The following is a 124,251-nucleotide window of genomic DNA, read 5'->3' as shown; positions in this document are numbered from 1 at the left end:
GCGGAGGCCCCCGTGGAGCTCCGGCCCGGGGCGGCGGCTGCCGGGCCTGACGCGAAGCCGCGGGGTGGTCCCGCGGCGATGCCGGGCGGCCCGCGGCAGGCGGGGGGGGACGGCGGTGGCGTGTCGGAGCTGCTGCGGCGGCTGGCGCGGCTGGAGGACAGCCGGCAGCGGGCGGCCGAGCTCTTCCGCTGGCTGCTGGCCCCAGTGGCGCCGGCGGAGTTCCTGGGGCGGCACTGGGAGCGGGCGCCGCTGCTGGTGCGGCGGGGCGACCCCGGCTACTACGCGGGGCTCTTCTCCACGGCCGACTTCGACGCCGCCCTGCGACGCGGAGAGGTTCACTTCGGCATCCACCTGGATGTGACCAGCTATGCCGAGGGGGTGCGGGAGACACACAACCCCTCCGGCAGAGCCCTGCCCGCCGTCGTGTGGGACTTCTACCAGAATGGCTGCTCCCTGCGCCTCCTCTGCCCGCAGGCCTTCTCCCACACCGTCTGGCACTTCCTCTCCATCCTGCAGGAGCAGTTTGGCAGCATGGCAGGGGCCAACACCTACCTCACACCCCCGAATACGCAGGGCTTTGCCCCCCACTATGATGACATCGAGGCCTTTGTGCTGCAGCTGGAGGGGAAGAAGCACTGGCGTGTCTACAGCCCCCGGACAGATGCCGAGGTGCTGCCCCAGTTCTCCAGCGCAAATCTCACGCAGGCTGAACTTGGTGAGCCCGTGCTGGAGACAGTGTTAGAGGCCGGGGACCTGCTGTACTTCCCCCGTGGCTTTATCCACCAGGGCAATTGTCTCCCTGATGCGCATTCGCTCCACATCACTGTGTCTTCCTACCAGAGGAATTCCTGGGGGGACTTTCTGGAGAAGCTACTCCCAGCTGCCCTGCAGATGGCCCTGGAGGAAGACGTGGAGTTCCGACGAGGGCTTCCCATGGACTACCTGCGGTATATGGGGGTGGCTAACTCAGACACAGTCGATGCTCGCCGAACAGCCTTTGTGGAGAAGGTGCAGAGCCTGATAAAGAAACTTGTTGACTATGCACCCATCGACGCTGCTGTGGATCAGAGAGCCAAGTCGTTTCTTCATGACTGTCTCCCTCCAGTGCTCACACAAAGTGAAAAGGTGCAGAGTGTCTATGGCTTCCCAGCACGGTGGCAAGATGGAGGCCCATGCAATGTTGATATCCTGATAACAAAAGACACCGAAGTACGCCTGCTCCGTCATGGCATTGTTAGACTGTGTAATGAAGAATCCGGTGTGATGCTGTACTACACAACAGAAAACTCAAGAGTTTATCATAAGGAAGAACCCAAGTTCTTTGAGCTAGATCCCGAGTATACAGACAGTATCGAATTTCTCCTGTCTTCCTATCCAAATCACGTCAGTGTGGATAACCTTCCATGTGAAACCTTGGAGGAAAAGATTTCTCTAGCTACACTTCTGTTTGAGAAGGGTATTCTGATTACAAAGAAGCCTCTGGCACAAGTCTAACTCTTACTTCTTCACAAAATAAACATACACTTGTTTAGAAAGTGTTCTGTCTTGGTCTTGCCTTATGCCTACTAGATGTGAATCAGCAGTTCAGGTCTCAGCATTTCATCTGGGTAGAGAAATGAAATGTTCTGATTACAATAAATATTTGCTCTAGGAGCAATTCTGCATGGCTGAGTGCCTAGAGAAGGGAGTTGGTTATCTTCTGTTCACCAGCCGTGTTACTACACCCTAGGTAATTTCAGGAAGGTAGTGAACTTTCTTGCAGTCTTGTAAATCACTGTCATGTTTTCACAGTATTTTAAGGCAGCCTGCTCTGCTGCAGGAAATACTATTCATAGGCATATTTGGTGATGGTCACCATTCTCTGTGCTTTTGCTGCATATATGGTGTGGCCTTCGGGCCCGTGCTGTGTTGTGAGGATCGCTTGGTCACATGTTTGCTCTTTGTAAAAGTGGAGCCTTCAGGCAGCTGCCACTCAGTTTAAGCAATTACACCCACCTATGTGGCCCTGCCCTTATTGAATGGTGCAGCAAGATTTTCTCAGGCAAACATGATCTGCTGCATTTGAAATGCTTCAGGCTCACTTGCTTCCTTTTCAGTCCATTAATGTAGGTAAAATATCCTCCCCCACTGGTTTTCCCACAGCAGCCCCTAGCAATGAAATTATTGGTCCTTTCAAGGCAAATGGGGCACCCTTCAATATGGGGGTTTTTTTCTGCTGGATGAAGAAAGTTTCATTTTAGGACCTATCAAGTTAATTGAATACATGCCTGGATGTGTGGCCAATTCCCATAAATACTGGCAAACCTCTGAAACACTTTTCCACAATGCTATTTTATCATAGCAGTCAGCAGGTGAGGGATATTCTGTCTTTAAAGCCTCTTGAAGCTATATTCACAATGAGCAGGGTGCATTACTCTGTGCTCTCTGAGCTGTTGGGTTATCCAGGTTTTGCATAGATGGCACCCATGCACTCTTAACTGTTTGGGATTTAAGTATACGCTGTGTCCTCCAAGATCCTAATATAAACAAAATTGCCGAATCAAAATTAATAAAAAAATGACATTTATTATGCGACTGAAATACCGGTTTCAAGATGGAGAAAAACAGCACCGAGCCCGGGGTCAGAGCTGGGTGAACACGCATAGATCTGATCTCTATCGCATCAGACCTCCCAAGTTCACAAGTGCTGCTTTGGCTGGTTCCTTCTTATACAGTTTTTGGGTAGAGTCCGAATTAATGCTATTCTTCTCGTATTCATGAAGTTTTCTTGTCCCAGAGTTGGGCCGCACAAAGCCTTTCCTGGGTCTGATGAATTGTCTGTCCTGGGGGATGAGTGGGCCATTTCTGCTGATGGATGGGCCATCTCTGGTTCCCGGAACAGTTATTTTTAGTTCCCGGAATGTCCGATTCCTTATCAGATGCGATGTAGATATCAGAGTGTGGTGATCAAGTCGTCATGGTGCAAATGTCCCGGTGATAAGATCCAACCCCACCTAGGTGGAATCCTCACTTATTGTGAAAGAAATACTTTTAGTGTTGTGAAATTTTTCTCTCAGCCAGGCTGGTGCAGGGATTTAGAAACTCTGGTCTCTGTAGGGTCTAATTACATTTCAGTTTTATATATAATAGCACGAATTACATATTTTATTTATAACAATCCCATACTTGAAACAGTGCCAACCTTTCCTTCCTCTTTTGCCTGTATGCTTTTGCTAAATCTTGAAACTTGGGCTGTGTAAAATTGCACTACACAAGAATATGCTGAGGTGCCCTTGGGGCCTCTTGGCTCTGTGAAGCACTAGTGGCTGGACAGAAATGCTGTTGCCACACTCATCCTCTGACCCTTCTGTCTATTCATCTTCACCAGAGGGTCAGCCATCCTTGCCCCACTATTTATGCCCCTGGTAAATATCCCGTGTCTCAGTGGTGCCCTTCCTGGGCTGCTCTGTGTGCTCTCCATGGAACCACAGGCACCAGCACTGCAGCTTTGCTGTTTGGGGGCTGTGGTGCAGAGCTGCACCAGGAGCCCTTTCTGTGATGGCTGCAAGCACCTCCGTGTCTGTTTTGAGCACTTTATTAACAACCAAAGATAGCACAAAATCTCCTTAGCTTTTCCTTTCCCTGGACTCTGTTCTGTTGGGGTGGGGCATTTTGGTAATTCCTCCTCAGCTTTTAATTCCGCCAGGGAAACTGCCTGGGCTAGACACCTTACACATACTCCTCACAGATTTATGCAGGACTAGCCAGGCACAGAGTTTCTCTTTTCTTCATTGTTCTTTCTGCAGAAAGGTATTTCTTGCTGAGACCTGTAGAGTATACCAATTTTTTTGAACTAGAAGGTGGTGGCCCATTATGATCCCAGTAAGAAAAGCACTCATATTTTATAAGGTATCTAAAAATGCTGTTTATTAGAGCTAGCACTAATCTTACATCCCTTTAGATGCTGAGAACCCCAAGCAATGAAGCATTTCCCTGTGTCATGCAGACATGTTTCATAAAAGAGATTGTCCCCTTTCAGTCTTTCAAGGTATTGTAAGATTCTTGTATAAGGAAGCAGCTCTATTTACAGTATCTACAGTCAAACAGAAACAGTGTTCGCAAGGGAATGTCTTTCTGCACTGCTGGGTAAGGGCAGGGCCACATAGGTCATGTTACCTCAGGTCCTGGGTGGGAGCTGCCTGTGTAAGGAAGAGCTGGCTGAGTTTCCTGTAGGGCTTGGGATCTGTGCAGGACAGCACAGGCCTGAAGACCACGTTGTACAGGCAGCACAGCACAGGCACCAAAGGCATTGGAGGGGAATATTCTGCATGCTGTAAGGCAAGGACCATGCTGAGGGTTCCTTCATATGCTTCCAAGCAGTGCAGAAACACAAATGAAGGTACAGGGAGCACATCCACCAGTTTTTGCAAGAGGAGATGCACAGGACCAGGAGAGTTTTGAGAGAGTAGGTCTTTATTTGCTCTCATAATCGGACCCTTGGGCCATAGGAACTGCATCTTTTTAAAGGATACAAAGATCATTGAGTTTCACAACAACTACACGGGGCACAAAAAGTGGGAGGGGAGTTGGCAGTCCCACACGTGACTGTCACTTTGCCACTTTAGAGAAAGCTGCAGAAATACTCATCTGGCTTAGCTAGGATCTGCCAGAATGCTCATGTATGCACTGGAAGGGCAGAGAATGGGAACTATTCAGATACCATCATCTCAGAGTGACTGAGACATAACAAGATGAGGAGGTTGTGGAGAGAAGACACCTGCATTTTTTGAAGCAGCTTTCATGAATTGTCACCACATGCCCACATGTGAACCCTTAGTGTAGAAAATATAAAGAAAAAAGCCTTTACTGGTAGCTAACTGTGGTGGGTTGACCTTGGCTGGCTGTTGGATACCTACCAAACCCCTTTAGCAACAGGAGAGGTGAAGAAACTGAGAGAAACCTTACAGGCATAAAGACAGGGAATAATTCATCAGCTAACATCACGGGCAAAACAGACTTGACTTAAGATTAATTTAATTTATTGCAGTAAATAACAGAGTAGACAGTGAGATATAAAAACAAAATAAAAAACACCTTCCCCTCATCTTCGGGCAGCATCAGGTACATCTCTGAGCAGGTTGAAACTATCTCTGTCCAATATGGGTGAGTCCCGGTCCCTTCTTACAGCCTCCCATTACCAAACTTTTCCACACTAGCTCTAAATAATCTTACTTTTCTCTTGCAACCAGAGCTCAACTGGTGTCATTGTGCTTGCTCTCTCTTGGCTATCATAAGGGAACATTTTGCATGGGAGTAGAAAAAATTTGTGTGTAGGATGTTCCTGTCACTTGTCCAGAAGAAAAAGTAAATATTGCCATCACTTTCTTCATGTGGTTTTGCAAACTCTCAGCATTAGACAATGTTACCTCCATGAATCTTTTCAACTCAGCGCTGATGAGCATTTCCTCCCATTTCCCAGGTGAAGGGTCCAGGGGTTGGCCTGCTCGGTTTCTCCAAAGGGGGTGAAGTGTCCCTTGCCATGGCTGCCTTCCTGAAGAACATTATGGCTGTTGTTTCCCTCAATGGCCCTGTTGCTGCTACATGTATTCCTCTCTGTTACAAGGATAAAACAATCCCCACTTTGACCTTATATGAGCACAAAGCTAAGGCCACCAATTCCAAAATTCTTGATTATTCTGATGTCCTTGATGATCCCTTTCAAGCTCCTGGCAACCAAAGCCTGATCCCACTGGAGAAAGCTGAGGCACAGTTCCTATTCATTGTGGGACAAGATGACCGCGTAGTCAAAAGTGAGTATTATGCTACTGAAGTCTGCAAGCTTCTGCAGGCTCAAGGGAAGGAAAATTTTCAGATTCTCTCCTACCCTGGAACAGGGCACTGCATAGACCCTCCCTTTTTCCCTCTGTACCCCATAGGAAGCCACCCCGTTTTTCACAAGCGGGCAGTCCTGGGTGGGGAGCTCAGGGCTTATTCTAAAGCTCAGGTTCATGCTTGGTCACAGATCCAGGCTTTTTTCAAAAAGTATTTAATTGTCAAATAATGTGCAAGCAACACTCAACTTTGAACAACCAGATCTGATAAATTCTGCTACATTTATCAGGTCAAACCTTGTCACAGCTGTACCAGTACAACTACAGTATCTTCTACGACTTTGCACATCCATAACACAGAAAATAAATGGGTTTGCCTTTTCTGTTCTCCCATCAACCTTTTTGCTCAAGTGTCAAGAAAAGGAGTGGTGTTTTTTGCATTAGTCTTTGATAAAACAGGCCATGTGCAAAATGCACAGTTACATTTCTTGGGTGGTTTCTATTCTTCTAATACTTGACAGTGCTTTCCATGTCACTGTGGTCTCTACATGCATATGCTATCCTCAGGGCATGCTGAGCTCCCAAATGACCATTTTGGAGCAGGGATTTCACTGCTCTTACGGTGAATGTCTCATTGCAAATGGAAACATCTCTGACCTCTGTGCTGCTGGAAGTGTGTAAGAATGGCTGCTATAGCCAGGATGCTGGGCTGTCTCTGGTTAAGCCTTGGGAAAGATCGTTTACCTTCTTTGTTATTTGGATGAAAATTGTAATAAAGAGACTGAGATTTTAAAGTCTTAGAGTCATTTGTTGTGCTTTGGTTAGAACCAGGGTTTGCAACTTGACTACTTTCTCATCCCAGGGTGGAAGCTTGGGACTGCAGAAACTTGGGATCAAAGGCTGCCCAGGTGGGAACAGCAGAGCACAGAAGATGGACACATAGTCGCCTTACCTTCACTCTCTTCCACTGCTCTTGCATCACCAAGCATGGAGGAGAAGGACTGTTGCTGAAGCTTCCAGGACCCTTTCCCTTAGCATCTCCTCCCACATATGGTCAAGCCCATGATCAAATCCAGTAGTGTAAGCCAAGGAATGTTGTTTCAACAGCAGGAGTAGTTGCCACTACTACTTCAACAGCAGGAATAGTTGCCATTCAGTGCTGGACACCAGACGACACACCCAGATGCTAGATCACAGAGCACCTCACCTGTTTGCAGAGAAAGGGTAATCTCCATGGTGAATGAAAGATTGCTGAGACTCTGCCCGGTATCTCTGACCACTTAATATTTCCAGCTAGGACAATGCTTGGAATTCCCTCTGATGCTTCCATCTCTTTCACATCTCTAAGTCAGACAGGAGGAGATCGGAGCATGAGGCACTGCTACCTGCATCTCCCAGGAAGAGTCTGGGAGCTTAAGGAAAGGGCTCTCCCTCTGCAGTTCCTTTTGGATCAGAAGATACATCTCTGCATAAGATGGATTGAATGACCTTCTTTTTTAAATCCTTGCACAATCCATTACTAGAAGAGCCAGATGTTTCCTGACCTACCTAAAGAGTCTTGTGAAACTGCTCCTCCCTTATTGCTCCTCCATCCCTGACCACCCTGACCATCCTTCCCAATACACCTGGCTGTGCGGAGACACAACCCACCTTGCCCATGCCTTGGGGTAACCAAGAGAGAAGCAGAGCCGGCAAGGAGACAAGAAGCGATGGCGAGCTAGTGCTGGTGTGGGTTCTCCCCGCTGGGGCTGGCCCTCTCAGCGGTCCCTTGGCTGAGCGGCACAGCACAGCTCGGCCCTGCTGTGCAGAGCTGTCCAATCTCTGTGTGGTCTGTCCCACACCGGCCCTTCCCTGTCCAGTGAATTCTGACTGCGATTCTGCTCGGTGGCTCGTCAGCATATCTGCTCGTCCTCTCCACATGTCCCCTTCCTGCAGCCACCCCCCGGCCCGGGAGAGCTCGGGGGGACACCGAGGAGCTCGCCGAGGCCAGACAAGTTTCAAGGACTCGGTAGCCTTTGGAAGAACCCTCCCACAGCCGGGGAAGGCAGCGGGGAGAAGACAGAAGAGAAAAAGAGGAGGCAGGCAGGCACGGAAGTAGGAAGGCAGGGAAATTGGCTGGCAGGCACGCAGGAGGGAAGTAGGCGGGCAGGACAAATGAGCTGCCGCCCCGCTCCTCCTTGCCGGGGCGTGCCAGCGGCGCTTCAGGCCCGAGCCCGGCCCTGGTCCCGCGAGGATCTGCCCTAGAATCCGCCCCTGGCGGGGAGCGACCCGGAGCCATGTGGCAGGTCAGTGCCCGCTGCGTGTGCCGGGCCAGCTCCCGCGCCTGCCAGAGGCGGCTGCCCTGGCCCGGCCCCGCGCCTGCAGCCCCACGGAGCCGCAGCCCCGCGTGGAGCCCCGGGAGAGCCCCCGCCCACGGACTCTCCTCCATGGCCGCCTCCATCCGCCTGTCGCCCGCCGCCCGCAGCCTCTTCGATGAGCCGCTGGCCATCGCTGTGCAGGGGCTCGGCCCGCGGCAGCAGGTCACGCTGCGAACGTCCTTGCGGGACGAGACGGGACAGCTCTTCCAGGCCAGTGCCCGCTACCAGGCGGGGGACGACGGGGAGCTGGACCTCACCCGCTGTCCTGCGCTGCCGGGAGGCAGCTTCTCCGGCCTGGAGCCCATGGGGCTGCTCTGGGCTTTGCAGCCCCAGAAGCCTTTCTGGCGGCTGGTGAAGCGGGACGTGCAGAGCCCCTTCCTCCTGCAGCTGGAGGTGTTTGAAGGCCACGGGGAGCTCCCCGGGCGGCTCCTGGCCCAGGCACAGCACGAGCGGGTGTTCCTGCGGGACGGGGTGCGGAGAGTCCCGGTACGACAGGGAAGGATCCGGGCGACGCTTTTCCTGCCTCCCGGTGAGTACCGGCCGTGCCGGGCTCCTTCTCCCATGGTGCTGCCTCTACTTCTGGCGCCGCACTCCCAGGCCCGGAGCCAGACCGCCTCCAGGCTCCCCTGGAGCTCCGTACCAAGCAGAGGACAAGGGGGAGCTGAGTCTTGCCAGCAGGCACTGGACACTCCTCAAAGAGTGGCCTGATCAGCTCAACCAGCTTTGATCTGCTGGCCGTACTCCTCACATAGAGCAGCTGCATGTGGTGAAGCACATATGTGTTTGTTTAATTGACTTCTATTGGACACGAAGACATTGATCACAGTACACTTCTAGTTCCCAAATGCCATGGGAGGTGGAGCCAGCCAGTCTTCAAGGTACCTTTCCTCTACCTGGCTGTTTTCCAGGAAATTCAGATGGTAATTCTTTTGAGTAAGTGGAGGATTGCTCTCCTAAACTGTAGAGTTTAAGCCTGTTGCTTCCCTTTCCAGCCTCTCCACAGCTCCTGAACTTAGTAATGTCCTAATTGCTGTAGCCCAAGTTGCCTTTTGCTGCCACATTTGTCCCCAGTTCTTCCCTGTTTGTGAGCAGAAGGTCAAGGAAAGCATTGGACAGACTTGCCCTAGCAGTACTTTTGTCAGAAAATAATGAAAAGGGTCTGTGAGGTTTTCAGATTGCCTGACAAATGCTGTTTTGTCCTTCCAGCAGCTGTCCAGATTTCTGCTAGTTGTCTGTAGGAAGCCTCATCTATTGCATTCCCTTGGTTCTGTAATAGCCACACCCCCACCACATCCCACCTTTCCTTCCCCATATGATACAGAGGTTTTCACCAAGTGTGTCTCTGGAACCCCATGTACTCAAGGAGCTCTTCTATGTATCACGTGCCTTCCCCTCTCTCCTTTCTTCCCTGCCTGTCTATCCCAGATAACTCTTCCATGACAATGCTAAAATCATACATGCTGTCCCAGCCAGTGCTGGGACACCCTGGGCTCTGACTGCTCTGACTTCATCTGTCTCTTTGAGGCTGGAGGTGAATTTCTAGTTCTTGCTTGTTGCCCATGTTTGACGTGCAGACACCTGAGGGAAGCCTCACCTTCCCTCCTGAGCAGGAATGGAAGTCTCCCTCTTGGCCTCCTCCTTTCCATACCTTGTTAGCAGTTTGCAGCAATGCCTCTCAGCTCTGGACTTCAGTCCCCATCCCCTGATGAACCTAATGTAATGCTTCCCTTACCAGTTAAGCAAGGATGGTTTCAAACACTTTCTTCTCTTAATCCCAGAATAAATGATGAAGGTACATTTACACTGAAATTGAGAAGCTGGGACCATCAGAAGATGAGATTTTTTGATCAGCCTTCTGAGAAATGCACTAAGGAGAAGCCTTCTGGGTATTTTTGAAGCAGAGCTTGATACATTTTCAGTGAATTTACGTGATACAGAGAACTAGTTGTGACTGTCAAAAGATCCCTTCTCTTCCAGCTGCCTGTTCCCTGATGTAAGCTAAAACATTAGCAGGCCTGCTAATTTGTGCTAGTTTGTTTGATCTTGAAGCAATGTAGTCACTTCATTAAAACTGTCACAGTAATTTTGGACCCTTAAGACCATTCTGCTGCTCTAATTTTTTTCTTTTTTTTTAAGACACATTCCCAGGCTTATGAATTTGGAATATAAATTAGAAATTGTGGGTTCATGTGCTCTGTTATGTGGTCTCTCTCAGGAAATGGCCCCTTTCCAGGAATTATTGACTTGTATGGAACTGGAGGAGGACTCCCTGAATACAGGGCATGCCTGCTGGCCAACTACGGCTTTGCCGTGCTGGCTCTGGCATTCTACGGCTATGAAGATCTCCCCAAAGAGATGAAGGAATTCCACCTGGAATACTTTGAGGAAGCTGTAAACTATATGTTACAACACGCCCAGGTTGGTTTGTTCATTGACTCTCACTACAGTGAACTCCCATTAGTTAGGTCCTGTCAGAGTGAAGATGGGGCAGAGCTGCTGTACTTAAAATAGCATCACTGTTGAGTTGGCTGTAATTTATTTGTTTTATATCTTTAACTCCCATTACCATGGCTCTCTGGCAGATTATTCCAACTCTTCCTTTTGAACTGGACAGGTGAAACAGTGACACATTGGTCACATACTGGTAATTTTTACTCCATTCAACCCAGTGTCATAACTAGGGTGCTAGTTGCCTGGAGGCTTACTGGACTTCCAGTGGGGCTTTTAAATTTATGCTCTGTAGAATGTCCTTCAGAACTAAATGTCCTTTTTGGCTGTGGAGCACATGATAACCTTCTGTGATCCAGGTCTCAGAGAAACCAAGGAAACTCAAGGAATTCCACCAATACACATTTGTTGCTGTGAATTTTATAAGCTGTTAAAATCACTCCAAATGTTGGTATTTGATAAGTGTGGGTTTTAGTAGCTAGTTGTGCACTTAGGGATCCTTCTAATTCAGCACTTCTCAGAAAAGAACCCTGCTCAGTTCTGCATCTCCTTATACGTAGCTGTTCATGACAGTAGAAACACTTCGTTTCTCTGGAGAATGAAAACAAATACCTTCCTCAACCTCAGAAAGATGAGTAGTTGTTAAAGGTCTTGGCTGCTTTTTAGTCACCTTACCCTTAACTGCTCATGCCACCTCTCTGCCCAAAAAAATCTGAAAATTGCTTCCCCCTGCGGGTTTTGGATTTTTTTCCCAGAGAGCAGTACAGTACCATTGCCTCCCATTAACACCTCCACTACTATTCTCACCATGTTTTTAATGTGTTGCAAAGTTTTCAGCCGTATTTTCTAATTTCCCCCTTCCCATGTTTCAGAGTCAGTGGGTTTGAAGCCTGTTTCACTGGTGATAAGATACAGAAGGTATTCAATTTTGATATTGTCTCAGAGCCTATTTGCCCCGAGAGTCTTTGAGTATTCAAGCAGTTGTGGCATTAGCTAACCTTCTTCCAATATCCTTAGAGGATTTCAGCACCCAGTAAGGTCATTTAACTTACCTATTCTAGTTAATTTGCCTTGTGTGAAAGAAAATGAAGGTAACCTCTTCTAGATTGACTCCAGAGGACTGTAATTCTTTTAGAAAAACTGTTTTAATAGGTTTTATTTTTAAGATAAAGAGTAAGCTACCTCAGACTACTTCCTGTGGGTTAGACACCAAGCATTCTAGAGAAGCAGGAGAGCAGCTCATGTGGAGCCTGCTACCCCACATTAGCTTCTTAATAGGGGAACCTTGAATATAAGAAATACATTAACATAAGTGATGACAGTATCATATTCATTGCTGACTTTGTGCATTTTGCACTGAAAGAAAGCAATTGTAGAGGAGGCCTCTCCTGCTCCTTCCCTCTTCCTCTCTCAACTGCGTTATAAATAAAGTGAATTTGGGACTGCACATTTGCAAGCACAGCTGTACTCTCTGCTTCAGCACTGAACCTTGTAGCTTTGTTAGGATGATGCTGCAGTCTCAGTAGGGCTTAGGATCATAAATCAAGCACAGAACAGTGCCCAGGATCCCTCAGACACGGGCCCTGCACACAGGACCTCAGATGCCTATACTTGGGGTCCAAATTTGGGACAGACACAGCTGCAAATGCGGCAACATTTTAAAGAAGTGGCATGCTTGGTTCATTGCTTGATGTTTCTCTTCTCTCACCTCCAGGTTAAAGGTCCAGGAATTGGTTTGCTTGGACACTCGAAGGGGGGTGACCTGTGCATCTCCATGGCCTCCTTCCTGAAGGGCATCGCAGCCACTGCCCTTATCAACGGCTCAGTGGCAAATGTGGGTGCAGTGCTCCGCTATAAGGACATCACCATTCCACCCCTTGGTGCCAATCTAAAACGCATCAAGGTCAGCAAGTCTGGGATTGCTGATATTATTGATGTATTGAACAACCCACTAGAAGGGCCTGACCAGCAAAGCTTTATCCCTTTGGAGAAGGCCGAGTGTTGCTTCTTGTTCATCGGTGGCCAGGATGATCACAACTGGAAAAGTGAATTCTTTGCAGTTGAGGGGAGCAAACGTTTGCAAGCTCATGGGAAGGAAAAGCCTGAGATACTCTGTTATCCTGGAGCAGGGCACTACATCGAACCTCCCTTTTTCCCGATGTGTGCAGCTTCAATGCACCTGCTATTTGGCAAGCCTGTGATGTGGGGAGGGGAGCCCAAGGCACACTGCAAGGCACAGATAGATGCTTGGCAGCATATCCAAGCTTTCTTTCATAAACACCTCACAGGCAAGCCATCTGGAACATCTAGTAAGCTCTGATATGAATTAGGTTACTTTACAGATGAAGATGCTGGTGTTTCAAGTTTGTTTTGTTAAATGGCTCAGAATGAGAACAAGGAACACCAGAGAATAAGCTATTAAATTTCTTGGAGGATGATGGTGGGTGAAAGTAAGAAAGCTGCTTCCTTTTTACACCCTCTTCTAATCTTGGTTAGAGGTCTTGGCCTCCCGTTTCGTGTAGTATGGGGTTACAGGCTATGGAAAACAAATGGTGGTAAGGCTGTGTGTGGTTTGACTGTGAATTGAAGTGGTAGGTTGTAGATACAAAATTGCTGCTAGCGAGGATTTTCTTGCTATTTTGTAAGTCCGTGAGAGACTTTTCTCTCTCACAGAAGAGGTAGCAGAGTATGTGAGCAACCAAGCCACCTGCAACCTTGAAAAGTCTTGTTTATGGTATAGTAGAAAAATATTTTGGCAATGGATGCTTTAGGATTTTAGCCAATCACCCCAAGGGGTGGCTGATCCTTTGTCCAATTAGACTATGAAGAAAAAAGTCTATAAAAGAGTTTGTAAAATAATTCAATCAATCTTGCTGCACAATTCCTGCCTGCTGGATCTTCTCTCCTCCTCCTCCCTATGGCTGCAGGACACGGTGATATACCCTAGGGCCCAGGCCTGCGGTAACAGTAGGTAACTCATCCAAGCTGAGAACCGGGATGAAAATGTGCCTTGACCTTCTCAGAGGAAACGTATCCCATTACCCAGCTTTGTGTTCTAGTTCCAGTATTCTAGTTTTTCTGGAAGCAGCAGTTCTCTCTTCCTGCCTCCAGTAATCTTTCTGTTCTCCCTGTGCACTTCTCCCTCCTTTGTCGCTCCTTCCCCTTCTCCCACACCAGTAAAATGCATTTGCCTTAACAATATCGAATATTTTGCTTACCAAAAGCAGCAATACTGTGCCAGCACCCTCAGGTAACACTTCACATTTATAGGCAACAAACAGCCCATAGCTTGATGTGACATTCTGAGCACATGCAGTAGAAATGAGGCATTTAAACAGTCTGTGGAAGTTCATAAGCGTGAAGAAACAATAGAACGGGTGCTGTTAGTCATCATCCCGGAGCCGCTAATGGTTGTCTCCTCAGCATGGCTGGGTGTATCTGTGGAGGTCGGCAGCACTGTGGGAGCTCCCTGCCTATACATTCCCTAAATGCCTTCTCAGCTGCCTGCTCGTAAGGGCTGCTGAGAACAGCCCGGCTGCGGGGCTGGCACGGTGGCTCCGTGAGGCCGAGTGCTGTGCGGCCTGAGGCGGGCTGGAAGGGGCGGTGAGGCGGCCGGCCTGCTGTGGCGGAGCGGGGCTCCGGCTGCACGCCCGCTGCTCTCTGAGCGGGGTGAGCGCTCAGTCCCGCCGGGGATCGTCAGAAACGTTTGACACCCAAGCGTGGGGTTGAAAGGAAAGACGATGGATGTTGCCGGCGAATTTGCACTATGTCCGAACACGTACCCGCCAGGGTCTGCAGCCCGCATCCAGCCTCGGCTGCTGCCCGTGCGTCAGGCCCGTTCGTGCGTTTTGTATCCACTGTGCTTATAATGGATTAAAGTGAAACTTTAACCGCTGCCCCCGGGTCGCTGCTCCAGTCGGTAGGATGGTTTGGGGGAGGCGGGAGCGGCCCCGGGCTGGCGGCTTTTCCAGTGTTCGCTGCTCCAGTCGGTTGGACGGCTTGAGGGAGGCAGAAGCGGCCCGGGGCGGACGGCCTTTCCGGGGCTGGGGGGTGGGGAGGGGCTCTGCTCTCGATTGGGGCCGCCTGGAGGGGGCGGCGGCCGCGGTACCGATATTGCGGGCGGCGCGGCCACACCGCGCACCCGTCACTGCCGCCGCCATGTGGAGAGCGCTGGCCGCCGCTGCCCCGGCGCGGGCCTTGCTGCGTGCCCCGCCGGCCCGGCGGGCTGCCAGCCTGGCCGTGTCCCCCGCCGCCGGGCCGGCCGACGAGCGGGTGGAGACGCGGGTGGCGGGGCTGAGCCCGGGGCAGCCGGTGACCCTGCGGGCGGTGGCGGCCGATGACCGCGGCTGCCTCTTCCAGTCGTGCGCTCACTACCGGGCGGACAGCCGCGGGGAGCTGCACCTGGGCACGGACGCCTCCCACGGCGGGGACTACACCGGCGTGGAGCCCATGGGGCTCTTTTGGAGCCTCGCCCCCGCCGGCATGGAGAAGCCGTACCAGCGGTTCGTTCCCCGCAGCACCGGCGCCCCGATGAAGGTGGAGGTGTTGGTCCACCAGGGCCACAGCCCGCCCGGCGCCATGCCCGGGCCCGTGGTGGCCAAGGCCGAGGTGCAGCGGTTGTTCACGGCCCCCGGCGTGCGGAGGATCCGGCTGAAGGAAGGAGTCGTAAGAGGCTCCCTTTTCCTGCCGCCGGGTGAGTGTCCCGTCCCGAGACCTTCGCTCTGGGGCCGGCGGGACCCCCCGGCTTCTTTGACCAGAGCAAGGAAGGTCTCGTAAAACAAACCCATGCAGAGGCTATCACCCGGGGAATCCGCATTCCCCAACAGCCGAACGCCGCCCTGCAGACAGGTGGCCCTGAACTCTTTGAAGATAGCTCAAGTGCTTGTCGCGACAGGGCCCGGCTTATGCATGGCCGCCCCGCCTGGTCCTTCTCGGCGGCACCGAGCAGGGCGGGCACGGGCAGGCGGCTCTTGCGGGACGGGCCGCAGCTGAAGGAGAACAGGGGGCTGTAGCGTTTATTTCATTGCTGGGCTCGGCCTGTGGTTTTTCAGTAGGTTCGCTCTGGAGTACCAGAATCTAACATCCAGAAAAGCTGATGCGCTTCATTGTGTGAGCCTGTGCTGAATTTCCCAAGGATTTTATCCTAAGTAGGATTGAATTTAAAAAGTATTCTTCTTCCCTGTGAAACACAAGCCAGGAAGCAGAGCATCAGAAGAGATTCTAGAAAATGCATGTATTCCACCTCTATTACACTGGAGCCAAAGCTAAGTTAGTAGTTAGGTTACTTTTGTGGCATAAAGACAGAATATATTTATGAGCAAGTTCTGCCTGTTCTGCTTATGAGATGGTTGTGCTTTATGAGGTTTGATATTCTGTGAGTGGTGTTGGGAAACGAAACCTTACACCAGTGATTGTGTTTTACACTTGAGCTATGAGTTAAACGTCTTGTAGTTCCCTGAGCGTTGTGGTACTGGAACTGCCCTCCACATTACCTCTAATGTAAAACTACTTCGTTCAGCAACTCCTGTAAGTATCGCTACAGTTGTTAAGTATTTAAGTATTTTCATTGAATGATTTCCAAAGCAATGATTTTTTAAATCCATTTAGATACGGATCCAAAGTCCACTGAAGAAAAAAACAAGAGATTGAACTTTGAATTTCAGATGTTTAGTCAGCATGCTGGATTTTCCATCCCTGAGACATTGTTTTGATCTATCCTGCCTTCGAGGATGAGTTCGATTTCTGCTGAGCTCAGTGGGAATCCAGAGATCTGCAAGATAAAACTGCATTTTCCCCTTTAGAAAGTCTGGCATTGTAATAGTGTGGAAAAGTCTGGAATAATTGCTTAAATGATATTGGCATCCCTCATGATGGAGGATCCAGTTACAGAATTACTACCATACCCCTCTTTGCTAAAGGGACAAAAAATGTTAATATTTTTAGGATAGGAATCTTAAATGCAAACCATTCTTGATAAAAGTTAGAGGACATGAATGGGCTCACACTGTAATTTTAATATGAAAGTGATTTCTTAATTCAGGCATAAGAGTTACAGATGTGGAGGTTTGTTTGTTTTTAAATGTTAGTAAAGTTGTCTAGCCTATTTTATCCTGCTTTTTAATGAGCTCTGCAGGAACCATATACTTGGGCATGTGTAGGCACTCAAGAGAGGCAGTCCAGGATCCTTGTGCAAGTTAAAGGTTGTCTTCATGAGAGAGAAACACATTCGTGTATGACTGTGTTCTGATTACATGCTCTTGCTAGAAGGCTTTCCAGATGGGGTGGTGAATGAATAGGTATTTTCTTGCCACCTGCACTGGCTGCTGCTAACTAAAGGTTTCTGCTGATCATGGAATTATAACAAGTTTATCCTGACATATTTTCTCTCAAGTAGAATATTGAACTTCAGTGGAAAAAAAGATCAGAACTGAAAGAGTAAGAATCCAAAAGCATTTCTGACTTCTTACTGCTTTAATTTAGGAGCTTTCCACCTAAGACATTTAGCATGCCTTATATAAAACCTCCTTTTCTCTAGTGTGTTGAAATGCCAGAGACCTTTCCTTTAGCACATACATACAAGTAGCGTCAGAGAGTTAACATAACACACTTTTGCAACAAGTGTGTCCTGTTTGTGCTGAGACAGTGGTAGTGAGCTGGATTGGGACACATCAGAGATGACATCTGGTGGCCAGGGAAAAAAAAAAAAAGAAAAAATTTGCTTGTCTGGGGTCTTTAAAGTTCCACTAAGTAGCATCTTTAGCCTTTTAACCTAAGATCTCCTGGCTTGGCAAACAAACACGACCTTGGCTGCAAAAGCATGGCTGTTTAAAATTGTGGTTCTGATTATTTCTGTTGTTGGTGGGACAGACTGTACGCAGGTATGTGCATGTTTATCTGTACATCAGTCATGCACACACAGCTGCACCCAAACAGCTCTCAGTTCTACCTTCTGTCTTGTCACATCTGTAGGAGCAGTTCTCCTGCCAAGTCTTAAAGTGCTGATGTTGAGACAGAGCTAATAAATCCAGTTGATTTTAACAATGGGTTATCTTGTTGTGCTTTGCTCAATGCAGTTTATTCCAGAATTTACGTCAGTTTTGTAGAATTTACTTCAAGGGCTCAGTGCTCTTGCCTCATTACTCATGAGCTTGCACTTTGCTAATTAAGATGTGACTTTGTGGGAAAATAGCTGACTTGGTGTATGATTGGCCTGAGGGCAGGAGGTTAAGACCCTTGAAAATACATTTATAACAGTTGTTTTTTTTAAAAAAAACAAAATCTCTAACTTCACATATTTTTACAGGAATGTAAGGACCTATTCTTAGTTTGAAATAGCTGAAGTGGGATACAGCACTGGTTCTCCTAATCTCTGCTGTGCAAATGGAAAAGTAATGACTATTAATAGCAAATGTGTTAAGCATTCTGTATTTTGTTGTTCACTCTTCACCAGATAGTTTTTAGTGTCCCATTTGATAACTTTTCCTCTGGACCTGTTCTCTTTTAATACAGGGGATGGCCCTTTTCCAGGAGTGATTGACATGTATGGTGATGAAGGAGGCTTGATTGAATTTAGATCCAGTCTCCTGGCTACCCATGGTTTTGCTGCTCTTTCTCTGCCATATTTTGACTTTGAAGATCTTCCTAGGGTCATGAAAGAATTAAAACTTGAGTACTTTGAGGAGGCAGCAAGGTTCCTACAGCGTCACCCAAAGGTGAGTGTAATGAGAGATCTCTTGGGACTAGGGAGTATTCAGCAGTTATGCCTTAGTGGGGGTGGTGATTTTTTTTTTTTTATATTTGAGTATCAGTTTCTGCTGGGCAAGTTTAGGCCCAATAGTGGCTTATGCATATGACTGGGGAGAGTGAATTTCTTCCAGCACAAACTGTCTGTTAAATAAATCAAGCTGGAGCTAGAAGATTGCTGATCAGTAGGATAGTGAATGCTGGAGTATCCTCCAAACAGGACCAGTGGTGATAAAAATGTGTTTGTTTGGGGTTGGTTTTTTTTACATGACAGCAATTAGTTTTAAGAGAGGAGGATATGACACTGCTCAATAGTAGTTGAAAAAATGGATTTGATTATGTGAGATGTTGCTTTCAGTTTTACTTTCCAGGCTAGAAAAAGACAAGACGAATGCTACTTATCTAATCCTTCAGGTGTAATTTGTGAGGTTACTTTATTTTCCTGAGACATATAAAACCATAGACTGTGCTTGAATTCCCGGAAATGTTTTAGGAAAATGAGAAAAAATTTGCATTAATATATGCAGTAGGGACCAGGTAAGGATCGAGTTATGGTATGTCTTGTGCCTGTCTGTGCATTTTTTTGGGGGTTTGATAGCTCTTGGTGTCTCTGGAAAATAAGACTGTAAATGGAAGGAGGAGCCTGGGTCCAGACTGTCACTTTCCAACAGGTCACATCAATAATTAACCTAACCTTTATTTTTAATAAAACAACTACAAAGTCATTTAATGACTAATCCCATTATAATGCATGCTTCCTTTATTCCTTTCTTCCTCTCTTCTCCACCCCCTATCTTATCTGAAGGTGAAAGGACCCGGAGTTGGAGTGATTGGGACTGGGAAAGGGGCAGAATTAGCACTCTCCATGATCACCTTCCTGCCAGAAGTAGTGGCTGCTGTCTCTATCTCCGGCTGTAGTTCAAACACAGTTGCAGACCTCCATTATGGTGAGATGACTCTGCCTGGGCTGCGTTTTGATATGAACAAAGTCAGTGTCTCTGACACTGGTGTCTTTGACATTTTTGAAGCTCTGGATGATCCAACAAATCCTGCTAATTCTCCTTGCGTGATCCCCATTGAAAAAGCAGAAGGTCACTTTCTCTTAGTGGTAGGGGAAGATGATCGGATGTGGAAGAGCTCCTTATATGCTGAGCTGGCAATCAGGCGTCTACGCCAGCACGGGAAAGAGAACTTTGAGCTCCTGAGTTATCCAGGAGCAGGTCACCGAATTGATCCTCCTTCTACTCCATTTTGTCAGGTAGCTACGGATCGTGTTTTGGGGGTGCCTGTTCTGGGGGGTGGAGAGAGCAAAGCACATGCCCATGCACAGGAACACTCCTGGGGAAAGATTCAGGAGTTTCTGCACTTGCACTTGGGATGAACACATAAGCACATGCAAGCTGTTGCAGACCTGCAAGGACTGAACTTGAGCCACCAAAATGACAGGTGATCACTGGTGAATTGAAGGGATTGACTGAGACAAGCCTTGAAATATAAAAATAACCAAATGACTACTTAGTTACAAGTATAAATCCAAAAAGAAAGGGATTTATTTGGAGCAGCCTAAGTTAACCAGGTAAACAGAGGAGATGTGAAACAATAAGCAGGCTGCACTGTGGGACAAATTTGACAGCTCAAAGTGGTCATGATATGAAGAAACAAGTACCTGAGGGGAGTAGTAGGTACTTCCTTGCTTGCAGTACTTACAACTCAGAGAATGTTAACAGGCAGCCTGCACCCTCAGCAGTGACAGACAGGATCACACCTCGGCAGTGATGGATTATAAACGTAGACATCCAAATCATGAATGACTCCGGCTTGGAGTCCTAAGCTACCTTAGCCCAGAATTCTCAAAGGTACAACCATATACATTTTGGAAATGTTTTCCATTTACATGAAGCTGGAGATACCTACTTGAAATGAGGCTCATATACTTAGCATTGTGGTCTTCTGGTGACACAGTCTGTTTCTTTCCAACAAGCCCTATATGCTGAATGGGAAAATGAAGAGTACTTTTCCTTGTCATCCAAGGAGAATGGTGGCATTAGCACTGTCTTGTATTGGGGATGTACCTGTCTGTTCATGTAATGTCTTGGATTGGCATTTGACACTCGGTATTAAGATTCTGTTGGATAGGTTAGAGCATGTCCAAATGCAGTTAGGGATTAATTACTTGTGGAACTCTTTAGTAATGATGTCAACAGATGCTGACAGCTGTTCTTAGGGAGGAAACAGAGTTGGGAGACAGAAAACCTAGCCTGTAGATTTAAACTGACTGTAAACAGCTGTCACCTTACAGTGGTGATTAACTCAGAATCCAAAACAAAAAAGCACCCAAAGCCAAATCTAGGATAGCTTTTCCATGACTGCCTGACATTTTTCTTTTTTTTTCCATCCAAGTTAATTTTTGGCTAGTGCCTTCTCTTTCCTCACCATTCAGGTAGAACTTCTTCCCAAATGAGTTGATCTCTCAAGAGGGTCTTGCTGAAAGGGTGCCAGTGCTGAAGGCCTGTTTAATGAGGGCCTCTATCAACAAAATTGCTCCTTCCAAAGTCATTTTGTCAGACCACTTTGAGAGCTGCCCAGGAAGATACAAAACTTTCATTAGTGGTACTCAGTTTTGCTTTGCTCTCAGGGATCTCTCTCCAGTTAACTGTCACTATGCTGCTGCTCAGTCTCACTAGCTTTCTGCAACTCTTATTATTCCTTTACATTTGATAAAAGTCACATGTTCTTCACACACAATCAACGCCAACTGAACAATTTATCCATCCGTTCTTTACAAGAGAAGCTCCACCCTGCTAACTCCACACAAGATCTCTTTGTGCCTGGTCTCTAAACTCCCTCACCAGCTGAAGAGGCTTTTGCCAAGTCATATCTGGTGCTTGAAGCTCTGCTAACATGAGCAGCCCCAGAAGTCCAGGACCAGAGCCTGCTGTGATTTGCTCCTTGGTGTCACCCATACCTGGCACCCTGCCTTTTTTTACAAACTTATTCCAAGTGGCAACTGTAGAAGAAAGGGTTCTGTTTGTTGGTCTGCCTCATCCTGGGCCTCTTCAGCAGTTGGAGCTGTTACGTGCAAGAGCAGCACCTCCCCTATCCCTGTTCTGTCACTCTCCCAGTGCCAATACCTATGTCTCCACACTGCAGTCCTACCTCAGCATATGCAGTGGTATGCAAGATTGCAATTTGGAGGTTCATAAAGTAAGTTGTAAATAAAACAAAAACCAGGTAGGTTAAGAGTTCTCAGACTTAATTTCTAAAGCACAAGCTTTTAAAATAATTCAGTGTTAGATTTTGTCATATATATGGAATTTGAAAGAGAAGTAAAACACTTCCTTTGTTAAAAAGCAACCATGTATAAGAATTTGATGTTACATATTTGTTTGGAAAAGTGAATGATACTTTGTTTAAAAAGGAGGAAAAATAAAAAGAATGTAATTTTACTGTGAAGAGCTTTTTATTAATGAGTCTGGGTTTCCTGGACAAAAAAAATAATAGAAGGACCCGTTGAAAACCAGACACCCTTTGCACTAGCATTTTGTATATTTACAATGCTACCTGGGGACTCGATATGCATTGCAGGCACTGTGCAGAATGTGTAGCTATTTCCCGAAGTGTACATTAAACTTGAGTGCCTAATTATGGCCTTAGTTACAGCTACATTACTTATATTGGTTTACATTCACAGGATTGTTAGGGTTGGAAGAGACCTCTGGAGATCACCTAGTCTAAGCCCTCTGCCTAAGGCAGGGTCACCTAGAGCAAGTTACACAGAAATGTGTCCAGGTGGATTTGGACTGTCTCCAGAGGGAGATTCCATGGCCTCCCTGGGCAGCCTATTCCAGTGTTTGCCACCCTCAATATAAAGCAGTTCTTCTTCATGTTGAGGTAGAACTTCTTGTGTTTCAGCTTAAGGCCATTTCTCCTTGTCCTGTCGCTGGGCACCCCTGAGAAGAGTCTGGCACCATCTTCTTCACACCCACCTTTGAGATATTTGTATGTATTAGTGACATCTCATCTCCCATAGATGAAACACGCCAAGGTCCCGCAGTCTCTCCTCACAAGAGGGAGGCTGCAGACCCGTCGTCATCTTCGTGGCCCTCCACTGGCCCCTCTCCAGTAGCTCCTCTTGTACTGAGGAGCCTGGAACCGGCCACAGTAATTCTCTGCCAGGCCAAACTCCCACCACATTCCACTACAATGAGTGCTCGGGGGGCTGGATGAGCTGCACCGGCCACAGCTGCGGGCCCTCGGAGCTGCCCGTGGGGTTCCACAACGCCCGGCGCGGGCCGTGAGCCCCGTGCCGGGCGCGCACAAGGCCAGGGCCAGCCCCGCCACGTCCCACAAGGCGCCGCGGGCTGCCGCCCGCTACGCGAGTTCCGGGCGGGGCGTTCCCCGCGCCCGTAGCAACCGGAGCGTTCGCGGTAGCAACGGCACCATGGTGAGTCCTGCGGCCGGGCGGCGGCGGGGGCCTGAGCGGGCCCCGGGCCGGCGGCGGCGCTGAGGGGCGGCGCGGAGCCCCCCGCGGGCCGGGCCCCGCCGAGCAGCCCGGGCTCGGCGAGAGCCGTCCGGGAGGCAGCGCGGGGTCGGGGCGGCGGCTGAGCGGGGGACGGTAGCCTGCTGCTGTGCCTTGGGAAAGGGGGATTTCGGGGATAAGCGACGGAGGAGGGGAGTCTCACAAACCTCCGTTAGTACGTGGCTTTAAGGCGGCAGTATCGGCCATCCCTACAGCGATTAGCTTGGTATCTGTTGCTGTGCAATTCCGATTTCATCTATTTAACATACAAATAAATGTCTGCAAATAAAGGCGAAGTGTTGCTATTTTGCTTTGCCCTGGGGGGATCTAAATTTTGGAAATACTCTGTGTCCAACTGCCATGTTTTGGGGGGGGGGGGGGGAAATACATCTTTTGTTACAACTATTACTAGTACAAGTATGGGTTTTTTTTCCCCTTAAGAGATTCTGTTTCTTGTTCCTGCCATGTTGATGCTGACCATTGGTCACCCTGGAATTTTGAGTATCTTAAGTATTATGACTTTCTTTAGTCTAAATGCCTGTAGAAAATTGTTCAATAAGCAGGTAGAAGAACCCTGCAGATAAGCTTCTTGGAGAGAAGTTTCTATTAAGTAACCTCCCGTGGCAGAAGATACTCTGATTTACCAGCAGAAATTTTAAGTGCACCTCAAAGAAAATGAAGTCCCTGATATGTGCTCTCCAGATAACCCACTGTGCTGGTGTCTGTGTTTCCATCAAAACGGCAGAGATAAGTCAGCAGAGGTCAGGGAAGAAGCTGCTCCTTGTGCTCACATGGATCAATAGCTTTAAAGTCCAAACTGGTTTTAGGCATGACTTTGAAACAGCAGCAGGCACTGGTCTTATAAATGCATTTCTGCCTTCAACATGAGTGACTGAGATCACATACCCAAGTGCTGTGGTGATTGGCTGCCATAAGTATGAAAAAGACAATTAAGTTCCTGCCCAAAAAACCCCAATTAACTGGAAGACAGCTGTTTTTGCTGGCACAGTGGTAGCTGTTAATAGGCTTGAATGAGGCTTTTGTAGTGGGAACTTAGGGATGTGATCTTCTGAACCAGAGGAGGTCATGCAGATGTTCATCTTTGGCAGGCACTGGGGAGCTACTGATGTGGCACAAGTTTGCAGGTCATGTCCAATGGGATTTAGAGCTAGCTATCACTTGGTATAGACCAGATTGAAATGAATGCCTGTCAATGGGCAGAAACAGCTGGGACATCTGAGGATGTCTAAATGGAGGTGCATGTTGATGTTTGAGATGCACACTCAGGCACCCTGATGTTGCTGGCTCTTAGGCTGTTGCTGGGTATTCAGTGGCTGTGGCCATTTTTTATATGCAGCTGCCTTGGCTGTTGCCTTTTACTGGTGGGACCAGAGTTTCCTGTGGTCAAGAGTAAAGTACCCAACACTAAAGCTCTGTGACTGAGGTGGCTGCCTGTAAGGTGTTTGGTGGAACTTAGTTTGTTGGCTTTAACTTTTATAGTGTGTGGGGGTTATATATCTGATTACCTGACAGGCTGCTTTTATCCACATGTACTGCTACACTTAAGAGCAACAGAGATGCCAGAACTAGAGTCCTCCTGTATTTGTAGAAAGAAGGCTGTTGATCAGTTGATCAACAAAAGGTTGATCTCTGAAACCTTTTTAGTCCAAAAGACATCTTGGAATATGTTTAATGTTTAGAGAAGCATTAAACATGTTGTTTATATATTATTGTTTTGGATATCTTTATGTGGTTTCACTAAGACTCTGATGTGAGGCAGAAAAGTATGAGCTAGTGACTACAGAAAGAGGGTCAGTCCTTAAAAAGCCTTCAAAAGCAGCTCTCAGGTTTTCCCAAACTGATTAATATACATGTTTTCACATCGCATGGTGTAACTCAATGCAAAATAATTGGAAAGAAACCCCAAATATATACAATCCAGATTGCTCTTGAGTTTTGGCAAGGTGTACCTCATTTTCTTCAGTGAATTTTAAGAGGCTGTATCATTGTCTGGTCACAGACTTGCTTTCAGACAGGAAGTTGCTAATGTGCGATAGAAAGTGTGAGGGTTTAAGAGCATTAGACTGCAATTTTCAGTGCAGTAACTTCTTATGCTTTTGAATTGAATTTCACCATAAAAGCTGATAAGCAGTGTGCCGTGGGGCAGAAAGTAAGATCAGGAAGGTAATGTCCTGACATTAAGCCCAACGTTTGCTTCTGAAAATGCAGCAAAGTACCCCAGAAAACAAAACTATGGGATACTGGGGGTTTCCAACTTCTTTGACTTGGCTGACCCAAGATAATACAGGAGAGTGATGGAAGGGGGGCAAACAAGCAGGATAGGGAGAGGGAAGGGAGAGGAAATAGATTTGCAGTGAACAAGCCACTTAAAAATTTCAGTGAATATTCACTTAAATTTGTTTCATTTTTAGGCAAAAGCAACGACCATCAAAGAAGCTCTAGCCAGATGGGTAAGTACTAGAACAGTGTCTAGTGGCGTAGGGTTTGACTGTATTCAGCTAAATTTGTTTTTCAAACGTTTTAAGAAATGTTTGCTTGAAACATCTGCGTTAAGAAGTTTCACAAAGTAAAATGATGATTACTGTTGCTGTTGTATAGTACATTCTGTTGGACTTTCTATATGTTCCTGTTAAATTGATACAACTGGTAAAGATTAGTCTGTTTTGCCCTCCTGCCTTGTTCTGCTGAATGTGCATTGGCCTGAAGCCACAAAGAGATTCAGAGCTGGGAAGGTATTATGTTTTAACTATGCTCTGTTCACTTTACCTAAGTGCAGTCCTTCCCACAGAATAAACAAGTATGAAATTCTCACCGTACTGAATTCAGTGAAACTTCTACATGTGTTTTGACATATGGTGCCTCATGTTGTGCAAAGCTTAACTCAGAATGAATTTCTTGGGGTTTTTTTCTTCTTAAAGTAACTGTGTTAATGCAGAAGCTCATTTGTCTGGTGGTGGCTGACCTGGTGTTCCAGAAAGCTGTGTGTTGGCAAGGATGCAGATGTAATTTCAAATGATGAGGCAGGATGCTCTAGGGTCAGGTTCGTTGTCCAGTAAAACCAGTGAAAATCTTTCCCCAGTCTCTGAATTTTAGATAAAGGCACAGACGTGCTGTCTGGTGTACATGTGCTTCCCTGCTAATTCTGGCCAGCTGCTAGAGCAAGGATTTATAAATGTTTTGGTCTCTAGAAGATCTGGATGTGAGAGTGTGGGCAGGTACACTTGAAAGCCAGAAGCTCAAGGTACTAGCCTGTGACTGAAGATTGTTTCCATTTTGAGTTTTATCATTGTTTAGTACCTTCAGTATTTCAGGGGTTTTCCAGTTATGTTGGTATATCCCACAAACTTCACTCCTGCTCTCCTAGTAAGAACTAGAATGCAACGACTTGCAGACATTAGCATTACTGGAGGTATGAACTGTATATTAAAAGTTTTCTTTTCCTCCCTCACTCTTTGTGCCTTCCAGAACTTCAGCTCCATGTTTCCTATGACAGATTTATTTTTCATTTGCTCCTCTGTCACATGTCTCTTAGACAGAATCACCCTGTGTCAGTGAGTTTCCATCAAAGTTAGGCATGAAGTGCTGAATTTGCTTTTCTGTTCAAATTATTGGGGGTGGGTCTAAATCTTCTTTTTACTCTTCCTAATCTGGGTCCATGTGACTTGTACAACTGGATTCGGTGTTGTGTTGCATTCTGAATTTTTTGCTTCCCTTTGCCATAAGGGTTTACCTATGCCCTACAGTCAGGGTGACATTAGTTGAATCAAAGCAACTTGAAATCAAAGCAGCTTCAACTTGGCAAACATGTAACCTGTTCTTAAATATGTCTGTTCTACCTATACTTTCTCTGTGGCATATTGTGGTTATGCAGCTGCTTACAGAAGTACTTGGCAATCAGGATGAATTTTCTTCCTGCAGGTGCTCACTGCTGGCCACAGTCTGTGTTGGAAGCTCTCTCCCTTTCATGTTTTTAAGGAAAAATGTATTTTTATTGGTTGGTATAAGCGGATAGATTACAAACCGAGTGTAAATACAAATAGATACAGTGCTGTTCTTAGAAAAGAAAATGGAAGTTTCCCATTGATATAGTTACTTTGTTTGAACATGTATAGGCATATTCCAGCATAACATCTGACATGCTTATTTGCTAAATTGCTAATTATGAGTATAATACTGTCACACTGAATTTGGACAGAAACTGAAATATAAATAAATGTACAAGACAACATTTTTTTTTATTACATTAGGTTTTCTGAAGTATTTTGGGTGCATAAGAGGAAAAATAATGTTATGAAAACCTGATGTTCTGCAGTGGGATACTAAAAGACTTACAGGATATGATTAATTTAATTACAAAGTAGCCATATAAACTGGGGCACACTCAGCTCTCTCTCTTTTCAGTAGATGCATGAAATGGGGGAGAAAACAAGAGTCCTTGTTTCTAAAGCGCCAGGATTTCTCCTTTGTTAATGGACCTCCAGTCCCTGCACTGAACACTGAGTGAACTGACAAAATGCTCCCTTTGTGCTGTCAGGGAGGCAGCTGTCAAAACTGCTGCTACTCTCTAAACAGATACTTGTTCCAAGTGTTTAGTCAATAATTGCCATCACTTCCGAATTTTAAAAACTTTAATAGACTGTATTTTTAATAAACCTAAATGCTGAAGTTACGTCCATTTTTCTAAGGCTCTGAATTATCAATCTAGGTTGTCAATAGGAAATTTGTCTTTTTCTGTATTCTCTAAAGTGTGACATCTTCCCCCACTCTTGCTTAATGGCTAATTAGAATTTTTTTGGGGGGGATTCTTAACACTGTGAATCTGTTGAGGTTCTCCCCCAAAAGATACTACCCTCTGTTCAGTTTGTGTTGTGAGTTAGGCATGAATTCTGAGACTTCTGGGTGAAGTGGGAAGGAAACTTTTCTGTCAGAACTTTTAAAATCTGCTTCTGCTGTAGATTGGCCCTAGCTGAGATTTCTCTATGTCAGTCTCCATGGAAATACCTTAATTCAAAATTTTAGCCTTCCATCTGTTCTCCATTCTCTATGGCAGATGACTACTTGATTAAATTGCTCAACTGTTACACAACTTTTAAAAACCAGCATATGTAATGTATAAGTTCTTTTGATATCTTGAAAATAAGCTAGCCTTACCCTTTTTATGCTACACCAGCAGGAATCTTGGTAACAGTCCTCAAAATGCTTTCTCTTTCCAGTAGTATATTGGAGTTACTTCTATAGTAATCACTTTTAGAGTAATTTTTTTAGTATAGTAGTTTTTGGTAATTGCATGTAGCAGTGAGTGTCTTCCTCACCTTCTCTTTTCTTTAGGAAGAAAAAAGTGGCCAGAAGGCTTCAGAGGCAAAGGAAGTGAAACTGTACGGGCAGGTTCCTCCTGTGGAGAAGATGGATGGTGCTCTTTCTGCTCTTGTTAACTGCGAGTAAGTTCAATGAAAAACCTGTTGGAAACAAAATATTCTCCTCTCTTTGTTTCAGTTTCTCTGCTGTCCACTGCAAATATGTATTTACTATGTTCAAGTAGTAAATGGTATTTAAAATCGATGTCAAGTCAATGGTCTTCAAAGCAGCAGCTTCCTCTTCTTTTTCCTAACTGAGCTTTTCTTTCTACATATAGTTGCCCTTTTTAATTCAAAGGCCCCTGTAACTTAACTCAGAAGGTGTTAGGATAGATTCTGTATTAATATTTGTCCCCAGAAAAAATATATATTGTGTATCAGTATATAATTACAGATCTGCATTTGGAGTCTGTCAGCTAACTGGCACATTTATGATCCACTCCAAAATTCATGGAAAAAAAAAGAGGCAATTTGAGCAGGACTTTCAGAAAGAGATTAGAGTAATTTCAGAAATAAACATCCATGCATTTGCTAAAGCTAGGCATCAAAAGATAATCCAGTATGTCATGTAAGTAACTCATGGTACTTTCCCTGAAGCTAAATAAAGTTGAAGAAATCTTGATGGTTTGAGGATATTTTGAGTCTGTTTACACATCCAGTTAGTTCACCATCTAATGAGACAAGAACATAAAATTATTTCTAATGCAGTGGTGTTTGGACATGGAACTCTTCCAATGTAGTGATCCCTTATATACTGTGAATTGATTATTCTTGCTTTTAAAGGAAACTATCGCTGTCTACAAACTGCATTGATAGAATCGCCAACTTGAACAACCTAAGTAAGTGACAAGCCAGCTGTCCATTGTGTTTCTTTTCTAGTTGCCTGGTTAGGATATATACCATCATTTGTTGTATGTGTCCAGCTTTATTTATACCTATTATTATCCTTTTTTATTCCCTCCTCACAGAACATTACAAGTGACCTTTAAAATGATCAGTCTTAGTGGAGAATGCATGCTGAGCAGCAGTGGTGTATTGAAGCAGGTATCCCTGCACTGGCCTTGACAGTTGTCTCACAGTGCAACAAACAAAAAATTCCCCTCAGTAAGCACTTCAGTACCCTCCAGTGGGCCTTGCTGTGGAATTCAACACCTAATCAGTTCTAGAGTGATGTCATGACCATTTTCCATGCTCCCGATGGAGACAGTCTGCTGTTCAACAACTCTGCAAATGCATTATTGGTTGCAGTGAGGTTGGAGTGTTGTAGACCTGGATGGAAAAATGTCATTCCACTTTGCAGAGGATTGGATATACTTGGTTTCATTTTGTTCATACTTTATAAATGGATGTGCCACCTGTCTAGAAGTTGAGCTTCTCTTTCTTAGACAGCTTTCTTTGAAACTCTTACGTTACTGACTTTGGAGCACAAGTCTTAATGGTCTGTCCTCAGGACTTGGACTGTGGCATGAGGCTGGAAAAGGGCTTCAGGTTTTGAAGTGGAGCTTCCAGGCTTTTCTGTTGCCATTAAAATGTCAGCTGGATAGATAAGGAACTTGGAATCTCATCCTTTCCAACTGCACACCAAGAGATCTGTCAAAGAGCTTGATGAACTTATTTCTTTTCATAATAAACTCAAACTTCAAAAGATTTGGAAGTACTGTTTTTTTCAGGGAAAAAATATTCCAGTAGTCTTTCCAAATAACTATTCTGTAATACTTCAATTGAGTAACTATCATGAGAAAAAAGAATTAGGTAGTTATACATAGAAGTGAAACCAATGAAATTTTTTAGTGGGATAAAACATTAAAAGCCTTTAAAGTATGTTAAATATTTATATTAATGTAGATTCAAAACATCCAGTCTATACCAATTATTTGATGCTAAAGCCAGACAAACTAGAACTAAGTTGAATGTCTCTCATCAGGCATCTGTAAGGCAGCTTTATATGCTGCCTCTAGTATAGAAACCAAATCTGCTGCCTTAAAATACGATCAGAACCACTTCTGCTTGGAGAAGAAGAGAGATGAATTACGTAAGATCAAAAGAAGCAGGTCAGCAATTAGAGTTCAGGTGCAAGATAAAATAATAATTTTTATTCAGTATTTATCAGGACTGAATTTCAACTAGGTAACCTACACATGAGCAGCTTTGTATTCATGAGTGTATTTCTCAGCTTTCCCCTACATCCATTCCTGCTGATCTGTTTAGGTCAGGAGGTTTTGTTTCTGTTAGGCCATTCTTTCTTAAGGCAGCCTGTTCGGAGTGCAGTTTGTAAGCAGAATATGGTGTTTTACCTGACTTACAGCATCTTCTTATTGAAAAAAAACCCTGTTTATTAACAAGATTTTTTTTTTAATTTATTACAGAAAAATTGAGGATTCTGTCTTTGGGAAGAAATAACATAAAGAATTTGAATGGATTGGTATGTGCTTTTTAGTATCAATCCTTCACTAACAAAATAGAATGTGGGGTAATTCCCCTGTGTTTATACAAGTCTTTCCTGAATTTAATAAAATTAATTGAATAAAAGGTTAGGCACTAACCTTTTATATTCTCCTTTTGCTATCCTCTGTTCACTCTTACGCATTGCTTCTGAATTTTCAGACAATCATTCACTTTTTTTTTGGTTCAAATTCTCTTCATGTTTGGAAATTCTGCTACACTAATTTACTACACAGAAAAATTTTAGAAAGAGAGATTTTGTTGTCTTTAATGAAGATGATCAGAACTTTTATTTGAAAACTGCCATCTATCTGTAAAGCCATTTAGATCTACTGGCTTTACATGAGTATAATTCCTACAGACTTTTTGCATGTGGAATTTTCTATCTGAAGGTTCTTAGGCTGTGCCTCTTTAATACCAATATTGGCTGTCCTATAAACATGCACTTCCTGAGAGTCAGTCCCTTTTATGTTAACTGGTACCTGGAGCAATATGGCTTTAGAGAGGATGGTGGCAGGACTGAGTCTACCTAGTAGGGCAAAATTTGTTGAGGAAAAAATTGGATCAATTTTGTTACATTTGAATTCAGGCCAGAAGAATATTTTTTCAATCAGTATTTTTTTTAATGAACATATAAATTATTTTCTTTCTCAAGAGACACTTTCTCTTCAAAGCTGCTCTCACCTTCAGAGTTGCAATATCTCTTAAGTGTGAAATGCAGAGTTAGTGTGTAATGACTGGTTTTAACAAACCTGTCTTTTGAGAGGGTTATGAATGTGATTTCTGGCCAGCAGGTACAAACATACCAGAATGTACCAGAATAAATAATGCTCTCACACTGTATAACATCCCTTCCAAAGCACTTGTTGAATTGCATTCTCTTCATATATGCTTGCAGTGCACAAGTAGGGAGATTTGTCTCCTCTGCCCCTAAGCCTTAAGAACTACTCCAGCCACCTATGTCTTGTTTTATTCTAATATAGTGATTTCTGTCCTTCTTACATATATTTGCATATATAATTTTGCTTTTAATTCCCATGAGTATTTGCCATGCATAATAATTCAGGATCTGCTTAAAAGGAAATGAGGACCAACATACCTCAGTATTTTCTCACATGAGGTCACCTGTAGAAGGTGAAGAAAGAGTATGAATAATAAGGAAGATGTACTTCTGCTTATCTGAGTAGTCCTGTCATTTTCCAGGAGGCAGTCGCTGATACTTTAGAGGAGCTATGGATCTCATACAACTTAATTGAGAAACTGCGGGGTATCCGTGTAATGAAGAAACTGAAGATTCTTTATATGTCAAATAATTTGGTGAAAGACTGGGGTAAGCCATGCATCTCTACTCCATAGGGACTTCTCCTGTAGTATGGTGAATGCATAAGTTCAAGTCACCAAGTGAAAAGTAGTGCTGTATCTCATGGAGCTTTGATTCTAACTGACAAGCCTACAGACACGTGCAAAATCCCTAAACATCCACTCATGCAAGAGAGTAAAAATAGTTAGAATATTGAATTTAACTTCTAAGTCCAATTAAGTTCATGCTTTGAATCATCTTTCTCCAACCTCTTTTAAAACGCATCCCTGTTCTTTAACCTGACACCAGTTAGAGCCCAAGCAGTCCCTCTCCTGTCGTGTCCCATGCTCTTCATGTTTGCACTGAGTTTGAAAGGAATGCGTGGTGCAGATGTGCTTTCCATGTTCCACATCTGGTTGGTGTTTTCACCTTTGTGGTTGCAGCAGAGTTTGTGAGACTGGCAGAGCTGCCGTTACTAGAGGAGCTGGTGTTTGTAGGAAATCCACTACAAGAGAAATTTGCCACTGATCAGAACAGTTGGATTGAAGAAGCAACCAAACGGGTACCCAATCTGAAAAAGCTGGATGGTGAGTTTGGGGCACGAGGCAGTTGGGGTGAGGTAAAAGCTTAACAGAAAGACAACCACAGGGAAATGAATTATAACCTCAGAGATTCATTTGTGTGCCCATAAAACTAATATTCCTCCCTCCTCTTTGGAGTTATTCAGAAGTAGTTACTGAGATCCTGGCCACAGTGTTTGATGGATTATGGAGTGTTAAATCCAAGTGGTCTTGCAACCTACAGTTGGGCATTATTCTGTAGTTACCTAAGTAGTTTTATCAAATACCTAATAAGGGAACCGAAAGATTTAGCATTAAATAAGTTAACAAGGCTTTCATCTGCCAAATTGAATTACAGTTTTCCCAACAAAAGAGGTGACATGAGAGAATGGGGATAGACAGAGATATGCTCTGGCTCACTTTTGATGCAAGAGCAAATTTTCAAAACTACATGCAAATTTCCTAAATGCCTGAATATCCCCCTCCATTACTGCAGTAAGCCTCAATTTGTGATCTGTCCTCTCCTATTTAAGACACTGGTATGAAAAGATATTCAACTGTTTAGACACTAAAAATTAGATAATGTTGAAATCTATTTTTAAATATGTTAATTCCTGTCAATGGAGATGTTAGCTGTTCACTATTATCCCCTGTTTACTAAAGCAGCAAAGGGGAGAGCAGGACTGGTAACACTAAGAAAGAGTCAGAAGAGCAGCAGGGAAGGGAAGAGTGTAGGGATGTCAACAAGAGGAGACAGCTTCATTACAGGGAGCAGTGGATGGGAAATCTACTACCAGATTCTATCTGAAACCAGATCAACTGCAGTAAAAAAAAATATTAGAAAGTGGAAGCCTGATGAGAGAATTGCACTGCTAGGAAGGCTGGCCTGCAGTGGTCCATTTGCTGTGGTAGTAGGAGAAGTTTTGAATGTAAAACATAAAATGGAATAGGGCACATATTTGTGGACAAAAAGTACCCTTGGGTAGTACAATGTTAGACTTACTAACCACACTAAAACTTGGGCATGTATGTCCTGGAAAAGGCAGCACAAAGTAGCGGCTCCACAAGAGAAGTGGGATGTGCTGGTTGGTTGTTAGCAGTTGAACTGACTTGGTGCATCTCCCAAAGACCAAGTGAGGCTGATTTTGCAGACCATGCATTAGTACCTTTTTATTCCCTGTTACCCAAGAAGGTGGAAAAACATCCCAACAGAGGAGCTCATCAGTTGGAAGGCTTTTCTAGTTAAGACCAGTTCAGGTATGCAGAAGTTCATGTTGGTTAGAAACAGGCAGGAAATACAAGTCTTGACTCTTTCCAACAGGACAGATAAGCTTTGAGGTAGATCATCATTAACTATGTCTTCCTTTTTTTTTTTCCTCCTAGGTACCTTAGTTGTTAAAGAAGAAGAGGAAGAAGGAGGGGAAGGAGGGGAAAGAGCAGAAGGAGCAAACTGATGGCACTTTCTTGTTGGGTATTAAATTATTAAAGTAATTCCAGATAGCTTGGCACATAAACTTTTATAAAGTATTTGTTTGAAAAAAGTCTTCGGGCAGTTTTTAAAAGACCAGCTTATTTCCACAGTCTCTCACCCAAAGAATTAGTTACCAAAAATTGATCACACTGGTTTTGTCAAGCTTATGACACCTTCTGTAGAGACTAGTGGAGCTGAGTTTACCTGCTGTTTGGCTAGCAAGAGATCTTTATTTAAATTGATACATAGCTGGTTTTAATTCCTGATTAGTGGTGCTTGTTGTTCACTCTTGGGTTATCAGAGAACCATTTTAGCTTGTTTGGTGCTGCTGGCCAACATTGAATTGGAACACTGAGACCAAAAGAACAATGTTGTGGTTTAGAGACACCTGACAAGCTTTGTTGTGTTTAATTTTGTCATGGGTCTTTCTCAGTATTTTTAATATACGAGTTTGCCTTTTCATTCCTTGAAGTGTTATGCCAAACAGGCGCAGTAGTTGCAGACATACACACAAAAAGGTATCGGTCTGATGATTGCTTGTTCCTGGCTTTAAGTCTTGAAATGGGCTTCTCACATTGGAACTCAACTGCGTTGCTTAGAAGGCCATGTATAACTTATATATTTATTTATTTTTAGGAGGCAATGGGAATTCTTTGCATGGTTTCAGTAAGACTAAAATACCTGCTAACTTTGGGTTTTGTCTCTCACTAGTGGCCTATTAGCCTACAGCTGGTTTCTGGCTTTGGACTGGGTCACTGGTGGACATAATCCTTCTCAGCTCTGGAATCTTCCTACAGCTAGGTAGGCTGATAGTAACAGAGAAACAAACAGCGAACAGAAGACTGGGGCTCAACAGAAAATTTTGGTTTTGGGGATACTAATTTTTTGTGAAAGCACAGGTATAAGCAGTGAGAGAAAGTATATGTAGTTAGTGGGGAAGGTGAGATGATAAGATGAGGATGAGATGAGATGAGATGAGATGAGATGAGATGAGATGAGATGAGGGCACTGGTAAAAAAAGTATTGAAGAGGTACTGTATGTGCTATATTGCAGGGTAACCAGTTTTAGTAAAGCCCCCTTATGTGGCCATTTCTAGTGAAAAGCATTAAACAATGAAGACATACCTGATTGCACTGTGGGATGCCAGTAGTACGGTTTTTCTTCTTCTCTTTGAAGAATAGATCGAGTCACCTGAGTAGATTTTTCTGCAGTTCCTTTTTGGTTTTTTAACAAGCTTTTCTTCTAATTTGTGGTACCATCTTTTTTTAAATTGAAGTGGCAACAAGTGTATCTGCTGGTTCCAGCCCAAGCATAGAAGGGATGGGGGCAGAATGCCACTCTTAATTATTTTGTTTGTGAAGATGTGGCAGGAGTTGAAATCTTGGAAGTCAAGCTCAGAGATAAAATGGTAGAATTGGCCCAGGCAACAGTGGTACTGATCTCAAGCTCCAGGTATAATTGTAGTAGAAGATTCTTCTAATCAGTTTCTAAGTGAACACTGTGAAGTAGATGATTACAAGACAATCACAGTTTAGTTTCAATATATTGCTACTTAATTTGTGATTATTAAGAGGAATTCTAAAGCATTCCAATTTAAATTGGCAGTTGCTGAAGAGTTTTGAGTTTGATTTGGATCCGTTACTAAAAATAAGGTCAAGAGCACAATGGCAAAAACTGGAAACATTCTTCACCCAGCACAAACTTATTTCCAGGCAGCTGTTCTCTTTACCTGAAACTAGTTCCTTAGTTCACTGGATTTAGACAACTTCATTTTAGTTTGTCATTTCTTTAGAAGTATTCTCCTAGCTTTATCATAAGTAAAGGCAGCACTGACCAAGAAGCACCATGGAGGAGAGTGTCTATAGTCAGCAGCCATTTCATATGGGCGTCATTTGAAGCCAAGCCACTGTTCACTTGCAGCCAACCACTCTTGGCAATGTGGGTGTGCTTGGGCAGTACAGAGCCCGTGGCACACTCAGGTCCTACTGGCCCCAGCTGCTGGGGGAGGGCCCACAGGAGACTGGCTGTGCCCTTGACAACTGTAGTTACAGTGTGGGTAATGTGAGCCAGAGCTTGACTGACTCAAAACTTGCCTTCTGAATGTTCCCAACAAGGGGAGATGCCAAATTCATCTCTGTGTTTGGAGATACTTTCAGAATAGACCATGTGGTGCTCTTCTCCTAGTGCTTGGCCACAAAGAAAAGTGGTTGAAGCTCTGGACCTGGTCTCTCCCAGCACATCTGGAAGAGTGGTGTGTATGGCTGGGTTAGCTCCATACATGAATGGGACAGGAGAAAAAGGGAGTGACAAGCACAGTCTAATGCCAAGTGATCCTACTGGTTGATTCTTTAATATCTAAATATGGCCTAAGTCTGTACATTTCTGAAGGTTGTGTTAGATACAGCAAATACTCTACACTTTGGCTATTTTGGGGCATTCTGAGAGCAAAATAGAAACTTCGTGTTCTGACTATGTTGTGATGATTGAAATGAAACACAGCTCCATTGACATGTTGTGAGGGATAAGAGCAGTTCCTGGCTCTTGTAAGTGATCAATAGAGGCTATACCTATGGGAATCATTCCAAAAAGTACTGTAGATGGTGGTAGAGCTGGGTGTATTGTGTGGCCCACTGGCACTGGTGCTTTCCACGGATTGAACAGCACAAATTCACTAGCTCTTTGGGGGCTGCATTACAAATACCACCAAAAAAGGAAAAAAAATCATTCTTGAAGGAAGGAAGCATCCAGTCTTAGCATATAATTTAAAACCCTTCTGATAAAAACCATGTGCCAGTCGCATTGAAACAATACAGTAAGAAAAGAATAAACTGTGGCTCTTGTTTGTCAGGAGATGCTTCGTCTCAAAGCTGGAAGCTTCACTTAACCTTGCTTTGCCTAATGAGCCATGATTACTCACAAGAACAAATCAACCCCCCCAAACTTTTACTCCTCTAAAGTAAAGTTTCCCTAAAATTTTAAATTTGCACTTTAAAACTATGCACTGGATGTGGTGGAAAACATAGAGAGGTGGCAGAATTATAACAGCTGGTTTGCATATTGCTGGTGCTACACGATGTCATGTGTAAAGTGACAGTGACAGTGGGCCTGTGTGCCCACAGGGACATTGGAGTGAGATGCTGGGAGGCCTGGCTTTCACTTGTACACTTTGCTCTTCCTATCACACCACATCCAGTGAAGTAGTAAGCACACTCTTACTCATGGATGAAAAGAGCACCCATGTAAAATGTGCAAGCCATGTGGAATTCTGCTTTTCCCAGTGAAATTATGGAGGACTAGCATCCACTTTACTCTTTAGAGAAATATCCTAAGATTAAATAAGTGGTAGGAACTAGCTAGGTTTATGCTTGCTTGTTGGCACACTCACCTGTCTTCAAAGAGCTGATGCATGTCGTGATTATTGAGAACTGAGGAAAAATGACAGAAGAGACCTGAGAACCAGCAGATGACTCGGGTGTAGGCTCATCTAGAAAAACCTTCAAGCAAGAGAAGCACTTTTAACATCCCCTTTGGCTATCTTTTGTATACAAAAATTTTGTAGCACAAAAAGCTGTTAAATTTGCTGTGTTTAAATTATTTAGGCCTATGTTTATAAATGTTATTCTGTGAAACTTGTTCAAAAATAATATAACCTTATTTTATACAAATGTCTTTGGCTGATGTGTAACGAAATAGTTCAGCTTGTGAAGAGTATTTGGAAACTAAATTCTGTTCTCATTAAACTTTCCTAGCTGCTCAGGGTGCAATGTATTTATAGTATGATAGCATGTAAATGCTGTTCCTTATTGCCTCTATATTTTAGAATAGAAAATAACTTAAGGCTTTTAAAATGCTGATATATTGTGTTTGTTGTCATCTGATACATAAATATTTTTCAATCTTTTAAGACATCGGTTGTCAGAATTTATTCTTAGGTCCTCAGAGAAAAGTCTACTGCTGCTATATGGGGAAAAAAATCCAAGTAAGGTTGAGAAATGGCTGATCTTTCTTCAGTACAGAATTACTAATTCACTTTGAATTTAAATTCTGCTAACAGTAATATACAATCAGTTCCATTAAACCCAGATGGGGGAAGGCTAATTGATTCATAAGCCTCTCTAATAAAACTCTAGCCTTCGGTAGACCATGTCACTGAAATGTAATTTCAAAACTCTGATATAAAGAAAACTCCTTCTACCCCACAGCAGCTGGTCGCAATAATGTCAAGAGCAGCATCCCACAGTGATGCCTGTAATGCTATTTAGAAAACATACAGGGAGTTACTGCAGAATTCCTCACAATACCACTAACTCGAAACTTACTAATCACTAAAATGCTTTATAAGGTTTCTTTCAGTAGCTGAAATAACTTCCAGAAGCTTGGGCTTAGATCCAGCAGTAAAAAAAGATAGAACCCAAAATGCTCAAAATGTGTGGGTTTTTTCATTGTCTAAGGTTTGTTTGCACAGCCTCAGTTTTTATGCAAAGTACTAAACTTCAGCACTTTTGCCAGCTGGCTTTGACAGGGATGCAAATGCATTACTTAAAGCCTGAAAGTCCTGGTCTGTTACCTCAAGTGAAGGCTTTGGTGTTCCCTGTCTCTTCTGCGCACCAGGGAAAATACCATTTTTTTCTCCAAACACTACTGCTGATCAACTGCCACAGGCACAGGACTAAACTAAAGCAAGGACTTCTACACTAAGCTGAAAAAATTAGTGTTTTCATGTCTTGGGCTGAGTCTTTCTCCTGCCAGCTTTGCCAAGAATATTGAAAAGGTCAGTGTAAATTAACAGGTATGCTGCCTTAGATCCTAGGTGCAATCTCACAGAACACCAGTCAGGCACTGATACACATTTCTGCCACCTGCTTTATGTAGCATTTGTAGCTTTTAAAGACATCATGCCCATAGCTGTGAGAACACCTGTGTAGCCTAGTTAACTAAAAGGTTAAGTACCAAAACAGAAGGACTCGTGACAGCCTCCTGTGCACCACAGCCCGCACAAACCCCCAGCCACTCCCTCACACCATCAAAAAACTCAGCTAAGAAACTATTTTTTAAACCTCATTTAATAAAAGGTTTTTTAGATATATAGAGGATATTAAGTAAATAAGTTACATAGTACATTACAATCACATCAGCAAGATTTCCTTTAGTGTATTAATATTTTATAAAAAAGCACACAAAAAATAAATTCAGTCCAGTCTATCACAACTGTACAGCAACAGGTAAATATATTTATATATATGTACATTTTAAACATGTAACAGTCTTTTAAAAGGTGCCCTAGGCAGCAGGCACACAAAAGGAAGTGTCTGCTCACTTATTAAAATAAAAGTAATATACTTTATTATAAAGCATTTATACAGTAATTACAAAGGCTGACTGCTCCTGTACAGTACACCAAAGCTTTGACTACAAATTTAAAAACGGAACATAAAAAGAATGAACACACAAAAAAGTTTATATCAAATCTGAACTACAAGGGGAAAAATACATGTGGAGAAGCTGCAGGAAACTTTTTTAAAATACACAGTTACATTTCTATAAAAATATATGTTGTCTTCTAATCTGGAGAAGTTAAGGGTTTTTTTAGGCTCAGCTGTCAGTGGAATCTTAGTCTTGGAAAGAAAGATCCTTAGACAGCTTGGGATTCAAAGTTTGTGTCTTCTTAACATATGACACAGGAGAGAAGGAGGGAAAGTAAAGCAGCTGAACCCAAGTGATGAATTTACATAGAAACTCACCCCCACCCCCCAAAATCAAACATGATTGGTAGACTTGCTTCTCTGTTTCTTTAAAGCTTTATAAACTTCCAGACATACAGCAGAAGATAAAGCAAGGAGAAGGTTTGTGTGGGAAAATGGGATCAGAATAAGGTTTCTGGTAAGCACTGGACTAAATGTGCCATTGTATGAAAGCAGACAAGATTCCTATGGCTACCGTCCTTCCTACTCCTATTTCTTTAAAATACAGTATGTATCTGGAGGAACCTTCTAGTCCACTGCCTGAAAGAGAATTAAGAAGTGTGTAACTGCTGAGAATGAGAAACCACATTTGTGGTTAAGGAAACACTTTTTTTGAATGTTGATTTTAATCTAAGATTGCTGTAATGATAAAAATGACCAAACGCCTCAGTTTGATAAATCAGAGAGTATTTTTAGTTAATTTGGACTTTGTCTACAATGGATTTAACAGATGAGTTACCTTTGAGCTTCTGAATTTCTATCTTTGCCCTGCCTTTAAGCAGCTACATCCCTACCTGTTTCTAGCCAGCAAAATTCCATGGTCCTGCACAGCTGAGTGAAATTCTGTAGGCCTTCAACTTACACAGCCAAGTTCTCTCTGATACCATCACCTGTATCAGTAAATGAACAAACATCAAATAAATTAAAATGCAGAGTCGTTCTTGCAGCTAGACTGCAAAACACCTGCAGCTATATCAGATACGCATCACAAGTGCATGCATCTATCTAGTAATTACATACACACAGAGTCTTACAAAACTCAGATGCTATCCCATGCAATCACAAACCTGAAAGACTGAATCTCTCTGTAAAGGGCAGGCAGAAGCACAGGCAGAAGTACATGATCAGGGCACAACGTGACCTGTTGCTGCATCTCTGTGATGCCCTATGCTGGCATCAAGACTCAAGTAGGTAATGGTTTTGAAACAGCCATCTGACTATATGACCACCTGAAGCCTGATCTTGCACTGTAAAAGGCAAGTCTATTAGTACACATTTACAGAATTGCAGTCTATAAATCTTATTTTTGTTCCCATATAAAAGAGCTAAAGCAAAGAGACACCTCGTTCAAACCAGTGACTTTTTACTGCCCGTTTTCTAAATTAGCAGCAAACCCTTACACTAAATGGGGATCAATCAACAGGCCTTTAAACGATGGAAAATAATGAGCATGGAGTTTTAAAACAGACATATCAACAGAACATTGACAAGAATTTTGTTTGTTTGAAGTGGGTTTTTTTAAATATTAACTGGAATAACACAAACTTAAATTAACACTGCACTGCAGTAAAGAGCCTCTCAAGTTATTTTTCCCCCACTAAGAGTAGGACATAACTCATTCCAGATTAGATAAATTCCATTCAAATGCTTTGTCCACAGAATATGGGAGTTGGTTGTTTGGGTTTTGGTTTTGTTCTTTATTTAAAAAACAATTCTCTGCCAACTTTTGCTAGTAGGCAGGATGTAATTCAAATGCAGGATCAATTCCAAACTCCTACCATAAGCCAGTGGGCAGCAGGCTTGGCTTGCCTGTTTGTTTTTTAAGATGACACTTGGAGGAGCTGTTTTCCTTACTACCATGCCAGAAAAGAAGTCTTCTGGTGGCTACTAGCAATTCAAAAATATGCTCAGAAACATTCCAACTTGATGCCACTTACTTGGCACATTTACCTGATTGTGGTCAGCCCTGCTAACCCACAGCTGTTGTAGAGGTTAGCCTCAGAAAAAGCCCTTTCCTGATTTTCTTCCAGTGACAGACTGTGTCCAGGTTTCCTGTTCTCTTCTACCTTATACTACAGCCAGGTGGGAGAGGAACAACCAGTACTGGAATCAGTACATAATATACACAACATTTTTCTGCAAATAAAGAAAATCTCTGATTTGTTCTAATCAGCACCTCAATGGCTTGTCCTTGATGAGAGGAAAAATTATATCAGTTTCCTAAAATAGGGAGAAATCAGTGAAAGATGTGGCCTTTGGAAGACTGTAATGATGCTTGCAGTTGTTTTACCTACTGTCCCTCCAGACACAGTGTGCTAAAGCTTCTGTTGTCTGCAAGGGCCCTACAATAATGGTAGACAAGCATTTTCTCCAATTTATAAAAGAAAAAAAGATAACAATCAACACTGAAACCCTTAATAGGAAGACTGATTTGCTTAAGCTTCTTTTTAAAGAAGCAGCTTTTAGTTCTTTGCAGTTTTTGAATGATTTTAACAGTTCATGATGTGCCATCTGCTTCCACAGCCTGGTTAGTCAATAAGACCCATACACATGGAACATGGAACAGTCATCCAAATGCTGACATAAAACCCAGTTCTGATAGGAATGAAAAATACAATCTTGACAGAAAATTGAACACTTACAGGTGAAAGTGTCAACTTTGCAAAAAGTGCAGTCCTTAATGGTACTCCTCCTGATTTTGTAAGAGTATTAACTCTTTCCACTATTCAGAAAAAGGATTCTATGCAAAGGCATAGATACATCAAAGCAAACATTGTACAATACAGTCTCCCAAACAAGAGAGCGAAGCCATCATAGTTGCATAAAACTACAGGGCAAGAAGAGTGACAGATGACATGCTGGAGGTTAGAGCCTCTTTCCATAGTTAACCAGGAATTTATCTAGCAGCTGGAAGGGTCAAGATTAAAAAAAAAAAATATCTGCCAATCAGGTACACTCTGTAGTTCACATACAACATCATCTCCTGGATCCTTGCTGGGGAAGGCAGGAGCAATCAGCTCCTTCAGTACAGGTCTGGTCTGACACAGTGCCAGCACCCAAGAAGCTGGGGATCAGTGCTGCTCCTAAGGACTGGATGGAGGGAGGGAACTGGGCAGCTAGGCTACAGGCTGGGACCAGCTGCCCACGAAGCACAAGGGATTCTCTGCATCCTTACAAAAGAATGATAAATGTGGGCTATAAAGATGTACAGAACAATCCTGTGCGAATCTAACATCTGTCACCTGGGCCACTTCTTCTTAACTCTTTCACGAGGAGCTTTTGGTGGCTAGACTTTTTGGGCTACTAGCTTGTGTCAGTTCTGAAAGAAGAATCAGCCTTTCAGCAAAGAGCACTGCTCATACCAGGACAACCCAGCAGGCAGCACTGCCCAGCCCACTGGTGTGCAAATAGGTGACAAGCTTCTCCTGCATGTACATACTGTCTGACAGCAACTATCAGGGAAACGAGGGCCCCGCCATAAAAGCTTGATGATGGCAATTTCAAGGAGTAAATGAGGGCTGCTACAGGACAGAAGAGGATATTGAGAGGTAAAAACGTTCACAGAGGGATCACTGCTGGAGATGAGAGTCCATTCCTCCCATTTCTGAGGTGCACACAATCCCGCACACAAGAAGATCTGGGTTCATTTTCACTAAACAAACTTGCTCCCATTTATGCAAATTCAAATCCAGCAGTTTTCATTTCAACTTGCACTTGTGAAGCCCAGACTTCTTTAAGTTAATCAAAGGCTGACTATTTTGTCTTCCAAGATGAGACAACCTGCAAAGCCTGTGGCTACTCTAATCCCACAGGATATTTTTATATTCATTGCTACATTCTTAATACCATAAGATAAATGACCTTAGGCTTCCATTTGAAAAATAAACTTCCTCTCAAAAGGAAGAAGACTGTCTTGCTCATCCCACTTTTCATTTTTGTGAAACAGAGGTCAAAAGTGCACACCATCTTTCCACAAAACTTGTTGTCTGCCTGAATAACTGCTCAGAAAGAAAGGCAGGAAAGCATAAAAAGAAGAAGAACTTGCTGAGAAAGGAAACAACTAGAAATCACAAGTGTCACAGTAACTGGATACACTTAGCTCAGAGCAGAGCTTCATTTTCTTGCTCCAGTCTGGAAACCTTTATATCCAAGAGTCCCACTACCATGATTCCTGACAAGAACAAAAAGAAAGGTCTGACTGACCTGAGAGAACTTACTTCCACTGCAGGTGACATTGTTCTATTATGTACCTCGGATATCATTATAAATAGAATAGAAATCTTATTAGTCTTTAAAAAAAAAATCCAAGTTTAAACAAATCTTGTTATCCACCGTTCTGGCTTGGTCAGTACTGGCAAGGTGAAGTGGAACATGTGACATGAGGAAATGGCAGCACTGAAACCGAGACCTGATGGTTCAGGTAAGAAAAGTGCAAGCAAAAAAACGTGAGACCGCCAAGAGGGAGGTTGGGTCCAGCCTTGCTACTCCCTCCACTTCTGGTCTGCTGCTATATTTCTCCGTCCTCATCTGAGCTGGCGCTGCTGCTCCCGCCGCTGCTGCTCCCACTGTCACTGCTCTCTTCCTGCTGGGCCTGGCTGCGGGCTGCTGCTGCCGCCGCCGCTGCCTCCTTCTCTTGCTGCTTCAGCGCCGCCGCCTTCTTCTCCTGCTCTGCATGGCTCTTCATGTGAGCACTGCGGCTCTTCACCTTGTAGAACACCCTGAGGAAGGCACACATGTACATTAGCACTGGCCCCTCCTATGGCCTCTTTCATCACTTCTCCAAAAGAGCTTCTGCTGCTCCAGCCTCGAGTTCGTGAGCTTCAGCTCCAGAACTCCCGCTGGCTCTGAGATAGAGCACCTACAGCAAACACCACTCGGTGTGTGGCAGCACAAGGTGCAATGCTAGCAGGAGATCCTGAGCACCCTCAAACCACTTGCTGTATTTCTTACTGTGGCCATTTCTCATTCAGCTCTGAATTCAGAGGGGCAGTATCTGAATTATGCACATGCTGCTTAACACAATGGGGCCCTAGTTTTCAGGTGTACCCCTGTGCTGCAACAGTACCATAAGCATGGAGGCAAATGACAGCCCAATGCCACTCCGGAGCCTTGTCCACACAGCTTGAAATGCTTGAGCTTTTTCCTTCTGACTTCACATTTCTGTGATCTATTCCTCCATCTTCCACCATTAACTATTTGGACTTTGCATCAAATGGCACAAGTGAAGTTCAGACACCATTAAGAATCCTTGTCTGCTTGTCCTGTGTCAGAGGCCAAGACCAAATCCTAACTGCCTGACCTCTCACAGCACTGCCCTTTCCAATGCCACATGCTCCCCATGGGCAGAGACAGGGTGCCTTCAGCAAAGTTCCAGCATCACAGGAATCTGTCACATCCCTGGTGATGTAACTGGACACAGATTGCATGTTTTTGCCATCCCCCAGCTCAGTATCTTTTTAAATAAAGGGATAACCAGTGGTATTACAAGACTGTTGTTTTAAGAGTAAGCAACTTATGTATGGAACTGAATTTTCTTGGCAGTTATTATTCTGTTGGCAACACACCTACAAAAACTACTAAAGCTGTGTGAGGAAATACAAATATATTTGACATCCACCAAAGACAGCTGCAAATGTAACCAGGGGAACTATGCACCTACTGGCATAATAGCTGCTGCTATAACCATGCTAGTGTCTTGTGTTTCTACACCACTGTTCTTATGTCTACACCACGTTCTTAATATGTGATCTAGCAAATACATAGAAACTTCTTGTTACAAAAATGTAAGCATTACAGAGGGCCAATACATCAGCTGCTTGAACGTGCAGCTTAACACCAAATACTGTACACAGTTGAAATGCAGGTGGTGTCTCATGCCATTTGAGGAAAAACAACCCTTAATTTGCAAGTATTAGTGGGGCAATGTCATTAAAATTATTGCCAATGTCTACGGCCTAAATAGAAAGACTGAAAGCTCATTTGAGAAAAAACTTCTACAGGAGATGCCCTACTGTGATTCTGTGACTGTTGCTGGAAGCAGAGTTGGTCTTACCTGCCGCATTTTTTACATGGAAATGTGTTTTCTGTGTTTTGTGTTTTACTGGTAGCATCTGATTTTATCTTCTGTTTCCTCTTCTTTCTCTGCACTGGAGCAGTAATAGGCTTTCGAGGCTTCACTGTTGTCTCCCTTGGCTTCCTCCCAATTCTGCTCATGACAGTTGCCTCTTGACGTCTCATATTGGTGTCATTGGCCTTTGCAAAGAGGAGAGGAGTTGAGGCAAAGTGACACTTAAACCCAGCATCAGAAGGAAGACAGTGGCTGAGCTCCAGTGCTTCACTTATTCCAGACAAAGGTTTTATTTAATGAGAAAGTCTTCAGGCTATTTTAAGGACATTTCTCATCATGGCCCTCTGTGTGCACCAGCCACAAAGAATACATTGCATTTTTCCACCTTACACATCCCAGTTCTCCCATGACAGCACACAGTCTGGTTGATAGTAACACTCTGAGCTACCTCAGCTCAATCTCTTGCTCCAGAAAAAGTTAGAGATGGAAACTTTTTGCATCTGGAACTGCCCACCTGTTTTCTAAACTATTTGCAGAGTGAAGGTGGCATAGAAAGCACAGCATGCACAATGCACCACTTACTATTACACCATCTTGTAGTGTCTGTTCATCTTTCAGAGCATCTGCGCTCCTCTTTCTGTTATCCAACCCTTCCTCTGCCTCCTCTTCTTCCTCCTCTTCCTCCTCCTCCTCCACATGCCCCTGTTCGTCACTGAAGATGTCCCTTCTGAGAGGAAGAACACGTGCAAACCTATGGGAACTCTTCACCAGAAGATAAAGGAACTGTTAATTTTGATGTCTGTAAGTAAATGTCATTATGTGACACAGGACACAAGTTTGTGAGTCTGGACTCCTGTGGAGAAGCCAGATTGCTTGTGCTTTTGATATTACCGGTAAATGAGATAACACACAAGACTTCACACCACAGTCCAAAAGAGGTGAGAGAAATTTAGGAAATTACTTACCTTTATGTCAACTTCAGCTTCATCTTTCATAGATCTCTCATTAGCACCATCAATGTCCCCAAAGATTAAGGTCCCATTCCGACCAATTTTCACCTGTTTCTTGTATGTGTAGTAGAATTCCACACACTGAGCCACTGTTTTGGTTTTTATCTGTTGTTTAAAAAACATGAAAGTCCAATGGATTACATGATTTTAAGACGACTTATAATTACTAGGAGTGCAATAAATACACTTTGTGTTTTCTTTCCTTAGTAGTCTCCACTCCACCACAGCTGCTGTTCAAGTCTCCTTTTCTGTGTCATATTTGCCTGTCTGACTCATCCCACAGCCCATCCCCTACTCCCATTGTTATTCACTGAGAACTACAGGACAAACTTTCCAAAGAAAAGCTGGTTAATGTAAAAGTGACAGAACCTGGACCTTTGTAAGCTTACTGCACCTCTTAGCCTCTGAAATGTTCCAATTGAGCTATCAGGCTTGACAGCAGCCTCTCAGTTTTATGGGGGAGCTTTATTTTCCAGCAGCCCGTCAGAGAAGACCAGACCAGAATACTGACCCAAAAATGGAAGTGAAGGTTTGCAGCCCTTTCCTGTTTTGGCCATGTGCATTTCATAGGCATATGATGGTAGACAATTATCAGCACAGACTTGTGACCATCTACGTATTCTGTATCAGTGATTTTTCTGAGAGTTTTGGAATATATTCTTAGCTTCTGAGCTTTTGCAACTTAAATGCTCTGGGGGAATTTATTCAGTAAATATGTATGCAGCTCCTGATTTTGCACTCTCCTTCGGTGATTTCCCCCTTGCTGACATGCCATACCTCATCAAAATATGGGAGTGATCATTTTTACTATCATTGTCACAAAACTGGAAAGAGAGAGCTAAAGGATGCATCATTCACATATCCTTCTTTGCTCCTCTCCATCAGTGGCAAAGATGTGTTTCTTTTTAATTTTATCAGCAAGCCATCTAAGCCAAACACTACCAGTGCTCTATAAATGTGCTCTGCAGAGGAGATATCTGCAGCATGGACTAATGAAAGTAAGGCACTTTAAGTACCAGGGCTAAGTAAACAAGAACAGCAAAAAAAACATTATTGTTCTAGCTTTCTGATGAGATTTTATGCTGTGCTAGATGCTGACATTTCTCTGAAATCTTTTGAGTGCAGGACCTAATGCTTAAAACTGAGGTTTCAGAAAAATCAGGATTGAACTTTCTGTATTAAATGTTCAACAAACATGTAAAAATGTATCACTGCTGTAATGAAAAAAAAAAAAGTAACTTACAAGCTTTTGGACCAAGAAAAAGTCTTTCTTGTAGATTGCAATGCCTTTGTTGAATAGCTTTTTTTCAGCAACTTTCCACTTGTCTGATCCTGTAGGTAAAAATAAGTTGTAAGGAAGCCCATACAATTTCAAATGTTTTCTCTTCTATGTACATTTTCTTCATGTTCATCTTAAATAAGACCAGTACACACTTGTAAGAGTGCAGTCTCTCCTCGAACCTACTACAGCAGAACTGCAGACTGCTGTTAACTCCTCCCTTACTGCTCCACCTCAGCTCTCCTCTCAACACTTCCTTTGTGTTAGATCTAGTGCTCATCACCACAGGTTAACTCAGCTCAGCTTGCAAAAACCACTCAATTAGATGAACTAAGATGTTGCCCAAGCAAGGTGAAGTGACACACTTTGTGGCGGCCCAGTCATAAGATTTTATAGTAGGGAAATGGTGGGGCAGGAGAACAGGATCTTCTCTTTCAGCAGCAATCTGTACTTGAAGATTTACTACGTCTCCAGTATTCCTCAAATATTCTTTGCCTCTAATAATAAACACATTTCTGAATCCCCTCCTTCCTCATAGATGGTATTCAAGTAATATTTGCCAATAACTACAGTAGGCATGTGTAGTAATGAAGAGATGTAATTTGTATGCTTTGTGGCACCAGCTATTAGATGTCTCGCTACTGCTTTACATCAGGTCTTTCAGGTGTCTTGGGTCACCCTAGATCACTGAAGTCAGTGTCACATGGCTGACTATTTTCTAATTAGCTGCAAGACTAATAAATTTTGAAGAAACACTGACAGGTACCCATAGCTGGCTGAGGCTTCTTCAGCAAGCTTGGAAACTATTCCCCATAAAACCCCTGCTTAACTCCACCCTGGAAAATCATGCCAGAGAGGCTGTGATTCTAAGGCTACCACAGTCTTTCTTGTACATACTGGCTATCCTTCTGCATTCTCTGTGGCTTAGTGCCAAGGGACTGCCTTCCCTTTTCCCTATAAAGGAAATCAGAACTCATGCATATGCCAATACACATGCACATGTTCAGGAGGACGCAGTGTTTCTTACGTTTTAAGTGTCATAATTTGCACAAGCAAAATTTCTGGCAAGCCATCACTTGAGTTATGAGAGAGGATTGGCCTTTTAATCTTCTTGTAATGTAACAGAGTGATGCCTTAGGTTTTAACTTCTATATTTTTCAAATTCTGTACTGCTTAGTGTGTAACTCTGAAGTTTCTTGTAGCCTGTTAATTTCTGCTCTCTCATGCTAGGTAGACATAACAAAGCCTCTCCAGGCCTGCTCTCCAAGGAAAAAGTATAAACCAAAGAGCCTCTAAGGGGGGCAAGTGAGGGGAATTACACCATTAAACTGAAGCTTTAACTGGAGAATTAACCCTGATATGCAAATGAACCAAACCTATCAAGGTGTGAAGAACTTGTAACCTGGGGTTCGTCTTGGGGTCCATCTTGGCAACAGCCTCTGGCTCCCCAGGGGTACCTCTGAAGGCCTTTCAAATAAATACCTACCTTTATTCCCTTACTCCTGTCTGGTCTCTGTTTCTAGGAGGCCTCTTAAGGCATCAAGAGTACCCCAAAAAATCAGAAAAGGATAGAAAAATTCCTAGTTAACAAACCTGTGTAGTGATAATCTGCCAAAGGGTGGGTAGGTGGTCGCACTGGATTCTTCAACAGCAGTTTGGTCAGAGCTCCCTTAGATAAACACAAGTAAAATAATTAATTTAATGTTTGGGGTATTAAAAACAAAGATCAGGCAATTGTTAATCCTCTCCTTTCTGTGGCAAGCTAACAGAAAAGAACCAGAGCACAGTTTACCACTTGGGACAACTTTCAAAATCACATTCTTGACTATCCACCTAATCTTGGGTACCACAGGCAAGTGGTACATTCTGGGCACCTCTTCATATCTGTGAATTGACACAACCACCAGGGTATTGGGAGAGAGCCAATTCCATAGACAGAGACCTTGCATCACATTAACCAAAGGCCTATTACACACACATCCAAAAATGCTGCGCCCTAAACGATACCTGTCTTACACATCGCAGTCACTTCAATCTGATCTCACTTGACTAAGCAATATTTCAAAATAAAACAGCAGTCATGTGACTGAAAGATTATACACACAAAAACCCCACCTCTCAAGCTACTTTTTAGTTTTCATATAAACCAGAAACGTTTTCAAATTTTGTAGGAAGGAGACAATGGAATCATACTGCCACTGGCAGTTTAAACCACCTGAACAATGAGCTCCTGCTGCCAGAGGCAGTCCTGCTCCTCCCTAATGCCAACAACAGCATTCACAACGATGGGCTGGCAGAAACCTAACACATACACACAAAAACTTTCTGTTTGATCTCTTCTCCAATGCAAGTCCATGCAGTCTCACAAGTGTCAGTGCCAGGAGATGGGAAACAAGCAGCCAGACAAAAGTGTGAGATACTCCTGACCACAGGACTGATTTATGCCAGTTTAAATCTGTCACAGAACTATAAAAGGATGACAAAGCTTTGCTCTTTGCTCGGCTATTTGATATTACCTCCCACGGGTGTGAAAGGGCAATAATGGAAGTGTATCATGTCTTACAATACTGACATAAAATTAGCAGCACAGTTGTTCTATAGACAGAGACCAGAGAAGTCAAATGGATCTACCAAAACAAAGAGGTACAAGACACTGCACTCTTGACTCAGCCTTCAACCCTAGCCTCTTATTTTGCCTTTCAACATGGTAATCTTCCCAGAAGACAACACCTAAGATTCATTTAGCAGACTTGGCTCACTTGCCCTGATAGACTGTCAGCGTGTCTGTTAAAAAGCCAAACATGTCCAAGTTGGAAATATAAAAGATAGCAAGAGCATATGGCACTGTACATCGGTGAGAACCCACTTTAGGGACATACAAGGGACACCAAACAATGGGAACCAGATGCATTGAAAGGAAAGTGCAAGGCTCTCCTCTCAGGAATGAGAGGTTACCTGACCTTCCTTAACATCTCTGACCACACTGAGGTGAACAGCCGGGCAGACTCACCAGAATGCTTCCCTTTTCTTCATGTAAGAAATGCAATGCCAGCTCCTGGTTGGTTCCAGCCCCAGGAAAAATGCTTGAACAGGCAGCAGATAGCAGGTTTTCCACTGTTTCCACAGGGGTACCAAAAAAATTCAGAAAAGAAGATTAAAATGAAGTTTCCTACAGGATTTGCATGATTAATTACTCTTTTGAAGGAGAACTAGACATAACAGAAAGTAGAACTCAGAGAAGCTGAATGTCCTTGCAAATTTATATGGGTCAAATTTGGACCCCATTATTCATTAGACTGCAAGGTCATACAGCACTATTTACACATGGAGTTTCTTGCAAACCTCCTCCCCCCTATAATGTCTTCCCACCTCCCTTCACCTCAGACATTTCTTGAATCCGCCCTTATACTGTGAATTTCCATTTCACAAGACCCTTTTTTCTCTCTCACTAGAAATATTTCTTCCAAGCTTGCCCACCTCCTCTCCCCTTCAGGATTTATACAGGCCACAACCCATGTGCAACAAAAGCAGACAGCTTCCCAAGTCTGCTACCAGCCGCCACAACTCCTGCTTCCTCATCCTGACCTCTGTCTACAACTTGATTTTTTCAAAATACTATTACGTCTAGAACTTCCCTCAAAAACAAAGGATTTGAGTGTATGTGGCTTTCAAATGTTAACAAAACCAAGGAAGCTTCACTGAGCAAAAGGCTGCTCTTGGCCTGATAGAAACAATGGTCCCAGTTTTCTCACAATTAAAAGAACCAATCCTACCAACCTCTCCCTGCCCCATGCATGCAATCCAATAAACAAGTTTTGCTCCTAAAACTGTTTTCAAGACCACTCAAACACGTCACTTGACTGGCAGCTCGAAAAGATTTTAAATTATGCCTACAGTAGATATGTGGTTACCCCTACAATCACTGTGACAACTCTGTCCTACCAGCCTTCCACCTTCTTACCATTCTCTTGTGTGACTTTGTTGGTTTCCAAGTCACCCCATGGCTGCCACACCAGCTCTGCTTTATGTTCATCAGCTTCTGCCAGAGCTCTGTCTTGGAGTGATGGGATTTCTGCTTGAAAGCGAGTTCCTACATTTATTCGCCTGCAGAGAAGGAAAAACATTACAGTCAGGCCCTCTTTACAATATCCAGGAAGTCTCCATCTCTGCTAGAAACACTAATGAAGAAACAAATGAAGAAACAATTGCAGCAGGCTCTTGCATATAACACCAACAGTGTTGTAGGTTACATAAATAACTCAGAAGTTGAGAGGTTTTACATCCATTACCAGCTTCCATTGTTTTATCAGCATAGGTTGAAACTGTATTTAAATTAGCATCTCCTAATAGCTGCTCAAAGAACAGTTATTAGCTTCCAAAAATCATCACTTTTTGAGAGGCTCTCATACAGGGTCCTCTTAAGGCAAACTTGCTCCTCAGACATAAGATAGGTGAGCTTGTTTTAGTATTAGCATTTTGTCAGCCAACAACTGAACCAGAGTCTCCAAAAGTCCTTTTCAACCTAAACATTGCCATCTGGTCCAACTCCCCATTCAAAGCAGGATCAAAATTCGGTCCTTTATGATCTTGATACAAGCTGGTGTCTTCCAGGTACTCTTCCTAACAACTGAAACCAAAAATATAAAACAATGAAACCTGTATTGCTCCTTTTGTACCAAACCCAAATCCCATCCTTTTAGCAGCAATGTTGTACTTTTACATCTGAATTAGCAGACACATTTTTCACTACAAGCAACCCACAGAGCACTACACTTGCTTTAAGTAAGGTGACCATCCGCAGAGATTCTACTCTGTACTAGGAAATGTGGCTGTGTGCACAGAGATGGGTAAGAACCCCCACTGAAAGACTGTTCTGCTATATACTTAATGTAAAAGTGTTCCTCATGCAGATGTCAGTCAACTAGCACCACACTGGTAGCTCTTGACATACTAAAGTATAGAGAAAGAAGCTCTTCTTTGGAGAGAGCAGATCAGGCAGTGCCCATGAGATGATAAAATTCTGGAGTTGCTTCACTAGAAAAAAGTAGAACTCCCTGCCCAGGGCAAGATTAGCTATAATTCTCAAGTCTTGGCTTGGTGCCCCCCACCCCACTTCCCCCCCCTCCCCCCCAATTACCAGAGAAAAAGCATGATCTAGTGCAATAAGGAATAATAACAAAAACTTCTGAGAAATGCCAACCTCCAGACTTTTCTTGTCCTCTGAAATGACACACACGTGTCTATTACGAAAAGGAGTTTGGAAGAGGTGTGGGGAGGCCTTGAAACAATACACAACCTGCACAAAAATCCAGTGAGATACTAGCAAGTGTTTCAATAGGGTGTTTTGAAGTCCTAAGAGGCTGTGGTATCAAGGGGAAGAAATGGGTATGGAAGGAGAAGGGAACACCCTAATTCCCTCTTTTACACCCAATTCCTTATTTTGATATTGTCATGAAGCACCTGCATCATAAGATGTCATGTGTTGGAAAAGCCCGTGTTCAAAAAAATGACTGACTTCAACACATACAGAGATTTTGCAAACCATTTCTTTTGCATCTATAGCAGATCCAGATCTACTTAAGGGGAAGAGTTTACAGTTCATGTGTAAACAAAGTGATGCAGAAGTTAACTACCCTATACACTTGTTCTAATTTCATCACCCATTCAGCAGCAGCTCCACACAAGTGGGGTGGGATTCTTTTTGAATTCCTTCCTTCACAATCTGCTAGATGCACAGACTGATGCTAACTTCCTCTCAGTAGGTGATGGCAAGATGACATCAAGCATGATAGATGTAGGCAGGGAAGTTTTAGGCAGGTCTGCCATATACTATCTGTCTTTTTCCCCAAAACTACTATTTCCAACACCTGCTGAAGGTAAAGCAATAGGGACATTACACGTCTCAAATCACAGCCACGGGCAGGGAAGAATTAAAGCAGTTGAAAATGTCGCATCTCAGATGCCCCTTGTTGTAACTGTTTCCATTCTGCTTCTCAAAAGTAATTTTGTTTCAATGCACTAAGGTGGAACATGCATGAAGAACAAAGAACCCCAAGAAAACACTAAAGTCTGTTTGTAACACTGTAGAGTTTTCAATTTTTCCTTTACTTGTCCTCTTCATCTTGGACAGAAAAAGCACAATCCAGACTAAAAATGAAAAGCAAGAGATTTCATGCAAGACTGAGAAGACCTTGCTAAAAAAGGCAAAGCAAAACAACCACCCTAGTATGCCAGCTCTCCTTTCAGCACACTGGGATGGACTGCAGTGAGGTTCACGTGGAGTCTTCTGCTCACTGTGATTAGTCTTGCTTACTGTTATGGCATGCAGTTTCACACAGAGGAGGAAAGGGTTATGGACTATAATCTGCCCTAGAAGGGATAACTGCTCAAAACTGACACTTTGCTGCCACCTGGAAACAGATAAAAAGGTGGTTTTGCAGTAAAAACTGCACTGGGAAATTTGGGAGATTTTGTGTCTTAAGACACAGACTCCTCTGACTTCACTTCTGAGAAGGAAAGAGACAACTGGAAAATCTGGAGGGAAAGAATGTGGGGCTTCTTGAAAGTTGCTTTTCCTTTTTAAACAGAACTTGGAATATGACATCTCTGGGCTAGAAAAACTATGAATTACACTTCATACCTGCAACGTCCAAATAAAACCAGAATTCTGCTGCAAGAGTTGACCTGGGTAACCTAAATTTCGCCTGCTCTGAGCAGGGACTTGGACCAGATGATCTCCAGAGATCCATTCAAGTTATATTATTCCACTGTTCCTTTACTGATGAAGCCCCCATTTCAGTACAACAGGAGCTCTTGCCTGTAAGCACCAGTGGTGCTCCTGGGATTCCATGGGAGCTGAGTGTGACAACATTCAGAAATGAGGCCGTGCACTGGGAAGGAAGTTCACAGCTGATGCACCACAGGTATATTTAAGGCTGCCTAGTTGAGGTGTGATGACTTTGATGCAACTGAACTACAAAACCAGTAGGACACAAGGATCTGTGACAACAGCTGCCTATTGTACCACTTCACAAAGAATTAAGCTTCATTATCACATTTCCTATTCCAAATCACTGCAATTAAATAACCTTTTGAGAAGCATTAACAGAAGGTTTGGCAAAGCACAAGCAATTAGGAACACTATATTGGGTAATCACAAGTTAGAGTCGACTTCTGACAAGACTACAAAGCAAATTAAACATTTTTTCTTTAAAAAAAAAAGTGCTTCCTGCCATATTTCCTTTAAGAAAGATATGTCTACATAACTGACCACAGCAGTGCTGCCAAACACAGAATGACACCGGGTTATTAATTTATTGTGATTAAAAGTTAAAAGCTATCTACCTGCATAAGCACCTGTTCAGTAAGACTTAAGATGACAGTAAGACAACTCTGCACGTAACTCCCTTTTGACAAAAGGAAATGAACTTGCACTACTAAGTTACCATGATTTGAAATTTCCAGCAACAAATTAAAAAATCTTCACACACAACTAAAATTACAACTAACTTTATGTCATTAACTTCAGCAATTTAAGCCATTAGACACAACAAAGACAACTGCACCACAGAGAGGTCAAAGACCAAGACCTGGGAGGGACACAAAAAATATCTGTTCAAGAAGTTCCCCTGGATTAATGTGAAATGAACCAACAGGAGAAAAATGAATTAGGCAATATCCAAAATAAATTTATACAACGATGAATGTTCTTATTTCAATGAACAGGCTCAGTCTAGAGGAGGTCTGCAAAGGTGACAAGAAAAATCTGTGTTCATTCACAATTGCAACATTTGCTCAGGCTGCTGCCACAGGTGTAGAAAATTGAGCTTCAAACAGGAAGGCAGATTGGAAAAAGGGCAAGAAAAAATAAAATTGCCAGCAAATGCTCCAGTCCCTTTTCAAAATATAAACCGTTTTGGATAAAAGCAAAAGAAGCCTTGTATTTATTTGGGGAAAGTTTGAGTTAAATATCTCAAATGTTACAGGATATGCTGCAGAGTTAGAGCAGAGATTGCTGACTGCACAATCAGATGCAGAGCCACGTGGGTGTTTTTATGCCATATGGGTGCTTCCATGCCATGCATCTCAATGATTAGACTTTGCAGAAGTTCATTAACTAGGTACAATAATGAACTGGAACTATGTTGATGAAGTTCTGCAGCACTGAGCTTGTACTGGTAACACTCCCAGAGCATCTGTGAAGGCTGTGCAGAGACATTTGCAACTTCACTCAGATTTAGCGGGACTGGCATGAAGCCTAAGCTCACAATTCCAGCTTCAGCATCTTCAGACTGTGTTCCCTAGTGCTGCTGTGTCCACATATGTCTGAAGTTTCCCAGCACACAGCCAGCTAAAGATTAATGAGGCTGACTAGCTCAGGGCACACACCCCATATGCCACTGTAGGGCTGTAGGGCTTTCAGGCTGAGCTCGCCCGGGGGGAACGAGGTGCTCACAGCTGTGCTGCAGACACAACACACCTGCGATCTGACCCACCCATGTGAGAGCTAACTCCAGTTTTCCATGCTACATTCTGTCCTTCCTCTAAAGGACCATCTTCCCACCCTAAAACAAGCATACAGCGTACAAAGAAGTGCTCATATACAACAACACAGGATAGATTCACCTTTAGGTAATTAACAGTATTTCAGCCCAGAGACAGATAAGCAGTAATACAAAGCAGTTAGTATCACCAGAATTACATTTGCCCAAACAAACACTATTTATCGTATGGAGTAATTTTTAATCAAGACAACTTATATTTTGAACCACCAGTAAGAATAGTTTTAATGCTTCTAAGAGATACAGCAGTTGTACAGGGAGCAGCTTGAAGGTTTAGGAGGAAGGAAGGAAGCACTTTTACTAAGAGACTATGAACCTACTGGCTACTTACGGTTCAATGCTGACCGGGGTGGCTTCCCCCACCACTGTAAGAATTGGAGGGGTAACTTCTGAACTATCTGCAACAAGAAGAAAGAACTGCTCAGCTTCACATCTGAGATTTGCTTTTCACACAGCTTGCAAATCTAATCAGAGCTGTCCGTCTCTCAAAAAAGGTACCCCCAGGCTAAATAATGGAGTTTCAGATGACCGGGAATTTGCCTTCCTCCCCTCAGTTCAAGATACGAGGAACTGACTTTTCCGTTCCCAAGAACGTCAGCAGGGGGTGTTGCAGGTTGCCTGTGAACGCATCTTAACACCAGTTCCCAGATGTACCAACACTGCATTTCCTCTATTCCAGCTCCCTAAACAGTCATGAAGAAGCCCCAGTTTCACACCACCACACCTCCTAAGGGCATGATCTTCCTCCTAATGCTCTGCATTTCCTAATCATAAACTAGGCAAGAAAGGAAAGTTAAAGTGAAACTTACTTGATCTAAGCAGAGTTCTGTGACCACTTTTGGGAGTCATTGGAGGTGGAACCGAATGACCACTTGAAGAGAGGATAGCGTTAAAATACAGCCCAGATCCTTCTCTCACTGGACTAAGGATTGGCGGAGGAGTGTAAGGAGGTAGCTCAAAGTTCCTATCTGAAGGATGGTCTGCCAGACGGACAGGTGACCGTAAGTGGCTCTGATATGGAGTAATGTTGGAATAAACAGGTGGTGCAATAAAGGTGCCAGCTTTTGGTGGTATGAAGAGTGGCTCGGGTCTTGGCCTCTGCTTTGGTTTTCGGGCAAAGCCCTCTGCTTCATCCTTTGGAACAGCATCTTCATGCTATTAGAAAAGAAAATTACATATTTAATTTAATTTTAAAACCTCGGGTTGTTTGACAAACTTGAGTGAAATGACAACATTTTTTAATGGCAGCTCAAAATCTGGATAGGACAGTTGGAGGATGTCTCAACAATTAGCAGAAGAGGGAAGTGAGAGGAAGAAGACAGGGAATGGAATGGAATGGACAGAGGAACTATTAGGTAGCAGCTCTAACTCATGATTATGCAGTTATATTTTACAAGAATGTACATCTGGTCCAACCTTCATGGCAGCTTTAAAAGAGAACAAAAAAGCACAGCAGAACCCTGGTATAGATACATCAGAACCATGATACAGATACACGGTGACACCAGATAGTGGTAAGAGAACAGAAGATAATATAACGTGGTCAAGCATTTAAATGCAGAGAAACCTCCCCACATGCCTACCATTTCTCTGGTATCTGAAGATTCTGTTGTACTTCTGAATAGAAGAGAGGTAAAATAAAAAAATCTACACACCCACTCATCACTACCATGCTGCAGGGGAGCAATCAAGTACTGACCTTCAGAACTCAGTAAAAGGTTTCAATTCCATGAGAATAAATCTTCACTTTGGATTTTATTCACATTGAGAGATACGTACACTACTTGGAATTTATTAGTATCTGTGTATGTACAAAGAAAGCACTCTTTACACAAACACACTATTAATTCTAGCCTTATTACCCATCTGGCTTTATTCACTATTTAGTGAATTCAGTGAGGCATTGCTTGGCTGTACTAGCATTAGCTGTAGGTCATGAAAAGCCAGCAATGCCCAAATATATGGCAGTATTATGATTAAAAAAATCCCCAGACTACATACATTCCAAGTTCAAGCCTTGAGATAGAACTACTTTAATAGGAAAGTTCACGGCTAAAAACCGTGAGATTAAATCTAACAGATCTGGCTCATCTTTGGTGTCTTAGTCCTTCCGTACCTGACTCGAGGTGTCCATGTTAGTGTTACGATTAGATCGCCTCCGAGTGACTATCACAGAAGGCTTCCGTTCACAAGGAGCTCGATCGTTTGTTTGGCCTCTCTGGAGCTTTCCATCCTCAGACTTTTCCTTTTCAAGGCTCTGCAAGTCAATTTTTCTCACTGGCACAGACACAGGAATGATAAGAGGCACAAGGCTGTTATCCTCCCGGGCTTTTTTGGGAGCTGGTGAAGAACTGGCAAATTCCACGACACTTTTTGAAGCTGCAGTAGGTCCTGGAGCTGTTACCAGCACACTCTTCTTCTCCTCTGAATTATCCAGCTCCTGAGAAGAGAAACAGATTCCTAAAAAGTTCTGTATTACTTACATAATAAATCAGATACCATCTCACTTTCAGTGTATATCAAGTCTCTCAATATACACTTGCAATTTGCAAGCTGAAATGGATTTGGAAGTGTTACTGGACAAAAAAGAATATTTCACAGTGTTACTAAATTTCATAGAATTACCTGAGGATTGCCTGTAGTCTCAACTGCTGGAATACTTATATACGTCGTTCTTAAGAACTGTTTCACTACCTAGGTTTTCACATTTTATTTTCTATATGAATTTGTATCCCGCTTTATAACTTTCAACAAAGGTTCTTCAGTTTTAGTAAAGATCAAAAGCTGAAGGTTATTAATTTCAAATACTGGATTTCTGCTCCAGGGAAGACTGAACCATGATAATATCTTAATTAAATCTCTCACACACAAAAAAACCCAAACCCAGAGCTAGCTTTTGCTTCATCTTTTTTTTCTGATTTATAGGACAAAAGGATCTTTCATTATTATAACTGGAGACTCTGAGTTCTGTTGTCTAACCAGGCCTGAGCCTGAAGTGCTTTTGCTCAACAGAATCAACAAGATATTATCTGCAAGCCAGCACTTTTTGCACTGATATTACAGCTTCCGTGTCTATTTTACTTATGGAAGTCCTAGAAAATTGAGCTCCAAGGAGATGGGAATGGGGGATGGATAAACACATGGATCCTGTAATATCTAATGGCTTCAGGTACTGCTAGCAATCAAGGATTTCTACTCCTTCAAAATACTATCCAAATGTTCATTCCACTCTCAATTCACAGATTCTCACTTAGAAGCCAGATACTAATTAGAACTTTCAAAAACACCTCTCTCCAGGGATGTAAAAGGCCCTCTTGAGCTCTGATGAAGTGCAGTGTAGAAGCTGTAGAAGATGCTCCTTTTGGTGTTTCAAACATCTCCCCAGCTTCGAGCTCTGTGTGGAAAGCCTTTGGACAGGATTAGGTATGCAAAGTCACCCTCTGTCAGAGCCAGAGTCTGCTGAGGAACCTACCTGTGTTTTTTAGGTAAAATCTAAGGTACGTAACCTCTCAGGTATAACAAGAGGTCTCCAACCTGGACTTTCAAAATGTTGCAGAGATTTACTGAAGCCCTCAAACAGAATCTATTGTTTGACATTACAAGTCCCTAATCCTGATTTAAAAGCCAGCATGAGCAGGTTCTGTCATAAGGGCTCAGACACACTGCAGTCACCTCACTGGGTGATCAAGAAAGCCCTTCAGCTTCACTGATGAGTGAGAATCCCACTTTGACACTCTATTTATAGAGGGAACCACAAGTGTATTGTCACAACATGCATCAACCAGAGCCTGGGGTTAGTGCTCGGGCCTCTGTCCAAATGAGAGACCTGATAATTTCTGTTGGTTTTAAAAGCAAACAGGTCTACTCTGGAAAACATTAAGCCTTCAATATAAGCCAGGTAACAAGATTAAGCACACAAAATCTACCATATCAAGAAGATTCAGGACAGCCTCCTTTCAAGACCTTTTATTAGAGCTGGGCTAAATGTGCACAGAAAGGTTTATCTTATAACTGACCCTGCAGCTTACAAGTCTGACTGCTTCTTCACGGAGACTGCAGATGTCCACCCCCACCACACAGTGATGGAATGCACAATTGTAAAGTCACAAGTGGCATCCATTGTCCCAGAATATGCCTCAGGAGAAATCATTGAGCTCTGAGGACCTGCTGACAGGCACCTGTACTTCCCCATAAAACTACCAATTTTGGATTTGGAGGGCATCCATCATGTTCATCATGCTGACAGACATCACTAGAGTTCACTACCTCTAGATAGCAAGGAGTTCTTGAAAATTTTTGTAGCCTCCCTCCACCACTTTCTGGGTACATCAATAAAACATGTAATGTCAACGTGAATAAGTGAACAAGCACCAATTCTGATCAATCTAGAAATGTCAGGTACTTCCTGTGCGCTACACAGACCTCTGTAGGTCAAGAGACATGAACTAATTTGCTAACTACAAGGAGGAAATTAGCTAGTCACACAAAAGTGTCACTTCCCTCTGGCTTTATGATCAGTTAACCATGCTCCTTTTATTTTCAAGACTGGGGGGCAATCAGCAATGATGGAAGAGATGACCCTTCTGAGACAAAAAAAGAAGAGGAGACCTGAATAGTAGTACAGATAGAAAAAAGACACCAGTGGGAACTTAATATAGTTGAGACATCCTTAAAAATGTTCTGGTCCACATCATAGCTTTCCTGATCACAAAAGTTCACACATACCTAAGGTTAACTAAGAGGGGATATGACTAATTTTGCTTTTTGCTTCAGATCCCTAAGCCTTTTGATTCAGATCCCTAAATAGTTTCTCAACTGTTTGATTATTCTCAGAGGTAAGCAGAAAAGAGTCTCCGAATAAGGAACGGGACTTTCATTTGTAGACCTGCTAGGGGATTTTTGGCTACCTTTGCATCCCTGTTGCAGAATTTGGGGTAGGAGAGCTGCTGGATAACTGCTGCAAGTGCAACATGTGGCACTTTCATTTAGACTCTTGCATAAATACTGAGGGATGAGCTAGTCATCTAGAGTCCTCCCGGAAATCCATAGAAACCCATCAGACGTTCCAGCATTGATCCTGTCTATCCCTCAAGCTGTTTCCAAAAAACTTAGAATTCTCAGAAAAACCCAACTACAACAGCTGGAACAACTGTTCCAAGGCCAGTTCTGTGATCAGATAAGAAACCATAACAGCCTTTTAAAAACACCTGCCCACAGAGTGCTTTCTGCCACCATTTGGCATCATCTGCAGGAAGGAGAGGCAGCTTCTGACTGCAGCCAAACCAAAGCTTGTCCATGAAGGAGGCGAGTCCAGAACTACAATTCTGCAAACAAAACTTTTTTTCTTCCTTTTGTTTGTGGCAGCTGGTGCCCTGCCCTGTGCCAGGGGAAAGCAGCCAGGTAACCAAAACCTGTCTTCCTTCCATAAAGGAATATTTAAATTCAGACACCCTTTAAGACAACCATTCAGATTTGAAAAAAGTTTTCTGTACTTTTAGAAGACAACAAATCACACTGAAAACATTAAACTAAAAGTTGAGAATTTACTGCAGCCTGTAGGTAGCCATAAGCTTGCACCACCTGAAAAAAAGGCAGCCACAGGCAGCTTTGGCGCAAAGCATCAGTTGTGACACTGCATGTAGACAGATACTGCTGTCCAGAATACTATTTCTGCATAAGGTACACATACCTAGACTGGGATGTTCAAACAACTGGTTCAAATTACAAATATTGCCTTCTTTAATCCACAATTTAACTCTACGGCCTTCTTCACACTCTTCAGATAACCTATGCAGAGAAGGCTTCTAGGTCATTTTTAACAGAAAGACACTCATATGAGAAGCAGACCACTCTCATTCAGCAAACGCATTTTCTTTTTCTCCCTCACACAATATTCAACACCTTAAAGATGTAAAATCCATCACAGCTCTGGTAAGAATGTTATCATCTTTCAAAACCTCATTCTGAAAGCCTGAAGAGATCTAAACATAAAGAGTTCTTCTGCTAGTGCCATTATGGAAGCTGCTTGCATAACTGCAAAGAACAAAAGAGCATCTGTCAAAACACTTCTCTGGGCTTTACATTATGAATCAGACTGCAAGCAGACGTGCCTCCAAACAGCCAATTTCTTGCTTCATCTCTCAGGGGCTTTTCCTAGATGCTCTATTTGCTTCTTCTTGACACTCTCTTAGTGATCCAAGCGCAATGTGAATTGCGGGCCTTCTGCAATGTAACCACAAAATGGCTGGCAAAGTATACCATGCTACTATGTACTACCAGTTCTTTATCAAATCTGCTTATTCAGCTGGAGTTAGAGCACAAAGGATTGAAGACAGCATCAACCAAGTCACTGTTTGCCTTCTGCTGTCCAAGAGATGGAGTAGGCTATGGATATTCACCTTATTGTTTATTAGTTCAGTTCTTTCACTCAAACAGCACATTCCTCTAAGGAAGAGATGGGAAAAAACAGTGACAGACAGACTAGGAAAAAAAGAATGATGAGAACAAAACAGGGAATAAAATGTCCTTCCCTTTGTTGTCTCTACAGCAACTCAAGTGTCAAAACTATAGGTAAAAGTAGCTCATGCAACATCTGCATTTCATCAGCCTTTGGCAACAAAACTTCCAAGGAAAAGTGTGCCTCATAAGAAGCACTCAGTGAAAGATTAGTCAAACCACAACTCTACGAAAACCTTCAAAAACAATCCCTCATGAAACCCCCACCCAACTCCAAAAATCCCATCACTTGTCTCCCAATAGGCTAGTTAATTTTGAACTCTGTCAGCTTGCTATATAGAATATATACTGTACAGTTTAGACTGATGGGATATCAAAAGGTTAGGAGTAGTGAACTACCAAATCAGTCAGCACTAAATTTCTTCCCCATTAAGTCCTACATGAGGTCTACATGCAGACATGTCATTCTACAGCCCTCAGGTCATTCTCAGAAACAGAATGCTGCATGAGACAGACTTTTGTCATGCCTGGTAGGTTCTTCATATAAGTGAAGCTTTCTTAGACTTTTAATATCTGTGAAATATTGAACATGTAAATTGCATTATATAATTTTTAGATAGCACATTTTAGAAACCCTTCAACTGCTCAAACTGAAAAACTGGCAGGTAAGCTGTCTTTTAACAGAAAGAAAGATAATGTTAAATTGGTAAAAAGACAACAAGTAAACTGCTTATACTTGCCTCTCAAAATTCCTGATCACCTTGAGACCTAAGCATATTTTGAGATCATGGGCTAAAATAACATTTGATGCTAGTGAAATAAAACTGTCCCTTAGTGGTTTCACTATGCTACATCTCTGTTCTCCCACATCTATGAATTACAGTAGATGAACTTACATGCCTCCACTTCCAGAGCTGCCCTTGCTGCATACTTCAAGACACCATCCTATCCTGCATATATAAATAAACTTCTTTCATTTCAGTCCTATTTTGTAGTCTAAACCATGATATATTGGTTAGGGTCTATACCTTACCTTTACATTCTGAAGAGAAGCCAGCTCAACAGCTTTTTGGGCCAAAGTCAGCAAATTGGCTTCTTGAGAGACACGTCGTCTCCGTCGGGTACTCTGGATTACACCACCTCTGACAGCCTGAAAATCATTAGCTCTCTGAGTGTTTTCTTCAGGTGCTGCTGCCTGTTTCTCCTCATCTCTACCATTCTGGGCTGCAGCTTGCCTGTCTGTTTCCATCTGGCACTGCTCACTACTGACCAGGACATCCTTCTGCCCCAGATCCAACCTTTTAGGGTGCAAATAGCTACTTTTACTGTGGGCCAGTGACTCAGGTGGCTGCTGTAATGGGACCTCTCGCTGATGTGTTTGCCAGTGATGCAGAAATAAATTGCTAGGTTGCTCTTCTGCCTGCTTAGAAGTCAACACTTCTCCTGCAGATGTCAGCAGGACACCTTCTTTGGAGAGTCTCCGTGATCTCCTTGGAAAGGGAATCTGGGTCTGAGGTAGCACAGTCTGTTGGTTCTGCTCCGTTAATGCCTTGAATAGCTCCTGGTTCCTCTCTGCTTGCTGAAACTGGTGTGGCATCATGTGATGTTGAGGTGCTGCAGCTGCCACATGAGGCTGCGCTATGGAAGTTGTTTGCTGCAGACCGAAGGCTTGTGTGGCAGCCTGTTGCTGCTGCTGCTGAGGATAGAAATTTTCAAAGAGCTGTAGCTGGGGAAGAGCTTGCTGTTTTTGTTGCGCAGTAAATGCTGGACCGGAAGAAGTTGGGGCTTCTTGAAAGACATGTAACAACTCAGGAAGACCTTGCTTTTGGCCTTGGTGCCCAAATGCAAGCTGGAAAGGCTGCAATGGCAGACTTTGATTCTGCTGCTGCTGTTTCTGCATTTGATGAAAAGAATTCATTTGAGCTTGTTGTCTAACCAGGGCTTGCTGTTCCAGCTGAGCCTTCTGGGACATCATCTGCTGGACAGCATCTCCATATAAATCCAGCTGTGACACAAACACTCCTTTCTCTTGATTTCTTTTAAGGGCTTCTGGGTGGCCATAGAAGCCTGGGGCACCAGCGTTGGAGTGGGGTCCTTTTGGGTTGCCCCCAAAAACCATACTGTGGTTCCACATTGAAGGTGGAGACTGCCAGTGGCTGTCACCCCTCTCTGGCAACCGGTTTCCCATTAGTGAATTCTGCCATTTGACAGCTGTTACTGACTGGGGCATCATCACTGATTCTCCCCTATCTTGATTGTAAACAGAGTTCATCAAAGCAACATTGTTGGGTGCACTTGTTAATCCTCCTGCATGAGAAATCTCCATAGTTTGGGAGACTGGTATATTCCCTCCGTGACCATAGTACTGTCCTTCCTTAAGCTGCTGCTGTGGTTCTTTTGATGGCACAGCTATGTCCTGCTCATTAAAATAGGCAACTCGTTTCCCAGTCCTTTTGCTTGAAGACTTCTGCTGAGCCTGAAGATTCATGGTTCAGTCTGTTCTCCCAGCCACGCACACAGTATTTATAATCCACCCATCCCTGAGGTTGGGGGAGGAAAGGCACAGCAGTCTTTATTTTCCATTCAGCTCTAGTAATAAAGGGCAGGAAAGAAGTCCAGATGAAAGTGCATTCACTTCCCTTTTCTTTGTGTGCTTCTCCCACTTCTTTTCACTCTTACATTTGTGGTTCAGAGGCCAGTAGGGTCCACTTAGTTACAGGTCCTGAAATAGAGAAGCAATTGCAATGAATCATCAAGAGACATAACTGGCCTAAGAACGTTCATGTGATAAGCAATAATGTGTATGTCTGTCCCATTTCCCATGGAACTGAATACCAGGATTATAAATGGAAGAAACAACAGATCTGACCTGCTAGAAGAATGCAAAACAAAACAACTTAGTTTTACAGACCAGATATCTCACTGTACTTGCATGATGCAACTCCCAATTGCACACAGAATTCTTACTAATCCCTTAAGTTCATCCTGAAAAGTTTTACTCTTAAACCACCTCTGATCTGGCCAATTACTTCCATGTCTTCCTGTAGCCAGAATAATCTGGTTTTAATCTCAACTCAAAACCACAAAACAAAAAACCCTCATGGCTTGCCAAAAGGCCACATTTCCCAAAGACCTTTAAAAGACACACACGTACATGAAGCCAAACATGCAGCAAGATGCTCAATTCAGAATTTGGAAGGAAAGGATCAGGCAACAGCCAATCAGTCACACACATACACCACCAATGACTACAAATGCTTTCCAGTTAAGAACTGCCCACCCAGCATCCAAGTACTGGAGACAGGGCCTGCTCAACTTGTTGCTCTCTCAGATGTTTTTTTCAAAAGCTGAAAGCAACTGCTCAGGTCACACTGAAAGGTAGTTCAGGCAGCTGCTGTTGCTGCAGCTGCTCCCAGACATCAGCAAATATCTGTTCGTGTAAAGCTACAAACGTAATAGGAGAAAGCCTTTCCAGAACAGGTACTCTACGACAATTCTACCCTCCTACCCTCTTCTTCCATGAGGAAAAGCTATCCACAAATTCTAAGAGGCTAGCTTGCAGAATTAAGGTCTAATGTGTGAACACATACACTAGTATTTCTATTTGGACACCTAAAACCTTTTTAGATGTTTAGTTTTAAATTCAATTATATTCTTAGATGACTACTACTAACATTCTAGTGTAAGTCTCTATTCCCATCCTTTTCAGTGTGCACTCTGTTCCACTTTAAATCACATTGCCAATATATTCCAGGAAAATTTTAACAAATTGTTAAAAACCTATTCTTACTACATCCCTTCTGTTACATAATCAAGTTTCTCTTGAATGGAGCAGGTAAGACCAACACACACATGCCCTCCAATGAAACCTGCAATCTATTTATCCCTCTTTCTAAAATGAAAAATAATAAACCAAAATTATATAGCACACTGAAGTCCTGTAACCTGAGCTTCCTCAGACGGATATGGGTACAGTGCAGTTTTAATACTGAGGTGGGGTTGGGAACATGACGAGGAGGAAAAGACAAAGAGTTTTAATTAACTTACGCAACTTCCACCTCAGAGGCCAAGCTTGGCTTCAGTGCTACTGGAACCATGGGACTGTGTTTCAGAGTGAAGTGACTCACTTCCTCAGGCTGTTACATAGCTGTTCCCCCACACTGCCTCCCCTTCGCCTTGGCTACAAATCATGGACCTCTGCCACCCTGCATCACGGAGCCAGGGCATTCCTCCCTCCTCTAAGCACAACGTCTCAGCTTATTTTCCAAGACTATCACAACAGGACAAAAATAACTCGAGGAGAAATTATGGACACGTGAGATGGAAAATTCTCTCTAAACTGCAACTAGTACACAAACGAAGATTTCATAGAGTAAGTTTTTCCTACTTCAAAACTTCACTAGGAGAGGAAAAAACATCTTACAGCAGGAAACGGAATCTCTGGTAGCAAAAATGTAGAGGTAGAAAAGTTGCTATATGCCTCTGAGAAGCATTAATGCTATCTTATCCTGTCACCTTGCTTTCTGCAGCATTGCAAATGTATCAGAGGTAACAGCTAAACCTCCATACCTTAGGTAATACACTAAGAGTGGTTTCTAACAGTCTTACCTTGTGGAATAATCACAAGCTATTTTTCTCTCCAAACTAGGCAACTTCTTCCTTCTACTGACGCTTCTACATGCTTTTGTATTGATCAGCCACATAATTCTGATAAAAAGAATGCAAGGTTTCTGTGTATTAGAAGACATTACCACTAGATCAAGTTTTAACCTGCCAGACAGCTTTCTAAAATTCTGCTGTGGATCTTCTACACTTTGAAGGAAAATGCAGCAATAACTGTCAAAAAGATGGCATTCAACTTTCAACTTCAAGAGTCCTTGTTTTCAACCAAAGAAAGAAAGAAAGAAAGAGTGAGCCCCGTTGATGCTGTTCTTAGTAGTCGTGGCTGGGATTTGCAGCTACCACCCAGGAAAGTACCCAGAAGACCTTTAGTAAGAGGACTCTCACATTAGTAGGAAAGCACTGCATTAGCACAACTTTCCAAACCTACATTTGTGTGGACTTTGGTTCTGCTTTTTCTATTACTAGATAAGAAGACACCAGCATCACAAGGTCTAACTCAGACCAGTTTAGAACTGCAACAATCCGGGAAAGAGATCTAACAAAACTATTAAGATGCAAAGTGTAAAAAGGAGTAAGCTCAGAGATAACCTTAATGAGGAAAAGGAAGATGTACAACTGAAGTTGCTCTTCAGCACAAAACCCAGGATAGTGAAAAGGACATTACCAGGAAGAAAAGAGACTTAAGGTACTTTGAACAAAACATGCTTACTGAACATGCCAGTTCTCCCAGTTACATGCAAAAATAACTATATCCTAAGAGATCACCAAGATAAAAGAGGATTTGTTGCATCCAGTATTTAATGGTAAAAGAAAATATCACAAAATTAGCTTTTTAGTAGTTCTTTCTATATAGAAAAACTGCATAAAAATATCTTCTATGTCATCCTAATAATAACAGTCCATAGTTTAAGCTGCAGTGATAAATGTTCAAGTTGCAGCATGACTATGCTTCAGGAAAGCTCATGCTTGGCAGCTTCACTGCATGAGCACTGTTGGCTCTCTGACTAAACAGGCTTCCCTCCCTGAGGTTGGGGGAATGAGCTCACACAATCATCATCCTAGCCAATTACCAGCTTTGGGGTTTTTTGGTTTGTTTTGTTTTGCTTTAATTTCAGCACAAGAGTCAGCCTGCAGCAGCACAGTAAAATGGCAACACAATTCCAGGCTTAAGTGCTTTGGAGCAGTACACCCCGGACCATTCCTTACCTTTGAATAAAGCACACAGCCAGTTCAAATACTGTAATTCCCAGAAGATACTGTGTCTTGCCTCCAAATATACTGAAGTGTTATGATACTTAGCATTGCTTTTACACTGCACAGAGAAAAAGCAGAACCTAGCATCAGTATATTTTGATTTAATAACTCTAAGATTTGGCAGGCAACATCATCAGTTATTTTCACTTCCAGGAGCTTCTGACATTCAAGAACTTCTGAACTTTCTCCAGATGAACACAAATTGTACATCACCTCCTTTGATACCACAAATATTTTCAGACTTCTAAGGAATTTTTCATATTGTGAGGCTTTCTATTCTACACCTAAAAACAATGTCAAATTAGTTATACATATACCCAGTGGATGCATATGCAGTATTTTCTGGAATGAAAAATACATAAGGAAAGTAACCCATGGCACCTTACTGGGAAAAGTTAGTGTTACCATTTTTAGCTAAAAACCTCTCTAGTGTATCTGCACTAACGCATTAAAGAAAATCATAAACACATATAAAACACCATATGAGCTACATTTAGCCTAAGAATGCTGAAGGACTTCCTGAAGTATACAACAGGACTATGGAGGTCTCTGCCTGCATTCAGGATTCTGTTCTGAAATTATGAAGTCCTTTCTCTCAGAGCCACTCACTAGGCGGTTACCAGCCCAGACCACCCATCAGCAGATTCTATTCAATCCAAAGCAGAATCACTGAGACATCCCTATCCAGTGCAACTATCTTGTCAGAGTTTATTATTAGCCTGGAGAGTTTGCTATAAAACCTTAACAAAAGTTAAAGGTTATTTGATTTAGGGGACAAATTTAAAACACTCAGTGGTAAGCATTTAATGTAAAATATCTCTATCTCTCTTTAAAACTTGTTGCCTGTGTATTTAATAACTATCCACCATTATTCCATTTCTGTAAATATTCTCTTAACTAAGGATATGTATATTTGTACAGTTTCACACAACAAGTGAGGTCACATCATGACCTCACACACTGTAGTAACCTTAAACTTTACTCTTTGGCTCACTTTTGCGCTCTCCTGTGCTTTGCTTAGTCCATTTGCTACATCACCTATATCAGGCATGATAAGCAAGTTTAAATTGTTCACATTCCTCACCCTCCTCTGAGATCATTTGCAAACATTTCTCCCTGACAGAATGCTGCAGAAATGACTCAGGAAAGACTAACTTCTCCTCAAACTTCAGCAAAATTAAGGATGCTGAGAATAATAACATGTTGTAGTTGGAGGTGTAGACCATCTTTTCCAGCATCTTAGCTTTTAAATTCCTCTATTTTAGGGTTTTTTTCATGTAAAATAAAGTGTTCCTCTGTTCTAGCTAATGTACATTCTCAGCCTTAATTGCAACAATACTGTCACAGCTCCTTACAGGAAATCTGTCAGATTGGAGTGATGACAATCATTTCTCACTAAGTCCTTCTGCTGCCAACTGAAATTATGGTTCTCCCCTGTAAGCAGCTTGATCACTTTTAATGATGATGATGAACAGATTCCAAGAACAATTGTTACATTTAAGACAAATGCAGCAAGCTATACCGTGTCGTTCTGAGACAGAGCAATCAAACTTTCCTTCTCCAATTTGCTCATTATTACGGTCAAATCCCACATTTACGAAACATGTAAAGAATTACAACGCACACTTTACTAATGAGGAAGAGAAACACAGGAACTAACTCACTTCTAAGATCACACAACAAGCAAGGTCAAAAATTAAGCAATATGTAACACACTAGCTACCAGTTCCTTTTCAAACCTGCAAGAAAACACAGGTTTAATTAAATCTACCTGTGGAAGATAAAAATTGGACGTGCTGGTCACACGTGTGAAGAAAGGGCAAAAAAGTTTTAATTCCTTCAGTGCAATAAGAGGACAGAGGAGGCTCAACAGGGTAGGGTTTGTTTCTGGCTTTCGTGGTTTGCATTTTTGAAAACGACTGGAGACTTAACAGGGCATCACAAACAAGAAACTTGCTCCAGCTAGTAGAAATCTGCCTCTGTGAAACCACCAGCACCATTTGCAACAGTCTTGAGTAAGAACAGAGAAAAGAACAAAAGCATGGATCCATTCTCGTGTTTGTAAAAGACTTGCAAAGCTTATTGCACATAGTCTATGCTTACCCTACTGTATACAGAAACAGCTTCAATCCTTCCTTCCAAAGCCTCTCCCGCACACTTACTTTGTCACATTTTCTTCCAGACAGTTAGCTACATCAAAATTCCTACAGATTGTTTGCAACCTCCCACTCACCACTTTCAGACACCTTGAACAGGAGGGATAACAGCAGAGCACAGAAAATAAACCATGTTTGTAAATTCTATACAGCAAAGCACTGCAATCTATGTCCAGAAGAAAGGCAGGGGAAAACTCAAAGCAACTACAAAACACAACAGTCTGCAAGAAAGCCAAAAACATAAATGGAAGATGCTGGTTTTATGTTCCTGTCACTTTATCCCAAATGGTATGGCATTTTCCAGACATCTAGAATGCCTGTCTCTATAGCAAAAGGAATTTATTCCAGGAGTGTGGCACTACAGAAGAGCAACAGCTGAAGCCCAAAGCAAACAAGCAAAACCGACCAACTGAACAGTCCACAGTTTAAAAAAAGCCCACTACAAAAGAATGTAAGTAGGTATCAATCATCTCCCCTAACACCTCCAAGTATGAAACTAATCTAGGGAACTTATCAGATTCAAGTTCTAGAATCAATAAAGCCTATGAAATGGGGAAGAATTACTTGATGCGTAGCACTCACAGCAAAAAAAAAAGGAATCCTACAGCAGGCCTGTAATAAAGACAAAGAGATGAAAGGAAAGCTGCTTCACAGACAGACAACAAAAGGGAAAACACAGCATCCAGGAAGTTTGGCAACTTCCACTGTTTCCTGAAGGTGCCTGCCTGGGGCTAACAAACACATACCTAAATAAGTAGTATGCATGGCAGACGTTTATGACCTACCCAAATTTTCATATGATTGGCCCATTTCTATTGCAGAGAAAGACTGAAGCTATGACTGACTACAAGGGCGCCCCTGCCCTGAGGACACTGTTAAAACCACTTTGCTGCCACTTTCACTTTCCCATTTTCGGAGGCTGGGAATTAATAAAGCTTTACTAAATCACTGTACTATCCAGAGACTCAAAGTGAAACTCATCAGCTCTGTGAGGTGAAACATAGGAGAAAATGGTCATGCTGTGAAGGACTATGTGCCAGCAAAATCAGGTAGCTTGTATTGCACCACCAGATTCCACAAACTACTGCTCCAATCGAGACCCTTCCTGACATTCAGCACCAGAGGCTAATTACCCACAGCAAGCAAAATAACACAAAGCGTAGAACTACCATATTGTTTGGGGAAAAAATACATACCCAAAGGGAAATATATGAACTACACTTCACGAAGTAATCAATCCAAGGAGAAATACAAAACCTCCTTCAAGAAAATATTTTGGTTTATGGTAAAGGATGTAATAAAGGTGAGACAGTGAAAATGAAGCCGTACAAACATTATTTGATTAGGTACATTTCTGTTCCAATGGTCTTCAAATTCACCAAAGCATGCATTCTGATTCTATTTGGACCTACTACATACATTCATGGATGTGGTTTTATTTATCCCCATCACCACAATTGTTCTACACTCCATCTAAACACACAGATCGATCCTAGTATGGAGGATTTTGGAGAAGGATTTTGGTGTTTTGAATTACGGGGTCTGAAGCATCACGGATGCGCCTCAAAGGGAAGTTTTCAGGCAACAGTTCTATGAGAGGAAAATCATATACTGTTGAAGAACACTCAAAAAATAACCTATTTTTTGAGGTTGTCTTCCTCAATTCAAGCTGGAAACTTGATTACAAGTATTTGCTTTTCAAAACACACCTAGGATTTTCCACATAATTTTATTCTAAAGGATGAGGAAGAGACAAGAAGTTGCTAAAAAGAAAATGCCCATCAAGTGCTGATCAGTCTTATCTTTATAACAACCAAACCAGACAAAACCTGGCTTACAAAAACAGCTCCACCAGAAGAAAACCCACATGGATGAGGAAGAAAAACTACTAAAAAGACAAACTAAAATTTTAAAACTTAGCAGATAATTAAACAAACAACAAAAGGGGAAAAAAAAGCCACAACCTGGTTTTTCTTAAAGGAACTGACAATGCTGTTTCTACCAGCTATTGAAGGGGAATGTAAGATCTTCAAGTTCATTTATTTTCAAGCAAAACTTTGAATAGTGTTTCCAAAATAATCGAAATTTCATGCCAACCTCATAATATAAAAACAAATGATTCATGATTTGCACCAGACTAGTCCTTTGTCTTGCACTACGAGAGAGGCAGCTCCACAATCCAGACTCTTGTAAACACATACACAGGAAAGCCCTTCTTTACAAACGGCTTCACAACACAGACCAAGCTTAGCCTTTAATAAAATAGGTACATTTCTTATACTGGTTAATGTTTATAAACTGTACTGAAATTAGGAATATTTGTTATTATAATCTGTCATAATGATAAATGCTGATCTGAAGAGGCTTGGGCAGCCTTAGAGTGCAGAAGGAGCACAGTAATTACGGAGTATGAAATGCTGCTTTCGGGCTTTGTAAAGTTACATGAACATAATTCTTTCCCACTGGAAATGGGTTAACAGTTCTAATTGTAAGCCCTTAGACAGTTATTTTAAGCTTTTTTTGTTTGGAGCTGTCTGGGAAGGCAGTTGTTAGCAACAGAGAGACCAACATGCAGGAATCACAGCAGGCTCCCAAGTCAGAATGGCAAAGAGCAGGCCAAAAGCTTTTCCCTGCCCTCGCATTCACATACCTGACATGACCACAACATGTACTTCAGTCCAAATGCCTCTCTTGCCACAAACACACCAACTGCAGAATTGCATGGACACCCCATGTCATGAGACAGACCAAATCTTTCTGCATTTTAGCCCTGAGAAGAAAACACATCTGAATGCACTGGGCTGCAACGGGGAAGATTGCTACAGGTTCAGCTGTTCCCATCTCAACCTCTTCAGCACTCCAGAACAAAACCAGGCTTGCACAGACGTCCAGTGTAAGGAACAACAAAGGCTGAGTGTTTTACAGATCCCTCTGAGGCTTTGCAAGAGGTAATGGGCAACAAATAAGGGAAGAGAATGGTGAAAGTTCATAGAGACAGCGATACTTGCCATTCCCGGGGGTTTCTTCACGAGAAATATAAATGTACTCAGTACCTCAGCCTGAGCCCTCGGCACAGACATTCTTAAGACCATCAAGCAGGCATTATCACTTGCCCAAGTCTGGCTGGACAATAGATGAGACTACACATACAGGCAGGACCCCTGGGATCTGGGATCAGCTTCCAGCTCTGCTACAGACATGCATCTTAAGCAAGTCACTTCAAATTGTTTCATAAAATGAGAATAATACTTGAAACCCAATATATTGATATTAATGAAATGTTTTGAGGTCATAAAAGTTGTATTATCTTTAACATTAGCTACTAACAGCCTAGATGGGGATTCTTCCACAAAGAGCTTAGAAGTCTAATTTCAGACACGACGCAATCAAGGTAGTGATAACCAAAGAAGAGGGAGTAAGCCAAAACGTGAAGGAAAAAGGTCACACAACAGCATAGTTGTTCTTTTGTCACATGCCTGCCTCTATCTCACTTGACCCAGAAATATCTCTGTTTATCAGCAGTTATCTAAGCTGAAGCAGTGCTGACCTTGGTTTGCCCACATCCACACACTTGCAGCAAACAGATGACAGTATTGACTGAGTGCAGTCAGTCTTTAACAGCACTGACAGGGCTCTAGTTCAAATTTCTAAAATTATGTCTTTTAAGAATTCCTGCAGTCACTGTTGACTATAAAAGGGTCTCTTTACTGTGCTGGTCTGTTACAAGGTACAGTAAGCTCTCGGCCATGACTGGGGCTGTCAGGCATTACAACAATGCAGCTAAGCAAATGCACACTAGTACTGGGAGTAGGAACACTGAAAGATGTGGGCAAGCAGGATCATCACACAGTGGAAAACAGCAAGGTTTTAAGACTTCAGGGGCTCAGAGAGCACTCTGATTTCTTAATCTTTAATTAAAAAATCAAAGCACTCTCCAGGCCTCTGGATTCAGAGTTCCCTGACAGTTACCTGCCAGACACCTGCCCAATCTCTTCCTTTTAGCCACAGGGATTTCAGTGGAGGAAGGAAAAAGCAGATGGTTGGCACCAATACTGGATCAAATACAAAGCGCTTCCTGTAGTGGCTTATTTGTATCCTTACTATGATTATAAAGCACTTCCACTATGGGGCATAAGTGACATCAGCTTCATATGTAACCAGAGCAAAGTCAGAAACTTCCTAAAGATTCAGCTCAAGAAGCCTACCTGAAACCTACCTTTCTAACTAGAAAGAAGTCATTCAAAAACAGCATGAGGAGAAGTATTCTCTATTAAAAACCCTTACAAAGCTATTTTGAACTGAGCACAAGACTCAATTGTTAGTAAAACACAAAATTAAGGTCACGATGATTAAGTTGAATACTATGGAAAAAACTAAAGTTTATGAATTAATCCACCTGTACATGGATTCTGTGAGTGGTAAACTGATCAGAAGTATCCGGCACTTGCACAGTTTGTTCTGCGAGTCCTGGAATATAAATACACTTTAATTGAAGTCATAACATTTTGGTTCAATAATCCCACATTACACTTTGAGCAGCTGTATTAGCTAAAGATACAGACTATGTGATTGCTATTAACAGGAAGAATAAGTCCTCGCAAATTGTGGAAAAAAAAAACAGGACATAAATAATTGGAAGATCAGAGACTTACTAGAGAAGCTGTTAAGATCATCTGCACTAAACACTTGACCATCTACAAAAGAAATCACTAAGCACTAAGGAAAAAAAAAAGTTCCTTTACATAATATAGTTCTCACTTTGGAATGAAGGGCTAATGAATTAATCACATCTTCAGGTATACGGATTCCATTAACCTGATCCTCTCACACCAAAGAAATTCTGAGACTGATGTTCCTTTACAATCCAGAATGCATCTAGTCATCTATTTCTAGGCCAGTCTGGATGGGGCTCTGAGCAACCTGTCTAGTGCAAGATGGCCCAGCCCTTGTCGGGGGGGTGGAATGAGATGATCTTTAAGGTCCCTCCCAAAGCAAACCGTTCTGTGATAGTGGATTCTAAAGGATTTTTTCAAACCAGCTAGATAGCACTCTCTTATTTCAAGTAGGTTACTAGTTCAGCTTATGTCCCACGGCATCTGAGGACATTGCTATTCTCAACAAATCTCCAAACAATAAGAATGAACATCCAATCTCTCATCAGCAGGCTGACATTCGTTACACAGTTCTTCCCCATTTGGAAAAGATCTATGAATCCACCAAGGCAGAAAAACATTCTACCAGTTGTTATACCACAGACAAATTTCTCTTGGGGAAAGTAGTTGAAGGAACTTGTCCATAAACAAACTTCATGTTATTGGAATACTCACCATTTATGCAATACTTTGCAACTGTTAAAGCAATATATTAACACCAATTCATTCAACTTCACAATATGTGTCGTGTGCAACTTTCTGTATTTCTAACAGGTAAACAAAGACAAAGCTGCCTGTTTTGCACTAAAAACCAAAGAGGTAGCCAACATGAGGTTTTTCTTTTCTATTTCCTTGATCTCAGTTTTGTCCACAGACTGCATTTGCAAGATGTTGGGTAAAGCATCTTCATTTTGAACAGTTATACCAAATCCAGAAAATACTACAGAACACTACTTTTTAAGTATGCCATAGAACTCCCCCCACCCTGAGGTAAATTTTAAGGCTATTTTGATATAAAAGTCACAACGTATTCTAAAGCACATGAAAATTCACCTGTGGAAAAGCTCTAACATTAAAATACACATCAGTGTCATAGTAGAGATCTCTTAACTGATAGTCCACAGATGCAGTGTTCTACAACGCCCTTGCACTCTCCACAAGCTCTGCTTGGAGCTGCAGGCTAAGGGGAAGGGCTCTTGCACTTGCATGATCTGTATTGGTTGGGGTTTTAGACTTTCTTGTTTTTTTAAGAAAATGACAACACTAGCCAGAGGTACTCCCCTTATTGTCCATAGCTTCATTTCCTGCACTATAGTACAGAAACTGAATTACAGCAATTTCTATTTTACATGGTTGCATGGCCTCATAATCACAGTGTAACAGCACTAAAGAGTACATAAAGAGTATACTCTGGCAATGCTTCTTTAAGGGATTGAACTACTATTATTCCCTTTTTATTGAAGACAGCTATGTCTGGGAGAGGGAGATTTTAAAATTACTTGCCTTAAGAGGTCTGTGTCAGAGGAGATAACCTAACTCAGTGTCAGCTTAGTGCCCTACCCTTTCTATCATATTTAGTCTCTTACTCAGTTTGAAATCCCATCCTAAGGTTGGCTAAAGTGCACGTGAAACATCTCCAAAACATTTCTTCCTATTTCAGCCCGCCCACGAGACTATATGCCATGAATAATAATAAACTCAAGATAAGCATATAGCAGTCAATGCAGGTTTATTGTGGATCTAAAAATATCATGCTAGCTTTTACTAGAGTTGTCACCTATAAGACATATGTGCATATATGCTAGCCTTGGCTGTGGTGGTGTCCAGGGGACACAGAGCAATGCAAGACACTAGGCAGACCTATCCAGGTGCAATCATGACATTGTTACTAATTTTGCCTAGGAATTAGATGACAGTGCTGAAGAATCTCACCCAATTCCTTCCCTGCATGCAATTACAAAATCATATAAAGAAAGAAGGGAAGGAATTTATTTATCTATACCTGTAAGTAGGCTAACGTCGATACAAGTTTTCTTCTGTTTACATCACTTACTATCACCATAAGCATAAAAGCACAATTTGGAATCAAAGAATAAAAAAAGGGAGCTCTTAAATCCTGTAAGACACTGCTTTTAGCAGCTACCATGATATATATATTCCTCCCATCTTTGCACCACCTTCCCACTCCAAGGGAAAAGAATTTTTGTTCTTTTCCCACAACTGCAACATCTGAGATACCACAAATAAGAAGCAGCTTTCAGGCCCACAAGGAACGGATGCATTGGAACTGCATGTTTTCAGAGCTCACTTGTGCAGGGACAAGCTTACACATCTTCCACCCCTTGAACTCTCTGACTGAATGTTCTGTTTTACCTGGACAAGTTAAGAGCAATGTGAACTGATTTTTAGCGGAAGACAACACACATCACAGCAGCTGGAGCACAGGAACAAAGTTTCTTTCAGCAGACTGTGGAAAGGGCTCTGCCACTGCTCCCACTGCCCGTTCTGAGGACCCCAGAAGTCAAGGAGCACCATGGTCCTTGGCTACTGTTTTGACCTGCAGCAACAAATGTCAGATTTCTGTCATTGAAGGGGTGAGAGGGGGAAGGGATGGTCAGAACCATCACACATTTGGTTGTGAAATATAGCCAGGTTTCACAGAAAAAAAATAAAATAGGGCCCAGAATTTTTAAAATGCAAACAGTACAGATGAAACTGGAAGTCTCATTTTTCCCCTTTACACAAAAAGATATGTACCTATCACAGCTATTTACTGGGGGGGAAAACCGACAAAAATACAGCAACACAACCAAGCCTTGAGAGTTATGCATGAGAAATGCTGTCACAGTATTGCTTAGAAAGAAAGAACAAGTACTAATTTGCACATAACTGATGACATTTGCCTACTACAGTAGGTGAAGTTGTTAAGTCAATGTTCTTCTTAAGTCTTGCACCACTTGTATTTGTGGTTTTGTTCTCTCTCTGCCCTACTGAAAATCTTGAACATTGCACAAAAGATTCCCTTGCAGACAAAATCTGACAAATCAGAGTCACAAAAGTACTGTCAGAGCCACAAAAATGAACCAAAAAGCAGAAGAAAATTCACGCTCATTGCTAGCTGCACATCAGACCATCAGGGGAAAAAGTTTAGATAAAGGAATGGCTTCTATATGTACATAGTTCCTGCAGGTAGCAAGCTAAGTTTGTATTACTGCAAATGTTTCTAAACTCAGCAGCTCAGCTTAAGCAAAGTTTCCACACTCTCCAGCTGTCTTCAGCTCACCTTCTGCAAGACTTGTGACCCTGGTGTTGGTGTAAAGCTTCACAGTAGCATCAGTGCAGAGACAGGGATTCCTCCCCCCAGCAGCACTTTCAGAGGCCCAGTGCTGAAGATTCACACTTTGAATTTCAGACTGAGGTCAAGTACAATGGTTGGCTACCATTCGTGTTGCAACACGCAGGAAGCTAACACGTGAGAAAAGGCTGAGATGACAAAAAAACTAGCAGAAAGAAGAAAATCTCTCCCTCCTCAAACCACAAGTGTATCAGTCCCTCCAGATGCCTTTCCTCTTGCTCCTACATTTCCAGTACATCTCGTCCATTTTCTAGATTATGATGCTTTCCAGTTAAACATATTTAGTTCCACAAAGACATAATGGCAGTTCAAACTGTTTCAAAAGACATGAACCAACCACCCAATTAAACCACAATAATAACTTCTTAGTGTGTCCCCCTCTTTTTTTTTTTTAAGGTGGCTTTTTAGAACTTATACCTTACCTGGAAATAATAAGATGGATTTGGACATATAAAAAGCTACACCAAATAAAAAGAAGATGTTTATCATTTTTGTTATAGTTCTCAGCTTCTTTCCTTGAATAAATAAAAAGTTTTCTAAAACATTTTGCTTGTTAATATATATCTTTTAATTTTATGCACAGATATTTGCATGACAAAGAGGAATTAGCAATTTTTGGTTATATATGGAAAAATGTTGTGTGCCGATTTTCTCAACATCATCGGAAAAACTGCTTATAGTTTCAAATATTACAAATTGTTCAAAATAATTTGAAAAATTTCATACACAAAGCAGTAGACATTGGATTTAAAAGTTCAAGTTTTTAAAAGCAGCAGCTGAAAAAATACCACCTGTCAGTTCCTCAGCTCCCAGTATCATTTCACTAGCTCTCTAGTCAAATTCTAAAGTATATCTGCAGCTCTAGTGTTAAAAAGGGAAATTCCCTTCCACACTCCCATTTTTTTAGCTTCCTATGCCTTAAGTAGGTAAAATGACACTTCTGGTGGTCTTCAAAAAAAATGGTTTAAAATAAAGTCCATAGCAATAAATACACTTTGCTTGCCTAGCTGCATCAGTAAAAATTTCCTCAGCTGAGCATGGACATATTCTTTTCCTGTTCCTTGTGGAGAACTAATCCTTCAGTAACAAAATAGAAGTCCTGTGTGTTTCTTGCTCATAATCTGTGTACTTACAACAGTCTCTACTATTGAGAATGACTTAGCTGTTAAACTAAACTAGCCTAGGAATATTTTCCACCATCATTCTGGGAAAGAATGAGGGGAGATGTATACTTGTAAATGGTTAACACTCTCTTCCCTCTCCCTCCAAGCAAATAGCACACACATACACACACACACACACACACACACAAGGCAAGGGAAACAATTAACCTTCCAGCTCCTGAATTTTGGCTTCAATTCCCTAAAGTAGCTTCATGCACAAAATCGACATGTGGAAAGAATAATCCACGGTGACCAACTTTGCTGAGGCTTGTGGAAAACTGGCCTGTGCAGCACAGCAAGCTCTTGCCAGAGATCTGCTGCCGCACAGACCTCAGTGAACGTGCACCACAGAAGCAGCACCATGTCCTTCCCAGGCATTCTGGAAAACCTCAGTGTTTAAAAGCAATCACTGACCGCCTCTCCACCTCTTCCCTCCCACACTAAACTTTACCAACCCTTTTTTTTTTTTCCCCCCAAGAAAAAAAACCACAGACATACAATTACAAATGTATGCACTAACTTTAAGTCACGTTTTACTCTTTAAGGCATGCAACTTCATCACATGGCCCCAAGGCCTCCTCTGGATTACTGGCACCATGTCTGTCAGGAGATACCATCAATTTATTTTAAGACACACAGGTTGGTGTTTAAATCTACCAATTTGCTTTCCGTTTGAAGCTGCTGTTTTAAAGCAAAATCCCACCAGTAACAATTCCCTCTTCATTAAATAGCTTAGAATTTGAAAATTAAATGATGGACAGTACTTAATTGAAGTATTTATTAAAGGACTCCCTCATTCATGAATAAAAAAAAGAAAATAAACCTGGAATGAACTTTTCCCTGATCCACTATTTTACAATCATAATTCCTTCCTGAAGCAGCAACTCTCATAAGTGCTGTCTGCATATAATTTTAGCTCAGTGCTTTGCTCTATTATTATAAAATATTTTAGGACATGTATCTGTAATTGCTAAATATGTTCCAAATTTGCAATTTGTTTTAGTATCTTATTTTCCTGCATTTTGGACGTAGCAAAACACTGAGTTTCCCCCTGACAGGAGTGCTATGCTCCCTGCTCTCTCCGAGCATACTGAGTACCTCTGGCACACAGAACCCTGTTACCCAGGCCCACTCACACTGCTGTAAAAGAACTGCTCCCAGACACTTTTGTAGGCATCTGGGCACCAATAAATTTTAATGTACATTGCTGTTGTAGCTCATGGCTGGTGTCTCCCTAGCTCACCTAGTTTTTCTAACTCCCTGAGATGCTCATCTCATTCCCACTAGGCAGGAGTAGTGTTCTCTAATCGCTGCTAGAAGAAGCCGGTATAAGCACAAATTTCCATTTATAGATCTCTATTAAAAGGTTTTCTCTCTCAGGCAAACACTAGGCTTAGTATGATTACAATCCATCTGTGCATATATCTGTTAGAAAAGTTATTTCCTCTTACAGAGGGTTATATTTATTTAGCTGCTCCAGTACAGCTGTTCCAATGCCACTTGGAGTCTAAAAGCATGCTTTTCTAATGTTGCATTTCCCAATGAAATGCTTCAGCTGCTGAGCAAGAGCCCGAGTGATGGCCTGAAGAAACATTATCTCTCAAAGAGTTTGCGTCCACCGCACAGCTGAGCTTCCCGTTCTGTGAGTCTCGAAGCACAGGCTGCCCGCCCAAAGAGGCACCTGGCAGCTCCCCCTGCCCTCGCAGGCAGCCTGGCGTGCCTCGACCTGTGGCTGCTGGGACACCCAGGCCCCACCTCCATTAATTCTGTCCCCCCCGCCAGGGCCAGACAGGCACTGAACACCCCTGCAAAGGCAGGCGAGGCTAGAGGTGCTTGCATCACAAGCACAGAGTCCTGCACAGAAAGGAGTTCTGGAATGCACTCATTTCATTTAGGTCTTGAATTAGGATTTTTCATTTTTTATTTATTTTTTTCAATATACAGCCTCTCCTGTTGTTTATACTACTTATTTGGCATTTCTACAAGCTATGAATATACATTTTCAACTTCTGCATTGGAAGGAAAGCAAAGTCCCAAAATGATTAGTTATATAACTTTACAACAAAGTGATAAATTTATTAAAATAAGTTGAAAAGTAGCACTGATAGGACTGAGGAAAAAAAAAAAGAACTGTTTGAAACTAATGTCCAATACACACTCCAGGAAAAAAACCTGTCAAAAATAAAATAACATTCCTGCCTCAAGGCACATTTTTCCAGCAATTGTATTTAATAATAGTAAGGGACTGGGACTGTTGCTGAACAGATAAGCTGACATTGTTCCGGACACATGAGTTTTCCAGATCTTCCTTTTCATATTAAAAAAAAAAAACACCACAAAAAACCCCCCACCACAAGTAAGTCTAGGTACTTACTTTAAAAAAACAAAAGAAAAGGATGGTGGAGAAGACACCTTTAAAGCAAAGTGGTCTCAGTGAGTCTGGTCAGCTTGCCAAGTGTTAACATGTGCTTTATTTTATTTCTTCACCTGTTGGGTTTCTTTTAAATTTTGCTTGTGTAACACACAAAAGTCATATCAGTGGTTCTTTTCCTTCGAAGTGATTGGTAACTCATCTGTTTTCACAATTCAGCATTTGGAAGAAATCTTGCAATGCTGGTGTGAGACTACAAGTTAATTGTGTGAATGAATAAAGGGATATGGAATAATTAAGAGTTACAAACAAAACTTTAACTTTTCAGTAAGATAACTGCAAGTATCATCAAGCAAAATGCTTTGAAGTTAGTTATTTCCAGCAATGAAGTTGTTTTCAAATAAACTGACAAAGCAGTTGAGAACTTCTGATGGTGTCAGAATACTGAACATTGAAAGCCGAAAACCAAACTTCTTCCATGACAAACTCCCTATTTACTCCATGGAACCTTGCACCAGCTCTCCAAATCAGGACTGTAAGTAGTAGCTACAAGGAGAACACTACAAGAAAGACATCCTGTTTTTACTTTCTTATGCACAGTGGGTAATAGTTTTGTGTAAATTAATCACAAGCAGAAAATCTATAATAGGAAGAGCAAAGTTTACGCTTTGCAGTTGTTACTGTCAGTTTTTGTTTCTGTCTGCTGGGTCTCTCTAGTCACACAGAGCAAAAGCAGTATCAGTTTCACAAAAAACACAGCTGTGTTTTTGAACATAAATAAAACTTCTCTCAGTTCCTTACTTCCTCACTATCCAATATTACCTGTGTGCAAGACTGCTTTGTCTTTCCTACATTGTAGCCTTTTGTGTCCAGGACCAATTGTGAATCCAACCTATAGCCGTTTCAAGTGAAGGTTGAATATTACAAAGGGTTATCAACAAGCAATCTGTCACCAAATATTTTTCCCCCTTTTTCAAGCAACAAAACCTCATACTCTTCAAATCTGTCGTAGGATGCATTGAGCCATTTTGTCTTGACAGACTAGTATTAGATTTTCATTAAAATATAACAACAATATGCAAAAATGTTCAGGGGGGAAAGCAAAGAGTTAAAACCTCCATGACAGCTGCTGCAAAGAAATAGTAGCAAGTAACTTGACAAAATATTCACTAAGTCTCCTGCATTCAAAGTCATTATGCTTTTCCCCTCCAGACAGGGTCAGTATGTTCTGCCAACTCATGAGCTCCCAAAAATAAACCAGTTGAGTAACTAAAGATGTCAATAGATTTTCACATTGCCTCCACACATCCAAACTGTATGGCTTAGATGGTTACTTGTAAACAGCCAGGCATCCTACACTGAACTTAGAGCACTTTCCCAAGCAAATTCTGTCACAATTATTCTGTTAGAGCTGTCACTGAACAGAGAATATCCTTCCACCTCCAAACTGTACTTCTCTCATAAATCAAGTCACTCAGAGAGAACTGTCTTTTTAAAATGCTTTATAGCACATAGCAAAATGGAGTAGTTCTATTCATCTTCACAATAAAAAACCCCACAACAGAGCAGCTGAGAAATGTAAAAAATGTCCTGAACCCATGCTACAAGGGAGAATGTTGATCCACCACTTTTTCTTCCATCTTTGACCTTTTTAATGACACTACCAAAGTTAGCCAACTGAGAAACAGAAAAGTATGAAATAACTGCATAAGAGGCAGACTGAAATCACCTAAGTGCACAGAACAAGGGAGATAATAATTTTGTTCACTGACATGATTGAGAACCAAGTAAGTAACCTGGCTAGGGAAACTACTCAATCTGCTCCATGCAGAAATTGGAGCATTCATTTCTATGCATGCATTTCTAGCGTGCAATCCAGAAGCTTCTGTTACACATCATAGATTTCTTGAACAAACATGACAGGATTAAGCAGAGAACCAAAATTCAGGCTTTTAATCACAAAGTCCAGGAAAAAGCCAGTCAAAAGGGCCCACAGCAGACGAATATAGCCAAACATGTATCTGCAATTCAAAGAAAAAGTTGCTATTTCACCCAAGGCTTAAGTGCTCTATCTGCTGGAAGTTCACAGAGGGTGCCAGTAACCATTTCTGAACAGCAATGTCAGCTCCTTCTCAAGGAGGTGTGAGAGAGCCTGGGCTCCTCTACAAAGCCTGCTGACGAAACACTCACTCAGCCATGGAGATGCAAATTCAGGCACACATACCGCACCTTCCCCTATCAAGAGCCCCCATCAATCAACTCCTCTGTGTGGGACAAAATCTCCATTTCTACTCACATGATGCCACTGAGTGTTCAGTCAGAATATGGTTTTGTAGCCTCTTGGTTGAAGACGACTTCCTCACCTTAAACCGAGGATGATAACACGGCACACGCGATGTAAATTACTTGTCAGCAGTGAGCTTGCAAGAAAGGGGGAAGACTGGAAACATTTTGTTGTTGTATGTCCTATGGCATCAAACACCAAATGCTTCCTGAATTGCATTTTGTTGTCTTCTCTTTCAGGTCCGCCTGTCTTTAGTCCTACTTCTCCTATAATCGTCTAACAGTTTGTAGATGCAAGTGTAGACTCATGTATTAGGTACAGGAAGTTCCATGACTGGAAGACAAAATGCTCTTCTGCATGAGGGCAAAGAGCATGACTCGTTCTAAGCTCAGGCTACCTGTTCCTTATTGCTGACCATTTTAGTTTCAGTATAAGCAGCTTGTTGTGTCTAAGTATGAATAAAAGGCTCAATGAAATCATAAATCACCACTTCCCTTTAAGGGTGGGACGCCACAGAAAGAACAATAAAAGCACTTCAGGCTACTAAAAAAGTTTAAGACCAAGATTTTATTTAAGATTTTAAAAGGCTACACAAAGCCATTGCCTTCTTGGGAAGAGTAGGACTGTGACATCTTAAATATTTTAACCCAATTAATATGTTAGAAAACTCCCTCTAGCTTCAATTTCCAGGCTATATTCCTGAAACAGATCTCCATAAGAACTGCTGGTAGATGCCCTATCACAGCAATGCAACCTCCACTAGCAAATGAGATCCTCTAATTTGCTTTTGACAAAAGGGACACCTATGGATTGCTTAGCTTTCCAAAGGCCTAAGTGTATCCTGCACCTTTGTAACATATTATTCAAACTAAAATGGTAAAAACCTGCAGAAAAACCATAATGCTTCAGAAAATGAAACTAAAACTGTAGGCTTATCTATGCAGCCTGAGACCAGTTGCAGTTCTTTTTTATTAATGATCATGATGTGAAGATGTCCAGTTCCAGCCAGGACAGGGTTAATTTTTGTGGTAGCCATGAGGGACATGGCTAGGACATGGAGGTTACTCTACACCATCTCATGTCATTGCTGGGATGGAGGGAAGGGACTCTCTTCCAGAGAAAAGGGGTTCCTTCCTGTGAGAAAATGTGGTAGAGGGAGCCATTGGGAGCCACTGGCTTACTTTGTTGATCTTACTGCTCCTTTTATCTCATTGCTGCGTCCAGTAAATTGTACTGATCTCAAGCCATGATTTTTGCCCTTTGTGCCTCCAATTCTCCTCTTCAGCCCATCAGTGGGAGAAGAGGGGAAAAAGAGAGAACTGGTGTGTGGTTTGGAGAGTGGGGGCACTGAACTGGGGAGTACCATTTGTAAACCTTGACAGAAGAGCAGAAGCAAAACATCTTATGCAGGTTTGAATTACACTCAACATCCCTCTTCAGATCTCAAACTCAAGAGAATATAGAAAACTGGATTTTCTTGTTTCATAAGAAATTATCCTTCTGTATTTGACACCAAAGGGTTGCTGCAAACATTAGTGTCATCTCTGCTCTTTAGCTGAGTAACGTGAACCAGTTCAGATACTGAGTTTTCTTCTTTGCTTTTTGTCACATGGTCCTTGGAGTGTGCTATTATGGTAGTATACAGGCTGAAGTAAGCATTTACAATTTGAGGTCAAAATTCCAAATATAGTTTAAATACCAATATCTCTCATGAAGGAAGCGCTAAGAATTTCTAAATCTAAGTATCTTCCTATCTTGGCACTTACTTATTTTGTGTGAGCATGAGAATGCTTGTTTGTTTGTGGGTTGTCTTTTAAAAACAAGAAGTTTTGCCCTTTCATCTAAATGTCATTCTTCCACAAATATCAACAGTAACTTGATAGTACTACAACAATAGAATATTGCTGATCAGGATTGGAACAGATTATTGATTTATCACCACTGGGGTAAAAGAAACATTCTGTTAAGAAAAAAGCAAAAGCCATTTCAACATCACTTCAGGCAGCACAGAAGCAGCAGCATCTTGCCAACATGGGTGTTTTAACATTAACTTCAAGTGTCAAATACACTGGCCCTTTAACAAAATATCCACGTACACATGGATATTCAAGCAATTGCTGGTGTTGACAAGTATTTGGGCCACTGCCCTTGGTCTCATACTTGCCTAATGATACCTCTGACAGAGATGCCTAGTGGACAAACCCATAAAGTCGCTAAAAAGCAGCAGTGCAAGCTGGAGGCCAGTGAAGGGTCTCTAGCCTTGCTCTGCCACCTCTGTGTTGGAAATGCCTTTGCTTTATGATCAGTCCATCCAAGCTTCATCTGTCTCCTGTGCTTAAGAATTCAGCAAATATATGTTCATGTCACTCTTAGACAAACAAAGACCTGCATCATGGCATACATATGTTAACAGGCAGGCTAGTTCATTTTAAAATGCCAGAGGAGATCACTTGAATAAGGAAACTGAATTTTCCAGTGTGCAATTTATATCAGTAGTAATGATTATGATTATTAAAGAGCTCTTCCAGTTGCAGAGAAAAACTTTACAAATCAAGGCTTCAAATCTGCATTTTACTTCTTTTGCTAACAAAGCTCTCTGTATTTTAATTTCCTCTCTAAAGGTAAGGTAACTAGGTTTATTTATATTCCAAATAAAAAAAGCTCAGATAGCTTTGTTCATCTTTTAAATAGAAAAATAATCATCACTGACTTCAACAAAGCTTCTTGCAAGGCAGCCTCTTATTCACTGTTAAAAAGTGCAAACCTCGAGTATAGTATCAGCTATACCAGACTTCGCAGGTTTTTAATTCCTCAGTTCTTCAAATGTTTATTCTTTACATCTCATATTCAAAATTAAAATAAATTGTTTATAAGGAGTTTCACATTCTTTTTTTATCTTCTTAGGCAATAAAAGGTCTTTTTATTACGGATCAAATTTTTCTACAGAAATATTTACAGTACATTTACTGTAGAAAGAAAGTTGCAACAGCAAAATAAGTCAGCTAGTAGCATACCTGAAATATTTCACTTTTGCCAAAGACAAAGGACTAAAACAAGGAGGAGTCCCATACTTCAAAAGGAAAGAAATGACTTAAATTTCCTTTTGACTCTTAAATGTATTTAGAAAATCACAGTAACAAAAGACCACTTCAATGCTGAAATAAAATTGGAAAAAAGTGAGGCCGATAATCAAATGCAACATTTTGCACAGTTTACTTACAATCACACCCTTTATGTGCAAAGGCTTTTCAGTTATTCAAGGAGGATAGCTTAAGCCCCTAATAACCAGAATGCCTAACAGTTCAGTAATACTTCACTAGTGTGACAAAAGTCCTAGCTTTTGTTTTTAATATATTCCTCTTCTCCTCCAGAGGAATCTCAACATCCCTTAAAACATGTTCATTTAAACAAATACTGTTTGGAAAGACTACATTATTTACTCATATATACTTATATTTTCTAAAAATTTGAAAATATAATAGCCTTCCAATAAAAAATCAAAATGAATTTGTAATATTAATTAAATATTATAAATACTATCATTGTCCCCAATATATAGCATGTCTCATGCAGGATAACATCCAGAGTTTGCCACAAAAGATTCAAAGAGAATAATTCAACTCAGAATTTTCAAAGTCATGAAGTCAAACTAAACCATAGGGGCAGTCAGTCTTCCCTGCCAGTTTCACATATGTGAGTATTTGGTATCCTGAGGTGTCATCATCGGAATCTCCTAAAGCAATCAGAATGTCTTACAGCTGTGGCTCTCTCTCCTCTCACCTGGAATTTGGCAATGCTGGGATTTTGTTCTCAAATGGTATAAAACTAAATTTAAATAGGAAAATACTTTGCTAAATTCTTCTCCACCCAAGTGTAGTAATTTCCCACAAACACAGCAAGCTCTCCTTCCAGGAAGTGCATGAAAGAATATGTTATGTAGGGAGAAATAAAAGCCTGAAATCAAAACAGTTTAAAATCCCAAGAGTATTGTTACATATGGCACTTCATTTTACTTTATTTTCAGTGTGTCTAAGGGTAATTGTTCAGGACGAAGAATCTGAACAGCTACGGGTATTATAACACTGGAAGAGTAGTTGACTTGCATTACTATAAAACTGTAAACAATACTGCAATTCATGACAAATTACCAGGTGACATATGCAGGGGCTGAAAAGGAGATGCTCAAGGAATCCCAGATGTACACAGGCATAGCAGATAAGGCCACACCTAAGCATACTTGATTAAGTTTGAAATCACACAACATCCTCATGCAACTTGGGATCCAAACAGAAATGCACTTTTACCTATGGACTACACCATAACAAGGCTATTTGGAGATTATTCAGACTTCTGGGACTAGTTTCAACTTTGGACCTCATCATGATGCACTGTGCAGACAAGGTGACAAGCAGTTCAGCAGGCTGACTGCCCCACAACATGCAGCTCCACAGAACAACAGGTTCTGGTTTATCCATGCTGAAGGGAAGCAGCCACTCTGATAGCTGGAAATCCACCATACAACACTGTACCACAGACAGGCTGCAAAACCAAACCATTATTTCAAAAAGTCCTATCAGTTACAAGCCCTTGGAAAAAACCAACCAACCAACCAAACAAACAAAAAAAAAACCTCCCCCCCAAAAAAATCAAGAACAAAACTTGCAGTTATAATTCATGCACATTTTGGTCACCATAATTCTAGAAATAACAAAAGCAACATTATCAAAGGCAACAAATTAAGATAAACCCCAAAATACAGAATTATATTCAAGGTTAAGATAACAGTACAAACAGTCAAACAGAAAACTTCATCATGGTTTGTCAAAAATAAATCCAAACAAAACTTCACAAACAGTACTCTAGCACAACAAGGAAAAGAAACATTTGTTCTTAGGGGAACCGAGTTATAAAATGAGATACATAAGGGTATATGACAGAATAGTGTGTGTACATATAAACATACATACATGTTTAATTTGTCTTCCTAAAATAAATGATAAGAGGATATACCAATATATATCATTGCACTGTAATCTCTCCTATGATGGGGAAAGCCAAGCAACTGAGAATCAATGTGAGAAGAAAGTAAGTGGCAAAAAAACCCCAAAGCATGAATACTGGCTTGATTCCTCTTCCTGTCTCTTTACATCCCAACTCTGAACATGTAATGTATCAGTAACATATTTAGTAAAACAGATATCAGAACTGTTTCTCAGTTTACTACTTCAGGCCCTCAAATTGTTTAAATCCTTACCAATCCTAAAGTCAAACTATATAGAACTTAAACATTAATTTTGACTAATTAAGGGTAAAAAGGAAAGCATTATTCTATGCTTTGCTTTAAGTCCTTCAAAACGCCTTTAAGAAAAAACAAAAAATTAACACACACTGAACACTTTGCCACCCCCTCCCAATCTAGTTTTTCCCAGTTTTCAACTTTTTGATTAACACCAGCTGTCAATTCAACAAGGGACATTCATGTCATTTACTTGTACATAAAAAGAACATTAATTTTGGGATATGTACATTTCAAAGAATATCTGCACATCTTCCATATTATATACAGATTAATGAATTATATTAATTTAAGCCTGGTTATCTGGTGGCTGTCAGTTGCACAAAATACAATAAAAAGCATCAAGAGAGCCTGAAAAGCAAAGAATTAATTACCAATATTGTCCCTGCATCCACATTCGAATGGTTGCTCCTAAATACCTGGACACCGATTCCAGTCAAAATGCATGTATTCGCACTTTTTCCCGGTGTGCAGAGTACAGCTTTCCCTCGTAACTTTTTCAGTCACTGGAGTTGATCAGCAGAGCACTGAGAAGGGCTACAGTTGGAGACCGTTCAGAAACAGAAGTTGTGCAAAGCATTGTGAAGCGTTCATTGAGCAGCCCCCTGCTGCAGACACATGCCATTTGTACACTGCGAGCTGCTGGAGCTGCCAAGGAGCTTCCACGTGGAATGCAAGTGGCTGGTATGAAGCTACAAAAACTTATATTATTACTTGACCAGCCACCTCTTTCAGGGACCTCTGTAACACATAACGAGGATTTCTTCGTTTGAATGCTCAAATTACACTAGGGGGAACGTGTGATTCAAAGTATAAGTAACTCCTGTTGGACATAAAGCTCTCTGCCGCACTTGCAATTATTAGGGAAGGTCCTCAGGATATTGCCTTGAATTAGAAGTTCATCCCTCCTATTTACAAATTGCTCAGTGACAAGTCTTCCCTTTGGATGTGACTCATGAGCCTTGGTTTGCCTGTGCCAGAACCTGCAGCTTTTTGGGCATGTGTTGCAAAACCAGAGCTCCTGCCTCCCTCACCTCCCCATTTCACACTATGAATACTCAAAGAAAAGTGGTTTATTTATCACTTCATGTCTCTTAGAATGTAAGTAATCACTCTGCAGACAACATTCATATTTACTACGTTTAATTTTAGCATAAACTGTAATTTACTGCAACCAGTACTAAGATTTCATGTGATGCTTCAGACAAAAAAACCAAAGGGAAAAAAAAATCAGGGTTTTGGTATTTTGGATGTTTTCTTTTTTATTATTGGGGGGGAGGGGGGAGGGTGTTTAGAAAAAGTGAAACAACAAAAAACCCAGCTCTTACCAACATTGTCATTCCACAATTCGATCAGTAGGTTAAAAAAAGTGTTTGCTAAATGTTTACCTAAGCTCAACAGAAAACTAGGTAAGTTTCTTGAGTAGAAATCCTTCAAGAACTGCTAACCATATAGAGAACATATAAACCTTTGCAAACAGGGCCACAGGTTAGACAGACTTCCACTCTGATTCATGGCAGTCCCTCTTGTCTCCTTACATGCCTGGGCACACCTCCACACAGACACTGCTGCTGCCACTGTCACCAAGGTGGCCATTTCCAAAAAAAAGGCTGCATGTCCTCAGTCAGGGGCAACTTAAGGGATTGATTAGCAGCTTGACAGAAGAGTGTCATGAAAGGGATGACAGGCTTGAAAATCTCTCCTGTGGTTCTGCAGCCACTACTGACAGCTGACCAGAAGAGTGAAAATGCAAAAACATAAACTAACATTTGGAACATTTATGCAGGCTTTTTGAAAAGCTTTCATTGTGCTACAGCCCTCATCATTTCATATCACCACTACTCACATGCACCTGGATGGGTTAAAGGCTAGCACAGCTACACCTTTGTTTTGCTAACATGCACACAAATGTATATATATCTATGACTAATTCCACTGAGAACCACAGGACGACTCAAGGACATGCAAGTTACCAACTTCTTTGTATACAAGTCCAAAAAATCCTGACCTAAAACTCCCTCCTACCACATAGGTTGTGAAAAGCAAAAGACTTAGCATAAGGAATGATTATACTGTATCACTACCACAAATGATTCAAGAAACCTTTAAGAACTACTCCAGCGGTAATTCTTACATTAAAACATCCAGTATAACACAGACTGACAAGTCAATCAAGACATTAAGTACAATTTCAAGAAAAATCTGCAAGTAGAACATCACAGTAATGCACAGATTAGCATATATTTGTTTCATATTTTTTATTAAAACAAAATGCTCCAATAAACTTACAGAAGGATCACTAACATAGTTTGTCAAATGACAAAAAAAAACCCCAAACAAAACACAAAAACACTGTCAGCAGATCACTTCATTCTTTGTTAACAAAGCCACATACATTTTATATGAAGCATTTTCTTGAAAACCTGAGGAAACTACCAATAAGATGATCTGTGTTCAGTTAAAATAAAAATTAAAGCAGCTTTCCATTTTTATAGTACTTTACATTGCAGTGCTCAAAATACTTTACAAGCCTTTGTGGCATTTATTAAGACATCAGCTGTAACAGCTGAAGATAACACTTCTAGAAAATTGTCTCTAATGTTAGAAAGACCAGTTTCTGAGCACTAGATGTGAAATCTTGCAGATCTGATATGTCCTGAATTCCAAGTACTCTCAAAACTAAGCTGATAAAAATAACAGGTAACTAGCATCCCTGAAAAAGAAGTCTAAGGGACGTTAAGTTGTACCCACAAGAACTTTGGCATAATTATGATGTTCTTCAAAGACTTAGTTAAAAGCCTTGCTAATACAGTGTCAGTGGCACACTTTCTCAGTGCTTCATACGATCCCTCAGCCAACACTGCCTGCAAAATCACTGAACCAGATGCAACTTTCGAGTTAAAGCTGAAACAGCATGCTCTGAGCGTATCTCTGGTCTGGTAGTTCTCTCAAGCTCCAAGTTTTTGTGGCCTGACACAGAAACTCTCCCCAATGCTCTTCTCTCAATTTCAAAGCAAGCTATCTGAACTGCAGTTGCTTATTTTAACATAGGTCTTTTTCCCACACAAGCACACAAAAAACTAGACCAGAGCAAGAATTACACTAAACATGCAGGACCGTAGCAAATCTGCTTGGATTTCACTTGCTATATAATCACTTTAGAAGCACGAACCCGCAGATTCAATGAGCTTTCAATTTCTGTCTGCTGTGATTTCAGAGACTACTAGTGGCATTTCTGCTGAGTATTTCAGATCGTGATTTCTACAATCAGCCTCACTCCACTTCTCCCACCTTCCCCTTCTAATTCCACGACGAAGTAGTCTAAGAGGAATGTGGCAGTTCAATGCACAATACATTCTCTTTTTAGCATTTGCAATGCAAAACTAGGTTTTGTTCGGTACAGAAATCTTGCACAATAGCCTGTGTATACGTATTCGTTCCAACAATGCTGTCCTATGCAATCACTCTGTAATTACACACAGTCATAAAGCTGCTGCTGTTGCTGCTTGGAACTGCAGTCTCGCCCTCTAAACAACCTAATAGTCTCCGCATTAGGACATTTCTTTTTCTCTCTTCCCCTCCCTTAACTGCTTGCTCCAGTACAGATGGCCTTTACACTAAGCTCAAAACACGTAGTCGGAAGGAAATCAAATTATTATAAAAAAATTAGATGTTTTTAAAAGGACGTAAAGTAAATCTCTGCTAAGCTAATAGAATATTTCGCTAATTCTGCAAGCTGCAACCACACAAGACTTTATAAACCAAAAATATATCCTGCTTACGCCTGTTAAAAAAAAACCCGTAAGTATTATATAAGACTCTCACATACGCGCGTAGGCGTATTGTCAGCTTTTACTGCTAAACTGCAACGAATCGGTCTTTTGCAGTTGCTGCCAGAAAAGAGCTGTACACTTGAGAGCACGGGATTTTTCAAAAATTATTTAACAAATTCCTCCCCACCCCCCTCCACTGCGTAAACCCCAGCAGGGCGATGCGACCCTCTCCACGCAGCGCTCGGGGCCGCCGCACACGCTGGGCTGCCCCGCTCCGCCACGCCGCGAGCAAAGAGAGCCTCCCCCCAGCCCAAACCAACCCCCCAAAATTCCATCCGCAGGCAGCTCACCCGGACACAGACACATCCAGAAAGCGCTGCCGCAGCCAGGCAGCCGCCAAGAAACCCCTCCGGAGCGCCCGTAACAACTCAGGGTACAGCACGAGGCGATGGCTCAGCAGCCGAGCCTGGCCCCCCGCAGCAGGCGGGCCGGGAGTGCCGCTGCCCCGGCCCCGTGGGGCTGCGCGGCCCGGGCGCGGAGCCAGCCGTCCCCGTCACCTCCACAGGTACTTCTGCTCCTCATCCTGCACCCAGCACCCACAAACAAAGCACGCACCACCGCCCCCAAAAGAAAAGCCCCAGGAAAGACACCCCCTCTCCAAAATGGCAGGAAAACGGAAGCAAATCGTGCGAATTAAAAAAAAAAAAATAAAATAAACGCGCGGAAAACAGGAGAAGGAAGAAAGAGAACGTGCTGGCTCACCTGCGCAGCCAGGCACGGCGGGAGCCGCGGGGGAACGTGGAGCGGCTGTTTGCAGAGGGGGGCGGGAGAGAAGAAGGAAGGGGGAAAAAAAAAAAAAAAAACAAACTTTGTTTCTTTCTCTCCGGGACTCGGAGAAAGCGTCACTTCCTAGTGCGGTAAGCGGGGAGGCTCCCGGGCCCGGGCTCCTCAACTCCTCCTCCTCCCGCCTTCCTCCTCCTTCTCCTCCTCCCTCCGCGGCGCAGCTCCCCGCCGGCCCTCAGCGCCTCATCCCGGCATGGCCCTAGGCCCCCTGCCCTTGTCCACGGATCTCGGCTTGACCTTCTGCGCGTGGCTGTCGCTGCTGTTGGCAAAGAAGGAGAGGAAATCCCCAACGAGTGAGGGGCGGGCAGAGAGTTTGAAGCATTGATTTGAAAGCCAAGCCCTGCAAAATGCTGCCGTGTCCAATACCCGTCGGAAAGCGCCGCTTTGATGCCCCGAGTTCAGAGCCAGCCTCTTCAGCGCGATCAGGCTTTATGTCCTTTCTCGCTAAAGAAAAACAAACAAAGAGCTTTTTGTTTTTAAGGAATCCCCTGGACCAAAGGAAAACATGATTTTCTGCTTCCCCCTTTCAGTCCCTTTTCTCACAGCTTTTTCAGAAGAAAAAGTTAAAAAAGCAGGGAAGGGAGAAAGGATTTTAGTCTAATGCAAATCCTCAGGTCATCTCTATGCTGTTGGCTGTTTTACCAAACAACTGAAATTTACTTTCACAAGAACACATACTTCTGAGGTTTCTAAAAATGTTCAGCTCCTCTTTTGGAAGATGGCTTCCTCTGCTGCCTTGGTCCAAGAATAAAAAACAGAGTGCGCTGACAAATGCAGGCACGCTACTCTACCCTACTAAGGCAGGAAATAAAGAAGCTGCTTTGTCATTGCTCCCTCTGTAGACTGCTCTGCTCCTGGAGTTTGTTAACAAGCAATGAAACTTACAGATTATAAAATAACCTTTAGACAGCATTCATAGATTAGACTCATATTCAGTGAAATGTTGAGCAACAGGAAAATGCCAAACGTTTTTCTCCAATGTGCACGTTGCCACGTGTTTGCCTTCATCCAGGTTCAGATTATTCAGTGCACACAGTAACATTGCTGGGTTTTGGGGTTTTTTTTCCAGACCAGCAGGGCAGTTTCCCTTCCAGCATGCATTGCTTTATAGAGTGAAATATAGAAGTGATTTTTGCACTGCTCACTGTAGTTTGTGTTTCTTTCACAATAGTTCCTTGCAGAACGTTTTACCAGGGAAGCTCAAGATGTGCAGAAACAGGAGCCCACAGAAGTGACTTGCCCATGACTACAGATGCATAACCAGGTTACTCTGATGAGTCCCAGGTCAGCAGTCTAATTACCACACCCAATCTTTTCCTGTCATGGTGCAGAGGATAACAGTGAGACACATGGCGGTGAAGAGCAAAATAGTAGCCACAGGTACTACTGGTAAAGGCTTTTTTTCTTTCACAATCAGCGGTATCATTTGATCCAACACTGTCCCAATAGGACCTTCAAGGAAAATTCTGCTATAGCACCATTAATGCATTTGCTCTTCCAAACTTCTGGTAGACAGGAACAATGGGTCAATAACTATTTAAATCAATACAGAAAGAATATTCCCAGATGTTCACAAATTTCCTAATATGTAAAGCAAACATAAATCATTGAACATATAATAACTAGCTGTAGTCAAAGGCATACAACTCATTAGTTTAATTTGCCCTAATAAAGATTGAAAAGAAAGATTCAATAAACTGGAGTTATTTCCTCTCTCTCATGTTAGGCAATCAGTGCCTCAACTGAAGCACATCAGATATGGATAAGATTAAAAATTACTTATGTCAACTTTCATTGGGGGAAAAAAAAACCAACCAAAAATAAACCCAAACCCCAGAAGTCTTCTCTGATTTTAAATCATGTTCTAACAGCAAAGTGTATCTCTTTGTTCAAGACAGAACAAATGTATGTTGTACTTCACCTGTTTGGAGGCTGGGAGCAAAATGATGAGCAGCATCTTGTGTTTCACAATACTTAATCACGTAAAAGCAGTAGACAATGACAGAAACGTCATCATCCGGCTACAGAAGCTAACATTGCGCAGAGCAGGGAGTGTGCTTTCTACCCTGCTCTGGGAGACATTTTAACTTGTTGGATTTGATGGTTGCCTCCTAAGTAACGTATCAGGTAGATAGGAATCCTGCTGAGCCAAAGGCAACATAGTAACCACGAAGACAAAGCTGAAACACACTGTAAAATGCAAAATCTTTAGGAAAGAATGATCGTATTTCCTAAACAAACCAAATGGGATAAGAACAAAAACAAGCAAGCAGGTAGGTACACCAACTAGTTTATAGATCTAAAATAGAAGAAACACACTTCAAAGACACCATGGTGTTTATAGAGCTGTATGTTAGTGTTTGTCGTACCGAGCAATAAAAGTTTTATGAAGTGTTTGGTAAGGATTTTACAGTTATACACTCTTCAATTGTTTCTCTGTTCCTTACATTACATGGTCCTTACATCTTCTCCAGAACCAGCCATCATAATTTTCTTCCTTTCAGAATAGCTTTTGCTATGCTTTTAAAAAGTTTTTCTTTCTCTTTTCTCAGCATATGCTGAGATTACATGATGGCTGCACTTCTATCAGCTTTACATTAACAAAACTTAATACACACGCGTTCCCTATTACGTCATTATTTTGTTACTACACTGAAGGAGATTGGAAGATTTCCTAGCTATCAGCATCTAAAATCTTAGTTTTCTTTGGCTTGTACAGACACATCTTGCAGTGTAACAACATCGACTCATATCATTAATACACTGGATTGCACTGAGTCAGAATTTGACTGAAAGACTATGCTTTGCACACTTAAGTTTGCAAAACCGAGCCACAGGCTCAGTAGGTGGCACTCTTTCCACCGGGTCAGAGTAGAGCCAAGGCCCCGTCCTCTTCGTAGTTCTCATGAGCTGAACTTGTGCTCCAGCATGATGGGAGAAAATACGGAGCTATTAGTTCTCCCTGAAATTAAGTATAAAATGAAGGTCTTAACCACTGTAGCTAGTGAGAAAGCATTTACACCCTTTGTAATAGGAGTTTCAGATTCTAATAAGCCTAAAGCTTCCACCTTGCAATCACACTGAAATTTCCTCTAAAATTTCATTAGGATGTGATTTTTATTTAAAAATATTAATGTTGGCATAAACCAGTAATGAATAGCTGCAGTGCTTATTCCATAAATGTATTCAATGCTCAGGGGCAGGGCTGCCTCTAGACAAGCCAGAGAATGGACTGACAGGAACCACATGAAGTTCAACACAGACTAATGCAAAGCACTGCACTTTGGTCAGACTGACCTTCTGCCATTGCACAGACTGGGACTGACAGGCCCCTCAGTGCCACTGAATAAGATCTGGGGGTCCTGGTGGACAGTGGGAGAAACACTAGACAGCAGTGAAAGCTCACACCACCCTGGCCTGTATAAAGAAAGTCAGAGCTAGATCAAGGGAAATGACTATTCCTCTTTACTCATCATTTGGTAGCATATATCTGGAATACTGTGTGTAGTTTTGGGCACCCCAATATAAAAAAGATGTTAATAAACTGGAGCCAGTAGAAAATCAAGATGGTCAAGGGCTGGAACAGATGTCCTCTGCAAGGAGAGGCTAATGGAAACAGTGGTCATTTCAACCAGCTAGTGAGGACAGTGAAGCAGTGAAGAACACCATCTGATTTCAGTGTTGACCCTGCTTTGAGCAGGAGATTGAACTGGTGACTTCCCAAAATCTCTTCCAACCTGATACTATGATTCAAGAAGCAAATTCCCTTAACTCACATAAGCGGAGACTTAATCAAATGACAGTAAAATAGTTTGAAAATTTCTTATAGGAAATATGAATGATTGTATCTGTTTCAGGTTTGCAGGGCTTTAGTTTTGAGATTGTGAATTTAGAAGACCATCAGCCTAATTACGAAGAAAGCCATTCCCTCATAGTCACCATTTCCCAGCACTACTACAAGAGAAAATGTTTATAAAAATGTTTTTTATACAAGACCAATTACTACAGAGAAATTTTAATTTTGCCAATACTAATTTCTGTCTCCCATCTTTGTCAGAATTAATCACTCAAGTTGCTACATTTGAAATATTATGCTAGGGCACAACTTCTCTTGGGAAACTTGATGCAGACAGATAGAATGTTTGGAAAGAAGGGTTTGGCTTATTTTAAAGAGTTTTCAAAAAGAAAAAAAAAACCCTCGTACCTGTATTTTACTCTTCATATACAAGTTTAAAATTAAAACACTTCAGTCAAGCAAGATTTGAGCAAGATTCAGCTTCTTTGATCAACCAGGGGAGAAAATACATGTGTTTATTTATAGAGTATGCATTTGTAAATACATATGTATACACACACTCACACAACAGTGTGTGTCATGACCTGGTTCCCTGAGAACCAGGATGAAACCTTGTTACATGAGGGAAAGGGAGGGACACTGTGGTTTTGAGAAGAAACCACATGTAAAACAAAGTTACTCACTTTGCTTAAACACTACTGAAAGAAGCTCAGACACCACGGTGGGAAAGACAGTGCAGGAATCTATGAAGTACTGAATTATATGGCATGCTGAAAACCAGGACTGTTGAACCTTTCTTCCTAATTTTGCCAGCTTGTGTAGCTTTAAAAAGACTTTGCAGTCTTTCTGCATTTACTATCACTCTTCCCAGAATGCCACATCATTTGTTTGTTTGTTTGTTTTACAAACAATAGCCTGTGGTAACGTTGTTCACTAAAATTGATAAAAATACAATATTTGAAGAAGTTAAGTGGTGGGCTGAAGGCCACATGGAAGTTCAGTAGCTGAGCTTTGGTTAGCTCCAAATGCTCAAGTCCACATGTAAACTCTTCTGTCACACTATACTTTTTCTGTATTTTAGGAGCTCAGTATGCAGATTGTACTAAACTTCAACATTCCCTGTCACCAAAGTGTCACCGATCTACACATACAATAATAGGACACCAAATGTTCCTTGCTGTTCAATTGACTAAATAGTGACACGAGTCCTTCTGAAAATTAGGTTCAAGTTACCTTAAGGAGAATGATACTTAAAAAAAAACAACAAAAAAGATTTTCTTAAAAAGCTGTCTGTAAGCTATCTCTGATTTTTTCTTAAATGTTTATTGATTACATTTTCTTACATACTGTGTGAGAGGAACAGTTAGAAAATGAACTGATGAATATATGTATAGTAGAACTCTGAAAATGTAAGGTACCATAAATTTTTTAGCTCCATTTAGCTATTTATCATTATAATTTAGATAACATAAATATAATGCTACTACCTTGGGAAAAGTTCATAGACTAGTGGCTCTCAACAAGATCAAGAATACTTCAGATCAGTGGAAATACTCCTGAAAAACATGGTAGGCAAGAAATATCAAGAACTGGTCGGCATATGCAAATTTTTAATCCTAATACATATTTTTAATGCTATAATCACTAAATGGTTCAATGGCTACAATTGTAACTGGTTTCTTTCTGGAATTTACCTCTCATTATGCATTACAGGAGTGCAGTATCCTTTAAAGGAACACACTCTGCTTCTACCGATGTGTATACATGTAATTTCCGAAACTTTGGAGTTTTGGAAGTTTGTACACCTGCTCTCAGGAGCCTGCATCAATCCCTGCACCACATTGGTTTCACAGTGAATGTTTTATAAAATATGAGAGTAGTCCCACGGTTTCTGTGAAATATGTGTGCAAGACTATCAAGAAATCAAAAGATAAATATTCTTTTTAGTAGAAGATACTCTGATTAAGACTTAAGTGGATGACTCTCGGGGAGCACCAAGGGGCTGCTCTCCAAGGGCTAGGAGCCAAGGAGATTCTTAAGGTTGGCAGGGCAGGGCCTTTACCAGCTGAGGCTGGTCCCACCACACCCAGTGAGGAAGGAAGGCAGGCCGGGGGGCAGCTCGAAACCCAGGATGTCAGGCACCTCCATGGGATGAAGTCGGGCTGAAGTTAGGGGGGGAAGAAAAGTTCATGGTTTGGGGTCAAGATCAAGTGCTGAGCATAGGCATGACTGCAGCACAGCTGCAACATAGCTCGGCAGGGCCGAGTGCAAGAGCCTCAGCGTAAAGCACCTCCCAAGAAAATGTTGCAGAAGCCCCCGCCCATGAGGCTTGTTTTGGCAGGTGACTTCCACTAGAGCTTCTTCTGTCTCTCCTTCCCCAAGATCACCAGCTGTGCTTTCTTTAAGCTAGCTTCAGGCCCAGGCAGAGAAACCACCTAGAAGCACTCAAGAGTCCGAACAACAACAAATGAACAAGATACACTGACAGCATGTACTGCAAAGTAATATTCACAGCTTGGTTGAATTTAGTGTAATAATATTTAGTGAAATAAAGACTGGAATTTGAAACAATAAGCTGTAATATTTTTCTGTCTTCATAGAACGTTAATGTTATTTACTAAGAATTAGTATTACAGACAATAATCTAGGCTGTTCCTTTAATACTCTGAGTAGACCAATTTCTTATTGAAGCATGCAAAAGTTAATGAATTCAATCAATAGGCTAATTAATAATATGAAATTAAGATTCACCCCATTGACATCAAGAAACTAGTCATGATTAATGGTGCATTGTTGTCTTGGTTTGAAAGACAGGTGTCTGCTAAGGAAGGCAGGAGCCTCCCTTGGAATGGCAGATGCGACCCCCCCTTCCCTCCGAGTTATTATAATTTTGAAATCAAGGGGCTTTTAGGCAAAGATATGGGAAATAGGAATAACAGTTCTTTACTATTATATATCTATAGGTGTATAACCAGTCAAACAAACAGCAATAACTATGGCAGTAACAGCAAACAATTACAAACCCAGTCCCAGCCTTCTCGGCTGTCAGGCTATTTCCCCTCGGGTGCAGTTCCGCTCGCAGCCGGCAGGGGCGCTGGCGGCTCCCGGTGAGCAGGGCAGGTGCGATGGTTCCCCCGCGGCTGCAGGGGGCGCTCCGGAGCGAGCTCGGGGAGCACGCGGCACCGGTGCCCTGGGATCCTGGGAAGGGATGGGACAAAGGCTTCACAAACCCCTGGGCAGCCGATCCCGGTGTCCGGCCGGACCCTCGGGAACAGCAGGCTGGAATGGCAGGCTGGAGCGGCAGGGACGAGCACAAATCTCGGGTGGCAGACGCGATGTATCCAAACGGGGACCCCCCCGGAGGTCTGGGCAGGCAGGGCGAGCACAGCTACAACGCAGCGAAGGCTCAAAGCAATGGCAGGGGCAGGGCGGCCGTGGCCCGGCTCCCAGCAGGGCAGGGAAGGCGGGCTTGGGATCCCGGGGTTTCTCTGGCAGAAGATAAAAACAGCCGAAGAAGCAGCCTCCCTCTCCGTCCAAACTTCGGGAACTGACTGTCCGCACACTCAAGTGAAACAAAAGAGTAGCCAGATGCAGCCCTCCCCCAATGGCTAGGTCTTTTGTTTTTCTTAAATACCCAGCAATTTGTCCCCCTAGCAACACGTATGGGGAAAATTCCTTTAACAGAAAAAAAACCCCAGGAGAACTCCTAAAACCCCAACAGTTGTGTATAAATATTTTCAGGATTCTGGAATATTTGCAGGATTCTGGAGTATTTGTGTTATGCATTATTTATATGTGCAAGATATATATATCTGTGTATGTATATGCATATATAGAAGAACATCCTTAAAGTCATCTCTTATGGCGAACATCAACTAGGAACTTCTTCTGAGCTTCAGGAGCTGATATATGACAAGTAGCAATCGCAAAGCCCGTTTCAAATCATTTGACACAATGATTCAAGTAACTTTCAGCCCAGCTTTCAGGTTTTAGTGACAATGACTCAGAACCATTGCAATTGAATTGAAACATATGCTGCATAAATCTAGGGGCAGCAGGGGAATCAAAAAGCAAGCAGTTGCTAACACCAGCTTCCACCAGTAGCCTGTGGTACTCTCTCATGAGGATTCATCTCTATTCCATCACATAAATAAATTATTGAACAGCAGGGGAACATAAACCACAGTGGGAGACACCAACATGTATAAATAAGACATATGTGACTAGCATGTACCAAATAGAGAGGATAATCGGTACCACATAATTACACACCTTAATGACCTTATCTGTCCCTCTACTCCTTAATCCTTCTTTACTGTCGCTCCATGATTGCCTGTGCTGGCAGTTTGCATTGGTACAAGCCAGGCTGCAGAGCTTTTTCTGTCATCACCATTACACTGTAGAGTTTTTGGTGAATTGCTGTGCAGTTTTTATTCTTCTCAGACTCACGAGCAAGTTGCATCATACTGATTTGCATGCCTGGACTCCACTAGTATTTTGGCAGTCCTCCAAGATTCCTTTCAATACCACGCTGTGACCTATCCCAACCAGTTGATCTGTTTATCTCTGTGATCTCTGAATATTTCTTATTTCTCATATAAAGTACAGAGCATATTCTATTATAAGGAAAATTAATTCAGCTACTCTCTTTATGTTTATTAGTACAAATCTCATGGAGTTCGTTCTTTTTTCCTCCCCTTATCCTTTTTTAATAGAAACTTTATTGTTCTTATTGTTCTTACTGAACCTCATTGAGCTTATTGTTTCAAAAGGCTTGTACTTGTAGTACAATCTACAACGATTTTCTTACATTTCTACATAGGGCATAAAACACAATTTCATACCAACAGCCCTACCTGGAATGCGGTATTCCAAGGCAGGAATGCTTCCCAATTATGGATTTAGTTATATTATGTATATGGTCCACTGAGCATATGAGCATTACAAATGTTTTTCTGTTAGCCAAGAAACACACACCTTCACGGCTGCCACAAGACTGCCAGCCTGAAGAAAATGCAGCAATTCCAACAGGAAGCAAGGAAGTTTTTTATCAATGCATCTCGGACATTTTGCAAATACTCTCAAAACCCTCCCCTCCTACATACTAAGGAGGATCTTTCCTCCCTTGCAAATGCATGCTCCTCCCTCATCTCCCCCCAGGCCTGCTCCTGCAGAGATTTCTCCAGCTCCTTGAAGCCACAGTGGACTGAGAAAGCAAAGGCTAATATCTGGAGGAGGCTAATGTAACCAAGATCTACTGCAGAAGAGACAGAAATACACATGATCCATGAAGGCAACCATGGAGAAAGAATTCAAATACCAAGCTCGAGTATTCTGTCTCAGCTAGATTTACCATAGTGTCTGTTTGTAGGTACTTGTAAGTTAGTTTCTTTACTCTTTCCTCGTATGCATGAGAGAGGCATCCTTCAATATCACTACTGCCTCAAACAATAAAAAAAGCTATCCTGTTCTCAGCAGAATCTCTTCCCCACAAGAAGTGCTCTGAATATGTTGTCTTGGTGGTGCTACTAAAAAGAAACTGCAGAAACCCACTGTGCTCAAGGCAGGGAGTAGCAAATCCACTGTCCACTATCACCATAGAACCATGACTTTGGGCTTCACATATCAAAGTGCATCACAGAAAAGACAGAGAGAACTTACCACTTCTAGGGTTTCTCAAGAATGGGAAGTGGTTCAGGAAATTTGCATCCAAAAACTGCATGGGAAAAAAACTGCACAACTAAGAAAAAGACCAAAAGAACCCTTCCCAAAAAACCACACAGAACACCAACCACACAGACAGCCCTCAAACCTCCTCTTATCTTGAAACTATGAATAGTAAGAAAAGTTATCAAGTTATAGGATCATCGTTCCTAAAATCTGTACCACTAAGAAAACAAATGTTACTGCTGTTCAGTTCAGGTGGCTACAACAGTTGGATGTTTGGGGTTTTCTTCCTTTTGGTGAAAGCTTAGTGGAAGCTCTTGAAAGATGTAGGGAGGGCGGAGATGCTCCTCTTGGCTGAGGAGCAGAAGACATCAGAAGTTCAAAGCCACGCAGAGGACAAGAAAGAGAACTTCATAACAACAAAACACTGTCACAATCCATTATGAAAGACGATTTTCTAATTGCAGGGTGGAGCTTTGCTGTGCAGGAAGCACACACAGAAATCAACATGGACATAAAAAATTAGGTAATGGAGTTAAACAGGGACATATTTTTGGAGAGTATTGTTATTAAAAATTATGACTCTCTCCTACTGCATGCTCTTCAGTCTCAGAGTCATCAGCTGTCATTCAAATATCACCAGCAGACCCTCAGCTACAATTCTTCCATTTTGTTCCAGAGAACAGTATCCAGACTTTATTTCTCTGACATCCAAACAAAATTCTGGCAGGTCGTTTCAGCCTCCAAATTGTAGTGCTGGAAACAGTGAGAAACAACTATTTGTAGAAATAGTGTCTCAAGTTCACTTGGACAAGTTCACCTAACACAAGCTCCTTGATTTGTAGAGCTGGTATGTCCAACTAGTCATGTATTGCTATAATTAAAATATCCAATATTTTTTCCAGAACTAAGATACAGCCTATTTATTCCTGTCAATTAGTATTCATAATTATATTTAAAATTAATGTGATTTGCAGTGTTTGCAAAGCCGGTACCCATTAAGCGACCTAGAGGTGTATACTGTTAGTACTATCTTGCATGGCACACTACAGAAAGCTGCACATAACCCAGAAAGAAAGGCATCCAAACAAGCTCTCATTTCCTCAGTAGGTGTACAAATGATATCCCCAAAATGCCTTGGGAGACTGTCATTCAGAAATGGCAGAAAGCCTCTTTACTGCCTACCAGCTATTCTGGGTAGGACACAGCATGCAGTTATAATCTGAAGCCGGTTTTGCTGAGCTGCTTCAGCCCTTCCAGTTACCAGCTGGTGATCATTCTCAAAAGACAATCTTCACAGTTATCCTGCAGCTGTTAGGCAGAGTCAGAACAGTTGTTGTCTAAGTTTCACATGTTCAATAAAACCCTTTATCACCCATGGTAATGAGGGCAAGTACAGTCTCCTAGAATACGGTAACATTAATTCCATCCAGGCCAGTTGTGCTTACTGATCCCTCTTCTTTTCCGTAGAGAAAACAGCTGAATGTCTCTGCAAATGCTCATTTCCAGGCCAGGGGAATACAACAGCTGATTTACTGATATCATAGTCATTAATAATTGACTGATAACAACCAAGTGCTGTAAATTTCCAGCACGTTCACATGCTGAATGGATGAGAAGCTTTCTACTAATATCCAGCAGCTCTGAAACAAGCCCTACACAAAGCTCCAAAAATATGCATTTGGTTATCTTGAGACTTTGCAAATCTACATAACCCTCTTTGATAAACCAGTACTTGCTTTTCAGAAATAGCAGTTCAGAAACATGATGCTAGCACAAGAAAAGTTCCTTCGAAAGCAGCTTCCTTCTCATTAATTTTCCTCCTTGTTTATACCTACTTTTATTCTCCTTTCATCAGCTTTCACCTTTATCTACATCCCAAATATGTTTTTCCACAGTTAGGTTGAAACCCACAACATGGATTTTTCAATTCTATTTGATCAAGGACTAGCATACCAAGGAGTCTTACAAGGAAGCTACACAGCATATATTATGTGTGACTTCCCACAGCCCCATACACATCCCTCATACGAACAATATTTTTCTGCTTCCAGAAGACCCATTTCTTTTTGGGTTTCTATAAGCCATTAGCATTAGTTCCTCTAGCATTAGGGTGCATTAATTAAAAATACAGAGCAGTTTTCCAATGAATTTGAATTTCAGTTATGAAAAATAATAGGAATACTGTGAAATATTCTATTAATATTAGGATTTCACTATGCAGCACAGTCTGTCACCCACTGCCGCCTCTTGCTCTGATGTAGCAATCAGTAGCATTTTCAACAAATGGTGCTCATATGTTTTCTGTCCTTGATTCAGACAGAAACACTTGTCTTGACCATTTGCTGCCAACAATTTTAAACTAAAGAAACGTATCTTAGCACAGTTCAAGTTTGACTGTACTAGAATCATTTTGTGTTCTGAGTAAGTAATTTGAGCTTTTGTGACCACGTTTCTTCCTTCGCCACTTTTTTCAGGATGGTCTAGTATCCTGGAATCTCACATAATGCAGCTTAGTTTGCAACAATCTCAGTTCTTTATAAATGAAAAATTTAGTTCCCTTTTCAAGAAATGTTGCAAATTTCCATGCACGTAAGTTATGAAACCAATAAAAATAAGGGATAACTTGAATTTAATAACTTTTTTTCAAATCTTGCAGTACATTTTAGACAAACTGGGAAAGCCAGCAGTAAGAAGAAATGCTTTCAAGGTTATCACAATTCTTCATGTAAAAACCCTTCAATCTTTCCTGTTTTGAATTACAATTTTGCCCTACAAAGCATATACAACAACTACAGTCTGTAACAATGATTTTTTAACTTTTCTGTGGTGATGCTTTATACTACATTGGGAAAATTCAAGGTCTTTTTGTCATGAAACAGACATATCTGAAGCTTAGAGTATGACAGAAAAACCACAGTTACATTAATACTTCACTGGTTGCAGATTTTGGAAAGAGTACTAATAGAACCTTTTCTTTTTTTTTTATGTGTAACTGGGAGATATCATTAAATGGAAATGGCACACAAGGCAAAAAAGAAAGAAACCTCCTACACAGACGTAGGATGCTTATCTAGCAGTGTGGTTCTAAAATAGAAGTTCTTTATTTCCCCAAGTGTTCTGCAGTAAAAAATGAAAGATGTGATCCTGACATGATACTGCACAGCAGCAAGAGCATTTTCATCTATAATATGCTCAGGTCATTTATAAACATTAAATAAGTAGTTATACCAAAATGGATTTAAGAAACTGTCACTAACAAAACAAAGACAACAGGAAGATCATTCTCTGCAACAAGTATTTCAGTATTTTGTTTCCTCTCTTAAGGATGAAGAAAAGGCACAGACCGATAAGGAACCAAAATCATGAATAAAAGTTTATGATGATCAAACAGTAATAATTAGTATCAGATTAAACTGATAACATGTTTTGATCACTTTTTATGGTATTAGAAGGTTTTATAAAATACCAAATGGTTAAAGATCAGGCCCAACATTTATGGGAAAACTTTTGAGCTTGTGTTTTCCTTCCAGAAATCACATATCAAGGTGTGTTATTGTCATATTATATTTTTTTAATTTACAAAAAAAGTTTTTTACCTTAAAATGAATGTGATTCTCCAAGATGTGTCCTACAGATAGTCTTCTGTGTAAATCTATAACAAAACCAGTAGTTTTGACTAGCAAAGTATGTTTATAGAGCAAAGCTTCCTTACAATCACAAAAATTGTTAACAACAGAGCAAATCCAAATCCTACCTATGTCCTTTGGACTGTCAGAACCCAGATGAAGGTTTTGAAATTATGACAAAGAGAGATGGGTCAAGACACTACCAAGCATGAAACATCAGAAAAACAAGTTACCATTAAAACTAGCAATTGTTTCTTATCTGTATACTTACCTGTACAGACAAAGCCCACTTTGTGATTTGGCAGTAATTAGCATCAGAAGACATTAGTCTCATATGACGGCTTAGTGTCACCTGCAAAACTTTCCCACAAATATCCCTGCCCCAAGCTAGTGCTCAGTCCATAAGGGATACATTGTGGGGTTTGTTTCTTTTTACAAAAGAGGACCTGCATGAATAAAAATTGCAAAAGCAGAATCAACTCAGAAGTGGATGGCATAGCTTGAGTTGGATGACAACTTGCTTTCCACAGCTATCTACCCTTTCTAACGTCTTCAGCCAACAGGGAGCTGAGCTGCTCACAAATCACCTTTAAATTGGCTCCACAGCATGGAATGTCACTCTGACATGAGGTCAGCTGAATAGCTCAGTTCAACCTCAGCAGCTGTCTCAAGCTAAAATTTTTCTATCGTATATTACATTGCTTTTGCTGATTCAAAGAGTCACTGCCAACAGCTGTAATGACCTAAGGTGTTACTGTCCTCTGCTGAAGCTACTGCATCCACAGCTTAGCTGCCAGAACAAATCATCTGCAAACTCCTAAAATATTTCATGCAAACGTACGTGGATTAGCTCAAATTACACTCAACAGCACTTCATGCTGTTGGTTGACATTGCATTGTATGAACAAGGGAGGTTTCTCATTGTCTGGCCTCCCAGCTCAGCAACAAGTGCAAGAAACTTAACTGAAGACTAGTAAACGAATACTTTAGAAAACCAGAAGCATCAAATATACCAGAGATGACTTTGCAATCATTTTTCTTGCTGCAGCCTGAAACAGTGCTTTAGAATTTGTAGGATAAGCAAACCCAAGAGGGTTTTGTTACCCAAGAACACAGGGTTCACCAAGTTCTTCCACAAGGGCTCTTTATCAGCAGGTATTCTCAAGATACCTCACTTCTCTGAAGAATAGATTAAAAATGTTTCTCTAACTTTCTGTACCCTTAGAAAAATGCTTCCCCACAGCAGATGACACGTTACTTTCCTATCATATGAGAGACATTCTACATCAAAAATAAAGATTTAAATTGTGCTGGATTTGAGTAATCTAACTGAGCATTTCTCTTCACAGATTCCATGAAGGATGTTTCTTGAGAGACCTCATAGACCACTTTGCTCCCTACACATTCAGGCTAAAGAGTCTGCCGTCACTTCGAGCTCATGCATACCCAGGGAGTTTTTATCGCCAAAACACACCTGCACTTCACTTACACAAGCAACATCTGTATTATTCATCTAGACAGATTTAAAGACTACTCATGATAGTGACATTAATTAAAAATAATAAAGAAAAGGCACATATCTGCCAAGAGTGAGCTACCCATGAATGTGGCAATGTGTAAAAGGTGAATTATTATGGCATACACTCATAAATATGACCCATGACCCCAGAAAATCTTTGAATTTGGATTACTTTGTACTATAAAAACATCTTAGCTTCACAGTGTAGGCAGAATATGTAAGTTTGTTGCTTCTATATTAAGAGCAGGTAAACAGGAACAATAAGGTAATTTGAAGTCAGTTAGTCAGTTAATTTTAGAGGAAGGGGAAAAAAAAGAAAGTCTCCAGACTTTGATTTTTGAGTTTTATTTTAACTATTGTTTTTGGCTTCTCTGAAATTGATGGCAATATGATTTTAACCACTCTTGACATGACAGCTGTTTCGCTTTTACACGTTGTCCAAGCTTACACATGATTTTGGGAGCTAATGACTTTTTATCCACAAGCCTCTTTTTTGCTCCCTCTTTGTTTTAAGAGGATCAAATGGGAATTTTTTATCCCACCATGTGGTCAAGAAATGTTTTTGCTTTCTCAAATTTGCCTGAAGTTGGTCAGAGGATACCTTGAATATCTGTTCAGTGAAGTAAGGCTCCACAGAGTGACATTCCCTATTTGGGTAGGCAGCAATGGTTTGTTGTCCATGACCACAACCATCTTCCAGCTCAAACACATCCTCCATTTCATCTCTGCCCCATCTCTGATTGACTTTAAAATGATGACATGGATGTTGATTTAGACTTGTCTGTAAGTGGTAGCATAATATCTGTTCTGTAACAATTATTCCACAATGGCCTGCTTGTGTAGACAGTTTTATTTCACATGTGGGGTGACTTTGCAGTTCAGTGTGAGGTGAATCAAGGTAAACCACAAAAAAGCATTTTTAGAGTAGTAAAAGTATCCACAAGGCAAGTCAGTGCAGAATAGCTACTGCACTTTAAATTCACACCTGAGTTTATTTTACAACAGCTTCACTTAAAAAATACTTAACATAGGAGACAAGGCAGGGTGGGGGGGTGTGCATGACCGTAGAGGTTAAACAGCAAAATACAGATGATTGCTGCAACTATCTCCCAGGATAACCTTGTTTGCAGAGGAAACACAATCACCCTGCACCAGGCAAGAGAAAGTGGGGCTGTACAGAGATTCTGAAATACTATTTAATGTGTTTGGGTTAAGGGTCTGGGAGGTTTTTTGTAACTTTATCAAACACCAGAAGTTGTATTGTCATTATATTATATAATACAGGGGTAAAAAATATGTGTACACTTGCCAAAATACAACATATGTTTTCTCTTTCCCTACTTCTCTTTCAATTATTACTAGTCATTGAGATACACAACTTCTAAATTAACAGGAAGCTCTCCAGTAATACATTTCATCATATTTTCCTATTTGCTCATGTAGTGACCTGTGACATTGTTTTCTGAAATAGTTGTTTTTGTAATTGTGCTGCTCTTTTCTTGCACAAGTAGGAGGCGAGTCAGTGCTCATTCATTTGAACGCAGGCCTCCTACACACAAGATGTGCCCATTTGAAACTGTCAAGATGATTTCAACCCTCAAGACTTGCTTTCAGTGCATTACACTTGCAATAAGTGCACCTGTCATGAGATCAGCTGATACAAGTTGGGGAAAAAAAAACATACAAAGTATAAATCCCATTATTAACATACTTCGTTTTTCCCCCTCTAGACCATTCTGGTTCCAATGATGTTATTTCAAATAATGTGAACTGCAAAGTTTTGTATATTATGGTGGCACAAATATAAGTCATTCACTTAAACCTATATTACAGTGCTATGTGTCAAGCTACAATAGAAAGCCTTTGCCTGCCTTTATGTGAGAGACAGAGTACAAAGTCATCAGAATCATTACTCTAGAAGAGTTTTTCCAGGCTGAAGCAGTCATTTCAAGCTCCACAGTAGCTGTCACCAACTCAGTGGCCACTTCACAGACCTGTTTGTCCTTACAGCACAGTGAGTCACTACAACACAGGGTGAGTACACAGAGTAATCCTGTCAGGCAGTACCAAGACCTGAGCCTCATCCCAGGAAAGCTCTGGCTCTTGCTACATGTTTTTTAAGGAAAGAAACACCTTCATCTGTATTCAAGCACAGAAACAACATATATATAGTAAATACATTATATTGCACACAACAGCAACTTTACTGGAATTTTAGGAATGGCTATAAAATAGCCCTATATTGCAGCAATGAACAAAATCTCGTCCACTGGAACAAGCGAGGAGCAAATGTCTCCCAGTGTTACACAAAGAAACTGTGCCCTCATAAACTGTAAATGCCTTCTGTCAGTGCCTCAGTTTAATAAGGCCAAGTGCTGAATCCTGCACTTGGGTTACAGCGACTCCATGCAGCACTACAGGCCTGGGGAAGAGCAGCTGGAAAGCTGCCTGGAGGAAAAGGACCTGGGGATGCTGGTTGATAGCAAAACGAACATCAGCCAATGTATCCCCGGGTGGCCAGGGAGGCCAATGGCATCCTGGCCTGTGTCAGCAATAGCGTGGACAGCAGGAGCAGGGCAGTGATTGTCCCCCCGTACTCAGCCCTCCTGAGGCCACACCTTGAGTGCTGTGCCCGGTTTTGGGCCCATCGCAACGAAAAAAACATTGAGGTGCTGGAGTAGATCTAGAGAAGGGCAATGTAGGTGGTGAAGGGTCTGGAGCACAAATGTGATGAGTAGCTGAGGGAGCTGGGGGTGTTTATCCTGGAGAAAAGAAGACTTGGGGGCAGGGGGTAACCTTATTGCTCTCTACAATTGCCTGGAAGGAGGTTGTAGCCAGGTGAGGTTTGGTCTCTTCTCCCAGGCAGCCAGCAATAGGACAAGAGGAAATGGCCTCAAGCTGTGCCAGCGGAGGTTCAGGTTGGACATTATGAATAATTTCTTCACTGAGCGAGTTATTAAGCATTAACCGGAATCCAGCTGCCTAGGGAAGGTGTGGAGTTGCCATTCCCTGGAGGTGTTCAAGAAACCGTATGCGGCACTTAGTGCCATGTCTAGTTGACAACGTGGTGTTCAGTGAAAGGTTGGCTCGATGCTCTTGGAGGCCTTTTCCAACCGTAATTCCAACTCTGTGTGATTATACGATTCAGGGACTGCTCCGCCATCGCCCCACCCGCGCTTCGCCTCAGGCCACCGCGGCCGGGCTCGGGGCATCGCCGCTTTAAGGACGGGTCTCCCCAGCGTTTCCCTGTTTAAGGTCCGCGCGCGTGCGCGCGGGGCCGGGGCGGGGTTGAGTGTTCTCTGGGGAGTGCGGGGCCGGCTCAGGTGAGCGGGGGCTTCGCGGTCTGAGGGGACGCAGCGGTGCCGGGGGGCAGCCGGGGCTCGGCCTGGGCCGGGGGGTGCTTGGTAGAGCCGGTACTCTCCTTCCCAGGAGTCGTATCCTCAGGGATTAGCGCTTCCTCGCTGCAGGGCAGGCGGAGGCACAGGTGCGGAAGGGGTTGGAAGAGGCTGTTGCCATTGCCCGATCCCTGGAACGGGAGCTCGAATTGAGCTTTACTGAGCCCCCGGTCGAAACGCGTCGCGGGGCGGTGGAGGCATCCCGGAGGAGAGGAGCGGAGCCCACTGCAGCCCCGGACTAGCCTGTAGGACTGAACGCCCTGCGCTGCCTCTGCCTCTCTGGGGTTCTCTCTCCTGGGCTGTTCTGTCTGCGGCTTCCGAAACTGCTAACGACCCGTCTGCAAGGCTCTCCCCAGAGGCTCTTCCACCTTTGGCAGCACTGCTTTCTAACTTGGTCTTTGGGCATACCTGGGAAAGTGGGTAGTCAGTAGGCTCTCTGAGATGGGTCTCACGTGGGAGCCTGCAAACTGCATCATAGGCTTCTCGAAAACCCCATCGGGTGATGCTCCTGCCCTCCTGGGAGCAATCTGTACTCCTTATGTGAAATTATGCTAAGAAGAAGTAGTCCTTAAAATACAAATACGGTATTTTAAACAATTTCCATCAATGTAACTATTTATTAAAAAAAGATAAAAAGTCCAAGATGTGGTACTTGAAAGTTTTTAGATAATTTTTTGGCACCTAAATCTGAGAAAGTAACATTTATACAGTTCTATTGTATGTAGATACGAATGTGTTTACCAACTGGAACTTTTGCTCCATAGGTCAGGAAAATCTGATAAAAAGCTGAAAGATACTAGGCTTCTTAGGAATATAAAGAAGGAGATGGCTGGATCAAGATCCTACAACTATTGTCACTGTCTTTTTCATCTGCTTCTGCTTTGGAGGAAAGACTGAAGCCTTCCTTCAACTCTTATAGTGTGTCAGAAAATCCACATGAAGAAAATGCTATGGGAGGAACTTCTCATCAGAGAATTCAGTGATGAGACATGGAACATTAGGAAATCTAAATTTATTGGTTCCGTTCATGAAAGTGCTTAGCTTTTTATGGCATGTGTTTTTCTCCATTCATGACAGTCAATATTGATTCTGGCTTGCCATTAACTAATATTAATCAAATGTAGAGCTCCTTAGTGGAGCTGGTGGAAACTTTGGTGCTTAATCCCTTACATTTGCTTTTCCATTTCCATCACCTTGCCAGTTACAGTTGTTTCTTCTTTCTTTTTTTCACCAGTTATTCCCATCTCAGTTTGCTTGTTTGTCTTATTCATTGTTCCCAGTTTCTTCAGTTCTCTTTCCCCATTTTGTTTCACTCTCCCCTGCTTTACTGGCCATTAAGTTGCTATTCTTGCCATGTTTCTCTGTTCTTACTGATTCCTAGTCCCAGTTCTTCCCGTCTTTCTTTCCTGCATGTTCCCCGTTCAGAGTCAGTCTTGAAGTTTCTTTCCTTGAGTTTCCTTTGAGGATCCTTGCTCCAGCCATTTTGACATCACAGTTTCAGAAGGCTCCCAAATCTTGTTCTCTGTTTAGATTGCCTACTTCTTCCTCCTTGCTGCCTGGGCCTGATACAGTACTACCTGCTGTTCCTTTTTTTTTTTTAACTAGACTGCATCTGGCATGGGCTTTAATGACTTGGAAGCAGGTGACTCATTTTGGCAAGAGTGTATGCAACTGAAAACTGCCTTACGGGCAGTCTCAGAAACAAGAAGTTCTGGGAACCAAGCCCAGGGCAAACAAACTGAAGCATTTTAGCACTGAGGAATTTATTTAACGTTTTTAAAAGGAGTTGTCATGTGTCTCTGAAAAAATGGGGGAAGAAAGGCAAGGGGAGAAAGAGGTAAGAGTAAAACTGGGCTAAAACATACTTGAGACTCCCTAAGATGCTGCTGTTGTGCTGCCTAATCCTCCTGATGTACTCATAGGGTAGATAAGGTGATTGGCATAGAACAATGATGTTAAAACTTGGAATTTTTACTCTATTTGATTTAAAGAGTAAAACCAACTCAGATTATTTTTGTTTGGAAAAGCTAAAAAGTAACAATATGTGTTGCTTTGTGTTGTTTTTAAAAAAAAATAGTCCAAAACATCCTGCACACTGGCTCTATGCACGTATTGAAAGGAATTGCTTATATGATACAAATCCCCTTTCTTTCACTTAAAAAAAAAAAAATCGGTTCTCTTTTCCCAAAAGCTTTCCTCACTTTACAGTGCTAAAATATGGTGCCTCTACTTACTTCCTTTAGTCAGTTCTGTTTGTTTGTAATGTGAGGAAAGTTTGATTCTTAGTGTTGGTATGGTGTTACTGTGACCCCATTTGCTTGTGTAATGGTGTTGCTGACTTCCACTGTAGGTGCAGTCCTATTTAGAAATAAATGTCCATCTGCAGTGTTGTATTTGTTGTCGCAGCTGTCATAGAATGAGTGACAATTCAGTTGCCAGTTTCACTTTTTGTCCACCCACTGACAGTATTTGGAAGATCTTCAAACTGAATCAGTACACAGGCTCCTCAAACAAAAGCTGTGAAAGCAAACTGGGAAATAAACAGTGGTTTTGTTCCTTCAAAATGTCAGGCATTCAAAGAAGTAGTCTAAACTTACACTGGATAATTTTTCTACTCACATCTTTCTATGCTGCTCTGTGTTGCTTTGTCTTCCTTTTAGTATGTTAATAACTTTGATTTTTTTTTTCTTTATAAAACTGGGGTTTTTTTCCTCTGTACAATCATAGAAAGCAGATATTTCAGGAGTATATTAGTCACAATAAAAATTATCTTCATCCTCTCTTGTTCAGATTGGGTTTTTGTGTTTGCATAATACACATATTTAGTTTCAGGCTAACAAAAATTGAGTCAGCAGTTTTGACTGTACAGCAATTCTGCCTGCTCTGTGTTGTTTGTAAACAGAGGATCAAACCCTCAGCCATGGATATGGATAGTACATATTGAGGAGTGATTTGCCCAGATTTCATGTGAGCTGCCAGATGCTGTTGGTTTATATTCACTGCATTCTTAACTCATTATTTCTGCACAGAGCAGTTTGATTCGTGGTTATAAATTTCGACCAAGTTGTGAGTGTGTGCAAATCATTTACTAGAGTAGGCTTGTCCTTTTAAACTGCACTGGACACATCTGACAGTTTATAAAATGCTCATTGTATTAGCAGAAATTCTCAGATGCTAAAACAATTGCTCTGGGGATAACAACTGTACTACTTGGATGTAATTTTATTGGGCAGATGTTATCAGGAAGAATTTGGAGTTTTGTTCTGAAAAATATTCTGTAAAACAAATACAGAGTGATGTGCCCATGATCACACAGGAAGTCTATAGCTGAGTACGGTGTTGAACCTAACATCTGCCAAAGTTTATTTTAGGCTATCCTTCCTGTTAGGATTTTACATTATTTATGTTCTAGAGATCGTATCAGCTGTGTGGGTATAAAGATGGATTCTTGTTTTGATTTTTAATTGTAAAGTCCTTAATTTTCAATGCTCATTTTTGTTTATAAACAGTAACTAGTAATTTCATCGAAGTGTGGGGTTTTTTTTTCCTTTTTCCAGTTTTAGACTGTTGTTCTACATTGTTTTGTCCAAAGAACTCTACAGGTCACTTATTTTTCAATTATGTGATGCTGTAAAGACACATTTGAGATTCATTCCTTGTAGCTTATCTTGTAGCATCCTTAGGTGTTGAAATACTGGAAAGAAAATAACTTTTGAATAACGTTTTGCAAGTAAGTAGCTTCTCAAGTGCAAACATAATAAAATGTTAAACCTTGATGTGTTTCTTTAACAAGAGACTTGTGTTTTGAATCAGCTGTGTGTCTTAGAGGGGAGGGATGGCAAGGGATGTGCACCTTTTCTCCTAATAACTTTTAAATTATGTTTTTCAGCATTCCAGGCTATAGTTCTTGATGGTTTGTGAGTGCTGTTACGTAAGCACTGTAGCAGTACAGACAAGGTTCTGTATTTTGCAGTGTTCAAAGAATAAAGATGTTGGATAAGTGGTGATGATGTACTCTTTCTAGGCTCATCTTTTAGATTTGCTCCAATTTGCTGTTCTTGTCAAAGCTGTTTCTTATGGCAAAGATGTCAGCTATCATGTTTCATTCCTTAATGTCCTTTGTTCATGTGGAGGTTGGTTATTTATGGCTGTCAGCTGAAAACAGTAGTAACATCTTTATTTTGTATTAGATCTGAAAGCATGTAAGATCATGGGGCTTTTTTATCAGGTTAACTTCCTCTTAATAAGTTTGAGTCTCACAGGTGCAAAATCACAGTTTTACAATCCTCTTTTAAAATGTTGAAATTCAATGAGAAATTTTTATGTAGAAGAGATTAAGTGGTGATCTCATTCTTTCTCATCTCTAATAGAGAGGCTAATGGAAAGAATTGCTTTTTCTTACCAAACATCTTACACAGCAATGTCTTTTTTCATGTACCTGCACACTGCTATTCTGGTGTGCCTGGCTGCCTTTTATTGAGTGGCACCTGACTTTGTGTGGATAATTGCCTCTGTGTCTTTTAGGTGGGAACAGGGTGTTCTCAGCGCAGGAAAGCAAATCAAACACGTCTCCCGCTGCCTGGTAGCGGATGGTGATGGTCTTAGAGGGAGCATGGTACATTACAATTTTCCATCTTTCCAGTAGGTGCAGCTGTGACATTGTATAAAATCAGGGCTTCAATAAGATAAACAGGGAAACTCCTTGTTCACACATTTGTTTATTTTATGCTTGAGGTTGGTTTATATGATCCTTTATATCTTCCTTGGGCATGGACACTGAAGTTGGTGAGGTCCGTATTCCATCCCCAGTTTCCAGATTACTGAGTACTTTGCCCCATATTCTTTTTTCAAGAACATTTATGTTTCGGGCCTTCAAACAACATTTTCTTTTGTAGAAATCCAGTGTGAAATTGCTGCAAAAGCAGAGATGATTATACAAAGAGTAGTGCTGAATTCACGGCCTGGTATGTATTTCTCTCCACTAAAGAAACAAGGTGTTTGTTCTGATTGCCTAATGCTCCAAAATGCTGAGGGTAGAAACAGAAACTAACTTGAGATACTGACTTTTATGTATCTTAATATTGCATGCAGCAATAAAGTTTATTTAAAGTGCATTTATTTATATATATATATGTATTCATTTCCATTAACATAAATACATTTATATTAAATTTGTTTACGTTTATTAATATAAGTAAACTTTATTATTATAAATACCTTTCTATTATTAAATAACATATATTCAAACTGCATTTGTTTAGTCTGTATATACAGATTTCTAAACTGTTGGGTGAGAAAAAAGGATTAACACATAATATATGAGAAAACTCTAGGGGATGAAAGTGAAGAAAGATTATTGAACATGACTTTTTAGTTCTCACATTTATTCTTTTTGCATTATAAGAGATGTCTACAATATTTTGTTACTATTAATTTTTGTTTCTTTGTAGTAAATATTGAATCTTTTATTCCTCTCATGTTTCAAAGGGTTTGTTTTTTAAATTTACGCTGTTGAGCTTTTGTTTACTTTCTTGCTTACACATTTGCCTTGTTATGGATATCAGCACAGTATTTTGAGTAGTGAGTTCATAAATCTTCTGGTATAGAAGACTTTAAGTTTTGGAGGAAGTATTGTATGCTGCTTAATGCTAAAACAGTTTTAAGAGTTAAGAACTATTGTGTGACCTGCAATTAAGTCTTTCAAATGTTACAGCAGGAGCCTGCTGTAGTTGTGCAGTCACTCTGCAGTTAAAATATGCAAGGCTGTCTGGCTGTCTCAGTGTTAGTGGTTCCAGTTGTCTGATTGATCTGCTGCATGTGGTACCAACCTGAGGATGAAGCCTCCAGTTCTGGGGTTCTTACCACAGTTTTATGGGTCTTTTTGGGAAGCTTTAATGTTAGGAAGTCTCTGTGAAGGGATGCCCTTGCAGCAGGTGCATGTGCAGTGGCTCTGGTCTGTATTCCCTCAGTCTCACTTGAGTCAGAAGAGGCAGAAAAGTGAGAGTAGTTGGTTGGTAGTTTTATACCTGAGTAAACATATAACCTAATTTATTCTAAAAAGGACTACCTTAAAAAAAGGCCTTCCCTCCCTGATTAAGGGAAGCTCTATATTGATTCATTTATTTGTTTAATTTTAAAATAACTCTAGGTAAGAATGGAGTGCCAGTGGCTGAAAACTTCCGACTGGAGCAAAGTACAATAGCAGATACAGTCCAAGCAGGACAAGTGCGTGTTAAAACTCTCTACCTCTCAGTGGACCCCTACATGGTAGGTGCTGAACTTAGAGCTAAGCCAGAATTTGTTTTTTAAAGTACCTTCAATTCTGCACCTGTCATGATGTTTAACACCAAAGCTACCAATTACAGAACAAATATGTCTATTATAACTTAGTAATTGTATTCATTCTGATGGAGTTATACTGGGAAAGAATTTGGCATTAATATGCCTGGGATATATGTAGGAATATGACTTTATAGGACCAGGAAAAGACCATGAGCTCTGGTCTGCCATTACAGATTTGTTTGTATCAGCTTTTTCTGAACTTGGCCTTTTTTATATTTTTTTTTTCCCCCAGTCATGCACAATTACAGAAATCATGTGGTTGGAAGAATTGTGGGTTGAAATGGAAGTGAAAGTAGAAGAACCAGACAGAGTCTGTAAAAGTTTGTTATAAAGAGAATTCCAATCATTTATTCCCTCCATAGATGGTGATAGCAGAAAAGAAACAGTCTACATTTCAGGAAAGTACATTTAGTTTGGTAATTAAGGAAAAGCTTAAGAATCCTGAAATACTAGCTGTAGCTACAGGAGAAGCTGCAAAGAAAATACATCACATTTCAAGATGTTTCATTAAACAGATGTCTGTCAGGGATGGTCTGCATATATTTGACTGCTCTTCAGTGCACAGGCATGGACTAAATGACTTTTGGGTGGTTTTTTTATCCTGCATTTCTAGGATTCCTTCAGTTAAGGAATGGCATTTGTAGGATTCTCATCAGACCCAAGCTTGCCATTATCAATTGCACTGGTGCCTTTGAGCCAACTTCTGTAGAATGTGTTGGCTTTGGTAACAGTGCTGGAGGAGATCAGGATGGTCCATTCTCCTTCTGTACTGAGCAAACAAGGGGAAAGAAGGATCTAAGAAAAGATTATGAACACTTGGGGCTTATTCAGAGATTTTTGAGTAGCCCTTTGTGTTTGCAGTTTTAAACACATCTCATCCCTCACTCAATTTGAATTGATAAACAAGTGGTGTTCCACCAGAGCCTTTCAATAAAGCCTTGTTTTTCAGCGCTGCCGAATGAACGAGGACACGGGCTCAGATTACCTGCAGCCCTGGCAGCTGTCTGAAGTTGCTGATGGTGGGGGCATCGGGGTTGTGGAGGAGAGCAAGCACGATAACCTTGCTAAAGGAGACTTTGTAACTTCCTTCACTTGGCCCTGGCAGACAGTGGCAATTCTGGATGGAAGCTTGCTACAAAAGGTAATACAAATGCAAATCCCAGGTTGTGACTGTTTTTTCCCCGAAACCTTTTTTTCCCCACTAAATAGCTTGTTCCACAACTTGTAAATAGCAGCTAATGACAATATTTTTAGTGAAAAACAAGCATACCTATTGAAACAATCAGTTCTCAAAAAGCAGAGCAACCCATAGGTGCCAAAATTTGTATCAATTTTTTTTTCCGTAACAAAAATGTAAATGCTTTTGCTGGTTAACAGACAGGCCAGTATTATTTAAATTGTTGCTTTTATCAATAAATTGCCCTGAAGCTGCTTCAGTTAGTTAATTCTCTTAATTATTTTAATTCTAATAGAACTCCTTCTTCATGAGAGTGTAATTGTAAGATATAAAAGGTTTTAGGTATATTTATTTTACTAACTTATGTTAGTAAAAGCTTCTATGTGAGGTTTTACATCCACATAAGAAAGGGTATTCAATATTAAGTTGAAAGTGGAGAGGTTTCAGTGCATTGGGGATACGATGTTGATTGTTCTCTTGTAACAGAAATTTACTGTAGTTTGAGAATTTATGCTTCCCAATAAACTCCTTCCTTTAGGACTCTCTGCCACTAATCTGCAATCACTATATTTGGTAAAATAATGCATTTATATCCTTTATGCTAGCATAGGAATAGTTCACCATTGCTGGAAACTTCTTATCTCCCAACTGCTTTTTAATGCTTCCATAATTTAAGTTTTTGTGAGTTACTTTGTTTGAAAACATTTTCTAAAACCACAGAGACTTAACATTTTTGTACAAACTTGTTATTAGACTGGAGCTAGAGATAGCCCATCCCTACCAATTGTACCTTGCCTGGTAAATATCCTGAATTAGTCTTCTGCCTTCAGGCAATCAAAGAGCAAAACGTTAGAAACAAATGACCTCCACCACGCGTTTCTGTTCCCTAGCTTGTTCCACAACTTGTAAATGGACGCCTTTCCTACTTTCTGGGTGCAGCTGGCATCACGGGACTGACGGCCCTGTTGGGAATCAGGGAGAAAGGACATGTGACTGCAGGTGCAAATCAGACCATGGTGGTGAGTGGAGCAGCCGGTGCCTGTGGCTCTTTGGCCGGCCAGGTAGGTGTAGGCTTAGGACATACTGTGTTACCAAGTTTTGTCTTCTGAAACATGCTGGTTATTAAACATACAGATAAAATCATTGTAAATATGAGCAGGTATAACGCCATGGGAAGGGCTAGTTTCACAGGTTTGGCACACACTCTAACTGTGAAAGACTTTACATATGAAACTCAAGTTTCATGAGGTAGGGAGAGGAGAAAACTGATGGTGGTGATTACTTGTTGCTAGCACAAGTAAAATAGATGGTATATATGCATGTATTTATTATACATTTATATGGTAGCCTACCATTCCAACACTCTATTGACTGGAGACTTTCTTTTTCTTCTCTATTAGAAAATAGTAAAAAAATATGGTAAACCCTTTGTGCTGTGTTCCATGGCATCCTTTGTGTTTTGAGATTTACAGTCCTTTTATCCTCCTCCGCTTTGCGGAACCTGTTTGCAGTGTGTATGTGCTTATCTACAAATATCTCTCTAGATGTATTCATACATATAAACAAGCAAACTTTAGACCTAATAAAGAGAAGCTATGAAGAAACAATGCATGAGCAAATCTATGAAGATTGTATTTAAATAAGTTATTGTCTCATTTTCTATTTGCCTTTTATTAGTTATGTTATGGTACTTGTGATGCCATGAAGATTTTTGCCTTTTCTGTTATACCCCTGTTATACCTTTTAACAACTTCTGTATTCTTAGTGTTACATTCTTGGACTTGTTTGTTCAGCTAGAAGACTAAACATTTTAGAAACTTCGTAGTTAGGGGTTAGTGTGCCAAGAGAGACCAAGGTCCTTGCCAGAACACATTCTGTAAACTAAGATAGAACCGTCCAGGGGAAGGTTCCTTGGGGAGGGGGGCTTATTCAAGCCTCTCATTGGGGAATTTTGGATAGATATGCTAATTAGTAAGACCTATAGTGTTATACCAGATCTTTTGGGGGTGTGCATTGTGGTGTGCATTTCAGTGCATTTGACCTGGACGTGTGCACCTAAGGATCCTTAAAATAAATACCAAGGTAAAATCCCTTTTCCCCTTCTAACCGTGTTTGACTCTTGATTTTAAGACCAGGAAAAGGCATTACTTGGCAGATGGTAGTTTTCTACTATATTTGGTTCTCCAGTACTGGCAGTCATTTGTGACTCTGCAAACATAGTCTCCTGCAGTCAGTGAGTTTCAAAAGATGGCAAATTTTGATTGTACCTGCCCCGTATGTAGTTGTGAGGAGGGAGTGACAAGAGGCAGCTGTGTCACATGAGATGGGAGTTTTTGCTGCCTGGGGTTTAGGGGGATGGGGAATAACTGTAACACCCCTTAAGACTCCCTTTCTTCCACTGGTACTTTTATGCAGATGAATGATCTCTAACTTGTTTTTATTGTTTGGGGGTTTTGGTTGGTTGGTTGGTTTTGGTTTTTTAACTGTGTGCCTGCAGATTGGCCGTCTGGAGGGCTGCTCTAGAGTGGTGGGGATTGCTGGCACAGATGAGAAGTGCTCCATTTTGGTCCAAGAAATGGGGTTTGATGCTGCTATCAATTACAAGAAGGAGGATGTGGCAAAACAGCTACGTGAACTCTGCCCAGGTGGTGTGGATGTTTACTTTGACAATGTTGGTGGAGACATCAGTGATACAGTTATAAGTCAGGTGATTATTCCAGCTGTCAGGTTTATTCTAGTCATTCTCCAATGTCTGTATGCCCGGCTTTCAATTAATTCATACTGGAGTCCAGCCTGTAATACAGCAGAGCAGGCTTTCCACTTCAGTGATTGACTTCAGGTGCTGATCCTGGGGGCCCACAGTAAGATAACAATTTCCTATATTCCTTCTATTTTGTGTCTTTTTAAATTACACTAGGCTGTATAGCATTTATTTTTCCACTATTGCCTTGCATTTATGTATTTGAATGTTGTCATAGATTGAAGTGCATGCAATTCTCCCACTCTTTCATAGGAAATGTGGCTAGTGAAAATTTTGCAGTATCATCTATTGCATCTTTGAAAAATTTAGTTTCTGAGACCAAGGAATGTAATTTTTCTCACTTTGTGCTGTCCCAAACAGATGAATCAGAACAGCCATATCATCCTGTGTGGACAGATTTCTCAGTATAACAAAGATGTGCCTTATCCCCCTCCACTGCCTCCTGACATAGAAAAAATACAGAAAGAAAGGAACATCACAAGGTACATTTCTCCTCCGGAACTTGTGACCAGGTTCTGGGTAGATTATGCACATGATGTTTGGAAGGTAGTCTGTAATCTGCAGTAGCTACTGATAATCAGAAGAGAGTGTTGCCGTGCCTAAAAAGGAAATTTATAATCATGATATCAGTAGATCCTTTCTCTTACATTTGTCTTTATCAGTTAAAAAATGGGAAAGGATGTTGTATGTTGTTGTATCGAATTGTAGATGTCAGTTGTTACATTTTGATTGAGGTTGCTTTATTTAATCCTGGAATCCCTGAAAATTCTTAGTACAAGGGAAGGTGTTGCTATAGTTCTGTTCCTCAGGTATTTTGCAAAGTGCCTTCTCTCAAAATGTTGTCATTCAGGCGGAGAGAAAATCAATTCTTTTTAAAGTAAGGATGCAGCTGATGCAGTGATTTTATTGAAATTACATTTTTAGTATTTGGGGAGTTATGAGATAATGGAACTGTAGGTGTGACAGATATATATGGATAAAACATTTGTATTATGTTCTGACTCTGGGAATTTCTGAATCTCCTCTTAGAATTCAGATGGAGCTAAGGCAGAGATTAGGAGGAGATTCTTAGGAGACTTTTCAGTCGTTGTATTGCAGGACATTTTGGAGACTTGATTTCTGTGCAAATAAATCGATCTCTTCTAATTAAAATCTTTCCTTGTCCCTGTTACTGTTGTCTGCCCTCTTAAAAATGGATAAAAATAGTAAAATACACCATGCTTAGTAGAACACAGTAGAGAATTTAGTCAGCATGTTTCTACAAGTAGCTATCATTTTTGATAATCATTTCAGTTTCTCAATTGCTATAGAAAGTCATGACATCAGGATATGCA

General features: G+C 41.7%; 7 protein-coding genes across 18 annotated transcripts in view; 6 read left to right on the top strand and 1 right to left on the bottom strand.

Annotated features, from left to right (window-relative positions):
• RIOX1 (ribosomal oxygenase 1) overlaps positions 1 to 1,535 on the top strand; it is a 2,186-nt gene extending 651 nt beyond the window's left edge. Inside the window, exon 2 of the mRNA XM_042047222.1 lies at positions 7 to 1,535. Within this exon, the coding sequence (XP_041903156.1) occupies positions 7 to 1,494 (1,488 nt within the window). The 3' untranslated portion in view covers positions 1,495 to 1,535. The remainder of the gene's footprint in view (positions 1 to 6) is intronic.
• Positions 1,536 to 2,568: 1,033 nt separating this feature from the next.
• LOC121673653 (putative acyl-coenzyme A thioesterase 6) lies at positions 2,569 to 6,040 on the top strand. Its single transcript, XM_042047221.1, has 2 exons — positions 2,569 to 2,721; positions 5,459 to 6,040. Exons 1-2 carry the CDS (start codon positions 2,569 to 2,571, stop codon positions 6,038 to 6,040), a joined length of 735 nt encoding a protein of 244 aa, XP_041903155.1.
• A 1,929-nt stretch (positions 6,041 to 7,969) lies between these two features.
• On the top strand, positions 7,970 to 13,009 carry LOC121673870 (acyl-coenzyme A thioesterase 1-like). 2 transcript variants are annotated; one of them, XM_042047674.1, is made up of 3 exons: positions 7,970 to 8,696; positions 10,383 to 10,585; positions 12,330 to 13,009. In XM_042047674.1, exons 1-3 carry the CDS (start codon positions 8,087 to 8,089, stop codon positions 12,933 to 12,935), a joined length of 1,419 nt encoding a protein of 472 aa, XP_041903608.1. In that variant the 5' UTR covers positions 7,970 to 8,086; the 3' UTR covers positions 12,936 to 13,009. The 2 variants fall into 2 exon arrangements, with proteins under 2 accessions (XP_041903608.1, XP_041903609.1); XM_042047675.1 differs by lacking the exon at positions 7,970 to 8,696 and adding an exon at positions 8,710 to 9,045.
• Positions 13,010 to 14,745: 1,736 nt separating this feature from the next.
• Positions 14,746 to 21,811, top strand: LOC121673994 (acyl-coenzyme A thioesterase 1-like). Its single transcript, XM_042047901.1, has 3 exons — positions 14,746 to 15,308; positions 18,125 to 18,327; positions 19,164 to 21,811. The coding sequence occupies exons 1-3, from the start codon at positions 14,774 to 14,776 to the stop codon at positions 19,737 to 19,739; spliced, it is 1,314 nt and encodes a 437-aa protein (XP_041903835.1). The 5' UTR covers positions 14,746 to 14,773; the 3' UTR covers positions 19,740 to 21,811.
• A 904-nt stretch (positions 21,812 to 22,715) lies between these two features.
• Positions 22,716 to 34,487, top strand: DNAL1 (dynein axonemal light chain 1). Of its 2 annotated transcripts, none has more exons than XM_042047903.1 (8): positions 22,716 to 22,802; positions 25,310 to 25,348; positions 28,227 to 28,336; positions 29,036 to 29,091; positions 30,619 to 30,674; positions 31,898 to 32,024; positions 32,441 to 32,581; positions 33,938 to 34,487. In XM_042047903.1, exons 1-8 carry the CDS (start codon positions 22,800 to 22,802, stop codon positions 34,006 to 34,008), a joined length of 603 nt encoding a protein of 200 aa, XP_041903837.1. In that variant the 5' UTR covers positions 22,716 to 22,799; the 3' UTR covers positions 34,009 to 34,487. The 2 variants fall into 2 exon arrangements, with proteins under 2 accessions (XP_041903837.1, XP_041903836.1); XM_042047902.1 differs by having other exon boundaries at positions 22,725 to 22,802; positions 32,438 to 32,581.
• A 4,584-nt stretch (positions 34,488 to 39,071) lies between these two features.
• On the bottom strand, positions 39,072 to 94,722 carry MIDEAS (mitotic deacetylase associated SANT domain protein). 3 transcript variants are annotated; one of them, XM_042047898.1, is made up of 13 exons: positions 94,551 to 94,722; positions 63,895 to 65,583; positions 58,522 to 58,845; positions 57,215 to 57,560; positions 56,737 to 56,803; positions 51,806 to 51,948; positions 50,855 to 50,958; positions 49,438 to 49,513; positions 47,809 to 47,897; positions 46,521 to 46,670; positions 46,138 to 46,317; positions 45,541 to 45,740; positions 39,072 to 44,206 (listed from the first exon to the last, which is right to left on the bottom strand). In XM_042047898.1, exons 2-13 carry the CDS (start codon positions 65,347 to 65,349, stop codon positions 43,996 to 43,998), a joined length of 3,345 nt encoding a protein of 1,114 aa, XP_041903832.1. In that variant the 5' UTR covers positions 65,350 to 65,583; positions 94,551 to 94,722; the 3' UTR covers positions 39,072 to 43,995. The 3 variants fall into 3 exon arrangements, with proteins under 3 accessions (XP_041903832.1, XP_041903833.1, XP_041903834.1); XM_042047899.1 differs by lacking the exon at positions 94,551 to 94,722 and adding an exon at positions 94,139 to 94,458; XM_042047900.1 differs by lacking the exon at positions 39,072 to 44,206 and having other exon boundaries at positions 45,537 to 45,740.
• Positions 94,723 to 112,520: 17,798 nt separating this feature from the next.
• Positions 112,521 to 124,251, top strand: part of PTGR2 (prostaglandin reductase 2) — a 14,361-nt gene continuing 2,630 nt past the window's right edge. The window contains exons 1-9 of one of the 8 annotated variants that reach the window (XM_042048359.1): positions 112,646 to 114,474; positions 117,162 to 117,252; positions 117,533 to 117,601; positions 118,786 to 118,904; positions 119,212 to 119,289; positions 119,929 to 120,120; positions 121,047 to 121,217; positions 122,654 to 122,863; positions 123,278 to 123,399. In XM_042048359.1, coding sequence (XP_041904293.1) covers positions 117,565 to 117,601; positions 118,786 to 118,904; positions 119,212 to 119,289; positions 119,929 to 120,120; positions 121,047 to 121,217; positions 122,654 to 122,863; positions 123,278 to 123,399 — 929 coding nt within the window. In that variant the 5' untranslated portion in view covers positions 112,646 to 114,474; positions 117,162 to 117,252; positions 117,533 to 117,564. The other 7 variants (XM_042048357.1, XM_042048358.1, XM_042048361.1 and 4 more) reach the window with 7 other exon arrangements.

The sequence above is a fragment of the Corvus kubaryi genome, unplaced genomic scaffold, assembly GCF_017639235.1.
Source record: "Corvus kubaryi isolate FWS band 111438036 unplaced genomic scaffold, C.kubaryi_AGA036_p1.0 66, whole genome shotgun sequence".
NCBI classification, from domain to species: domain Eukaryota; kingdom Metazoa; phylum Chordata; class Aves; order Passeriformes; family Corvidae; genus Corvus; species Corvus kubaryi.
Note: the sequence above shows the minus strand (reverse complement) of the source record. Positions and strands in the feature narration are given on the sequence as shown.

What these genes read in the sequence shown, in the direction of transcription:
- DNAL1 (XM_042047902.1), top strand. An exon ending in AAGAAGCTCTAGCCAGATGG is followed by an intron (nt 25,349 to 28,226) that starts GTAAGTACTAGA and finishes TCTTTTCTTTAG; the next exon opens with GAAGAAAAAAGTGGCCAGAA. An exon ending in TAATTTGGTGAAAGACTGGG is followed by an intron (nt 32,025 to 32,437) that starts GTAAGCCATGCA and finishes TTGTGGTTGCAG; the next exon opens with CAGAGTTTGTGAGACTGGCA.
- LOC121673994 (XM_042047901.1), top strand. Translation starts at nt 14,774, where the DNA reads ATGTGGAGAGCGCTGGCCGCCGCTGCCCCGGCGCGGGCCTTGCTGCGT. An exon ending in CTCCCTTTTCCTGCCGCCGG is followed by an intron (nt 15,309 to 18,124) that starts GTGAGTGTCCCG and finishes CTTTTAATACAG; the next exon opens with GGGATGGCCCTTTTCCAGGA. An exon ending in TCCTACAGCGTCACCCAAAG is followed by an intron (nt 18,328 to 19,163) that starts GTGAGTGTAATG and finishes TCTTATCTGAAG; the next exon opens with GTGAAAGGACCCGGAGTTGG.
- MIDEAS (XM_042047898.1), bottom strand. Translation starts at nt 65,349, where the DNA reads ATGAATCTTCAGGCTCAGCAGAAGTCTTCAAGCAAAAGGACTGGGAAA. An exon ending in TTTTCTTGGTCCAAAAGCTT is followed by an intron (nt 46,671 to 47,808) that starts GTAAGTTACTTT and finishes TTTAAACAACAG; the next exon opens with ATAAAAACCAAAACAGTGGC. An exon ending in CACTACAAGATGGTGTAATA is followed by an intron (nt 45,741 to 46,137) that starts GTAAGTGGTGCA and finishes CTCTTTGCAAAG; the next exon opens with GCCAATGACACCAATATGAG.
- LOC121673870 (XM_042047674.1), top strand. Translation starts at nt 8,087, where the DNA reads ATGTGGCAGGTCAGTGCCCGCTGCGTGTGCCGGGCCAGCTCCCGCGCC. An exon ending in GACGCTTTTCCTGCCTCCCG is followed by an intron (nt 8,697 to 10,382) that starts GTGAGTACCGGC and finishes GGTCTCTCTCAG; the next exon opens with GAAATGGCCCCTTTCCAGGA. An exon ending in ATATGTTACAACACGCCCAG is followed by an intron (nt 10,586 to 12,329) that starts GTTGGTTTGTTC and finishes TCTCACCTCCAG; the next exon opens with GTTAAAGGTCCAGGAATTGG.
- LOC121673653 (XM_042047221.1), top strand. Translation starts at nt 2,569, where the DNA reads ATGCGACTGAAATACCGGTTTCAAGATGGAGAAAAACAGCACCGAGCC. An exon ending in CCTTCTTATACAGTTTTTGG is followed by an intron (nt 2,722 to 5,458) that starts GTAGAGTCCGAA and finishes CCCATTTCCCAG; the next exon opens with GTGAAGGGTCCAGGGGTTGG.